The 121896-nt window shown below is 32.5% G+C and overlaps 12 protein-coding genes across 23 annotated transcripts; 5 read left to right on the top strand and 7 right to left on the bottom strand.

Moving 5' to 3' along the window:
- Positions 1-4565: 4565 nt before the first annotated feature.
- On the top strand, positions 4566-6185 carry LOC133033482 (probable carboxylesterase 6). The gene has a single exon (XM_061108243.1). It carries the CDS (start codon positions 4614-4616, stop codon positions 5616-5618), a length of 1005 nt encoding a protein of 334 aa, XP_060964226.1. The 5' UTR covers positions 4566-4613; the 3' UTR covers positions 5619-6185.
- An 18002-nt stretch (positions 6186-24187) lies between these two features.
- LOC133034063 (uncharacterized) lies at positions 24188-34908 on the bottom strand. Its single transcript, XM_061109081.1, has 2 exons — positions 30886-34908; positions 24188-25153 (listed from the first exon to the last, which is right to left on the bottom strand). Exons 1-2 carry the CDS (start codon positions 34906-34908, stop codon positions 24188-24190), a joined length of 4989 nt encoding a protein of 1662 aa, XP_060965064.1.
- Positions 34909-40033: 5125 nt separating this feature from the next.
- On the top strand, positions 40034-41691 carry LOC115706933 (carboxylesterase 15-like). The gene has a single exon (XM_030634712.2). The coding sequence runs from the start codon at positions 40420-40422 to the stop codon at positions 41422-41424; it is 1005 nt and encodes a 334-aa protein (XP_030490572.2). The 5' UTR covers positions 40034-40419; the 3' UTR covers positions 41425-41691.
- Positions 41692-44351: 2660 nt separating this feature from the next.
- LOC133033486 (co-chaperone protein p23-1-like) lies at positions 44352-47614 on the bottom strand. 2 transcript variants are annotated; one of them, XM_061108253.1, is made up of 6 exons: positions 46843-47614; positions 46015-46195; positions 45776-45929; positions 45635-45675; positions 45142-45210; positions 44539-44754 (listed from the first exon to the last, which is right to left on the bottom strand). In XM_061108253.1, exons 1-5 carry the CDS (start codon positions 46845-46847, stop codon positions 45181-45183), a joined length of 411 nt encoding a protein of 136 aa, XP_060964236.1. In that variant the 5' UTR covers positions 46848-47614; the 3' UTR covers positions 44539-44754; positions 45142-45180. The 2 variants fall into 2 exon arrangements, with proteins under 2 accessions (XP_060964235.1, XP_060964236.1); XM_061108252.1 differs by lacking the exon at positions 45142-45210 and having other exon boundaries at positions 44352-44754.
- A 60-nt stretch (positions 47615-47674) lies between these two features.
- Positions 47675-50086, bottom strand: LOC133033485 (nascent polypeptide-associated complex subunit alpha-like protein 1). Its single transcript, XM_061108251.1, has 4 exons — positions 49821-50086; positions 48880-48961; positions 48258-48391; positions 47675-48161 (listed from the first exon to the last, which is right to left on the bottom strand). The coding sequence occupies exons 1-4, from the start codon at positions 49878-49880 to the stop codon at positions 47829-47831; spliced, it is 609 nt and encodes a 202-aa protein (XP_060964234.1). The 5' UTR covers positions 49881-50086; the 3' UTR covers positions 47675-47828.
- A 6974-nt stretch (positions 50087-57060) lies between these two features.
- On the top strand, positions 57061-63606 carry LOC133033484 (chaperonin 60 subunit alpha 2, chloroplastic-like). 2 transcript variants are annotated; one of them, XM_061108249.1, is made up of 9 exons: positions 57061-57317; positions 57407-57596; positions 57980-58101; positions 58200-58407; positions 58490-58635; positions 59510-59816; positions 60526-60776; positions 62283-62483; positions 62803-63606. In XM_061108249.1, the coding sequence occupies exons 1-9, from the start codon at positions 57264-57266 to the stop codon at positions 63088-63090; spliced, it is 1767 nt and encodes a 588-aa protein (XP_060964232.1). In that variant the 5' UTR covers positions 57061-57263; the 3' UTR covers positions 63091-63606. The 2 variants fall into 2 exon arrangements, with proteins under 2 accessions (XP_060964232.1, XP_060964233.1); XM_061108250.1 differs by lacking the exon at positions 57061-57317 and having other exon boundaries at positions 57569-57596; positions 57980-58111.
- A 1145-nt stretch (positions 63607-64751) lies between these two features.
- LOC115706251 (ETHYLENE INSENSITIVE 3-like 1 protein) lies at positions 64752-68964 on the bottom strand. Its single transcript, XM_061108248.1, has 2 exons — positions 68313-68964; positions 64752-67204 (listed from the first exon to the last, which is right to left on the bottom strand). Exon 2 carries the CDS (start codon positions 67064-67066, stop codon positions 65204-65206), a length of 1863 nt encoding a protein of 620 aa, XP_060964231.1. The 5' UTR covers positions 67067-67204; positions 68313-68964; the 3' UTR covers positions 64752-65203.
- Positions 68965-76902: 7938 nt separating this feature from the next.
- LOC115705868 (copper transporter 6) lies at positions 76903-77804 on the top strand. The gene has a single exon (XM_030633316.2). The coding sequence runs from the start codon at positions 76903-76905 to the stop codon at positions 77377-77379; it is 477 nt and encodes a 158-aa protein (XP_030489176.2). The 3' UTR covers positions 77380-77804.
- LOC115705867 (pentatricopeptide repeat-containing protein At3g20730) lies at positions 76933-83696 on the bottom strand. Of its 2 annotated transcripts, XM_030633315.2 has the most exons (4): positions 83040-83696; positions 81442-82790; positions 81098-81180; positions 76933-77362 (listed from the first exon to the last, which is right to left on the bottom strand). In XM_030633315.2, exons 1-2 carry the CDS (start codon positions 83680-83682, stop codon positions 81697-81699), a joined length of 1737 nt encoding a protein of 578 aa, XP_030489175.2. In that variant the 5' UTR covers positions 83683-83696; the 3' UTR covers positions 76933-77362; positions 81098-81180; positions 81442-81696. The 2 variants fall into 2 exon arrangements, with proteins under 2 accessions (XP_030489175.2, XP_030489174.2); XM_030633314.2 differs by lacking the exon at positions 76933-77362 and having other exon boundaries at positions 80942-81180.
- A 450-nt stretch (positions 83697-84146) lies between these two features.
- On the top strand, positions 84147-89756 carry LOC115705866 (pentatricopeptide repeat-containing protein At1g76280). Its single transcript, XM_030633313.2, has 14 exons — positions 84147-84285; positions 84387-84447; positions 84581-84638; positions 84905-85071; positions 85265-85372; positions 85655-85837; positions 85949-86419; positions 86620-86715; positions 86859-87032; positions 87191-87418; positions 87601-87744; positions 87845-88033; positions 88459-88578; positions 88961-89756. Exons 1-14 carry the CDS (start codon positions 84272-84274, stop codon positions 89363-89365), a joined length of 2418 nt encoding a protein of 805 aa, XP_030489173.2. The 5' UTR covers positions 84147-84271; the 3' UTR covers positions 89366-89756.
- A 337-nt stretch (positions 89757-90093) lies between these two features.
- On the bottom strand, positions 90094-94305 carry LOC115705012 (probable pectinesterase/pectinesterase inhibitor 47). The gene is made up of 4 exons (XM_030632244.2): positions 93520-94305; positions 91543-91879; positions 91013-91127; positions 90094-90923 (listed from the first exon to the last, which is right to left on the bottom strand). Exons 1-4 carry the CDS (start codon positions 94222-94224, stop codon positions 90311-90313), a joined length of 1770 nt encoding a protein of 589 aa, XP_030488104.2. The 5' UTR covers positions 94225-94305; the 3' UTR covers positions 90094-90310.
- Positions 94306-101851: 7546 nt separating this feature from the next.
- On the bottom strand, positions 101852-106616 carry LOC115708317 (type I inositol polyphosphate 5-phosphatase 10). Of its 9 annotated transcripts, XR_009685618.1 has the most exons (12): positions 105796-106036; positions 105506-105590; positions 105320-105392; positions 104605-104683; positions 104381-104485; positions 103779-104286; positions 103500-103693; positions 103309-103417; positions 102993-103141; positions 102687-102912; positions 102324-102381; positions 101852-102218 (listed from the first exon to the last, which is right to left on the bottom strand). XR_009685618.1 is itself a non-coding variant. In XM_030636554.2 (11 exons), the coding sequence occupies exons 2-10, from the start codon at positions 105536-105538 to the stop codon at positions 102711-102713; spliced, it is 1452 nt and encodes a 483-aa protein (XP_030492414.1). In that variant the 5' UTR covers positions 105539-105590; positions 106352-106616; the 3' UTR covers positions 101852-102381; positions 102687-102710. The 9 variants fall into 9 exon arrangements, 8 of the variants coding, with proteins under 8 accessions (XP_030492414.1, XP_060964228.1, XP_030492413.1 ...); XM_030636554.2 differs by lacking the exon at positions 105796-106036 and adding an exon at positions 106352-106616 and having other exon boundaries at positions 101852-102381; XM_061108245.1 differs by lacking the exon at positions 105796-106036 and adding an exon at positions 106107-106170 and having other exon boundaries at positions 101852-102381.
- Positions 106617-121896: the final 15280 nt, after the last annotated feature.

The raw sequence follows: 121896 nt of genomic DNA, 5'->3' as shown, positions 1-121896 counted from the left end.
ATCTAGTTTGATTTTAAATTTTTGAAAAACTCTTGGTTTGATTTGAAAAAATTAAAAATTCAGACCAAATCAATCTTTAAACACTCCTAAAGAAAACCTGGTAACACCTTCATAAGATGACTAGTAAGTGCTAGTGGTGAAACATCAAATTAGTGAAAAATACTAAATGTTTAATTAACTCAAATGAAAATTTAACTAATCACACTCATCAATTCAGTACTATCAGCTAAAGATCTCATAATGAAAACTACTGTGCAATGACAACTCGATTTTTAACCTGAAATAATAAAAAGTAAAAAAATAAGAAAACTACAAAAGCTAGGAAATAAGCCCTAGCAGAGCTCCCGAGAGAACTTTCTTTATCTGCTAAACCACAAATTTGGTAGTTGGTAATAATAAATCTACTTTTTAATTACGAATAAAAATTCAATGTTTCTAAAAGTTGGAAAAAGAAAAGAACACACTGATTATTGTTTGGGCAACCCAAAGAAACATAACTATAATTACACTATTAATCATTTTTGCTCTTTTCTTTTCTCTCTCTCTCTATATATATATAGAGCATTGTTATTAGGCACCAGTGGTGCCTAGCACCTTTGCGACATGTTGCGTTACGATTGACTAGCGATACTCCCTAAAAGTTATTATGTTAAATTATATGAGACCCAATACTTAATTGGACCAATAACAATATTGACACATAGGAGGGCCGGTGCTAGGCACCACCAGTGCCCTTTAGCATTTCTCATTTTTTTTATCATTCTTTTATTCTCTTTTTCTCTTTCCCTCTTTCATTTAATGGAAACAATCTATAAATCTGTGAACGTCTACACACTATTTGTAGGTCCACTAATCATTTCTTTCTTAAAAAATAATATCAAAACTCAACCCCCTTACATTACATTTTTAAAAAAATATCAATGGTATTATATATGCTGCTATTTTTATGATTTTTTTTTTTAAAAATAAATTATTATTATTAAAGGTGTTAGTTTTTGTTGTATTAGCTTATGTTATTTTAAAATTTTCATATTAAACTGTATTAATTATTAATTATATGAGGTAGATTTTATTATGACCATTAGTGATATTAATTATTACATAATTTTGTTTCTTGGTTATTAGTAGAGTTGTAAAGTTATTGAGTTATTAAGTTATTAAATTGTTTGAAGTAGTCTGTAGTGTTCAGGATCTAATGTCGGCATCATCTGCATTTGATAAGATAAGTTTTCTCTTTTTATATAGAACAAATATTGTTAATTTATCTTTTCTCAATTTTTTAGGAATTGATGTTATTTTTGTTGGTATTTTTTTGCAGGTTGTTTTTCAGTTGTTCAGGCAGAATGTTGGGTTTTACTTGTATCATTGGATTAGGCTCATACTATGGGTCTTTCTTTACATTTTGTTGAATCTGATTGTTTAGCGATTATAAATGTATTTTCTAAATGCTCTTCTTTCTTCGATGAACTTGGTTCCTTGTCAGAGGATTTAGCTAGTTTGATGTCCAATTTTCTTGGAATATCCCTAATCCATGTTCGTCGAACAGCTAATGGGACTGCACATGGATTAACTCGGCATGCTCTTCGAGTGGATAGAGAACTAGTATGGTTTGATGAGATTCATTTTTTTATTGGGGTTTCTTAAGACTTAAAGTTTGTATGAGATTATGATTTCTTTTTTCAATGAAGTTATTCATTGTTAAAAAAAAAAACAAATAATATTAATATTTAAATCAATCTAAAATAAACAATATTAATATTTATATGCATTTATAAAACTAAACCTACTAACCCTGTTAAATTTAACAAAATATTCTTCTATTCTTAAAATATTCCGTTGAACCATCAAAAATTGTTAAATAGCCACATTTTATGTATAAAGATATTTTAAAGAAAATCTATGAGCTCCGAATTCAAAAACAAGAAAGTTAGTTAATGTTTTTTATTTTAACAAAATATAATAATAATAATAATAATAATAATAATAATAATAATAATAATAATAATAATAATAGAATATTTCATCACAAAGATAATATCATACTTTTATTTCCAATATACTAGGTGTTATAAAAATTAATAATAAACCCAAGATCAATTTGTATATAATATAGAACACAATAATAATATATAATAATTAGGTATGCGTACCTAATTGATCCATAGCAATTACCCTAATTTGATCCATAGCAATTACTTCAATTCGATAGTGCAATATACTATCAACTAAGTCTTCCTCCCTAGATCTCTAAATCAGAAGCAGTTTATTTATCTAATTATCAAAAGGTATAAATTGTGATGAGACAATATGTATTTATAGAGTTAGGGAGGAGACTTAGCTACAAAATTCTAGTTGAACTGGGCCTGCTCATCAAAGGCTTCAGTCAACTAGAAAAGCTCACACTTCTGCTTCACCTAGACTTTACACACAGATGCTAAGCCCATTAACAATTGATCACCAACAACATGGGCTACCACAGCAAAGAACTATCCAATCAACTAAAGTTTTAATAAAACCAATAAAATTTAATGTAAGCTCAAATAAAAAGTCTAACACTAGGTTGATGTTACGTGCAATGCACGTATAATTAGTTTTCTTTTTAATTAGGTTCAATAAGGTGATGTTAAGTGCAATACACGTATGTTTAATTTTTTTAATTTGTTAATGTATTTTTTATTAATTTTTGAAATGGAGTTTGAGATTTTGATCTTTAAGAAATTTTTTTTAGCTATTGTTACATTGGTATGTCATTTGAATGTGATTATATGTATGTATTTTTTAAATTTTTAGATTTTTTTAATTAAATAGCGTATCTGATAATACATATATTGTAATTTAATTATTCTTAACCAAAATTCACATAACCAAATTTGAGTGTCTACATATAGGTTGGATTCGTAATAGTGTGTGAATTCAATTTAAAATATAAAATAAATAATAATAAAATTAAAAATATGGTTAAAAATATTTATAATATTTTAAATTTAATTTTTTTTATATATGATATTTATATAATTTTTTCATTTTTTTAATTTAAAATTAAATCAATAAATTTAAAAATAAGATTAAAAATATCAATAATATTTTAGGTATTTTAAATTAAAATAAAAATTTATTTATATAAAAAATCCATAATAATATTATAAAATTAATAAAGAATATTCGTAATAGAATATTTTGTTAAAGTTAACGTAGAAATCAAAAAAACATCGTTAAACTAAGAATTCTGTTACATAGCCTCACTTTATATAGAATAGATATGTAAAAAAAATATCCAAATCTTTAAATTATTATATAATAACAATATAATAATGAAAACAAGAAAGAAATCTACAATTAATAATCTAATAAAATACAAAATAATGTAAGAAAATTTTCTGAATTTACTACAACAATACAAATAAATAGGGGCGGAAGAGTTTAAAGGGGAAAAATTGTGATACAGGGGGTTGGAGGGTTTAAATAGGGGAACCGCCGATAATATAATAAATATTAATATTAAATCAGTATTAGCGGCAGATCCTCGCTGGTATAGAACTGCCGCTAATACCAATTTGAATAAATAAGCAAGAGTTTTCCCGCATTAATTAGACCCCCTTAATAATGAGCTTTCCGCTGGTATTGTTCTTTTTAAATTATATTTTTAATTTTTTTTTAAAAAAAAATCTAATACCGGCGGACCCCCTAAATCCGCCGGTAATAATCTTATTATTAGGGGTGGACCTTCCCCGCCGGTAATAGGTTCGCCCTTAATAAGAAAAATTGTTGTATTGATATGAAAATGAGAGTGAAATAAACTATAACAAAATGCTCAAAACAAAGGTACTCCACGGTAAAAAAGAATTTTTTTCCTCTAGACTTATACATTAATTATTATGCATTTTAAATTTTTTAGCCCATTAAAAATAATCTCGAACGATTCACAGTATTATAAAATAATTTTTATGTCAAATTTTATTGCATGGCAAACATCATAATGATATGGTTGCTTAGATTATCGCCACACATCATTGTCAATTGTGTAATTAATTAATTCGAAAAATAATATAAAATTTGAGTTTTACTTAAACTTTTTTGTTAATTATTAATTGAATTTAGTTTAATAGTTTTTTTAATATTTTTATTTTAAAGTATGCATATAGTGTTGATTTGTCAATAGTCTAAACAACTATATTATCATTCAACTTGTCATGTGTGACAAAAATGGACAGAAAAACTAAATTTATAACACTGTAAATAGTTTAAAGGTCATTTTAAATAGACTGAAAAATTCACAAAGATACAATAATGCATAGGAGCATTCACATGACTGTAGCTAAAATAGCTTAACTTTAAAATTTTAGCTAAAAAATGATAAGACAAAGCTCCATCATCAAGTGAGCTAAATTCTTCTTCATTTTAACTTAAACACTATTCATGTTTTATATGTAGAGAAAATTAAATAGATAAAATTAAATTTTGATGAGGTATTTTAAAATATTTAAATACTCTAAATAGTAAAAGAAAAAAGTACTCCTTCCATCTTCTATATAAACCACCCTTTCCAACTCCAATAATTTTGCATTGCTTCATCATCACTAGTCAGTCACACCATACTATACAATATAATAGAGATGGTTCCAGACAAGAAGATCGTAGAAGATGTCTCTGGCTGGCTCAGACTCTACGACGATGGCTCTGTCGACCGTACATGGACAGGTCCACCAGAGGTCAAATTCATGGCCGACTCCGTCCCACCTCATGATCAATACATCGACGGAGTTGCCACTAGAGACGTCATAGCCGATCCAAACTCGGGTCTTCGACTCAGAATCTATCTTCCAGAGAAGACACCCGAAGAAGAAACTGCTAAACTACCTCTCTTACTTCACTTCCATGGCGGCGGCTTTTGCATCAGCCAAGCCGATTGGTTCTTGTACTATGCATTCTACACTCGATTCGCACGCCAAGCCCGAGCAATCATCGTCTCAGTCTACCTCCGAAGAGCTCCGGAGCACCGTCTTCCAGCCGCGGCCGACGACGCTTTCTCCGCACTCCTCTGGCTCAGCTCCCAGGCAAAATCTTGCACGGAGCCGTGGCTCGAGGGAGCCGATTTCAACAGGGTTTTTCTAATTGGAGACAGCTCTGGTGGGAATTTAGTTCAAGAGACGGCTGTCCGGGCAGGAAAGGAGGATCTGAGGCCGCTTCGGGTTGCAGGAGCGATCCCGATCCAGCCAGGATTCGTTCGGCCCGAGCGGAGCCGGTCGGAGATGGAGCAGCCTGAAACTCCTTTCCTTACGTTAGAGATGTTGGACAAGTTCATAGCATTGGCTTTACCGGTGGGATCGACGAAGGAGCACCCGATGACGTGTCCGATGGGGCCTGCAGCGCCACCTTTGGAGGAGCTGAAGCTGCCACCGATGCTGCTGTGCCTTGCGGATAAGGATATGCTTTTAGAAACGGAGATGGAGTTCTACGAGGCTGTGAAGAAAGCGAATAAGGAGATTGAGATTGTGATGAGCTGTGGGATGAGTCACATCTTCTATCTCAACAAGATCGCAGTGGATAGTGACCCCGCCACGGCTGCCCAGACTGAGGCCTTCTTGGCCGGGGTCATAGAATTTATCAGGAAGCATTGATATTACATTAATGATAATAAGAGCATGTTTGGTATTGTTTTCTGTTTTTTGTTTTAAAAAATTATTTTTAGAAATGAGAACAAAAAAATAGTTTTTGAAGTTTTTAAAACACAAGTCACGTTTGGTTAGTGATTTTTAAAAATAATATTGACCAAAAGTGAATTGGTTTTTAAAACAGAAAACAACATTTTGTTGTTTTCAAAATTATTGTTTTTTGTAACTTTGTTTTTTGAAAACTGTTTTTAAAAAACAATGCCAAACAAGCTAAATTGTTTTTAAAAATAATTTTCTGTTTTTAAAAACAAAAAATAGTATTTTTAGTTATGATGCCAAAGATATATTTACTTTCTTATCAAGGAAGTAAGTACGTTTATCAATAAGGAAGTAAGTACGTTGCGGGCCTAGCTACGTACTGTGTTTTTTCTGTTTATTTTGATTGCAATTGTACGTGTTGATACTGATTATATATTATATATATGTATATATTGCCCATATATATTATATATTAAATGTATCTGTCGTTTAATTAATTAAGTGATAATAAAATATTGTATATTGTGTGAACAATAATGGCTAGTGTTGCTTTTGTTTTTTTTTTCTTTTTTTAATATTATATATTAAATGTCAAATATTACTGTTGGATAAACCTATTTATGACAAACGATCACAAAACTGGTTGTTATTAAACTGTGAACGTTGAATAATATTTTGTAGGGATATTGGCGGCTAAACCACCTAAACTTTACAGTTTGTAACACTTAACCACAAAAACTGAATTTTTGGCGGCTAAACTACCTAAACCCTGATTTTGTTTTGCTCTGCACACCTCCGTCCAAAAATCACCGTTAAGTGCCACGGTGGACTGTCTACGTGTACACACTTGTACACGTGGCAAATTTTTAGTGGTCCACGTAATATTAGTTTTAAAAAATAATTATAAATATTAAAAAAATCAGATTTTTTTTTCTTTTTTTACTCTTTTTCATTTAAAAAAATTAAAAAATTAATTTTTTTTTTACTTTGTTTTTTTTTTTTTCTTCTTCTTCTTCTTCTTCTTCTTCTTCTTTCTTCTTCTTTTTTTCTGTAGAAACCCTCCTTTCTCTCTTTCTCTTTCTCGTCTCACCACCGGAGCCTTCAGACCTAACCGGCGGCGTGGCTCTCGACGCTGAGATCTCTCACCGGCATTCGCTATCTCTCCTTGGAGGTACCTCTCTCTCTCTCTCTCTCTCTCTCTCTCTCTCTCTCTCTCTCTCTCTCTCTCTCTCTCTCTCTGTGGTCTGAAGGTCTGAGGTCACAGCTGTGATGTGGGGGGTCGTGGGGCTTAGGTCTGAGGTCGGGGTCGCTGTTAGGAAGAGGGTCCACCGTGAGGAAGGGGGTCGCTGGGGTTGGGGGTCGCTGTGAGGAAGGGGGTCGCTGGGGTTTCTGGGCTGTGAGGAAGGGTGTCGATGGGTACGATTTGGGCGAATGGGGTTTGGTAGCTGCTGGTGAAGGTGGTTCGTTATAGTGGCTGGGGGTTTGTTGATCTGGGACTGGGCGGAGATGGAGGGTCGGGTTACGGGGGGAGTCGGAGAAGGCCTGTAGAAAAACGAAGAAAAAAGAAGAAGAAAAAAAAAAAGGAAAAAAAAAAGAAAAGGAAAAAAAAAAATATTTTAATTTTTTTTTTAATTTTTTTTAATGTTTATAATTATTTTTTAAAACTAATATTACGTGGACCACTAAAAATTTGCCACGTGTACAAGTGTGTACACGTGGACAGTCCACCGTGGCACTTAACGGTGATTTTTGGACGGAGGTGTGCAGAGCAAAACGGAATCAGGGTTTAGGTAGTTTAGCCGCCAAAAGTTCGGTTTTTATGGTTAAGTGTTACAAATTGTAAAGTTCAGGTGGTTTAGCCGCCAATATCCCTATTTTGTATATAGGCTTTTTGAATTTATGACAAACGCGTTTGTTATTTGTTAAAGATTAAGCAGATAACAATGTGAGTCTCACACACCTATTTTAGGACTATATAAAGACTCCCTGCTGTTATTATTATTAACTTGAATCATGACTTCGGTTCTATGTTAATAATTAAAAACATTTATAATAATTAATAATAATCGCACATAATGCACACCTATTTTATTTAGGTGCTGCTTGATAACACTTTTGTTTTTTAATTTTTTAATCACAAAATGAAAGTAAAATTTTTATTTTTAAAAAATAAAAATGCGTTCTGTAACCGCTTTTGTTTTTCAATTTTAAAAACAGAAAACAAAAGTGTGTTTTATAAAGTTTATTTTTAGTTTTATTTTTTGAATTTATTTAAGTTGGGTCTATGTCTGGGGTCGGATTCGGGTTCAAGTCAGAAGCTGGATTCAGCGCCAGGGCCATGGGAAGGGGATTTGGGTCCAGGTCTGGTCGTAATCCAAAGATTGATTAAGAAAAAAAAAACTGTTTAAAAAAATATTGAAAGTGACTTTTTTTGTTTTTAAAATTTTGATTTCTAATTATAAAATTGAAAAAGTAAAAACAGTTTTATAGAACATGTTTTTGAAAAATATTTTCACTTTTCTACTTTTAAAAATAGAAAACTGATTAAAAAAGTGTTACCAAACGCCACCTTTGTTAAAGAAATTATATTATATACTTATTTTATTTTATTTTTTTGATCAAGAAGGAAAGAACTTCATTAATCAAGAACAAACAAATACAAAACAAACAAGCAAGGGACAAAGAACCCTCAGCCGAAACAACAACCAACTAATTACATTTGAATAATCTGTAAAAACCTACTCTCTACTCTATTCAATCTTCTATTATTTACAAGTTGAACTCTATATCTTACTATACTTTTAATATCAGCAACAATGCGAGTGTCCCTATGCGAATACCCCTCAAAAACACATCTATTTCGATTACTCCAAAGGTAGTAGCAGGTTGCGGCAGCAGCTGCTATGCTGATTTTTCTCACCCAATTGTCCATGTTCAAAGACATCCAATGTAAAGCCCGCTTAGTTAATTTGGAAATTAGCAGTTAATCATGATTAATTATGAAATTATTTATAGCTATTTAAATAATTTATTATACTGTTATTTATGGAATTCAGAAATGCATGGTTATGTTATTCAGTAGTTTTCATATTTTGCATTTCCGGTGCCCGGTATTTTGGAACTCGGCGTTTGGCTCAGTAGAAATCACAACTTAGCATGTTATTAGTTTGGGACGGGTTTTTAGACATTGGGAATGTCGGGAATGGCCTGGAATTTAGAATTTCCCAAAAATACCCCTTTAGTGATTTTTATGTGATTTTAGTATGGAGGGGCAAAATGGTCTTTTTGCCCCAATGACTTGTTGTCTTTTTGTGACCTTATTATTTAAAAAATAAATGTTGTTTATTTTATTAATGTTGGCTGAAATGAGGTTATGTTATGGGGGTTTAATTCACTTTATTAAAAAAATCTCTAAGTTTAAAAAATTAGAAAATTTGGAAAAGCTTTTTCTCTCTTTTCTCTCTCTCTTTTTCGGCTGAAAGCTTGGGGTTCAAGGGCCGGATTTTTCTTCAATTTTCAAGCTAGTTTCATCCAATCTAAGTGTTCTTCAAATCTTTGGTAAAATTTCTAACCTTTTCTTGTTGTAATTTTAGAAAAAAATGGTGAAATTATGATGATTTATGCATGATGTTTTTGGTGTTGTTGCTGCTGGTTGTTGTTGTTGTTTCTGTGATTAAAGTGTTGAATTCAGTAGGTTTAATGAGATTGAATTGCATGCTTGAGTTCTTGTTCTAGTTGGTTAGATTTTTATGTGAAAAAGTTATGATTTTTGAAAGAAATGGTGTGATTTGTTGCTGTGAAGTTGCTGGATGTTCTTAGTTGTTTTCAGAGGATTAGATATGCTTGATTATGTGATTTTAAGCTAGTGGAATGCATGATTAGGTGGTTTTGCTCAAGTTTGAGTTTAGAACTCAAAGCTTGAGCTCCAATGGCAAATTTTGTATTTGTGGTTTCTGGGTAGGTTTGATGCCTTTGATTTGTTCTAGGGAAGGTATAGAACAGGTCTGGAAAGTTTGAATCAATTTGGGGTTGAATTGGTTGAGTTATGAAAATTTGATGTTGTCGCTCGCGAGGAACCGAATTCCGTTGTGCATCCGGAATTCGGATGGGGGTCCCGACTTCCCAACCCAATTCCGGTTGGGCAACCGGTCTGCCGGTTGGGGAATTTTCAGAACCCGTGTTTTTCCTCGTTTTTATGTTTTAAGGGGTATTGCCATGCTTTTTATCGATAGGGAAACTTTTAGTTCCTAGTTTAAGTCCCCGGGAAGTGATTTAGCGTGTCACTTATAGTGTTGTGATTTTTATGGTTTAGGAGCCTGTAATCCGCCGCTCACCTAAAGTTCCAATCAGGTTGACCGGCACACCTGAATTCGGAATCCAGGTAAGATTAGTATAACAGTATGCATATGTAGATTACATGTTTAGCGTGCATGTAGGAAGCCTGTTAGATTACATTAGATATGTATGTTGGCTTCGAACCATCCAACCCTGTCACGTCGGTATGTGCCGGAGTATGACCAAGAATGAGTATGACCGGCTCGACCGATCAGCCGACACTTGGTTGGTGGTTCCGTACTATTGACGTATCCCGTCCCAGACAGCCGAGTATGACCAAGAATGAGTATGACCGGCTCGACCGATCGTGAGGATATAGTAACACGTCGGTACAGCCGGAGTATGACCAAGAATGAGTATGACCGGTTCGACCGATCAGGTTGTTACGTGTCAATAGTACCGTCCCTATGAACGTTTTGAACTCAGTACCATGTTGGACATGGCAGTAGTGGCTCAGTACCATGTTGGACATGGCAGTAGCGGGACTCAGTATCGTGTTGGACACGGCAGTTAGAATTATGTATGAGTATTATTATGCTTTTCTTACTGAGTCTGTCGACTCACAGATCTACGTTTATGTGTAGGTAAAGGCAAGGCTATAGCTGATGGACCGTGAGCGAGCTTGTGAAGATTGTACATGTCGGGGCGGTTAGGCCTGGAGCGTACGATCATCGGGACAGCGAGGCTGATTTTTGTAACTGGTCGTTAGACGACATATATTTTGTGTATCAGTTAAACAGTTAAATCTTTTTGTAAATGATTTTATAATCGGGATCCCGAGTCTTTTGTAATATTATTTTATAAGTTTAATTAAAAAGCAAAATTTTAATTAATCACGTTTTTCCATAAACCTCGTTGATTAGCAACGAGCTGCACAGTCTGTTTAAAAATCACGTAATACGCCTATGTTAGTTAGGGTGTTACATCCAACCTATCCAACTTTGAAAATCTAAAGGCCACATGCGAGCACCAAGCCAATCAAACACCAACTCAATCACTTTTCGGGACAAGCAGCAAGAGAAGAACAAGTGTTCATGAGTTTCAAAGTAATCCTCACAAACCGGGCACTTATTCGACTCAACAGGAATATGAAATCTTGCCATATTATCTTTTGTAAGTAAATGGGAGTTAACCACTTGCCAAAGAATAAATTTATGCTTTGGTAAGTTAAGAGAACTCCAAATAGTTTTATGGCATTGAAAGTGATTTTGATCAAGCAAGCTGTTATACAACAGATTAGTTCTAAGTTCACCTGTTCTCACAGCAGCCTTTATGTCTCCTTCTGTGAATCTCTTCCTCAAGTGGCAAAGCTTACGCCAATACCAACTTGTGTCGGGTTTGAGCTCATACAACCAGTAGGAATCTTGCTTCAGGTATATGGTGTTTATCCATTTAACCCATAACAAGTCTTTTTTATTAGAAATCGCCCAAACAAACTTGGCTAGATTCACATGATTCCATTTAGCACCATCTTTGAAACCCAATCCTCCGTAAGCTTTAGGCAAGCAGACTTTATCCCAAGAAGCAACATGGACTTTGCTTCTATTGCCATTTACACCCCACAGAAACCCTCTGCAAAGCCTCTCAATTTCCTTGGTAACACTCTGAGGTAAAATAAAAATGCTCATCCAGTAGTTTCGAAGGCCAATCAGCACAGAGTGAATAAGTTGAATTTTTCCAGCAAAAGAAAGATGCTTACTTGCCCAATTATGAAGACGCTGAGTGATCTTCTTGATGATTATGCTACAATCTTCGGCTTTCCACTTAGTTGGACGCAAAGGAATCCCAAGATATTTCATTGGGAATTTTCCTTCAGCAAGCTTTAATTCGTCAATGATGCTTTGTTTGATCAAAGGGCTGATTCCACCAAGAAAAATCTGAGACTTATCATGATTGATGTGTAACCCCGAAGCCTTACTGAACTCCTTTAGAACAGACCTTAAAGCTGCAATAGACTGTTGAGAACCCTTGCTAAAGATGATGAGATCATCCGCAAAGCAAAGATTGATAAGCCTAAGCTTTTTGCAAAGCGGATGAAATCTATAATTAGAGTTATTAGCAGCCAATCGAAGCAATCGAGTCAAATATTCCATTACAAGGACAAAGAGTAAAGGAGAAAGAGGATCACCTTGCCGTAGCCCTTTTTCACCTTTAAACTTTCCTTGAATTCTTCCATTCATGATTATGGAGTAAGAAGTCGAGGTAATGCAAGTCATCAGCCATTTAATAAATCTCTGAGGCAAATTGAACGCTGCCAGCAAGCATTCAAGAAATTCCCAGTTCACCGTATCATAAGCCTTGCTAATATCAATCTTAATAGCACACCGAGGAGAGATGTTTTTCCTGTTATAGTTCTTTAAAAGATCCTGCAGAATCATCACATTATGAGCAATCGATCTACCTTGAACAAAGGCACCTTGATTCTGATTAGTAATCGAGGGGAGAACTTTAGCCAATCTAGAACAGAGAAGTTTTGACACACATTTGTACAAAGTAGAGCAGCAAGCTATTGGGCGAAAGTCAACTGCCTTGGTTGGGTTATCATTCTTCGGAATCAAAGAAATCATGGATGAGTGAAGCTCGGCTGGCATGTAACCTGTAATAAAGAAATCAGAGATAGCCTTGCAAACTTCCTTCCCAATATCAGCCCACATCACCTTGAAAAAACCAGAATTGAATCCATCCGGTCCAGGAGATTTCGAATCAGGAATGCTAAACATAGCTTTCTTGATTTCTTTGTTGGAGAACGGCTTCAGTAAAAGAATTTGTTGGTCTAGGTTCAGTCTCGAATTCAGATCAAAACAATCCATGTTTAGACTTGCTGAAGTATCATTCCTTGTCCCCATAAAGCCTTTAAAATGATTCACAAAGTGATCCACAACTTCAGGGAAATTATCAATAATGTCTCCATGATCATTGGTAAAAGAAGCAATCCTGTTTTCGGACTTCCTTTTTTTAATACAAGCATGAAAATATTTTGTGTTATCATCTCCCTTTTGAATCCAATTGATCTTACTTCTCTGTCTAAGAAACTTCTGGTACATTTTGTCACAACTAATAAAATTGGCAGCAACTACCCTCTCTTAATCTTGATAATTTGAATCCCCAGCATGAGCTTGAGCCTTCAAACGAGCTTCCTGATATCTATCCTTGGCTTGCTGAAAACTCTTACCAATATCTCCAATTGTCTCATGATTGAACTTCTTAAGAACATGTTTAAGTCTCATTAACTTTAAGTAAAGACCTTTCATACGCGAAGCAGCAAGAGGTTTCTCCCAGTTCTGCAAAACTAGCTCCTTGAACTTAGGATGATCTGCCCAAAAATTGTAAAAGCGAAAAGGTTTGACCCCAATTTTCATATCAGCTTTAATAGAGACAACACAAGAGTAGTGGTCCGAGGTAGTTTCCCAACCATAATGAGCAGAAGTATTTCCAAAAGTATCATGCCAATCCTCATTAGCAAAGACATGATCGATTTTGGAGTATATTCTGCTTGTCCCGTCCTGGTTATTTGTCCAAGTAAAATTTGAACCAGTTCTCTTTAAGGCTTCAACATGAGCTTGGGCAAACCAAGCTTGAGAATCAACCAAATCAGTAAGACAAGGAGGGTTGCCACCTGTTCTATCTTCAAGAGAAAAGAGAGCATTAAAATCTCCAAGGATAAGCCAAGGCTTAACAGGATGCTTTAAATCATGCAAGTCAGCCCACATTGTTGTTCTCCCTTCCCTAGTATTTTTTGTTGGAAATTATTTTACCAGGATCTTAGATCTACTCACAAGTATGTTTATTAACATCCTAAATATGAACTTTCTAAAACGATGAAATAAACACATATAAAGTTTAAGAAACCTTACATTGGGTGCAGCGGAATATAATGACTCCTTCCGTTCAGATATCTAGCCCTTGATTCCTTTCTGTAGCAGAGCATTATCAATATCCGAACTCGGATCTCTTCTCTACGAATCTTTGATGCTGAAGCTCCTTTGCTGATGATCTTTCTTCACGATCTTCCTCACTATGATTGAGGTATCACTTGATGTGTGTGGGCACTACTCAAATCACTAAGGATTTCGAAATTCTAAGGAAGAAGAGAGAGAGTGGTCAGCTAAAGATAGGGAGAGAGAAGGCTCAGTTTTTCTGAATAGAAAAAGTCAGAAGGAAAGTGTAATTTTTCTGAAGCCTTCACTATCTATTTATAGCATTCCACTAGGGTTTGATTTGAATTATATGGCATTAAAATAATGAAAAAATCATTTAAAAAAGCTACAAAGGTGGCCGACCATACACTTAATGGATTGGGCCTTGGGCTTTGCAATTTTGCAATTTTAACACCTTTTGTATCTGATTTTCTCAAAAATGCCAATTTCCTAATTCAATCATTTAAATGCCAATTCTAACTATTTAATAACTATAAATAATTATTAAATAATATTGTCATTTATCATATTTATTAATTGAACCATACAAAGTATCATAATTAACAAATATGCCCCTATAAACTCTTTCTTTACAATTTCGCCCTTACTTAGTGAAAATTTCACAAATAGACATAGTCTAATTTGTGAATTATAATTGATTAATCAAAACCAATTACATGAGTCTTACAAGCAATATTATCTCAACTAGTGGGGGGACCATGGGTCTATATAACCGAGCTTCCAATAAGTAGATCAAGAATTTAGCACTAAAATTCACTAACTTATTAATTCTTCGTTGAATCCACGCATAGAACTCAGAATTGCACTCTCAAGCATATAGAATGCTCTATATGTTCCACCATATAGACACATCATTAGTTATCCATTGTTATAATCCTAATGTGATCAATGATCCTCTATATGAATGATCTACACTGTAAAGGGATTAAATTACCGTTACACCCTACAATGTATTTATTCCTTAAAACACTTGACCCCGTATAAATGATATTTCAGCTAATGTGAAATGAGTACTCCACCATTTATGTTCTTTTGGTCAAGCTCGAAGGAGATCATCCTTTGCTTACTACTCGCCAGATAGAAGCTATAGATTCCATGTTTATGATAGCGCTCCCACTCAATTGCACTACCGTGTTCCCAAAATGTACGTATCACCCTGACCTAAAAGTAGGCTTAACTAACAAATCAAAGAACACGAATAGCCTTTCAAGATTGAGCCTAATCATATCAGGATTAAGATCATTTGATCTAGGATCAACTAGGCGATATTGACTTGAATAGATATTACGGTAAGTTTAATAAATCTAAGTCAAAGTTCAATATCGGTCCCTTCCGATGCATACTCCATGCATCCAACCACGAGCTTTACTTTAACCAATGTTCGGAAAGAACATAGTATTTCTCCAAATACAAGTAAACTCTTGTTGTAGATTATCATATCGCAAAACCCCGTGTCCGATAAATCTAGGAAACTTTATTCACATAGTCATGTTTACTTTCCAATGTGTTGACGGCACAATAAACGGGATCAAGTATGTGAAAAAGGGTTTCATATGAATTTATACATTATGTACATATAATCATGAAATAAATCATGTGAACCATGCAACATTAAATGTTATTTCTGATCTATATTAATAAACAAATCTGATTATATTGAAATGAGTTTTATTTAGGGCATAAAACCCAACAAACTCCCACTTGCACTAATATAAAACAAAAAGTGCGTTTCAAATAATCTCAACACCTTGATATGCAAATCAAGTGTAGTAGTAGTAAACTCCTCGTAATAGGATCTGAAAGGTTGAATTAACCACAACCTTTTCTCCACTATTACTCTTCCTTAATCACAAAATCATTGATAATGTGAAATTCCTCTCTATATGTTTACTCTCTTGGGATACTGGATTCTATATCTTTGGCAACTACTTTTGGTTAATCAGGAAATTAACACTAGTAGTTTAAGGCAATTTGGAATGGTGCCAAAGATGTATAGAACTTTCCTTAGACTGAATAAGTACCTTTCCTGCAGCTTTAACATTCGCGCCTCTCTCGGTAGACCTAGAGACTTCGTATAGGTTTTTACACTTCTCCAAAATCACTATTCCACCCCCGCAGTAACCACCATCTTATCGTAAATATTTACTAGCACATAGGCAAATTTCGAAATTCGATATGGTGTAGTCTAAGAGTTTTAAACACACCCTTATAGACTAACAGATAGTTCCTCTTCTTTATCTTAGGATTTACTTGATTGTCTTCCAATGTTCTTCTCCGGATTAATCGATACCTACTCATTACTCCCACTCAACAAACAGTGTCTGGTCTAAGGCATACAAAAGCATATCTAAGACCTCTCACTGTTGATGTAAGAAATTCTTTCATGGCTTTATCTTTTCTGGAATAGTCAAGACTTTTCCTTAGATAAATAAAATCTATACCTAAGAAGTTGTGAAGCTTCTATAGATTGCCATTAGAAAGAAAATGCTTCAGCATCTTACTAAAGTAAGTTGCTTACATTAGAGTAAGTAATTACCAGGTATACCACAAGCCATAGGTTTAGATAATCTCAAACCTATAATACTAGGAACAGGAAGTTTGTTAAGTCTATTGAATGGACTTATAAACAAAAATTTCCTTTTATGTCCTTGTAATAGAAAACTTTAGGTTATTCCATGTGAATGGATTAAACCATAGTTCTATTGGCTTTCTTCTTAGTTTCTTATCTTGACAATCCATTACTTGTTTAAACTTACAATGGATTTTAATCACTAGTGTCTCCCAAGTCATAAGAAGGTGAGTTCCTAGAAACTCTCCCACTACGACAAGGTACTGTGAATTATGTCGAAGAAAACTAAATGGTATTGATCTCTTCGGTTGTGACAAGACAACAGAGGCAGTAGGATCATCATATGTTATATAAGATGATAGAACACTTTTGGAATCAAGAATAAATATCTCCTTTATTTGCTACTTGTTTTTCAGACTTAGTCATTTTCTTAGAAAAGTAGTATTTGTTTGAACAAACACTTTCTTATCTATTGACAATGGGATGGTCCACCCCTAATCATTTAGAATAGCTAACAAACCATGGTTAACAGTTCTAGCTTTTCTTAAGATTTTGATTAGGTCATCCATGAATCTGGTAATGATTTACATTAAGTATACAACCATTACATCATTCTGAAATTGTATTACCATAGAAGGACTTAGGCAACGACTAGTAACTAATCATCAATATGCAAATCGAAATTTCTGGGGAGGTAAGTTTGGATATAATTCAAAAATCAATTTAATGATCTTTGAACTGCATATCTACTAACTATTTCTCCACCCCTATCGCCCGCAAGATCTTTAACCACTTACCTTAATGGTTTTAACCATTGCTAGAAATTAATGAAATTTTTCAAACATTTCAAATTTCTTTGCATAAGGTATAATCTAGAGTTATCGTTTTAAGAATAAAACGAAAAACTCATATCCACCCCTGAATGTACATTCATCTGCGAATGAGATGAACTACTTTCAGTGGATATAGGCATATTAACTCTTTGCAGAGATTGATCTTGTCAAATCCACTATGAACAAGATACAAATGCCATAGATTAAGAAAATGTGGTAGTGTCTATGATGACATAGGTTTAGTTACATCAAAGAGTTCTTAGAATACTTCAAGTGGATCCTGGTCACAGAATACCTAACTCACATTCCATACAGTTTTAATCCATTAATAGAAGATGGATATAAACACTTGAGAAAGTGTAACTGTATTGTATTCTGGAATTAGAAATATAAGAAAATTTCTATTTGGAATCTAAAATTAAAGTCAAAGACTTAAATTTATACCAAATATAATGAGTAATTCTATCTTGGACCAGCACTACTAATATAACTCTAAGTCTGATTTGCCCATACAAGTAGGAGATTTCTAAGATTGAGGATTTATATCAATTGGGAATAGAATTTCGGGATTATAATCATAAGCGTCATTTAAATTCTTAAGAGAAAATATAGAATGACATGAAATGATTTATAGACCATTCATCCAATGATATGTTTTGAAGCTAATTCAAAATGAATAAGATAAGAGGAATTAGGATAATTTCGTTTATAAATAAGAATCCAACGATGCTTCGATTAGCGAAAGTCAAAGTAATCTTATTTATACAATCTTCTTGTTTCATATCGTAAAAATACTAGTCTAAGGTGTCATCAATTGATGAACAGCTAGATGTCGCATATACAATATTTATCTTTTGAGATCTTACACTATTATGTATGTCTAATGGTGAAAATCCACTAGGGATTTATCTCATTAGATAAACAAACATGTTGGACCAACAATGAAGATTCGAAATTAAACTACAACTTAATAACAGAAAATAACATGGTTCAATATAAATTCATACACAATTCAGAAATTATAAACATATAGCAAGTAGGAATGACTAGTGAAAATACTAAAACATACAATCCTAAATAATTTCCAAGGTTTTCAATAAACTGATACGGTCCCTAAGAGGCGAGAGTCAAAGCATCATTTATTGAATAGAGTTGTCACCTCATCTAAAATAGAAACCATTCTAGCAACCTTTTATTCGATCAAAATAAGAATCCAACGTTGTCCCGGTAGGCGAGAGTCAAGGTTATTCTCATTTTATGAGCTTCCACCATTGTTTCATGTTTCATAAGTTTATCTCTAAGTAGTCACCGTAGGGGAGAGTCTAATAGAGACGAAAACTTACAAAACACTTATCAAATGAAATCTTACGGTGTTAAATGCGTTCAACGAATAACCATCCATAGGGGGACGAAGTCTAGCGTCTCGAGGTTATATTGAAAACATTTAACTTTTGTAAGACCAACAATGGAGATCGAATATCTTAATAATAATCAAGCTCATTATTTAAAGTGAGTTGTATTTTCTTTGATTCTCTTTATTTAATCTATTTATTTTAAATATATATTTAATAAATATTTAGAAAAATATTCAATTTAAGTTGTTACAAAATTAATTTAAATTAATTTACAACTCAAATTTAATTTTCTATAAATATATATTGCATTTCGAAAAATTAAAGTATATAAGAATACAATTTTCGAAAAATGCATATTAAAATAAAAATTAAATCCTGGAAAAATTATTCTAATTTAATGTTGGCCCAAAATTAATTAATAAAATTAATTTACAACAAAAAATATAATTTTCCTATTTAATTAAATATATAAGAAAAATTTCAAATATTTAAGTATGATGATGAAAATCAACTTAAATATTAATTTTCTATTTAATTAAATATACTAGAAAAATACTTCAAGCAAAAATATCACCTATCTAGATTTTCCTTTGACTAATTAATTCAATTTCTAATAATATACTTTAATTCAATTTATTTTAAATTAATCAATAAATGAAAAAATCATTGATTTAAGTTGATCCAAGAATTAATTAAAATAATTAATTTACAACTTAATCTATTTTTCAAGATAAAATTCGAAATTCTAGCATTTAAGAAATGCAATTTCGAAAAAAATTGATTAATAAAATAAAGAAAAAATATATTTTGAAAATTATTTAAATTTAGTTGAAAAATTAAATTTCAACTAAAAATAATTTTCTATTTAATTAAATGTCATGAAAAAGAAATATTTAAGTATGATGATAAAAATCAACTTAGATATTTAATTTTCAAATTAATTAAATGTATTAAATTCAAGAAATAAATAATTAAGTGTAGAGAAGACTTAATTATTAATCTCTAGTTTAATACTAGGAAAAATATACTTAAAGTAAATTGTACCAAAATTAATTAATAAATAATTAATTTCACAATGTATAATATTTCCTATTTAATATTAGAAATAATAAGTAGTCTAGAAATAACTATCTAGAAAATATCTTATTTGACTAAGTATCTTTTCCACAAAATTTGAAAAAATATCTAATTTAAGTTGACTAGAAAAAATCTAGAACTTAAATATTTTTCAAATTTAAATTTAATTAAATATCAAAAATTAAGTTGTAACCACTTAATTTGAAAATATTCCATTTTAAGTTAATATTCGAAAAGATATTAACTTAAAAAATATCTAAAGAATCTTAATAACCAATGCCTAAAATTCCTCAACTTAATTTTGAAATTTGAAATTCAAAAGATATTCAGATTTAAGTTGGTAAGTTGAAGATAACTAAATATCAACTTAAATAGGAATATTTAATGAAAAATTTAAATTAAGTTCCAGAAAGAATCTAGATGGTTATAATTCTATATTTAATTAAATACAAGAAAATACATATAGTTTAGCTTAGAATAAAGAATTCTTTGAACTATAATTTTCTTAAATTAATTTCAAAATAAATGAAATTAATTATGTTGCTAATCAATTTTATTAGGTTAAACTAGTTTAATTAACCTAGTACAGTCATTCAAATCGTGCAAATGGGCCTTCACAATTGGGGTGGTTTGTGTGAGGGGGTGCCGGGTTCGCATGTCGTACCCACTTCTATGGCTCCCAACTCTCACACAAGGCCCAAAAGAGAGGAATTTAACCTTAATAAGAACAACTGTTATTAATTGAATAAGCCCAAAACTAAATGGGCCTAAATAAAATCTATCAATGACTATGACATTTTATTTAGCAACATTAACCTATATGCATCTATAATAAAATTAAACACATAGGCTCACAGTGCACACTTTGGATGGGTCCTATCATGTCAAGCAGTCATACACAGATGAAAGAAGATTGTAAATATACCTCGTTACAAATTATTATCTTGACCAAGTGGAGCCATCGCATCATTAGATCGGCAAAAAGTAACCATGGCTATTTGCAATCAAGTAATAATAGGTTTTAAAAAACTTACACATAAGCTAAAACACATACTCCCGCAACAAGGTTAATGGATAGTTGGATGTAGGATTTATTTAATTTTAAATTAAATAATTAATTTCGAAATAATTAATTAAATAATAAAAAAATTTCGAAAAATTAAAAAAAATTTGAAAAAAAAAAAATTCGATTTTTTTTTTTTTTTTTAAAAAAATTTAAATTTAAAATTAAACCTACAATTTTTGAAAAAATTAGGTTTCAACCAACCTAAATATCATTTCAAAAATTTGCTAGCTACTTTTAAATTTTAAATGTTATTTTATAAATAAAAATTAAATAAAAAATTAGAAAAGATATAAATATCTTTTTCAAATTTTAAATGTAATTTAAATAAATAAAATAACAAAATTTAAAAAATTAGCAAAATATCTTATATCATTTAAAAATTACATGATTATAAATATCTTATTTTTTAAAATTTAAAATAAGATAAGATATAATCAAATTTTAAAATAAGATAGATTTTTTAAGCAAAAAGATAAATACTAATTCTATTCAAATTCAAATTACACTAATATCTTGAATTAAATTAAAAAAAATTTAAATTAATTCAAAATGATAATTAGAATTGAATTAGGAATAGTAATAGTATATATACAAAACCATACAAAAAATTGGAAGTTAATTCCATGAAAAAGTATGAAAAATTGAAGAAAATTGAAAAAATTCGAAACTGTACGGACAGTTCTGCGATCGCAGGAAACTATCAAGACAAATTTCCGATTTTGTCAAATCTTCAAAAAATCATAACTAATTCAAATAAAATCCAAATTGAGTTCTGTAAAAGGCTAACTTGCTTAATTTTTTCCATACTATCCAATAAAAATAATGCCAGAACCGAAATAACAATTATTTTCACGAAAATTTCACAATCATCAATCAATCATCAAATAACACTCAATACAACATGATACCATCCAAAGAACATACAAACAATCGTTTTAAAGTCCAAATTACATGTAAGTAAATCAATTACCATGGCTCTGATACCAGTTGTTGGAAATTATTTTACCAGGATCTTAGATCTACTCACAAGTATGTTTATTAACATCCTAAATATGAACTTTCTAAAACGATGAAATAAACACATATAAAGTTTAAGAAACCTTACATTGGGTGCAGCGGAATATAATGACTCCTTCCGTTCAGATATCTAGCCCTTGATTCCTTTCTGTAGCAGAGCATTATCAATATCTGAACCTGGATCTCTTTCTCTGAATCTTTGATGCTGAAGCTCCTTTGCTGATGATCTTTCTTCACGATCTTCCTCACTATGATTGAGGTATCACTTGATGTGTGTGGGCACTACTCAAATCACTAAGGATTTCGAAATTCTAAGGAAGAAGAGAGAGAGTGGTCAGCTAAAGATAGGGAGAGAGAAGGCTCAGTTTTTCTGAATAGAAAAAGTCAGAAGGAAAGTGTAATTTTTCTGAAGCCTTCACTATCTATTTATAGCATTCCACTAGGGTTTGATTTGAATTATATGGCATTAAAATAATGAAAAAATCATTTAAAAAAGCTACAAAGGTGGCCGACCATACACTTAATGGATTGGGCCTTGGGCTTTGCAATTTTGCAATTTTAACACCTTTTGTATCTGATTTTCTCAAAAATGCCAATTTCCTAATTCAATCATTTAAATGCCAATTCTAACTATTTAATAACTATAAATAATTATTAAATAATATTGTCATTTATCATATTTATTAATTGAACCATACAAAGTATCATAATTAACAAATATGCCCCTATAAACTCTTTCTTTACAATTTCGCCCTTACTTAGTGAAAATTTCACAAATAGACATAGTCTAATTTGTGAATTATAATTGATTAATCAAAACCAATTACATGAGTCTTACAAGCAATATTATCTCAACTAGTGGGGGGACCATGGGTCTATATAACCGAGCTTCCAATAAGTAGATCAAGAATTTAGCACTAAAATTCACTAACTTATTAATTCTTCGTTGAATCCACGCATAGAACTCAGAATTGCACTCTCAGTATATAGAATGCTCTATATGTTCCACCATATAGACACATCATTAGTTATCCATTGTTATAATCCTAATGTGATCAATGATCCTCTATATGAATGATCTACACTGTAAAGGGATTAAATTACCGTTACACCCTACAATGTATTTATTCCTTAAAACACTTGACCCCGTATAAATGATATTTCAGCTAATGTGAAATGAGTACTCCACCATTTATGTTCTTTTGGTCAAGCTCGAAGGAGATCATCCTTTGCTTACTACTCGCCAGATAGAAGCTATAGATTCCATGTTTATGATAGCGCTCCCACTCAATTGCACTACCGTGTTCCCAAAATGTACGTATCACCCTGACCTAAAAGTAGGCTTAACTAACAAATCAAAGAACACGAATAGCCTTTCAAGATTGAGCCTAATCATATCAGGATTAAGATCATTTGATCTAGGATCAACTAGGCGATATTGACTTGAATAGATATTACGGTAAGTTTAATAAATCTAAGTCAAAGTTCAATATCGGTCCCTTCCGATGCATACTCCATGCATCCAACCTGAGCTTTACTTTAACCAATGTTCTGGAAAGAACATAGTATTTCTCCAAATACAAGTAAACTCTTGTTGTAGATTATCATATCAGTAAAACCCTGTGTCTGATAAATCTAGGAAACTTTATTCACATAGTCATGTTTACTTTCCAATGTGTTGACGGCACAATAAACAGGATCAAGTATGTGAAAAAGGGTTTCAGATGAATTTATACATTATGTACATATAATCATGAAATAAATCATGTGAACCATGCAACATTAAATGTTATTTCTGATCTATATTAATAAACAAATCTGATTATATTGAAATGAGTTTTATTTAGGGCATAAAACCCAACATTTTTACCATAAACAAAAGTAATGCAGCAAGCTTGATATGTTCCCGACATTTTAACATAGCAGTGGACAAATTGAGAAGTTTCAGCAATAACAATCACTTTGACAAAGGTTCTTCTCCAAAGAACAAGAATTCTACCTTCAATAGTGGAACTAGAGAAGTAATCCCAATTATTGAATTTATTTTCCATCATTTCTTTGACTTTTTCCCCTCTTAGTTTAGTCTCAACTAAAGCTCCAACACCAACTTTATTTATATTACAAAAATCCAAAACTACATCCTATTTTTCCCTATTATTCACACCCCTAATATTCCAACAAGCAATGTTGCAATTATCCATGAGAATGAAATTTTTTACCTGGTTCCCCTTCATCCTCGGACACTTTATCTAATATCTGACCCCCTTCATGTCCTCCTAGAGCCATAAAACTGTTAACAGAATTCCCCCCTGTATCACTTTTCTTTCCAGCCTCCTGAGAATGCTTCTAAGAGAAAGTTTTTCTCGGAGTAACCCAATCTTTATTCTGAGCCCTTGCACCATTTTCCTTCTGCGAATTTATCTCCCTAGTAGCAGTAGCCTCAGCCTGCTTATTCCTTTCCTTGTTTTCCTGCACTTGCACATTAGGCTGAGCCGAGTCTCTGCCCTTCAATTCTTGCTGCTTTTGCTTCATCTCTCCCTTTTGGCAATCCGCCATAATGTGTCCATACCCCATACAACTTTTACACTTAACCGGAAGCCACTCGTAATCGATATTTTGATCAACAATCTGCCCATATTCATTGACATATTGTATGGTTCTCAGAGGCGTATCAGTTATGTCCATTTCAACTAGGACCCTGGCGAATTGAACCCTTGTACGATCTTTAGTATGCTGGTCCACCATTATTGGTTTCCCAACAGTACTAACTAACGCACTAAGACAATTGGTTCCCCAATATTGGAGGCCAAGATCATGGAGTCTAATCCAAAGAGGCGCCGAACGAACAAGTTTAACTGAATTGAGATCAGAAGTCCAGGGTCTTACAATGACTGGTTTTCTGTCAAATTGGAGAACCCCTGCTTCTAACACCTGGTCTCTCGAAGCTTCATCATTAAAATTGATCATTACCAATCCCCTAGTCATCTTCACAATCTGTTTTATCCCTAGATGTCCCCAAATCCGCTTTATAAAGCCTTCGAACACAGCCATAGGAGGATTAGCTCCAAGAACCATACATATCACTGCTGAATTCCAGTTTGCAGCCTCTTCTTTAACCTCTTCTAGATCAAGTTGGGCAATCTTGATACCATTCTTGATAATCGGTTCAGTAAATTTCAACTTGGGATCCCTATAAACCAACTTCTCTTCTTTAAATGACTTCCAATGACTTCTTGCCGATTCTTGGAAGTGAATCTGGTCCGTTTCATCAGTAATTTCATCCTCCACTTCCTTTGCCCAGTTCGAATGCCCCTATTCGACGACTTGGTTGATGAACCCAGAGGTTTTATCTGCTCGAAAAATCTCATCAGTCTTCAACATCTTAGCGATCTTATCTAGTTCTGTAGTGTCTCCTTCAGTTGTCTTCTCCGTTTCTCCATCGTCTGCATCATCAATCGGGTCAGGATCCAACCCATGAGTAACTGGCTTTCAAACGGTCCTTCTTTTCTTCGCCATGGAAGAGAGAGAAAGGAAAGGTCGAAGCTATACTTATTTTATTTTGTTTACTTTAATTTTTATTTTTATTTTTATATTTTTATTTTTAAGCTATATACTTTTTTATAAATAATAATGTCTTTATTATATCCCTCAAGTTAATGTAAATTATGTGATAGACTTAAGAGCACCTCCAACACTAACAACGTTTCAGTTTTAGAATTATTAAGCTTTTACACTAACCAATCAGAAAGAAAAATAAAAGAAAAAAAAATAAAAAAATATGAGCATCAGTGCTGAGCATGAGCAATATGCTTATATTATCTATTTGAAAAGTCAACAATTTTGGGCAAACAGACCCACACTTTCTGACAGTCACAAGTATAGCAACTCTCATTGTAGTTGCACTAAGTAGAGGATAAAGATATATTGGGCAACTCACTCACAAAAGTGGGTACTTATTAATAAAATATAATATGAGGATATTTTTTATTAATAAAGAAAAAAAAAAGTATCCCTCAACTTATCCCTACTTATTTTATATTAGACACTTTAAAGGGCTAACAGCTATAAGCTTCTCCAAATTTATCCAAATTTAATAATAAATTTGGTGTCACACTAACGTTAAATTTAGTATCAAAAATTCGTTTCGCTCCAACTACAATACAAAAAATTAAACTAAAAAAATCTTTATTATTATATTATTATTTTAATAAAATATTTATTATTATAATATTTAATTTACAAAAAATATCACAATTATTATATTTAATTTAATGATTTAAATAAAAATACTAATTAGTTACATGAAAATAATATTGTAAATTATTAAAACCTGATAAATTAAAATATCATATTGCATGTAGTAACATAAATTAAAGTAATGTTCAAACAATATATTTCACAAGCATATAAAAGAGTAAGATATACAATAGACTGTTTGAAATATATTTTCAGCGTATTAAATTTTTTCAGAATTTCTTAAAATTTCGCAAAATATTTTAAATAATTACAATATATATGACCATAGGAAAAAGGCTATGAGTAAAAATTTCTTCCAAATGCTGAAACACCTCTTTTAGCTAAGGATTGCACTGTATAATTTGCAATATACATAATATTATTATATATGAAAAGATGGATACCATGGACTATAGTACACACTCTATAATAGTGTAAGATATATAAGTATGTCAAAAAAGATCTATTTAGCTGGATCGGGTCAGAGCTCCGATTCGACAGATTATTTCTTATCTGAAACATTAATATACTTATTGGATCTTATATTAGATCCGCTCTGTGCCACTTAATTTTTTTCGGATCAGAACTGATCTGATCTGGTTTTAATATATTAAAAAAAAACTTAATTGAAGACCCAGAGTTGGTCTCGAGACCCAGATCACCTGAACCCAAACTCAGACTCGGACTCGAACCCGAATTGGAACCCAAGACCCGACACTCAGACTCGAACTTGGGACCAAGACTTAAACTCAGATCCGGACCCAAACTCGAAGCCAGACCCAGACCCCGGACATCAGACCCAAGACCCAGACCATGACCCAAAATCGGACCCGGACCCGAGACCCAGACCCGGACCCGAGACCCAAATCTAGACCCGGACCCGGGACCCAAACCCAGACTCGTACCTAGGACTCGGGACCCAGGACTTGGGATCCCAAACTTGGGACAATAGACTCGGGACCCAGACCCGAGCCCCGGACCTATGACCTGGGACCCAAAACCGGACCCAGGCTCGGACCCTGGACCCGAACCCAAACCCGAACTTGGACCTAACCTGTAGTTGGTGTTGAGGTCGAGTTTATTGAAAATATATTATAGCTTTGCACAATCTATTAATACAAGTTCATACCAAAGATAAGATTGTATTAAATAATACTAATACAAAATTAAAATGGATATAAAATTATAAGTTTAGATGTAAAACTAAAATTCTTAAAAAAAAAAAAGATAAGAGGTTGGATTAGATCCAATCCAAATAAGTCATGTCAGATCTGATCCGATCTGGGTATGTGATCTAGCGAAGTTGATCATTATATGATATGGATTGTGTCGGACCATAGCCGGATCAAATCTGACCCAATCCATTTACACTCTTTAGATATATAGTGATACATTAGACCTAATTTTTGCACCAAACCTAACGTTGGAGGTGCTCTATAACACCATAATATTTTATACTATTTATTAAATTAAACTGGATGTGACTCAATATTAAATTAAATCAATAATATGCTAGTGTCCCTTGGCATTTCTTTATCTCAATGTATAAAGTGTTATTTGAATTGCAACAGCGAGCTACTGTTGGTTGTAAGTAAGGGTGAAAATCGGTTGGTTATAGTCAGTTTTTACAATTTAATAACTGACCGGTCGGTTAGGGTTTTTATTTTACGAAAACCGTAACTGAATGTTAAGAAATTATAACCGTATAAAATTGACCGTACAATTTTTGGCGATTTTTAGTGGTTTTTCAGTTTGGCGGTTTTGGATGGTTTTTGGCAGTTTTTTAGTTTAACTAATTTTTTATTTCAAAAATCGAAACTGAAACCGACTGTCAAATTCGATGATGATGTGGAACTGAAAATTCGATTACGGTCTAGTTGCACTACAAAAAATCTTATTTTTAGTCACAACAAAACTTGTGACTAAAATATCCGTGGCTAAAAGTATTAAGTCACAAAAATTACAATTAGTTGTGAATAAATGTATTTTTAGTCACAATTTTTGTTGTGACTAAAACTAAATTAGTTACAAGTAACATTTTGTTGTGACTAAAAGTCACATTTAGTCACAAAAAATAATATTATGACTAAAAATTTATCACTAAAAATAACAGTTTTTATAGTATTAATTTGATGGTCGATTTTAATTTTTTAGATTGTATGAACACTCCTAGTAATTGGAAGCCACACAACAACCTCTTTGCTCGGATGTATTGCAGTCCACGTCCACCAACTCAATAAATCCCCACTAATTGATCTTATTTCTGTGAAAAAAAAAAATTAACAAGATGCAAATTCTTACATATTTTGATTCAAGAAGAAAAAAAATACCAAATTATAGAAACTTGAAAAAGCAATATATATTATCAACGTTCACTAGTATTTATTTAATTAGAAACTTTCGACGAAAATTGAACACCTTAGAAAATGAAGTTGCGTATATCTTTTCCAAAAATTCTCTTTTTCTGGATAACTTTTTGATTATGAATAAAGTTCCACACTATAAATTCTTCTGAAAGTTCAAAGAAAGAACATATTTATTATTGGGTGAACAACACACAAAAAAAAAATTTTAATTTTTTTTTTAAAAAAAAACTATAATTTTTAGGATTAATAATATTTTGAACCTTGTGTTTTGTAAAAGTTACTAATTAGACACTCTGTTTTGTTAAATGATAAAATAGATCTTATATTTTTCAAAATAGTAAAAATAGGATCATGAGCTCAATTTTTAATAAAATTTTATTTTATAATATAACTAACTTTAAGAAAATTTTCAATAAAAAACCGATACAGAAAATATAATTAGTTTTATAATAACATCACTAGATCGGATTATACAAGTTTTATTTTGACAAAAAATCAGTTCAGGGTCTTGTTCTATTTTGTCATTTAACAAAACAAAGAGTCCAATTGATAATTTTTACAAAATACAAGATCCAAAATAGTATTTACCCTAATTTTTATAAATCATTTGCTCATTTATTTTCTTTTAATTTACTCTTCCATTTGTTTTTCTTCTTTTCTAACAAATTTTCATAATTAGTTCTTATAATCTAAATATTTAATAAAAGAGTAATTTACGGCGTAAATATTAAGTTTGACTTCCAGTTGTAAATAAATACTTAAGTTTAATTTTTGGCAGTAATAAGTTATATAATATTAAGTCATTATTCACGTGTCATTTTCTTATTGGTATAACTATTTTTTTTTTTTTTAAAAAAAGTAAAAATTTAATGACTTGGACCAATCAAGAATTGTCACGTGACAATTTACTTAACATTTAACAGTCAAGTACCTACAAAAGTTTTAAAATTATAACTTAGGTATTATTATCGCAAAAAAAATAAACTTAGGTATTTATTTGCAACTAGGGTTGAGCATCGGTCAGTTTGATCAATTTTTTTCTATATAAAAATTTAGAATTTGATTTTCGGTCTAGATTGGTGCAATTCAAAAACTGACCGACCAATCCAGAACCTATCTTAAAACCGACCATTTTGAACCTCGGTTTGGTCGGTTTAAATTGCTCAAACTGAACTTTTTTTTTAAATATAATCTAATTTATTCTATAAACACATTATTCTACATTTTAAATATACAAATTAATTGTTCATTATTTTCTTTAACTTTAATATTAATAAAATATATTATTATTATATATTATTAGTAATTACAATATATAAAGCAAAAAAAAAATTATAAAATTAATATATATGTATAACGGTCAGCTTTGGTTTTTTCGGTTGGTTTATTACCCAAAAAAAAAAAAAAAACTGACCATTCAATGGCAGTTTAAACCGTTAGAGGTTTCTTCGGTTATCAGTTCCAACGGTGTTAGGTAGATCGGTTTAAACGGTTTTTTCGATTTTTTGGATTAATTTTACGCGCGCTCAGTCTTATTTGCAACTGCGAGTTAAACTTAAGTATTTATATCGCAAATTATTTTTTATAAAATTACATTAAACGTACAACAACTCAACCTTGGGACCTATTCTTTTTATTAGAAAATATATAGTATCATTAAGTTATGCTTATCGTTTATGCATTTAATGATAAGTGAATAACACACGACCCAAAAGAATATTCAAAAGTTTACCTAAATTATTACTTTTGGTAAAATTTTAATTTTTTATAGTAAAATAATTTTTTTTTACATTTTTACAAAATATTATTTTTCAATTTTACGATTATTATTTTATTTAGTTACAATTTTGTAGTGTCTTATAAAATTAATAAAAAAAAAACTACATAACGAAAACAGAAAAATAACATCAAAACAACATACAAATCATAAAAAAAATAATAAAATTACAATATAAAAATAAATAAAAACATCAACAATCAATAATCCATATTTTTTTTGTTAATAAAAATTTACAAATGTAAAAATATTTAAAATTTAATATAATTGTATTTTTAAAATTTGTTTTAACTTTTTAAAATATTTATGAAGAAATATCCCAAAGAAAATTTATATCTATATATAGATAAGCACTACCATATCTAATTAATTCATTCCCCACAAACGCACGAATCATACCTAATTAATTATATATATATATAATATCTGAAGAGAGCTTTTAATTTGGAAGCCCATTATATCATGTTTCCCCATAAATGGCGCATATTAATTTACAACATCTAATAATTAGCAACCTTAATAATTTACACGATCAATTCTAATCACATTATTTTTGGATTATTTATATGGAGAAGAAAAAAAATAATAATATATATAACATACAATTTTTTTTTTTTTTTTGAAGGAAAATGGTAACTTTATTAATAAGAAGAATCAACCATTACAATAGAAAGAAAATCAGGAGGAACATCATCCTCTCTAAAAATACGATCTGGATAGAAACAAGAGCTACGAGCAAGACAATGTGCAGCTTTGTTTACAGAACGTTTAACAAAATTAATTGAGACTAATGGCAAATCGGCTAAAAGAGAGCGACAAACCGCCACCTGAAGGCCAAAAGGAGAAGGTATCTCCACCGTGCTTTGGACTGCCTGGACAACAACCAAAGAATCGGTTTCAAGCTCAACCGGACCCCAATGTTTCCTCTTTATACAACTCAAGGCCTCCTTAACCCCTACCAATTCGGCCATAGCCGAATCCACACACCCCACTCGTAAGACTGTGAAGCCTTCAATGAATCGACCCTGAGAATCCCGGGCCACCCCTGCCGCTCCAAATCGACCATCACTTGCAAAGATTGCACCATCGACATTAGCCTTAATCTTTCCCATAACTGGTTTCACCCAATGCTCTAAGTCCTCTCTTGAACCCGTAGGAACAAGTAAAGACCCCATTCTCCTTTGTTGAGCATTTCTCCATTGATTAAGGACTACTCTTGCCAATAGAATAACCTCTGCCGCTGACATTGATTTGTCCCGCCAAACCACCTCATTTCGGGCATACCAAATCGCCCAAAGAACCATGGGCAATTCTTCCTGGGCCGTGGATGAGTGTTGTAGCAGAATGTGGCTAAACCAATCCCAAAAAGACTCCATAGGCGTATGACTCCAATTTAGAACCGAAAGATGCCAACAAGACCGTGCAAAAGAACATTGCACCAACAAATGGTAAATGGTCTCAGGCACCTGGTTACACATAGGACAAGCTTGGTCTAGAGGAATATGTTTGGTGGTAAGTTGAACCTTAGTAGCCAAACAACCAGATAAAGCACACCACATGAGTTGGTGCACTTTGGGAGGGACATGAAGCTTCCATGCAATTTTCCATATCTTAATCTCAGACTCACTAGTATTAGTGATCTCTGAATGATGCAGCAACCGATATGCCTCCCTCACAGTATAGAACCCATAAAGATCCTTATGCCAATACCAAGTATCAATAGGAGTCTCCTGATCAATGTTAGTTCGAATGATGATCTCTTTATCTCGGTCATTGAATATATCTGAAACCACCTCTAAATCCCAAGCCCGTTCTCCTACCACCATGAGATTATTAACCGTCCACGTCTCCATACCAGTAGCTCTAGAAGTAACCCACGGTTGAGACTCATCCGCAAGCCACGGGTCAAATTGAACACTAATATTCGTACCTGGACCAACCCCCCGACGAGCTCCCTCCTTAATCAAAGCTTGCGTTTCAAAAATACTCTTCCATATGAAACTAGGATTCGGCCCAAGAGAAGCACTCAAAAAAGAACCCTGAGGATAATATCGGGCCTTATATACCCGACTAACAAGAGAATGAGCATTTGTAACTAACCTCCAAGCTTGTTTTCCCAACATGGCTAAGTTGAAATCCCTTAAGTCTCGAAAACCAAGCCCCCCATGATGCTTATGACGGCACAGCTTCCTCCAACTCACCCAACTTACCCCACGGTTCTGATTGGATCCCGAACTCCACCAATATTTGCTCATCATACCCTCTAGCTTATTACAGGTTTCCACCGGCAACAAGAAAACAGACATAGCATATGTAGGAAGAGATTGAGCCACTGTTTTAATCAATACCTCTTTTCCGGCTTTTGAGAGCAAGCGACCTTCCCAACTCTGAATTCTCTTCTGCATCTTATCCTTCAAGAAGCCAAGAATAGCATTCTTATTACGGCCCATGATACAAGGAAGGCCAAGATACAAACTGTTTTCAGGAGCTTCATTCATTCGAAGAAGATTACACATATCTTGTCTAGAGGCCGAAGTTGTGTTGAGGCTAAAGAAGATAGTAGATTTAGAGTAATTAACACACTGACCTGAGGCTTGTTCAAATAGTTGAAGCAGAAGAAGAACACTACGAGCCTCCCTTTCAATAGCCTTACAATAGATATAGCAATCATCCGCAAACAACATATGAGAAATTATGGGGGCACCATTACACACACGGCAACCATGAAGAGCTCCCCGAACTTCAAATCTTTTTATGAGAGAAGAAAATCCTTCAGCACACAAAAGAAATAAATAAGGAGAGAGCGGATCTCCCTGTCTAATACCCCTTCCAGGAACAATTGGCCCCATCTCACGACCCCCATGAGTAATAGTGTACGAAACCGTTGAGACACAATGCAAAATAAGATCAACCACACTCGCATTAAAGCCCATTTTTAGCATGATATTCTTAAGAAAAAGCCACTCAACACGGTCATACGCTTTACTCATATCAAGCTTGAGAGCCATATAACCTTCCTTTCCAACTCTTTTCCGCTTGAGATAATGCATCACCTCAAACGAAATCATAATATTATCAGTGATAAGACGCCCGGGAATGAAAGCACTCTGATTCTCTGAAATGACTGCAGGAAGAACATGCTTCAACCGATTAGCTAGAACCTTGGAGCAAACCTTGTAGAGGACATTACAAAGAGCAATCGGGCGCATGTCACCCATAGTAGTGGCATTTTTCTTCTTAGGGATCAACACTAAATTAGTATGATTAAGACCAGTAGGCAACTGTCCAAATAAGAAAAAAGAGCGGACCTGTTTGATGACGTCATTACCCACAATTGCCCAACACTTTTGATAAAAACCTGGAGTCATGCCATCGGGTCCAGGGGATTTATCTGGGTGCATCTGAAATAGAGCATCTTTTACCTCCTCATCAGTCAAAGGTTGCAAGAGAGAGTCATTCTGAGTTGAAGTCACAGTAGCAGAAATCCCATCAAGAACATCATCCATAGTACAGTTGGAACTAGTAAACAGATTCTGGAAGTAAGAACACATGACATCTGATAGACCCGATTCCCAGTCAACCCAACTTCCATCGTCGCATTGGAGTTTATCAATAGCATTCATACGGCGCCGAGAAGAAGCTGTTGCATGGAAAAATTTGCTATTTTTATCCCCCTCCTGAAGCCACAATTGTTTCGATCGTTGACGCCAAAACACCTCCTTCTGAGTAAGAACTTCAAAAAGTTCTGTCTCAGCTTCCTTATATTTAGAAATAGCATCAGGATCTCTACCTTTCTTCCACCGCCTCACCTCCTTCTTCCAATATTTTATACGAGAAGCAAAATTACCCGAATAATCTTTGCCCCAAACCGAAAGAGATTCCCCACACCGTTGTATTTTCTCTTGGATACCCGCTAGATTATACTCCTCCCAACACTCCTTTACCACCTGATAACACAGAGGTTCCCGAAGCCAGCAATTTTCAAAGCGAAATTTGCGACTCCCGGTAGCTATATTATGCCGAACCAAGTCAAGGAAAATGGGACAATGATCAGAAGAAGATACCTCGAGATTAATAAGTTTAGCCCGTGGGAACATTTTGAGCCATCTGTCTGTCACCAGAGCACGATCTAAACGGACCTCTATCCAATTATCGGTTCCCCGACTTTTCTCCCAAGTGAACTGATGCCCCACAATGTCTAAATCAATTAACCCACACTCCTGAATAGTGTCCCGGAAGCCGTCAACTAACCAGTTAGGATAGGGATGTCCCCCTTTTTTGTCTTCTTGAGATAAAACATTGTTCATGTCACCAATTACACACCAAGGAAGAGTGTTTCCACGAGCCAACGTCCGGAGTTGCTCCCAAGAAGCCCCACGCAAGCTTCTCTTAGATTCCCCATAGAACCCCGTAAGTCGCCACTCCCCAACATCAGTAGGCCGCACCTCCACATCCACAAAATTCGTGGCATAGTTCAATACTTTGACGTCTTCCTTATTCCTCCATAGTAAAGCAACCCCCCCACTCCTACCACATGCATCAACCGCAAACATACCTTCAAACTTCAACTTAGCTCGAACTCGCTCCAACACATCCTTACGACACAAAGTTTCACATAAAAAGATATAATCTGGTTTCCTATGGGCTACAGTATCATATAGGAATTGTATCGCCCGTGGGTTGCCCATCCCACGACAATTCCAACTTAATGTACTCATAATGCCCGGTGGGCCTGGAAACCAGAACCCACCTCGAACTCGTTTTTTGAGAGTCCATTAACATCCATATCAGCACTATCCTCCGCTTCCATATCAACATAGTCAGGCCCACCAACCCCTTCATGTTGACGCCTTCTTTTGGACTCAGTAGAAGGCCCACGGCCTCCTTGTCCTCCATGTGGACCGATAATTCCACCAAGGAAAAGTGAAGGTTGACCTTTCCCGCTTGGCACATGATTTCCAAACACAACTGACTTTCCTCTTTCATTGACACTAGACTTGGAAACATTAGTCTTGTTGCCATTATGATTCAAATTTTCATTAAGAGGAATATTCCCATCATCCACCAAATCTGGAATATCATCAACCACCTTTGACTGGGGATTATTCTCAAACTCCAAACAAGGTAACTTCCCAGTTTGCATGGCTGGCCGATCATCCTCCTCCTCATGTCGCACCGGGGATGCATGGTCAAACTGCTCATCGGCCTCCGTACCCGTACGCAAATACTGAGAGGTCAATAGATGATTTTTCCTTCGTGGTTGCGCACGCATAAAGCTCCCATAAGGTTTAACAATCTCATCCTCAGGTGTATCAAATAACTTAGGACAAAAGTTTTCCGAATGACCTATCAAACCACAGATAAAGCAAAATGTCGGAGCAAATTCGTATTTAAAATTAGCATAAAACCACTCACCACCCGTTTTCTTAAGCTTCATTCGTCTTTTCAATGGGACATCAATGTTCACTGTCACTCTTACTCGGAGATAATCCCGCCAAAGACCATTATAGTTCTTAGGATCCGATTCAACAAAGGAGCCAATGTAGTTTGCAGCTGTAACGACAATTTTCTCCGTCATAAATCCCGTAGAAAGGCCATGAATCTGTACCCACATATCAAGTTGATTAAGCTTTACAGCTTTCGGATCTCCACCTCGTGGAACTCTACCAAATATCAATGGTAGCCTATTGAAAGTCCAAGGACTGCCATTAATAACACGATTAATGTCGATCTCATGGTAAAACTGAAATAAGAAAAGGTTCGGCCCCAATTCCTTGACAAACAAGCCTTTGCCCGGCTTCCATAACCCCGCCAACGTGTGTTTCATAGCTTCAAAATCTATCGATCTCGCATTCAAAAACCTCCCCACCAAACACCAACGATCATCCACCAGCACCGCTTCCTCAACGTCATCCTCAATCTCAAAACCACATTCTTCCTCATCATCCAATTCTATATGCCCATATTGAAACTCCATGTCATCCATGGCTATACTCGTCGAAGCCATATAAGCCAGAAAAAATGCACCCAGTAATCTCAGCCGCAAGAACCCAAATAAACAAACCCAACCCACAGTCCACTATACAAAATACAATCCAAAAATCCCAGTCGCAACAAAACAACCCAAACAATCCAAGCAATCCAAACAATCACAGTCCACTTCACAAAACAATCCAAACAATCCAAAACGTCAATGAAATATTACCTCCAAACGGACACACGCCCAGAGATCAACGTCCGTTCAACCCGCAGGAACCCGTCACCGAGGGAGTATACGCAGTCGACGTAATCCAATCAATCCCAGAACACAACCATGAGCCCGCTGGAAATCGAGGAGGAATGACGAGGGAACCTACAAACACGACACGCAGAACACCAGTCGCACCACGCAGAAACCGACGAACCCAGTCGCAAGAACACCAGTCGCAGGCACCTAAGAAACCCAGAACACCAGTCGCAACACGCAGAAACCGACGAACCCAGTCGCAAGAGCACCAGTCGCAGGAAATCAGTCACTGCCGTAGAAGAACCCAGAACCCGTGAGAAAATTCTTCAAAAAAACAACCCTGAGATGCTGAAAATCTATGATCGTACGAGAAAAGAAACTATACGTTCGAATGCAAGCTCCACCAGTGAAAACACAGTGAACGGAACGTGAAAAAATCTAGCCGCAAGAAGCCGTCCACGCTGAAACTTCGGAGCCGTCAAAACGATGAAACCTACGAACCTGGAGAGAAAAAAATCGCACACATGCCAGCTGGTAAGACTATCTTCTTCTAAAATAAAGTATATAACATACAAACTTAATTGTACTAAATATGAAATTAAAAAAAATCCTTAAAAATATAGAATAAATCATCATAAATATTTAAAAATATTATTAAAAAATTCATATAAATTTTACTTCGATACAGTCAATATCAGTTTTTTTTGATGAAAAAACAATTTTTTTAATAAAAAAAACAGTTAATAGTAATTTTATTAAGGCAATAAATTAAAAAACCAATTACTTACATGTAATTAAAATTAGTTTCTTATCTAATAAAGTTAAATTATACTTATATTAGTTTTAGATTTCTCAAAATTAATTTAAGTATCAACAGTTATAAAATTTTAATTACATACTTATAAAAAGAAATCACATATATATGTAATAGATTATTTGAATTGAGAATTTCTTTTTCTTTTTTCAATTTAATTTGTGGGGTGCATGTTATAAATAAAAATATCCAAACGAAAGTTATAATGATATTCCACCTAAAAATCTTCATACATTAATGAGTGTAAACTAATGGAGAGAATTCAAGGTCAGCAAATTTCATCTATCCCTCTTTTTCTTTTTGACTTAGGTCTCCATTCACTTAATTTTGATTTTTGAGTTAAAGCACCATACTAGTCCCCACAACACACACTAAGAAAACACTGACATCAAATAATTTATAATAGACCATTCTTATCATTTTATTAATTTTGAATCAAACTAAAGACACGCATATCAAATGATATAATTTTTTTTAAAAAAATTACTATTTATGTGTATATTTATAAAATATTATTTATTTTTCTAAACATAATTTATTAATTGTTTAGGGTTTTAATTTTATTTTTTATATGTAAAAATATAAAAACATTAATATTATATATTTAAAATGAATTATATATTAAAATTTGAAGAAAAAAAAAAGTGAAATTTTAGTGATATTTTTTAAATAAACTATAAAAGTTTGAGGTAAAATAAAAAAAGACTAATAAAGGATTTTTGCCATCTGAAATTTGACATGTAACAAATCATGCCCCCTGAACTACTTTTAAGGTCGTTAAAAATACCTCTGAACTATTGAGATTGTTGGATTTAAGGATTTTTGTCTAATTTCATTCAATTTTACTATTTTTCAGTGATTGTTTATGTTCTATATCATGCTTCCCGAACTTTGATATCTACCAAATCATGCCCCTCGAACTTTGACATGTACTAATCATGTCCACTGAACTTTTATTCATGTTAGACTTTTTTTATTAAAATTGAAAAACAGTTTTTAAATCCAACAATCTCAATAGTTTATGAGGCATTTTTAACGACCTTAAAAGTTCAGGAGCATGATTTGGTACATGTCAAAGTTTAGGGGACAAAAATCCTAATTAGTCTAAAAAAAAATATATAATATATATTTTAAAAGATAAAATAAAAATGTTAATGATTTGGTACATGTCAAAGTTCAGGGGACAAAAATCCTAATTATATATATTTTTTAGGTTAATTAGAATTTTTGCTCCTGAACTTTGACATATACCAAATCATGCCCCTGAACTTTTAAGGTCGTTAAAAATGCCCCCTGAACTATTGAGATTGTTGGATTTAAGAACTTTTTTTTCAATTTTAGTAAAAAAAATTCTAACATGGATGAAAGTTTAAGAGTCATGATTTAATACATGTCAAAGTTCGAGGGACATGATTTGGTAGATTTCAAAGTCTGGGGAGTATGATTTAGTATATAAACAATCACCGAAATAGTAAAATTGAATGAAATTAGACAAAAAAAATTTAAATCCAACAATCTCATAGTTCATAGGTATTTTAATAACTTTAAAAGTTCAAAAAAATATGATTTGATGCATATCAAAGTTCAGCGACAAAAATTTTAATTAGGCTATATTAAAATGCGTGACTGTCCACTTCTACGTGGGACTGGGTGTGCCTACTATATAGTTTGGTCAAAAAGAAATGTCGTCTACGATGGTATATTTAGTTGAAGTTTGTTTGGGAGATGACTTTGACTCGACTCCACCCTAAAAAAGTGTTCCATACACTTTCCCCACAATTCATGAAATGCAGCCTCTTCCCATCAATCACTAATGCCAGGAAAATACACGTACATATCAAAATTAATAAAATTAATAAATATGCAAATTTCGTATTCTAAAGAAGAAGAAAAAAAAAACATTTTAATTTTAGTACAATTAATAATTCAATAAAAATTGAATATATAAGTTAGCAATGGATAATATATAGTATAATATATAGTAAGGTCAATAAATATATTTCTTTTAATGTTACTTATATATATAAGTATGATATTGTTTTTCTTATTCCTTACATGTGTTTCATAAATTTCATCGTGGATTAATTCTTTAGAATTAGGAACTTTCTAATTGATGATGATCAGGTCTTCTTTAAATATGTTTTGTTGAATACTTTTTATAACTTTAGAGACTATTTTAAGATTAGTGCAGTTATTCATCATATTTTTCTTTTTGTTGTATTATATATTTTTTAATTTTAAATTTAAATATTTAAGGTTATTAGATATTAATTTAAGAATGTCAAAAAGGCACAGGAACTATTGATGTTATTGTGTTTAGTCTTATTATATTATTTTTTATTAGTTGAAATTAGTGTCGATTCTTGTTATTTCTTTTGTGTTCTATGCATTAATTACCTCTGTTTTTTAGGGGATAGTTATTAACAAATGTTTATCTCTCTAATTTTTAAATTATTCTATAATAATTAATTTTGTATTTTATAAAATAAAGTACTAAATAGTATTTTAAATTAATTTATTGTTAAAATAAAACTTAATAATAACTCAATAAATAAGTAATATAACAAAATTGGTTACGTTTTCTGCATCTATTCATATCAAGAATTGTCTTCAAGTTGATCGATTATATTAAAAAAAATTGTGGAAAATTGAAATGAGAGTCTTATTTATACCATTATAGAAAACACAAATCTATTTTATCATTTAACAAGAACGCAACCTAAAATAATAATTGTGATTTCTATTTATTTGTTACAAAAATAATAGATGTTGGGCAAAAGTTTATAATTTTACTGTAGGGCAGAATGTTTTACAAAAATACTATTTTTTTATAAAACAACAAAACATAACAATTAAAACAACAGTAGAATAAAAAAAACAACCGTAAAAACTTAATACAGTACACAACATAAAACTTAACTCTGTTTTTCTTGCCCTACTTTACTTATCCTTAACGATCATAAAGGTGTGTAGCTTCCTAGCTAGGCCTCTCTCCTTATGTGAAATTTGAAGCTTCAACACATTTTCCCTAGCTAGTAGGTACTCCTAATTCAACTCCTTATACCTTTATAAAAACCACCCTTTCCAACTCCAATTTCGCTTCATCACACTCCTACTCATATCTTAATTAACTATTACTTTACTACAACAATAATAGGAATGGTACAAGAGAAGAAGATCGTAGAAGATGTCTCTGGCTGGCTCAGACTCTACGACGATGGCTCAGTCGACCGTACATGGACAGGCCCACCCGAGGTCAAATTCATGGTCGACTCCGTTCCACCTCATGAGCAATACATCGACGGAGTAGCCACTAGAGACGTCCTAGCCGACCCGAATTCGGGTCTTCGAGTCAGAATCTATCTTCCAGAGAAGACACCGGAAGAAGAAGCTGCTAAACTACCTCTCTTACTTCACTTCCATGGCGGCGGCTTTTGCATAAGCGAAGCCGATTGGTTCATGTACTACGCAATCTACACCCGCTTCGCTCGCCAAGCTCGAGCAATCGTCGTCTCTGTCTACCTCCGACGAGCTCCGGAGCACCGTCTTCCGGCGGCGGCCGACGACGCTTTCTCCGCGCTCCTCTGGCTCAGCTCCCAGGCAAAATCTTGCACGGAGCCGTGGCTCGAGGGAGCCGATTTCAACAGGGTTTTTCTAATTGGAGACAGCTCCGGTGGGAATTTAGTTCACGAGACAGCTGTCCGGGCAGGAAAGGAGGATCTGAGCCCGCTTCGGGTTGCTGGAGCGATCCCGGTCCACCCGGGATTTGTCCGGCCCGAGCGGAGCCGTTCGGAGATGGAGCAACCTGAGTCTCCTTTCCTTACGTTAGACATGGTGGACAAGTTCATAGCATTGGCTTTGCCGGTGGGATCGACGAAGGAACACCCGATGACGTGTCCGATGGGGCCTGCAGCGCCACCTTTGGAGGAGCTGAAGCTTCCACCGATGCTTCTGTGCCTTGCGGATAAGGATCTGATTCTTGACACTGAGAGAGAGTACTACGAGGCTATGAAGAAGGCGAATAAGGAGATTGAGATTCTGATGAGCTTTGGAATGAGTCACAGCTTCTATCTCAACAAGATTGCAGTCGATAATGACCCCACCACGGCGGCTCAGACCGACGCCTTCTTCGCTGGGGTCGTAGAGTTCATCAAGAAGCATTAGTGAAAGTGAAAGTGAAATTCTGTTATAACATCATATAAATATAATTAATACTTATTATTTTTCTTAGTCAATAAATTAAAGAAGTGAAAGTGATAAGTGAATAGCTTTCATCAGAAAGAAATAAAAGAAAAAGAGAAAAGGAATTGAGTGAATAACGTAGCGGGCCCTGTTAGTATAGTAGTACTTCCTTTTTATCTTTCTATTGGAATTGTACGTGTTACACAAACTTAATATATGCACCAATGGCACGTGTTATTTTTGGATATTTATATATTATAGTTTTTTTTTTCGGTTATTAGCTCACAATTATTATTTTATTTATATTTAAATTTTTAAGCTAAAATTTTAGTAGTAACAATTTTCAAACTACTGCCATCTATTTTTACAGTTAATTGTTAAAATAGATTATTTATGTGTACATTGTTGATATGTCACTTTTAAAATTATTTTAAAATTTATAAATTTTTTTATTTTTATATTATTCTATTTTTATTTTTATAATAATAATAGCAAAACTTAAATTTATTAATAGTTTAATAGTTTGAAAAGTTTTAATTACAGTCAAAATTTAAATTTAAAATGTTTAAAATATCTATATTATATTTAAAGCATTACTCTTAAATACAACACATATGTAGTACTTGATCATAATGAACTTGCACTAGCACTTTTGGTCCTTACATTAATTTGTCATAAATTTATATGATACACACAATGACTTGAATAGAGTTAGAAAAAGAAAAAACAATGACTTGAATATGTGAGGTCGTACTATTGTTGAAAGGTATAAGGACCTCTCATAATTGTTCAAACCCAAAACTTTAATTGCTATGATGTATTAATACAGTAGAACCTCTATTCAAGAATACACTTAGGACCAAGTAAATTATATTCTAATTGGGAGGTTATAACTAAATAGAGTTACACTGGAAAAAAAAATTCAAAAACTAGAAAAATATCAATGTAACAATAATAACAATAAATAATCATTAATACTATATCATAATAGAAATATTTTAGAGTAAATATAATTCCATACATGTATTATAATTTATAATAAAATTATAAATTTTACATAAATAAATTTACAAAATATATGTATATATTTTATTAAGATGTAATTATTATCCAAAAATACACTTAGGACCAAGTAAATTATATTCTAATTGGGAGTTTATAACTAAATAGAGTTACACTGGAAAAAAAAATTCAAAAACTAGAAAAATATCAATGTAACAATAATAACAATAAATAATCATCAATACTATATCATAATAGAAATATTTTAGAGTAAATATAATTCCATACATGTATTATAATTTAAAATAAAATTATAAATTTTATATAAATAAATTTACAAAATATATGTATATATTTTATTAAGATGTAATTATTCTTATATAGAGGTATAATTTGTTAATACGGGACTTAAAAAATGTATAACTAATTACAATTTAGAGGTTATTCTTATTTATAACTATCCCAAATTGGGACTTGATTTTTTTATAAGAAATTAGAGGTTATTCTTGAATAGAGTATTCTTAAATAGAGGTTCTACTGTATATGTTGTATCCACTACTATTAACGGGACAATATAGATTACTGTAATTTTTTTTTTTTAAAAAAAAATTAATATTAAAATAATATATTTATAATTAAATTTATATATTATAATGTGAGGTAATTTAACAAATGATATAATAATAAAAATATTTTAAGTGTAAATTTTAATATTACAGTTAAAATTAAAAAAAAAAAAAATCAATGCTAAAAATTATATTGTGATTTAAAACTTAAATTTAAATTTTAGTGTTAGAATAAAAGGAAACTTGAGTGTACCACAAAAGTTTCACTTTCAACACAAGTAAAAGAAAAACAAGTATATGAATAGCTAGGAGTAGAATTAGAATAAAATATGAAGACTTACAAAATAGTAATTTCATTTTATAAATTGTTTATTGGAAGAATATTAATTACCTCACCAAATTTTCATAGAAAGTATGACTATAAATAAGATTGGACATCTGATCCAATTCACTATTTTTTATTAATTTAATTTAATTCAATTAGTAATTAAATTTAAAAAATCATCATTTAATTCAATTTAATTAGACCTAAACAACACTACCAAGTTATAAAATTGGACAAAATATCATGAAAACAAATAGACAAACCACAAAACAATTACAAATTCAACCAAAAAAAAAAAAACCAATGTAAATATAATTAAAAAATTTATATTTTATTTTTAATTATATATAAATAAATATAAATAATTTTTTAATATTTATTAAGTGTGATTAGATTGGATAGCGTTTTAATTGAATTTTAAAATTGATTTCCAATTAAATTAGAATAAAACTTTTAATATTCAATTTAATCCAATTAAATCAGTTTGATTTAATTGAATTAAATAATGTCTCCCCCTAACTATAATAGTGAAAATTGTAACTCCAATATACATAGTAAATATTTGAATAATTTTTTTTAAAAGAAAAACCCAAATAATTTATAGAGTTAAAAATATAATTCAAAAGTATGATTGCAAGTGTAATTATCTATTTAAAATTTTTTTTTTAACCTCGTCATATATTTTTTTAAAAAAATAGATTAAGCATCTAAGGTAGGTCATATGCATAGTGTAGTAATTTGACACTTCTCTTCACAAAAAGAAGTCGTAAGTTCGAATCCCCTCCCCAATATCAAAAATATATTATAATTCCCCACTACCATAAAATAAGAAACCCTACTATAAAAGCAAAATGACAATATAGCTAAAAATATATTGCAAGACTTGAACTAACTTAATTATCATTTATAGTTTTCAAATCAACTAAATTCTAATAAAATTATTTTCAATCAAATAGTTTGTAAAAATAATAATAATAATAATATATTGAAAACAGGACCCATAGTGAGGTGAAACGTGAAATTAAAACTGGATTTTCTTATTCTTGTGTACAACCAAACCTGAGTGCATTTTTTACTTCAATAATAATTTCAGTTTTCTTTTTTTTTCCTTCTCAATTTGTAGAGAAGTTGTCTTATGGATCAAACATAAAGAAAGCAAACAAGAAAACCCACTACAAATTAAGTCACACTGTCACACACATATGATTTACAAAGCCCAAATACTAAACAAAATTCAAATATACATACATCTGAACTTCACTGTGAACAGAACGGTTAAAATCTTTTTTGCCAAGAAATTTAGAGAACCTGTAACTCTCATGGCTTCCTAAAGCAATCAAGCCTTAACTTCCCAAGAAACTTGTTTAATGTACTCCGACGCTTCTTTCGTTCTTTCACCCGACTTTTCTCATGATTACCCTGCATATTTTACCCAAATTCATTACTTACCCCCATAAGGATAGAAAGTTATAGACCAATTGAAGAAACATCAATGTGATTACTGATTATGTCAACATTTTTGTGTTCCTTTAATACTGAGCCAAATGAATCATAGATGGAAACTCATTCTCAATCTTCCCATCCAGTCTAGATATCTACTTCACTTACATTTTGTTACTACATTGGTGTTTGGGTAAAGACAGAAAGACCAGGCAGATGAGTATTTTTAAGCTAGCAGTAAGAACATCATTTTACATCCTTCTTTTGAGTAACATTATTCAAATGTATTTACACTATTTGAAGTTTACTCCAATATGTATTGTATTGGCTCTGTCTTAGGAGAACATTGGTGATTGAGAGATTTACTTAAGTGCTAAGATGATTGGCGTTTAGAGCAGCACACGATTACAGGCATGGCCTTGACTCGACTGGATCCTAGGAAGGAGAATGATGAAGATTTCAAAAAATAATAATGACATAAAAGTGTGTAGATTCATCAAATGAGTTTGTAAACACTATTAGGCCCCCTAGAAAACAAAACTAAGAACAGGTTTTGGTAACACAAAATTAGCAATTGATGCATTTAAAGGGGGTAAACAGAGATGTTATAGAAAATGGTACTCGAGACGAGACAATATCAAGTATCAAAATCAGTCTTAAATCAAATAATCTTCAGAAAGAACTAAATTTTGTAATAACATTCTTAAACCATCATGAACTCAAATAACATAATGCACTGCACATGCATCATTGAAAAGAAAGAGAAAATTACAATACACACATTTTCATTCACCTTGAAATTTGGAACAATGGCAACAATTTAATGAAATAAATGTTATAGAGGCAAAGGAGTTCTTACCGATGAGAAATCAACATCATCGAAACCCCTTCCTCCTTTTTCTGTGAACATACAAAACAGAAATATTATCAATGATATCACAAACAACCATAAAAAAGACAAGCACAAAGAACCACTCAGTTTTATCCATTTAGTATCAACCATTTTCATCCTCCTCATCAACCCACTTATCCCAGTCTACTCTAAGGAACACAGGAGGCTTTCCTTCCTGTTTGAGTAGTCTGTCCCACCATTTCTTTTCAGCTTTCTTTATAGCATATACAATGCCTCTTGCACCAACGTTATATTTGCTCTCCTGCATGAATTCCACATCATCCTCACAAATGCATTGATATCAAACTCTCTCACACTCTCATTCTTAACTCAAGGAAAAGTTATACCTCAACATTGATCTTATCAAAGAGTTCAATATCAACTTCATATGGTATTGAGTCCTTAGTAGCAGAAAAGATGAATCTTCCATCAGGTTCAAGCTTGAGTTTTACATCCTTTGCATCAAGTAAATCAACTGTGATAAAGATTTTGTCCGATCTTTGGGCCCATTTTACATATGGGTGTCGACTGCAACAAGTAAGAGCACAGAACAAAAGAAAAGAAAAAAAAAGGATTTTTCAATTCAAACCTCAGGTTGTGAAAATGTGTTCTATTAACTACCAAAGATTCTTGTGTCATCAAATTCTATTGAGAAACTAATGTGAATTACTAATACATATACTATAAAATACAAGCAAAACACAAAAAGCTGGTAAATAATTCCTTAAAGACCTCAACATGTTCCCTTCAATAAGAGAAAAAAAGAAGATGACTAGAATAAAGAATCAAGAACCTGTAAATCAAGCTTGAACTAATTTATGATTGTAATGTAAGGTGGCTAATTATTAAAATAAAGAAATAATTTACAACACCTGTGATGAATTTGTACAGCATTTCTTGCTGTCATGCTCTATGTAGATATCATTCAAACTGCCCTAATACCAAACTAAAACATATATGTGTGTGCCAATAAATAAATTGATAGAAACAAAACTTGGTTTTGAACCATTATGCATTTATGCTAACAGAGCAGACAGAGCCTTACTGTGTTAACATTAACAAAAGTTACAGAAACTAAATTAATGTGATGTATGTAAACTATTGGGTGAGAATGACCAAGAAAAAAAAAAGCCTTGTAAAAAACATAAACAAATTATATGATCACCTGGGTTTACCTCATTTTGTATGAGAGTAATATATATTCCGAGCTGTAAAAATGGAGGCAAGTAGGGAGGATTATGAAGTAGAAAAAGGAAGAAGCTTGGCGTAGTAGTAAGGTTGGATTGGATGAATCGTCGTAGTCGATTGATCCTTATATATGCGCTGACATCACTGATCAGATGTTGAAGGAGCTCGAAAGTTCTAGAGAGGACTCTCTCTGGTATTACAAATTGCACTCGCATTTTTCCTACCAAGGTTTTTTATTAGATCTTGTTAATATTAAAATGTTTTTAAATATTAATTTTAGTATTTAAATTCTCAAATTTATATCAGCGAAAAAAAAATCTCAAATTTGTAATAGTTTAGAAATTTTGTCCATTTCTTATTAATTATTATTATTATTATTTTTTTTATTTTGATAACTTCATAGTAAAATTTAGAAAGAAGAAACAACTAGGTCTAAAATTAAAATAAATAAATAAAAAAAAGTCGTTTTAAACTGGTATAATTGCTATAATTCATCAAAAAGAAATCATCAATATGGGACAATTTTAAAAATAATTTCATTGGAAAAAATGTCTTTATCGTCACTCAGCTTTTGTGTAGTAGCTTAATATGGGTAGAGCTGCAACTCTAAATATTTTGGTGCAAAATACCCCAAAAACTGTCTTAACTGTCTGAAAATACCTTTTATCAAAGCAAATAGATTGAATAAAAGTAAAAGTTGATTTAAAAATAATGTTGGCTACAACATGTGCAAGTAAAAGAAGTTGAAACTCAAAAATGGTAACCAAAAACTAGTCCCAACTCCTCCAAGGGGAGAACTTGAAAAATGGGGGATAAAACTGAGAAGAAAGGAGCACTGTTTATCCATATAGGGCATATATTAGTTTTCAACTCATACAACAGGGCAGAATTGCAAAAAAGACTAACATTAAAAGAACATCTCAAACTTAAAAAAACACACCTATGAGAGAAACAACAATTAATTCAACTATTCTTAGTTGGTAAGCTCCATGATAGCAGTAACAATGTCTCCATCTGCAGCCTTCAATGCTTTCACAGCCTTTGACCTGGGTACACCCGCTTGTGTCATGACCAACTCAATATCCTTTGGCTCCACTCCACTATCATCTACATCTTCATCATCCTGGGCTGTAGCTGAAGACTCTGGTTTGGAGATCACATGGCTGAGATCGGGAGCCTTGAACTGCTCTGCAGCCTGTGTCTGGAGTTGTGAGCTCAAGTCCTCAATCTTAGCCTCTCCAAAGATAACATATGTATCCGAAGTTGGACTCTTGAACACATCCGGTTTTGAGATAACGAACAAGATCTGGTTGGCATTGTACATGTTAATTTAGCAATCAAACAAATTCTAGCATAAATACATTTAAGCTTAAAATAGGCCAGGGAAGGAAAAGGTACAAACATTCTTGCTCTTTTTGACAGTCACCCGGCTAACACCAGGAATGGGTTTCATTCCAAGCTTCAACATAGCTTTTCTGCTTTTCTTCTCACTTCTACTCTGCTTTGACCTACCACTTGCATCTCCATCATGTTGTCCTGTTTAAACACAAAGTATTAACACATAATTCAGAACATACAACATTTGAACTATGAACCAGAGCAGATTAAATGATGTTGGCAAGTCATTTAATTAGTTGATCAAAATAAAAATCAATGCAAATGCAAACTATAAAAACTCAAATATTTCTCAACCCATTAAGAAAAAACTCAAAAAAAGATAATATATTACACGAGCACAAACACATAATTGTGTAGCCTGTCAGCCAGTCTGATAGCTTCAGGTTCACTGTAACATCTTTCATTGTTTTCAGGGAAAATTTTCCAGTTGTCATTGGATTTCTTATCTCACATTCAATTTATCTCAGTTTATATCAGTTTTACTTAAGTAACATAAAATGAATAAAATACAAGCCCACACATAGCTCTTGTCCAAATAGGGGTCAGAATGACAAATTGAAAATGAGAGAAAGAAAGTATATTTAAAAATAATAGAATGCAAAGAGTAGTAAACTGTATGAATTCACCTTCAAGTTCATCATCATCCTTGTCATCATCGTCGTCATCTTCATCATCGTCATCATCATCCTCAACGGTAGGCTGATCAGGCTGTGAATACAATGTTTCAGGACAAAATGTTACTACGCAAAATCATTATATATCACACGCCCCCCCAAAAAAACTAAATAATATTTAAGAATTAACTTTAAGTGAAATAGCAACAAAATCACGGACTACAAGTCTACAAAGAGAAAACAATACATGATGTATATTACGTGAATACTGCTGGTATAAAATACGCGATACTCAAAGCAGTCCCGCATTTCATGCAACTTTGTCATTTTACCGAGATTAACTAAAAAAACGAGTCAAGAAACTTTAAAATCAAAGGATTAAAAAACTACACATTTGACCCAAACACACAATTACAGTATTCGCACAAAGTTTGAAAATATTTCTGTAAATGACTTCCAAGATCCAGACGCAATCACTACAGCAGCCACTTATATAGAGCCCAAAACAAAACAATGCAAGAACAATGAAATTAATGAACGGACCCATTACCACCACCTGACATTTCTATAAAGAATCCAAAACAAAACAATGTAAGAACTACTCTTGAACAAGATTTCAAATATCCACTAATGTTTTCATTTTAGCTACTAAAGCAGCCACTGTCCTGATTCAACGGTCAAATAAAATACTAGGAATTTTCCACAACAAAATACACGAAAGAAAATAAAGGCAAGAATCCCACAGCTTCCATTTCATTATCATGGTTCCATAAAAGATATTTCAAAAACAAAGATCTGGTCTAAAGAACACAGCAAGAATAGAAAAATCCATTTCCAATGTTCTCAATGATTATCGACCTTAATAAATAACCTTAATAACTAGTTCAAGAAGCCATTTTGATTATATATATACACTTATTATATAAATATATAGAGATATAGAGATTAGTTACATCAAGCTTTTCCTGTTCGAGATGAGCGGCGAGAAGCTCTTCCTGGGTCTGAGCAGTCATGATTGATGAATTCGCTTAAGCTTTGCCTTTGAGAAAGTTTGGAGTGAAGAGAAGAAAAAGGTGCAAACGAAATCCACAAAACCCTAAAGCCCTCAATGAGACGGTGGCTTTTATACCCTCGTTCGCAGTCACTAAATTACGCTTTTGACCTTACCTCGCTCTGAAAAAATAAAAAAGGGGCTAAATTATTATGGATTTTTTTTTTTTTGAATAATAGTTATTGTGGATTAATTCGTATTTAAGACAATGAGATATAGCTTAACCCAAAAAAAAAAAAAAAAAAAAAAAAAAGACAATGAGATTTGGATAACTTTAACAATTTTTTTAAACAAGGATAATTTTAACAATTTAATTAAAATGGATTAATTTGATGAATATATTATATTAAATTTAAGAATGTTCATCAAATTGATCATAAGCTATAAATCGCTCGCACCACATAAAAATATAGTTTGAACCCTTTACTAAGAGTATTTATCAAATTGCTCGAATCGCCTACACTGCACCGTACAGCAAAAAAAAAGCAGTTTGAAATTCTTTAAAGGGTCGCGATTTGAATTTTTTTTAAACCGCGCAGTGCGGTTTGTAATTTTTGGCTTTGAATTATTAATATGCGGTTCAAACCGCACCGCACATTATAAAAATATAAATTTTTATATTTATTTAGGTCCAATATGTGAATGTCCAACCCACAACACACTAATTATTGTATTGTTGAAACTTATTTTTTTTTTTTCATATTTATTTTTCAAGTCTTATGGTATTTTTGACAAGTGTTGCTCAAGCTTTGTTGTATTTGTAATAATTTAATTATTTAGTGATAGTCTAAACCGCAGAAACTGCACCGCACCATTTTTTGCAATTTTTTAATTTTGCGGTGCGGGTGCGATTTGGGAAATTAGTGTTGAAATAATTCCTCATATAAGTTGCCCTATCACAAATTACAAGTAAAAAAAACAGTTTGTTAAAATCCTAACTAACCTAACCATATGCAATCCAAGATGAAGACCATTGTTAGTTATTCCTAACTAACTTAATCAGTTATTACATCAACTATAAATAGAAGGATCTAAACACATAAATACTTGCAGCTTCACAAAACTTCTCAGAAACCATAAAGGGATGAAGATAGAGATCCAGTAAAAACTCATCACGTGTTAAAAGAAGAAAAAGAAAAATAGTCAGAGAGAGAAGAAAGAAAGAGGATCTATTTGATCCCGAGAGGGAAGAAAATAAGAGATTTTTGAGAGAATTGTACATAACTGAGTTGAAGAATGAGCTACCAGGCGATTCATGTGTCTTGGAGCTCTAAAACTTGATGTAATCATTGATCTTGATAGTGGATTATGGCTGATTTTCTCTGAGGCAGCTCACCAAGGACGTAGCCCCAATTTTAGGGGTGAACCTTGTAAAATCTCTCTGTGTTTGCTCTCTCTTACCCTAATCTCTTTAATCTGTTAATCCCTTTGTGTTGTTTATTTTCTCTGAAACCAGCTCAAGAACAGAGTTGGTTCTCTCATTCTAACCTCTCTCTTACACTGTGTTTTGCCCTAATTGTTTGTCCTTCAAAGATTTGTTTAGACAAAGCAAATATATGGTAAAGCAAAGTCAAAGTAAAACAATAACAGCAAATATAATACGTGTCAATTGTGTGCTCATTTATTCAGTAAATGAAAGGTCAAAATTGAACTTGAAAGTTAATGTGTGTGTGAGTTGTGTAGGGATAAATCTGTAAAATTTCCTATAATTAGAAAAACTGCATATGCGGGTTTGTTTGAAAAAAAGTTAAAAACTGCACCACCCACACCGTGAACACTTCTATCCTTCACAATGTAGTTGGGATTTGCATTTTTGCAAAATCGCGCAGTACGATTTGGTTTGTAATTTTAAATTTAATCCTAACAATTTGAATTGCATTACACTATTTTCTATAAATTTATACAATGAATTATATAGTTATAACTTAAATTTTAATTTAAGTTTCAAATATAAGTTTTGTTCTAGTGATTATCATTGAGTTTATCTATATAAAGTAAGACTTCAACATTTTTTTTTAAAACAAATATTTATGTATATATAATAATTGTCATAGGTGGATTTTAAAACTTTAAAGATTATTTATAGTTTTTATTTAATTTTACTTCATGTCTTAAAAGATTATGTATATATTAGTTTGAATTATGTTGTATTTTTGAATAAATGTGTTCTTGAAGTTTTAATAATATGTGTATTTGGAAAAAGGAGGAACAAATTGGAGCTGCAATGTTATGTTGGTCTATTTGGAATAATCGCAACAACTCTGGTTGGAACTCTAAGCAATCTTCAGTGGAGGAAGTGGTATCCACAACATCTCTTAACTTTGTATCTTGGAATAATACTCAAAAAACATCCTTTATATCTCCTTCTGACCACGGTCAACAAGGGAGATTTGTTGAGCATTGGATTAAACCAAATGATCCTTTCATCAAAGTTAACGTTGATGGTCCCATTTTTTCGGAAGAGGAATGCTTCGGATTTGGATTGGTGGCTAGAAACTCTCAGGCAATGTAATTGAAGCTGTCCAAATTCGAAAAATTGGAACTTGGAGTCCATTAATGGTGGAGGCAATGGGTTTGAAGGAGGCTCTAAGTTAGATCAAGAGGAAAGATTGGCATCATGTCATTATTGAATCTGATTGTCTTACGCTTATAAATGATATTAAGAATGCTAAAACTTTAGATTCTCCTTATGGTTTTGTTTTACAAGAATGTAGAGGGTTGTTAACCTCTTTATTTGATGTCGATTAATGTGGTTTTGTTAAACGGTCTGCTAATGACCTTGCGCATGCTTTGGCGCGGGCTTCTCTTTTTGAGGCTGATCATATTCTTAGTGGGGATTCTTTACCCACTTGTTATACTTCCATAGTTTTTGGAAGATTTTTATTATTCAAAAAAAATAATATGTGTATTTTTTATTGTGTTGGTAAAACTTTATATATTATTTATTTATTTGACAATAGTATAAATGGTTTATATGGCATCACATTTTTGTAGTGTGAATTTTGTAAGTTTTGAGGTTTTAGAACATATTCAATAGAGATGTAAATAAGCGATGTAAATACAAAATATAGCTCACTTTGTTAAAAGTCTGCTCTAATAGTGTGCTAAATTATGATGCAAAAATTTCACATAATAAAAAATAATCTAAATTCGCATCACAATATAGCATGATGCAAAATTTGCATCACAATAAATGTTATGCTTTTATACTTATTATTATGTTATTTTTAATATTTTATTATTAAATTTTAGCTAACATACTCATTTGCATTATTTGACTTGTATTATTATTATATTATTAAATTTTACATTTAACTTTGCATTATTATTATTTTGTATTTTTTAATAAATTATTAAATGAGCATTAAATAACATATTAAATTTTGCATGAAGATTTACAATTATGTATTAGAGCACAATAGTAAATATTGATGTAAAAATATCACAAAACTACTTTTTGTACAAAATATAGCTCAATTTTTACATCTCTTAATGGAGATAGTCTTACGGTGCAGTTGTAATTTGAAAAATTTTAAATACTGCATGTGTGGTTTTGTTTAAAAAAATAGTCAAAACTCACACCGCCCGCACCATAAACATTCTTACTAAATTAATCTAATATATAATAGAAAAAAAAAGTATATAAAAGTATTTAGGGTATAAATTTTGCTAAATTATCATACTACACTACACGTGCGACTTGAATAATTTTTCATTTGTAAGTTGTTTATATCCTATTGTTTATCGAGAGTTTTAAAAATAATATTAAAAAAATAGAGCTAAAAAATAAGTAAATGAAATAAAATAATTGATTTTTAACGTGGTTGGAGTATTAATAAACCTGAGTCGGCAAGTCAAACCCGAACCCGAACTCGAACCCCGACCCAACCCCAAACCCCAGACCCTGGACGCCAAACCCAAACCCAGACTCCGAACACCAAACCCAGACCTAGACCCGAATCCCGGCCTGATCTGGACCAAGACCCAGACCCTAAAATCGGACCCCGCCCTAAGTCCAAGTCTACGGCGAGTTTGGGTGGTCCGGGTCTAGGGTCTAGGACCGAGTCCGGGGTATGGGTCTGGGTCTGGGTCTGGGTCTGAATCTGGGTTTGCGTCAGGATCTGGGTTTGGGTTTAGGTCCGGGGTTGGATGAGTTCATGTCATGATATGGTGTAGAATATTGATTTTTTTATTTAGTTTTAAAAAACCTGAGCTAAACACCATTAAATTTTTAAAATGATAAAAAAATTATTTTCTGTTCTCACTTTTAAAAATTAGTAGTTGTTCAAGCTATTAATGGGGAGGTTCACATGCCGTCCCAATTTGGAATGTTAATACAAGATTGTCGTTCGATGATATCTCTTCTAAACAATGTGTTAATTTCTTTTGTTAAACGTGTTGGGTTTTATGCCCTAAATAAAACTCATTTCAATGTAATCAGATTTACTTATTAATATAGATCAGAAATAACATTTAATGTTGCATGGTTCACATGATTTATTTCATGATTATATGTACATAATGTATGAATTCATCTGAAACCCTTTTCACATACTTGATCCTGTTTATTGTGCCGTCAACACATTGGAAAGTAAACATGACTATGTGAATAAAGTTTCCTAGATTTATCAGACACAGGGTTTTACTGATATGATAATCTACAACAGAGTTTACTTGCATTTGGAGAAGTGCTATGTTCTTTCCAGAGCATTGGTTAAAGTAAAGCTCAGGTTGGATGCATGGAGTATGCATCGGAAGGGACCAATATTGAACTTTGACTTAGATTTATTAAACTTACCGTAATATCTATTCAAGTCAATATCGCCTAGTTGATCCTAGATCAAATGTTCTTAATCCTGTTATGATTAGGCTCAATCTCGAGAGGCTATTCGTGTTCTTTGATTTGTTAGTTAAGCCTACTTTTAGGTCAGGGTGATACGTACATTTTGGGAACACAGTAGTGTAATTGAGTGGGAGCGCTATCATAAACATGGAATCTATAGCTTCTATCTGGCGAATAGTAAGCAAAGGATGATCTCCTTCGAGCTTGACCAAACGAACATAAATGGTGGAGTACTCATTTCACATAAACTGAAATATCATTTATACGGGGTCAAGTGTTTTAAGGAATAAATACATTGTAGGGTGTAACGGTAATTTAATCCCTTTTACAGTGTAGATCATTCATATAGAGGATCATTGATCACATTAGGATTATAACAATGGATAACTAATGATGTGTCTATATGGTGGAACATATAGAGCATTCTATATACTGAGAGTGCAATTTTAAGTTCTATGCGTGGATTCAACGAAGAATTAATAAGTTAGTGAATTTTAGTGCTAAATTCTTGATCTACTTATTGGAAGCTCGGTTATATAGACCCATGGTCCCCCCACTAGTTGAGATAATATTGCTTGTAAGACTCATGTAATTGATTTTGATTAATCAATTATAATTCTCAAATTAGACTATGTCTTTTTGTGAATTTTTCACTAAGTAAGGGCGAAATTGTAAAGAAAGAGTTTATAGGGGCATATTTGTTAATTATGATACTTTGTATGGTTCAATTAATAAATATGATAAATGACAATATTATTTAATAATTATTTATAGTTATTAAATGGTTAGAATTGGCATTTAAATGGTTGAATTAGGAAATTGGCATTTTTGAGAAAATCAGATACAAAAGGTGTTAAAATTGCAAAATTGCAAAAAGCAAGGCCCAATCCACTAAGTGTATGGCCGGCCACCTATGTAGGTATTTTAAGTTGATTTTTTTCATTATTTTAATGTCATATAATTCAAATCTAACCCTAGTGGAATGCTATAAATAGATAGTGAAGGCTTCAGGAAAAACACTTCTTCTGATTCAGAAAAACTGAGCCTCTCTCTCCCTATCTTTAGCTGCCACTTCTTCCTTCTCTTCCTTTGAATTTCGAACTACCTTAGTGTATGAGTAGTGCCCACACACATCAAGTGATACCTCAATCATAGTGAGGAAGATCGTGAAGAAAGATCATCAGCAAAGGAGTTTCAGCATCAAAGATTCAGAGAAAGAGATCCAGGTTCAGATATTGATAATGCTCTGCTACAGAAAGGAATCAAGGGCTAGATATCTGAACGGAAGGAGACATTATATTCCGCTGCACCCAATGTAAGGTTTCCTAAACTTTATATGTGTTTAATTTATCGTTTTAGAAAGTTCTTATTTAGGATGTTAATAAACATACTTGTGAGTAGATCTAAGATTCTGGTAAAATAATTTCCAACAAAACGATCTGCAAATAGGCTGCTCATTGCGTTGTGAGACAGTTTTATTTTATGTCAGATTGTATCTTTAGCGAGCTTAATGCTCCTTTAGATTTAATATTTATTTTAATGGATTAATGTTCTCGTTAAATAAAAATCTCCATTTCAAAATAAAAAACTAAAAATACCTAAAAAATTGATTATTCTCTAAAATTTATAGTGTGAGGCCATCTAAATCATATTTATAAAATTTCCTATTACATACTCAATGCTCTAGTTGTATTGTGCAATTTGGAAAAATATAATTTGTAATTGCATAGTATTTTTTTTTATTTGTAATTTTTATAAAAGAATTTAAAAATCGTGGACAAACACTTGTTTATATACGTTCTCTTATACTAACAATAAAATTTGCTAAGTGTATGGACAACACTACCACCACTAACTACAACTATTAAAAAGGATTAACATCCAAAAGAATAGAATTGAAACTAACATATAAATGAGGATTATTCACCTAACTTACAACCACAATTGAATCACAATTAATACTAGGTGGAGTTGCTTTGCTATTAGGATATGTTTGCTTTAGTGTAATTAAGATTGGAATAGAATGGATGTTACAATTATAATGTTTGGTTGGGATTTTTAACTTTTGTAATCCTTTTACATTGTAATGAGTATTACATTACTTGGATGAATTCGTATAACTCATAAATGAGGATTATAATTACCAATATACTACAAAATAACTTTTCTACCCGTCTCTCTCTTACCTCTTTACCAAATGTAGTTGACAATAAATAAAATAAGAACATTTTAGTCAATATACTAATTATTCAATTTTATTTTTATACTAAACCAAATAAAAAAATTGATTACAATACTCATGCAAAATAAACCAAACATAATTTTAGTAATTTCATTAATATTACCATCACATTCTATTACTATTCCTATTACCGTTACAATTACAATTAAATCCCACTGAACCAAACACCACCTTACCTTACATGCTTAAACCCTTGAAAAGCAAAAACCTCGTAAGCTTGTTCAGATAGCTGAAAACTGATAGCCCCAACGGAAAGGGAAATGCCTATTGCCTTCTCATATTCTCAGCTCTACCCTCAGACACCATTGTTCTCCGTTAGTAATTTTCCTCTCGGGCGGTTTTAGTTTGTAAATTGGGTATTTGTACAATGGTGTTTTTGGACTAATGATGAGTAATTTTGCAGTTACAAGCACAAGGCCATGGCAGAAAGCAAAGACTATCTCCTGGGTTTTGGAAAAATCTACAAAGAAGGAGAACTCTTGTGCTCAGAGCTGGCCCGAAAAGGATATTATTCGGCTCTGAATGTAGGGAAGCCTTACAAGCTGGGATTGATAAGCTAGCCGATGCTGTTTCTCTTACCTTAGGACCTAAAGGTTACCTTTCCTTTTCGATACTTGGGTTTCATTCTAATCATTCATATGCAATCTGGGTAGACGCCAATTTCGTTTAGTTCATATATGAAAGTTCATTTCTGGTTTTCTAATCTTACCATATTAAATAAAACGTGTTTCAAAGTGTAGAGGCGAGCTTTGAAACTGTGATTTCTTCAACTATTGGAAAAAGTTTGTGTTATACAACCATCAGTTGTTGAATTTCGTTATGTTTTATGTGTTTTTGAATTTTATTATTTTTTATACGCATGAATTATGGTTACCCCATGTTCCCTCACAACTCATAAATGAAAATAAGTCTTTTTCTAGAAGTATGTTTTCTTATCTGTGCTTCATGATTATCTGATACAAGTGGAACCGTGCAGGGCGAAATGTTATTCTTTCTGAGGGTGACAAGCTAAAAGTAATTAATGATGGTGTTACAATTGTACGATCTATAGAGCTGTCAGATGGAATCGAAAATGCAGGGGCAATGCTAATTCAAGAGGTTATCCATGGTTGCTACATGATACTCTCCCTGAATTTGTTTTGATTCATTTTGAGGTTTATAATCAGAGATATCACATTTAAGAGTTTCACTTGTAGGTTGCAAGTAAAATGAATGATTTGGCTGGTGACGGTACCACCACTGCGATTATAATGACCCGGGAAATGATCAAATGTGGGTTGTTGGCTGTTGCTTTTGGCGCTAATCCAATTTCTTTGAAAAAGGGAATGGAAAAGACTGTAAGGGAATTGGTCAAAGTCTTGAAGGATAGAAGTTTCCCTGTGAAAGGAAGGAGTGATGTTAAAGGTCATGACTTCTACTTGCTCATATTATATTATAGCTTATAACTTAATTAGTGTTATGTATTAAAAGTGGCTTTGTTCTGCAGCCGTGGCCTCAATCTCTGCTGGAAACGATGAGTTCATCGGGAACTTAATTGCTGACGCTATAGAAAAAATTGGCCCTGATGGAGTGATCTCAATTGAGTCATCCTCATCATTTGAAACCTCTGTGCTTGTTGAGGAAGGAATGAAGGTAACTTAATAAGAATTAAATATGGAAAGTTCTTTCATTATTGTTTGATGATAAAAGCTGAAAACTGTGCATATCAGGTTGAATTATATTTCAATATTTCATACCCTGATATCCCACATAACCGAAGCTAAATTACAAGTGTAAAATGTTCAAAGCTTTAGTATTAAATTGACAGCTTAACAGTATCTCTGTGATGGATTATTGTTGGTAGTTCTAAATGGCTGTTGCTTCTTGCTTGGAAATTGATGGTTATACTTATATCTTTAATTTCTGCTTATACGTATACTTGAATTCTGGATTTGCATTCCTTATTTTGAGGTAGTATATATTAAAGAATTAATTTAAGTGTACTTGAGGTATTGTATCTTACTGAAAAGCATAAAACTAGAACTATAGATAGTCAAAATCTAAGTACAAAACTGCAACCAAGCATGCACAAACGAATCCAAACCTCAGTACAGAGCTCTTCAATCAAAAACCACATGATATTCATGCTATTTTTATCTACTTAGGCCATCTCCAACCGAGCAGCAAAATCCTATATATAATGTGATTTTCCCACAAAACTTTTCAATCGAACTGCAAACCTATCTTATTTTTATGGGAGTATACGATGTTCCACTAATTAAATAATACTTTTTGGGTTGGGATTGGAAAACTTTTTAGTGCTAAAATAATTAAATAAAATAATATGAATATAAAAAAAATACTTTTTAGTATAATTTGTGGTGTTGTGGTTAAAATTAAAAAAAAATTTAGTGCTAAAATAGTAATCTTTCGGTGTTGATTCCGTGTTGATTAACACTAAATTTGGGTTTCACCATTAGAGTTGCCCTTATGTTTGTATTTACATCATTATGTACATTCTGCACAGATTGACAAGGGTTACATGTCCTCTCACTTCATTACCAATCAAGACAAGTCTACTGTGGAATTTGACAATGCTAAAGTCCTTGTAACTGATCAGAAGATCTCTGCTGTTAAGGACATAGTCCCTTTACTGGAAAAGACTACCCAATTGAGTGTTCCCTTGCTTATTATTGCAGAGGATATCTCATCAGCAGTGCTAGAAACTCTTGTAGTAAACAAAATGCAAGGTCTACTGAATGTTGCTGTTATAAAATGTCCTGGACTTGGAGATGGAAAGAAAGCTCTTTTGCAAGATATTGCACTTATGACAGGTGATCATTTTTTTCTTTCATAGTTTCATCTCAATGATTAGCGTTTCAGTATTCTTGATTTATTCATAAGTTTGTAATTTGTGTAGCCATAATTATATCTTCGCCCAAAGTTCTTATGATAGTTGAATAATTTCATAATTTGGTCAAGAACCTCAGTTTTACTGATCAAATAAAGTATGGTTGTGTTTATGTTGGCACTATTCAATATTGAATTGTTGTTCAAGGTTTCCAATTATTTCGATAGATTAGAACTCTTATTTTGTAATTTTACTCTGCACCTTCTAAGTTTTTATTTCTACTGGATAGGCATCAATATTATTTTTTAGTACTTGCTTCTAGAAAGGACAAAGGAGAGTAAGGTGAGAGACGAGAAACCCTAGGAGAGGAAGTCTTTCAATGCACCTTCTTGAAAGTACTATTTTCTTACTATTAAGGCTATGGTAATGAAAAAGATGTTCTGCAGTATACTACAGATTGACCTGGCTGGAAACCATTGAATTTGAACTATGCACCAAATAAATACCACATTACAGTCTGCCAAATAAGATGTAAATTAGTATGATGCTTAGGAATGAAATAATTCCTCATATGACTTTTATGTGCCTGTAAATGATATTGCATTGTAATATAACATAATTATTTATAGAATTCTTTTATGATAGAGCATAGAAAACATCCCATCCTTTTTCATAATTTGCTGTATTACCAGGTGCTGATTTTCTCTCTGGAGATCTTGGATTGACCCTTGAATGTGCAACTTCAGATCAACTTGGTATTGCACGGAAAGTGACCATTACTAGTAATTCAACAACCATAGTTTCTGATCCTTCTACTAAAGCTGAAATTCAGGCAAGGATATTGCAGATAAAAAAGGATCTTGCTGAAACAGATAACGCATACATGTCAAGAAAGCTTTCTGAAAGAATTGCCAAACTTTGTGGTGGGGTAGCTGTTATTAAGGTATGCGTTTATATAATAATTTCAATTTCATGAACCAGTTAGAGCATTCAGGCTTGTGATTTGATCAATCATGTTTTAAGTCCAATTCCTCAAGGCCATCTACCTGGTGAATGTTTCATAGCTTCCAAACAAATAGCAAGGTTTGGTGGGGCTTTGTTTTAAACTTGTTTAGGGAGTTCTCTGAACAGATAAACCTTGTTTTAGGAATGAGTGAACAATTTAAAATCATATCATTTTGTTGGCCACTGGAAATCATATCTCAGTTAATTCGTTTTAATGCAGCAAATGGCAAATCTCATCAAGTATACAAAATTATGGGATTTTGAAATACTTTTTAAGTTTCATGCAGAACTAGAATTTAGAGGGGAAGGGTTAGAGAGTAGGAAGAATGTGAGTTTTGTCAATACAAATGACGACTCAAAAGTACAAGTCTCTGAAGGCCAATCCAGTATTGCCAAGTTAAATAGTAACCAAGAGTAATCCTAAATCAACAAGAAAGTAGTTTGGAACCAAAAACAGAACAACAGAATTACCAATAAGAGCATTGTATCAAATGGGAGAAACCATCATCGGCATACTAAACCTGCAAAAAGATAAACATATTGAATCCTAGAAATCCTAGAAGGTGATTATGCACAACTTAGAGACAAGAAGTATGAACTGGGGTGGGGGTAGTCTAAGACAAGTGATCTCTTTCTCTTTTTCAAAAAAAAAGAAAAAAATAGAAAAAAGAGACTAGAAGTATATTTGTATTTGTATCAATATAGTAGGGGTTTACTCAGGGATTTTAATTGTGCATCTGACTCTGAGTCTGGCCCAATCAGTGGAAGTGGAAGTCTTTGTTTCAAGTTGTTGTTGGTTCACAGTGTATAAGGGGTAGAATTATATAGTTTTGAAGCTTTACACAGGATGTTTTAGTTATGGGATATGGTTAAATATATTGGTTGGCTCAGATTAAAACACTAAAGTCTGTTGAAAGTGTCATGTGGTAACATGAAGATCTATTTCCAAGCACAGTTTTACATCTTTATTTTCAGCTCATATTAAAATCTAGGGATAGAGCTACGGTTTCCTCTGCCATTAGTGTGTACTTTTAATAAATATGGAAGGAGGTAACTTACGGACATGTGACCTTTGCCTCTTTTTCTAAAAAAAAATAAATTCTGCTATTGTTCAATAAAACACATCTATATTCTGCCTATTGCTACTGTTGGTACCAGGGGTCTATCGTTTGTGATAATACTTTTGTTGATACTTTTCATCAAAGTTTTAAGCAATGTGCTACTTAAATCAAAGAAATACAAGTTTAGAAAGAAAAATAAATACCTAATGAGAAAATGTTGTTTGAACAAAAATGGTACTATTTTCAGCAATGGGTTTATAGGTTTATCATTAAGGATTCAGTTTGTTTTAATGTTTAACATTTTAATATTAATCTATGAATATGTTTTGTATCAAATATGGATATGTGTGTTTACTCCAGCATGCAATGTGTATTTGGTTTAGGTAGGAGCACACACTGAAATAGAACTTGAAGATCGAAAACTCAGAATTGAAGATGCAAAAAATGCCACATTTGCTGCTATGGATGAAGGAGTAGTGCCTGGTGGTGGCGCCACATATGTACATCTTTCAGAACTGATTCCTTCCATTAAAATTACATTTGATAATTTTGACGAGCAAATTGGTGCCGAGATCATTGAAAAGGTATTTTCTGTTCAATTATTGAGTAATCGTTTTATTTACAGGAATACTCTTTATTGTGTGCAGCTCAAAAGATTATTCAAAGAGTAGAGTAGAAACTGTCATTCAGCATATGTGATGCATATTTGGACTAGTATAAAAATCTTGGTGACATGCGTTTGAAAAATAACATTTGCAAGAATATTTGTAGGGTACTGTTTTTGTGTCATCAAATGCTGTTCGGAAGCGTTATGCAATGTTTAGGGAGTTTTTTGTTTATGCTGTTTTTGAAATCTTGCATCGTCAGAAATGTGATTTAAAATTTTCATTGATGGGATGACAGGCTCTTCTAGCACCTGCAAAATCAATTGCGGGTAATGCAGGAGTTGATGGAGAAGTTGTCGTGGAGAAGATTCGTACTAGTGATTGGAGAATTGGGTTTAATGCAATGTCTAATAGATATGAAGATCTTCCAGATGCTGGCATCCTAGATCCTTGTCGAGTTTCAAGGTGCGCCCTTGAAAATGCAGTTTCTATTGCTGGTTTAGTTTTAACAACTCAAGCTATAATGGTAGAGAAAACGAAGATGAAAGAGCCACCTGTCCCTCTTCTTCCAGGGATATCCCCCTGATATATTTAACAGAAATCCCTAGGCCATTTGAAAGCTAAAAAGTCATTTTTGCAACTTGTCTGTTTGCCGTTGGTTGCGATATGCTCGGAAGTTTCTCAGATAATGAAATCACCTTAGTTTTGGACATAAGACAGGTGAAACAGACATTTGAAGATGTGGATAAGTAAGGATTCGTTTAGAGTTCAGATATGGAAGCATGGATAGATTGTTCATTGTTGATCCAAAGTTCTAGCAATGCTTATTGAAATCACAATGATTTCACCCTTGTAAAATAGAGCAATGAGGGGTTTTCTTTTTTTCTTCAGTCAATCAGTCTAAGGCTAGTTCATTCCTGAAAAAAGCTTAAGAGATTTATTCATTTCTTTTGTAGTCAAAAGTTTTGTGCTATCGATCTCATTTTTTCTCTTACTCAAATTGCTTAGAAGTTTTGTACTATGTTGTAAAATAGATATGAACATGTTGAATCATCTGTTTATTGATATTCAAATTTATATGGCTGCCCACCTCATAAAGCCACTGCTATTCCCATTTACTTTATCAAATCGAATAAAGAGGTAAAAAACTTTTGTCAAAAAGCTTGTAACTTTATGTAAACAAATTCCCAGTAGGTGGCCTTTTAAATGTAAAAACTAACAAAGGGTTCCAAAATCACATTCAATTGGTTCTGAGATCAAATTACAAAAAACTCTCTCTCTAGTCTTAAGACTTAAGTATGTCCATAATGGGAACTATAATCTCTCCATTTATTAAAAAGGACTGGGACTGAATCAAGTAATATTCTTGCCAGGAGTCTAATTATGTGGTCTTGACAAGTTCTCTGGATAAAAGAATTAGGTGCTTAGCCTAATAGTTTGTTGATCACCCTATTGTTCTTTCAGCATCTTATCCTCTAACTGTATCAAACTTTTTCACGACAAATATAAATTGATTATATTACACAGCAATACGCATACATTATATTTCTATTTCAAAAGTGAATCAACTATTTTTATAGTCCTCAAAATCCCATCTCAAATAAATAAAAAAAATTGTACGGTTTATACTTATTCCAATGCCATTTTAAAAGATTTCTTTTGGATCTTCCAACAACACATTTTAGGAGAAAAAAAAAACATTAAAATTATTTGGATTTTTTTTAGGGGGCCCTTTTATCTTGATCTCTTTTGCTTTGTATTGATGCTTATTAGATTCTATCTTATACTGGGTGAAAAATCAAGGCCACTTTCACAGCTGCCTAACTTTGACCAACCTCTTGATTCTTGGAGCTTTCTTTTCTTCCAAACACACTTTCTTTTGGCCAAATTTCTCTCGTGCCAAACACGGGGACCACGTGTTATTCTATTTTCTATATATACTAGACACAAGTCTTAATCTCTGGTCAAACTTCAAAGGTCGACCAATCTTTTTACCCATCAGATACGACAGAGACCAAACCCCATTTCCATTTCCTTATCTCTACTCTAGTTGGACCTTCAGTATCACACAAGTGGCTCAATTATGATTCGAAAACCTACAAAACATCTTTGTCAAGAAGGGTCATTTTGATTCATCAGCTTAGCTTAGGATTCCAATTTTCATAGGTAATTGTGAATGAAAAAGAATCAATTTAATTGGGACTCCTCAATAAAAACCAAACACAACAAATGCAAAATTAGTCAAGATTTTAAGACCAGAATGAAGATTTATAATATTTACAAGAACTAGGTAGTTTTTCAGCATAGATAAAAATCTAGAACCATTGCATGAATAAGAGACACGTATCTGTAAATACTTTAAAACAGGCCAAAGTTAAATCTTACATTTAATCAACAGTGGCCAATGTTGGACTGGTTCTTTCTTTTCCAGTCCCTTATTAGCCCCCACTTGAGTACTTCTGGAAAAGAGACTACATAATCTATCACTCTTGGAGAAGATGAAGTTGCAGTAAAGCAACCCAGTTCAGGACTTAGTATTTATCTAAGAGGTTGAACAAAGAACTAAACTAAGAAACCGAGAAAGTTCCAAACACGACGATGGCTAAGAAAATACGAACTTCCCGATGAGCTTCCCCTATGCAATTTACACCACTTGCCTATGAAGGCATGTCAAGAAAGGCTAAGATCAAGTTCTGCATTCAGAGGAACCAGAGCGAGTCTTGCTTTGGCAGTGGATCCACCGTATACTCCACCGGTGGTAAGTGAAAAGGAGAGCTGAATCTCAAGTCCACAATGTTGTCAGTTGGATTGTTGTCAAATGAAGAATCAAATGCCTTGCACTGATTATCGAACTGAGCTTCTGACATTGGAAAACCAACATGGGGAGAAGATGATACATTGGCTTGCTCAGATGTGTTGCTTCCCATAACACCCTGATTATAAAAGTTATCCTCCATTTGAAACTGGTAATTTTGCTGTGAAGGGATATGGCTATCAGTAGCACTAAAATTTCCGGAGTTCAAGTTTTTGGTCTGTGGGGGTGAAATATTTGTGTCATAGAATGACATGAGCTCAGAAATCATCTTCTGTCCATCTTCAGGAAGACCAAGCCCTGAAACATTCAATTGAGTTGCTTGGTTCATTGGTGCAGCAGGAGGAGGATGAGGCTTAGGTTGGGACTGAGGCATGGAAAATGCTGCTGGTTTGTCATTGCTGATTTGAAAGCTTGACATCCCGAAAGCTTGTGAAGAAGTATTAGAGCGGTAGGGGCAGTTCATTTGGTGATTGTTTCTTGATGTCCTATCAAGGAATCCAAGTCGGTAATTATGATATGGACATTGCAGGTTTTCGCATGTGTAAATTTTATGATCCACCCTCATCTGGGACTGTGACTCTTCAGCCAGAGGCTTCCTCTTTTGAACAAAATCCGAGCTCATTTCTACCAGTTCTCCCTTAATTTTAGGAATCACTGGTGGTTGCATCAGATGTGCATCTCTCCCTGCAACAGCACCCATATTGAAGAAACTGACATCACGGGGCTTGCATTCCTCTACTTCAACATTAGGTTCGAAATTCACCCCTTCAACATCATAATCACTGGTGTCACTAATCACAAAAGATCCATTGCCACTACCTGACATAGGTGGGCATCTATCAGGATACATTTTGCGGGCTACACATTCTTCCTGGTTTATAATGGCCAGCCAAGTAGCACTCTCCTTAGCAGTCATTTTATCCTGCAAGCATTTAGACTGACGAACAAGCTTCCGAATCTTTGCAATGTCAGGAGACATATGCTTGATCACAGCTGTGAGGACCCCAACCTTCCAAGCCTTCTTCAAATCATGAGGTTTCTTGTATGGAGGAGACCCCTGGTCTTTAGGTAGACCCAACTGAGGCCACCAATCTTCATTACCATCGGGCCACCAAGGAGGGGCGATGCCTTTTTCCAGTGGGAAACGCCTCTGTGGGGGATCACAGTGCTGCATCAATGCTGACAGAAGTGAGCCAAGAGTAGTGTCTTGGAGCTCCTGCAAGGTGTGAGGAGTGGATGCAACAGCAATGCATTCCTCGTTCTGACCGGGGATTGAGTGATCTGCCTGGTACTTAGAAATTGCAGCTGGGCCATTGCGATCAAACCTTACTTTTTCCTTCCACCAAGCACGGAGATTATCTGAAGCACCACTAACTGGTTTTCCCTTCTCAGGAATGATTCCATACACAAAACCTTGAGCTTTACAAACTTCCATCATTTTCAACATGTACTTCAAAATTCCATCTTGTGCTCTTGACATTTTCTTCCTCCTTGCTTGCTCTTGGGACTGACGCTGCTTTGCATTGTCAACTCCTTGCTTTCCCTTATTTTGCTCCTTGAGCCGCCTCAAAAGCATTCGATCTCTCCACATCCTTCTCTCAAGCTCGTCAACATCCATCTCTTCATCACTATAATCCTCCTCTCCCACTGGTTCTGTTTCATGTTCTAAAGCCTCATCTGCTTCCCGTGGAGGAGCTGAAACAAATTCAAAATTACCAGAGAAACCCATTTCTTCGAAAATTCCCATCGAACACTCAGTGAATCTTTTAATCCACCAATACAGATCAGCTCAGCAAAACCCTGCTCTATATACTTTTTCCACTCAAATCACTTTCTAAACTTTGTCCAAAAATACAACTTAAAATTTTCTATATGATCTCTTCTCCTGCAATTTAATAAATTGAGTAACAACAACTTCAGTCATGACTTCAATGAGTTAGGTCCACAAATAATGCATCAGATACGTTGGATTGGTAATAAAGACTTCAATTGAATGTAAAACAAACTAACAAGAAAATAAAAACAATAAATAGGGGAAAATAATTGAACTATTCCATCATAAAATACTATTAGTAAATCAATAATAACTCCAGGCATTTAACTTAACGGTTCCACTTTCAATCCATTAGAAAATCAAAGCTAGTAAGCCCACTAAAGAGTCTTAAAGTTGGCAATAAGATTTTCAAAATAATAATATACATTAAAAAAAAAAAAAGCAGAGATAAGATGAACAAAGATTTATACAATTAATTACGATAAATAATAAAGAAAAAAGTAAAAAAATAAGTTCAGACAGCCATTAACTAGATAATTATAATGAAGAAAAATTTCTCCAAATACCTTTACAAAGCCATGGAAACAAAACGAAGTATTACTAGTCCCAGATCCAGCACTCCCAAATAATAATAAGAAAAACTAAGTAATGATATTGATTACAGCCTAAAGTATAAACCTTTGGGTTTACACAAACCTAAAAGTCTAAGTCTTTGGGCATACACAAATCTGTAATACCAGCAAACTAAGCAAAAAAATTGACTTTAATCATCATTTTTTTTAAAGAAGACTTTACGATCATTATATATATATGTAAATATATTTGCCATCATCTTTGACCACCCAAAAATAATTTTTTATAATCCAGCAGTAATTTCGGTAAGAGTACCCAAACCATGTTGAACCATGTTACAGATCAGGGGAAAAAAAAATCGAAATCATCAATAGCAAAATAGCTTATAAACACATGTCGTACATTAATTCACAGCCAAAAAGATCAAGGAAACGACAAGATTTTGTATATATTGAAAAAACAAACATAAAAAAAAAAAAATTAGCCAAAAACACGACCCATTTCCGTTAAACCAGTTCAGGAACTGAAAAACAAAGTTCATTGTAAGCGAAAAACCAAATCAACTAAACAAACGAAAAATGAAACACAGATTCTCAAAATGAAAATACTAGAAAAGATTTCATTGAAAGAAAAAAAATTACAGTACCTGATGATAATGATGTTTGGGATTATTTTTTGGCAGAAACCATGAAAGAAGACCCTCGTGCGAGCTCTGAAAGATCTCTTTTTTTTTTTCACCAATGTTTTTCTTGAAGAACCATAAAATAAAAAGAAGAGGAGAGAGAAGAGAATCTCAAGTTTTAGAGAGAGAAATTCAGAGAGACAAGAGTGGCAAGCTACAGAAGTATTTTTTTTGGTTTGTTGTGGAGTTAATAGTGGAATTGAACCATGGTTAAGTTAATTATAACTGGGGTTAAGGGTGTCAGGTGTAGGGTTGGCTTTCTGGATATGGAAATTTAAGACTTTTTAGTTAGTATAACTGTAGTAGTAGTGTCGGGAGGGATGATCTTGTGTATTGTACTTTTAAACATTTCAACCATGAAATTTATCAAATGTCTTTCCTTACATAAGACTTACTTAACTGCTCTTGTCAGCCTTACCCACCAAAAAAAAAGGGTGAAAATTAAATTGTAAAGGACAATATGTAGATTTGAAAAAGAAAAAAAAAAGTTATAATATCTTCTAACATATGAATAGATTTTTTTTCTTTTTTTTTATAAAAATATATACTGTGAGGAAAGTTTACTTTTACCTTATCAATTATCATGCATGCATGTAAGTTTGTTTAGAAAAAATAGTGCTCATAAAGTAAAATAAAAGCTAATAACAAAATAGAGATTTTAGCCATTATTATTACTTTTTCTGTATAAATCACTTACAATAAGAAGATAGAGAGCATTTTCCCACCCAACCCATAATGTAGGTCCATCTTTCCTAGCATGTATTGTTGTTATGTATATATTCTCTATGCTCCATTTTTTATTTTCAGTATAAATTTTTATTGGTACAAAATCAATTATTGAGATTATACATTTTACTTTGCTATATATTAGTTGATATAAAACTAGTACCACTAAAAAATAAAAGTAATTTTTCTGTCCCATTTTTATGAACACATTAATTTTATGGATTTCGTAAAATTGTCATTTGGCACAATTGACTGTAATCAAAATATAACATTCTGCATAGTGGTTATGGTTAAATTGAACGGAGTTGTAATTCCAAATTTGATATAATATATATTGTCACATGTCAATATATAATAGTTTGACGCTTTCATAATAATACATTTTTTATTAAGTTTTTTTTTTTCAGAAGTTTTAAATAAGAAATTTGAATTAATATTTATGTATTTTGGTAAAATTGATACACTAAATCTAAGTATATAAAAATAAAATTAGTGAGGGAAAATTTTATTCACACCCAATTTTTTTTTTTTAAAAAATACTTCATTTTAATAATTTTTGTTTGATATAAGATTTATATTTTTAATTATACTAAGTTTTTAAAGTTTTTTTCATTCAATTCATATTCTTAAAAAATAAATATCTATCAAATAAAAATAATTTAAATATTAGGATAAAAAAATAAAATAAGAATTTATATAAAATTTTCTTAGAAAAAAATATATGTATGATTAATTTCGAAAAAAATATTAAAATAAAATAAATAAAATTAACATAAAATAATGTGAGAAAAATTATTTAGAAAAATATTAAAAGTAATTTTTTAAAATTATTTAGGTTTTTTTTTTTTAATAATGAGGTGTACTCATCTTTATTTTATAGGGTGCAAATTGAAGGCAACTTTTTCATTAAATCTAAAAATACTCCTCTCATAACTTACCCCTCCTCTCTCGCTTCCTCTGTTCTTTATGTCTCTCTCACTCTCTTCTTCTCACTCACACGAATACCCTAGCAACGGCCACAACTGCCAACCACCGCGCCTCCAATCGAAAACCATCAACCCACAGACAACTACCAACCCAGGACCCAAAATCTTTGAACCACGACCACTGCCCCATGAATGTAAGTTTTCCATTTTATTTTATTGTATTTTGTGTGATTTAGGGTTGAAATATATGATTTTATTTATAGGTTTAGGAATAAATTGTATGATTAATGTCTGTTATATGTGAGTTGATGTTAGATTTAGGGTCGAAAAATGTCAAATTTGAGTTTTGGGCAAAAAATTAATTTTTTTGTTAGGCCTGATGATGGTGGATTGATGCCTTCCTGACAAGCTTAATGAATGGAGTTTAACATCTATAAATGTAGAATATGGTCCGATAGTGGCCTAATGCTATTTTTTTTATGCACAAAAACATAAAAAATTTATATATATATATAAAAAAAGAAACGTAGTATCAGACGACCATCGATAATGAGAATGAAGAGTATGAATGGTGAAATTAGAAGAGAAAAAAAAACAAAAAAAATAGTATAATGAGTATTTTAATATAAAGTGTGCCTATATTTTGTTAGTTTTTAAAAATTTAATATACACTAAATATATACATATTACAAATTCAAATTTCTCCAAATTTTAAATTCATGCAAAGTCATCAATCAATAATAATTTATAATATAATAAGAGGTTTCTTTATTTATACATTTTAAAGTATTCTTTTTTTTATTAATATTTATAAATTATAAATATATGGTGTTTTAAATACTCTCATTGCAAATCAACTAAAATTGCAAGATTAGTTGCAATTCAAATCGTAACCTAATATAGTTCGCAATTCACATTACAATCCATGTAGCAAACTAAGTTTAAAAAAATATATTTTAAAATAACGTAAAAATGAATAAAAAAATTAAAATCACCGTCCCAAATAATAAACAGATCTTAATTAATTAGTTCATATACCGTTTATATTATTTATGTTAGGTACGTACGTATATGACCATTGTTAATTGTTATGGTAAATTAAATTAAGTGAAGGTAATTTAATATAATTATGAAATGAGTAAATATATATAAAGAGGTGATATATTAAGTGAGGGGATGATCATGATATCATCAGAACGTGCAAAGGAGCACAATAAACAAAAAAAGGGCAGAGAGGTTTCTTGGGAGGATGTAATCAATTATAAATTAGCATATGCAAACCTGATATTAATTAATTATAAATTGTTCGACTACTTTTGTGTGGTTACTAAGGTTATATACATATGTTGTAATAAAATATCATTATCTAAAACTTGGTATGTATATATAGTTGTTATCGTGCCATATAATGAAAACTGCTATTAAAATTGATTTGTTTTAATTCTTACACATATATATAAGATAATGTTTAATATTTTTTTCGTCAATATATAATTAGAGATGATTTATCAATGTTTTGCTTATAAATAATTAATTTTTGTATGCAAGACTCTATTATATAGTATTATATTACATAGGGGACTACGCAGGCACTTAAAATATTACTATTTTTTTTTAATGTAAATTAAAAATAATAATTATAATGTTGTTCATACCAGATAGAACGTACTAATTAAAATTAACTTTCACTTATGTTCATTACTTCATTGTAGGGCGCAACAGGTATAATCTTTAATTTTTTTTAGAAACTATGAATAATTTTCTTTTTTGTTATTCTTTAATTATTCCATACAACTTCGTTACGGCAGGACCATAAATGATAGACCACCGCCGGTGCGCCAAGCACCATATCCATCTCAAGAGATTTGGTATATATTGTGGTAGTAGACACTCTCCATATTAATTCATTCAACCCAACAAACTTTTATTTAATTTATTCTTATAATTAATAATATAATATATAAGGGTAAATACTATTTTATACTATGTATTTTGTAAAAGTTACTAATTAGACTTTTTATTTTGTTAAATGATAAAATAGACGAAATATTTTTTAAAATTGTACAAATTTGATCATGAACTGATTTTTTGTCGAAATAAAAATAATTTGTTATAGAGATGCTATGACAAAATTTGTTATATTTTCTGTATCTGTTCGTGCTAGAAATTATCTTAAAGTTGGTTACATTAAAAAATAAAATTGTCGAAAATTGAACACAGAGTCCCATTTTTCTTATTTTGAAAAATATAAGGTCCATTTTATCATTTAACAAAAAAGAAAGTCAAATTGATAATTTTTACAAAACACATTATCTAAAATGGTATTTACCCAGTATATAATACTATTTTAGAGATCTTGTATTTTATAAAAGTTATCGAATGAACTTTCTGTTTTGTTAAATAAAAAATTAGATTTTATATTTTTTTTAAATTGGCACAAAATAGTATTGAGTTTTTTAATATAATTAAATTGAAGATAATTTTTAGCAAACAAAAAAATACATAAAATGTACACATCTAAAATACTATTTTTTATTATTTTAAAAAATATATGATTCAATTTAGTATTTAATAAAAAAATATATAAATGAAATTGGTAAGTTTTATAAAATACAAAATGTAAAATAATATTTACTTAGTAAATATTTATTTATTATTTTTTTTTTGAAGGAAAATATTTATTTTTTTAATTTAGGGCAGATATATAGACCAGAAAATGGGAGAAAAAGTTTACAGTTACAGTTATTTTTATTATTTATTTTTTGAACTACGTCACATCTAAACACATCATGAGACACGGACTGAGCAGTGTGTGGATTGTGTGAATAAATTAATGGCATATTTTGATTGGAGGAGAATACAAGTGAATGAATGTAGACTAATAATATAATCTCCTAATTCTACCCTTTCTCACCTCACATTCACGGAAAAACTTACTCTTACTTCTTTTCTTTTCACCCTTTTTCTTTCTTTCTTTATTATTATGATTATTATTTACTAATGAGATTTGTTAAATGACAATTATAGTGTTTATTATATTAGTGATGTTACTTATTTTATTTTGATAAATTTTTAAAAGATTACTAAAATATTTTATGGTGGTGTATTCACGGGCGGACCCACATTGTAGCGAGGGGGGACAGTCGCCCCCCCCCTAAAAAAAAAAATCGAGAAAAAAATGTATATGTATTTTAATTAGTTACAACATATATTTGTATTAAAAGATGATATTTATAGACATAATAGTAACCTTGGTGTAATGGTTAAGGTAGTTGGTAAATAGGTTAGAGGGTAAAGGTTCAAATCCCACTAACTACACTTTATATTTTCTTTTTAAATTTATTTACGCCCCCCCTCACTTTAAATTCTGGGTCCGCCACTGGGTGTATTAACATATGTGTATTAGAAAAGTGAGTACACAAACAAACCTGTGTGTATTAACATGTTATTTGTTCCATGCATTAAAAAATACATATAATTTAGACTAATTATGATTTTTGCCCCCTGAGCTTTGACATGTACCAAATATTGCTCCTGAACTTTTAAGGTTGTTAAAAATACCCCTGAACTATTGAGATTGTTGGATTTAAGGACTTTTATCTAATTTCATTTAATTTTAACATTTCAGTGATTGTTTATGTAATAAATCATGCTCCCCAGACTTTGATATCTACCAAATCATGCCTATCGAACTTTGACATGTGTTAAATTATGCCCGTTGAATTTTCATCCATGTTAGACTTTTTTACTAAAATTGAAAAAAAGTCCTTAAATCCAACAATCTCTATAGTTCAGGGGCATTTTTAACGACCTTAAAAGTTCAGGGACATGATTTGGTACATGTCAAAGTTCAGGGGACAAAAATCCTAATTAGCTTATAATTTATATGTTAAATTTTTACACTTGAACTTTTATTAACATGTACTCAAATAATTTAATTTATATATACGTATAAATTTAATCTATGCCTAAGTCAAACTAAATGAACTTTAATTGATTTTTAGGTCGAATAGTTTGCAATCCTTTTCATTACTAAAGAAATTTAAAACTCCATAAAAAGATTAATTTTATGCAAAATTTATATTTAGTTTTGAAGTCGAAGTATATATATAGAGTGTTTCTTTTTCTTTTTTATAAATACATATATTTAAAAGAAAGAATAATTGTGTAGAAATATGGTAGTGGTACATATATGATAATAAATAATGTTCGATACGATTAGTATCACAATATTGACCTCAATTATGATCAGTTTCGTAGTTTGAGCTTCATCGTCGGTTACGAGATATAATTTATGTACATAATGTACACGTATTGTTAATAATTAAATCTAGAAACATGGCATATGGACAATATATATAAATATATTTATATATTATACTTTTCAGTTCGTACATATTAAGAAAAGCTGTAATGAGAATTTTTCTTTAACGCAATGTTAAGAATAATATTAATAGGTCGTTGATGTGGTGATCGGGCTTTTGCTTTATATATATGAAGCTTTGGTAATCAATAACTGATATATGCAATTAATACACTAAACTATATATTAAAACAAAAAAGAGATAGATTATATGATAATTAAAGTCAACGATTTCATGAGTAATGTTGTAGCAAAATGCCATTGAATTAAAGTCAATAAATCATTCTTAAAAGCTTGTAACAGTTATACGTACTAACATACATGATAGTTGGTATATAAGGACGATTAAATACATTATTTTCAACCTTTCCAAGAAAAGAAAAAAAAATCTATTAAGGGTTTTTGTAAATATTTTTGAACTGAAATTTTTTAAGATTTATATATTATTTATTTATACTGTTAATAACATTACACTAAACATAACATTTATCCAATTATTAAACATTTATATTATTTTGGTCTTCAGTTTCAATCAATCAAAGTATTAATTTTAATTGGATTTGAACTTGGTTATTCTGAATTGTTTGGTAACAAATTAAGAAAACTATATATACTTGTGAATTGTGATGGTTGAGGTAGTTTTGAGTCTATTCCCCATTCCCATGTTCATCACTAATCAGCCCCATGTTCCTATTAATGAAGCTTCAGCTGTTAATCATGCATAGAAGTAGAACAACGCATTAATTGGTTCAGTTTGCCTACTACTATGTACAAATTAAGATTAGAATATCTAATTTAAGATTTTTGTTTTTGACCTAACTATGGTTGTAAGTTTGTAACTCATAACACATATTTTTAGCCTCTACTCTTACCCCATAAATGGCTGGTGAGAAGAGCCCATATATACACATTAGCTTATTAAGTCGACTGAGTAAGAAATTATAAACCCAGATTAAAATGAGTAATAAATTAAGCCCAATACTAACAATGAATACAAGACAACTCCAATTGTCAATTGGGACATAATACTCCAAATACTGCTATACTAATTTACACCTTGTAGTTCATTATTGAAAAGAAATTCTACCATGTACAGTACATGTACACCAACAAACACTATTGTAAGACACCAAACCATGTTAGCAAACTTTTTTTCTTCTTTTGGATGGATTCAATAGTGGATGTATATGTATATTGGGTTGGTTGGAGGTTTTCTCAATCCACCTTGGCTTATTGTAATATTAGCTTTTCATTCTCTATGATATAGTGTTTCTGACAAAAATAAAAATAAAAATAGTATATTTTCCATTGGCTATAAATGCAAAAACACTTGGAAAGAAAAGCAAAAGTATGAAAAGTGGTGCAAACAAAAATTAGTGTCAACCCCACTAACATCAGCGTACAGGGCTTATATATATATGACAAGATTGTAGTAGGTTGAGGTTTCAAGAAATTATAATTATTTTTTTTATGTGATTGTCTATTACATTATAATTATAATAAATATTCTATCACGACGTAGATGACAATGTTCAAAAGATTTTGTTACATTCGTGATTATTAATTGGGTAAATATTATTTTGGACCTTCTGTTTTACAAAAGTTACCAATTGGACCCTGTGTTTTGTTAAATGACAAAATGAACCCTGTATTTTCTAAAATAGTACAAATAGGAACCTGAATTGATTTTTTTTGTCAAAATAAAGTTTAATTATAATCCGATCTAAAAGTGCTATGACAAAACTGTTTACATTTTTTGTATCTGTTCGTATTAAGCATTGTCTTCAAGTTGTTGTATTAAAAAAAAAAAGTTGTCAAAAATTAAGCTCAGAGTCCTATTTTTACTATTTTAGAAAATACAGGGTCCATTTTGTCATTTAACAAAACACAGGGTCCAATCTGTAACTTTTACAAAACACAGGGTCCAAAATGGTATTTACCCTTATTTATTTTTCACATAATTAAATATTTAAATATTATTTTCAATATTATTCTAAATTTTTTAAATATATATTATAACTACAATATATATAATCATATAAAAAAATCAGTTAATTTTTTATTTTTCTAAGCACTTAAAATAGAAATGCCCCTACCAACATTTGGTCCGTCCATATAAGATCCCATAATGTGAGAAGTAAAAGCTCTATAATCCGGCAATGGAAAACCAATCCATAGCTTGAATTTCATAAATATATGTTAATAAATTCAAGAAACTGAAATTGCCGAGCTTTGAAATATGGTTTCAATTCTTTTCACTTTCGTAGAGCTTTTAGATATCTTAAGTAAGAAACAGAGTGACAATAATAAACAAATGAGAAAAGTAATTGAAAAGCATTAATAAATATGTACATATGACCAATCAAACATCCTTTTATGCACTTCCCAAACCTCGTCAGCACCTCCAACTCCAAGATGCTGCTTTCCAGCTCCTATTTCCATTCATATTACATATATATTTACACACACAAACAAGGAAAGCTAATAACTATGCCAAAACCCAAATCACCCCACCTTCTTAATCTTTCTCTTAGAGCTAATGTCACATGAGGGGCATAATCACGGTGATATGGACATTATGGGAGGTGGTGACAAGCCTGCTATGAGTGGCGGCAACATGCCCCCAATGGGCGGCGACCTGAGAAACACAACAGAGGTGATGATGCACTCGAGCCTTTACTGGGGAAAAGATGCTGTAATCTTGTTCTCTGATTGGCCAAAACAGAATCTTGGCATGTATATGCTTGCGTTCTTCTTAATCTTTCTCATAGCTTTAGCTACTGAGGTTTTGTCAGTCTCTCCAACTGTAAAAACTGGCACCAGCCCCATCAAGGCAGGTGCTATTCAAGCCAGTGTCTATGCTATAAGGATTGGTTTTGCTTATCTTGTCATGCTCTCTGTCATGTCCTTCAACATAGGCATATTCATAGCAGCTGTGGCTGGACACTCACTGGGATTCTTCCTCGTCAAAGCTCGTTCGCATGCCCAGACCAACCAAGCTGCTTCCAAAGTTTGAATTATATATATACATAACTACTTTCTATGTTGTGTGTTTACATGTTGATTTTCATCTTGAGTGTGTGTGAATAACTCTAGTGTTTGATGTGTGATTGCCCTCCCAGATAAAATAATAATAAATGGGATCTTAGGGTGAGGTTTGTAATAAAGTCTTCTAAATGCGGCCTTTGTTCTTAGTTATGATTTAGGTTGTTGACTAAAAGTCTAGGTCTGCATTTAAAGGCAAGTGTGCTGATTTCTGTATACGACATTATAGTTTTGAACTTCTAAATTTATGTGTTGGCTTGCAGTTAATTTATGATCTGTTGAGTGCAGTGAGCAATTAACAGAGCATAATTTAGATTGCTGATTGGTATAGTCCCACAATGAGATCTGTGTAAAGCTCATACTTGTCATCAAGAACTAGAATTTGAGCAGCCATAACTGAAGCCATTATCCTTAAAATTTCTTTGTTGTAGTATTGGTATGATAATTAGAAACTGGACAGGTGAAACGATAGAGACTGGAAACAATATTGTAAAAGAGTTACATGTGAGGCAAATGTGTGTTACCAGGTAAACTTGGGAGTAAACAGGACAGCATGATTGATTAAGTGACAGTGATGTATTGCATAATGGAGGTTTTTCTTTAGGACTGAAGAGCCCTATGGCAGGGATGGGGGGGGGGGGGGGGGGGGTCTACCGTTACATGGACAGGCGCGGTAAGACAACAAGCAGAATGTGAACCACATTCTGGATTTATAGATGAAAAGACACTTTAGACAAACGGAATCCAGAATCAAAATATTCCTTCAACGTTTCCCCTTTGTGTTTTGGTGGCTTTCTTATGTGGGTGTTGGTAAGAGAAGATTATATGAAAATTATGTGCCAGACAGAGGTGTTCTATAAGTTGATTAAGATTACACTAGGCCAACTTTCTATATTAGAATATCGGTGGTGTGTTTCTTCAGCTATATGTTAGGCCTTGGGATTAGTATGGTGGGCTAGCTTATATTAAATAAAAGGGTAATTGAGTCTTTGTATTGAGGGTAGTGTTTTGGAGGGAATACAATAGTATATATAGAATGTTAAGGGGAATTGAGTGGTATGCAATGTTTTGAGTAAATCTCTATTTGCACCAAAGGGGCCTAAGGGCTCCTATCCTTTGTAATTGGATTTCTCAATACATTCAATATACAATTCTTATTATTTGCTACTGTTTTGCTCTAACTTTTGTTACTGTTTTATTGAATATTTGATCTGGGGTTCTCGGGTCTTATCAATTGGTATCAGAGCGAGTGATTTCGGTGGAGGCCAACTACTCGAATGGAGGAATTAGAGGAACAGTGGAGATTGGAGGCTTATGATCGTCTCTCTGAATTTAATACACAGGAGGACCTTGCTTCGCTTTTGGATCAAGTACTTCTTGGCAAAGTAAGGCTACTCCGCCTCTCCCGCGATCTCCGAAGTCATGTCACAACAAGATCGGAGGACAACGAACTCAATGAGTGGATCCACCAAGCTGTGCAATCTGTTCGGGTTCGCAAACAAGAAGGAATACGGAACTGCTACGCGCCGAATCTACCTTCTGGATCTCCTTCACCACTAGAGACGGAGGATGAATGTGATGAAAAGATGGAAATGGCAATACGGGAACACAAACGAGCCTTTGCTAGACTCGACAGTTTCAGCAAACACAAACAGCAGGTAGCAATACAATCGGAGTTCCTAAATGAAGACTCTCTGCCTTCGGCGGCATCACCTGAGATTTTCGATGTTGCGAAGATCATCTCCGATGGAGAAGAAGATAAATGGCTAGAGAAAACTCAGCAACGAGATTCGTCGCCTGAAAGGAGGAAGGAAGAGGTGCGGCTGCTGGTGGAGTCGTCTGAGCAGAAGTACGTGTTGGGAACGGCGCCAGATCTGGAAGTTGTTCCATGGAATTCGATCGCACCTCGGCAACGAACGACATCCGAGAAGAACTACAAGACAGTGGTTCAGGTGATTACGTCGAAGGAGATAGCGTCCCTGGTGCCATCGCCGGAAAGAAAGGCGGTGTGGGAGACGGTGCCGGATCTGGAAGTTGGCCCATGGGGTTCGCTCGCACAGCAGCAACGAACAGCATCAGAGATGAACCGGAATGTTGGAGGAAAAGAAGACACACGGCCAAAGAAGAAAACGCCGATGAAGTCGACACCGGAGAAGAAAGAAGAACCGCTGTTAGTGCTAGCGGCGGAGGAAGAAGAATCGTTGGTGGTGTCGCTGGTGGTGCCAAGGCCGATCACGTTGCTGGCGGGGACGGAGCCGAACCAACCGCGGAGGTCTTCGCCGGAGACAGAGAGGAGAGAGACGAGGTCGCTGGTAGCTTCGCCGGAGATTCAGAGCTTGAAAACATGGACAGCCGCACAAGCTGGACGGCTGAAGAAGAAGATGGTGGGGAGGAGCTTCTTTTCACCCAAACCCTACCAAGTAAGGCCCAAGCCCAATTCCTTAACACTTACTTCAGCTTTGGCCCACAAGAGTAAAATTAACCCAATGGGTCACTTGGAATTAATTAAATTGGAACCCACCCACTTTCTTCCTATGTCTAGCTTAGTAAGTGAGGGTTTTGGGAACCAAACTCCTTTCTTTACTCCATCTTGGGCCCAGACATTCCAAAGATTATATTGCTTTGACCAAGTTGTGGTCATGGCCCAACTAAACAAAGAAATAAGCCATTTTATTTCTAAAGGAGTGCAACTATGGATGTCCTACCCAAAATATTACATTTACAATCATGAGACAAGAGATGGGGAAGAACACTTGAAAGTGACTTTTTTGCTCATAAATGGTGAAGGTGGTCATGTTAATGGAGGCAAAAATAAAATACCTTTGGTGGATGAGAAGTTTAACCTTGGTGCTTTGCTAGTGCCAATCAAGCATTGGGTTTTTGATAGAGGGCGCCAAACACTACTCCAGCCAGCCAAGGGTGCATCAAGGACATGTCAAAATACCACATTACTAACTTGGTTCTTTGACAGAGGTCGCCTACAATATAGGACTCTAGACTTGAGTGAATTGATCAATCACCTTGAGGACAAGGTGAATTTCGGGAGGCCGGTAATGTTAGGCCTTGGGATTAGTATGGTGGGCTAGCTTATATTAAATAAAAGGGTAATTGAGTCTTTGTATTGAGGGTAGTGTTTTGGAGGGAATACAATAGTATATATAGAATGTTAAGGGGAATTGAGTGGTATGCAATGTTTTGAGTAAATCTCTATTTGCACCAAAGGGGCCTAAGGGCTCCTATCCTTTGTAATTGGATTTCTCAATACATTCAATATACAATTCCTATTATTTGCTACTGTTTTGCTCTTACTTTTGTTACTGTTTTATTGAATATTTGATCTGGGGTTCTCGGGTCTTATCACTATAAAACTAAAGGACTATAGGAATAAGGTGGAGCTCTTATCTCTCACAACAAGCAGCCAAGTGTCTTTAGTTGCAATGTTGCTTATTCTAAAACAAAATGATAGGGGTTCATAAAGTCCAGCATCAAATATGGTAATGCTTTGTGACAATGCAGAGAACTTACAGGACCACTGAAACTGGAAAGAATATCATATAGATCATTATGGGATAGCTTAGAAAGATGCTAATGGATATGGAATTTTATCTATTTGGCCCATACTTGTTAATTACAGATTCAAATCATTTTGTATGTTCGATGCCACTTAGTTTCTTTCATGAACAACATACCTCTGTAACTTCTGATTCAGCGTTCTTCATTCAATCACAGAATTTCCAGCAAAACTGTTCTTCCCACTTAGTGAAAAATAATACTGCAGCCAAATTTTGCAAATTAGCATTTCCAGGACTAGTTAGATACAATGACAATCAGTATAAGCTAGCTAGTGGTAGCCCAAGCACAAAAGGAATTTAAATTCAGAAAAAATACATCGTAAATAGAAAAGGTATAAAATTATAGCAGCAGCAAAAGTAGCAAGAGTTTAGTAAAAGAATATAGTCTATATTGACATGTTCGTAGTTAGATCAAGTAAAACTAAAATATTGATGTAAAAAGTCTTAAAATAATTAAATACCTTAAAGATCAGATGGGCAGGAGCATTGTGGAATTCAAGGTGTTATTGTACTACCACCAGAATAAGAGAAGCCATCATTTCGTCCAAGATTTACATATTCAATTTGACCTATGGACGAATACGCAAGCATACGTTTCATGTTTGTTTGAGTAATAGCAATGAGATTCCCCAATATCATGCTAAGAATAGCTAGGATTTCCAGAAGAAGATGCCATTGTTTGATGAGAAATAAAAAAGAACATCAAAAATGAAATTTTAAGTAGGCTGTAAAAGTATAAATTTGCTCTGTGTAGACTGTAAAAGGCTGTGTCCTGGCTCCTTCATTAAGCTTCTCTTTTCTATAAAATTCCTCGTGTTTCCAGCACTATCCCATGCACCAGTTGCAGAATATAAGCCTGCTAGAACAACATAATTAGCAGAATTATCTGGATCCACTTGAAAGAGATGCTTAGCTGCTACTTCTCCAAGACGCGTATTTCCATATGTATTACATGCCCCGAGAATTGAACCCCAAAGGGATGCATTCTGCTTAACATTCATCTTGCCTATAAGATGAAAGGCTTCTTCTAACCAGCCTCCGCGTGCAAAAATATCTACCAAACAAGCTATATGTTCTTCTCGGGGTAAGATGCCATGCTTGCTAACCATATCATTAAAACATTCCCATCCTTCACCAGTCAAACCAGTATGACTGCAAGCACAGAGAAGGGACAAGAATGTAACATCATTCGGCTTCAATCCCTCACATTCCATCTTCTTATATAGTTCAATTGCTTTATGTCCGAAACCATGTTTACCATATCCAGCAATCAATGATGTCCATGAAATTATGTTTTTCTCCTCCATCTCATTGAAAGCACGAGTAGCTTCTTCAATCTCTCCGTTTTTTGCATACATGTCGACGAGAGCATTTCCCATAGCCACATCATTATAAGCTTGATGTTTAAAAATAAGAGCATGGAGCTGTCTTCCTAGGCTCAATGAGGGTATGTTGGCACATATATTAAGCATAGAGCATAATGCAACTTGATCGAAAACCAGGTGCATACGAGTCATTTCTTTCAAGACATCCAGGGCAACTCTACCGTGGTTACTTTCTTGTGCATATCCACTTATCAGGGCAGTGCAAGCTATAATATCCTTTTCTGACATACTCATGTATAATTTAAAAGAATTTTCTATACTTCCACATTTCCCATAAGCATTAATTAGTGAGCCACTTAGAGAGTTACATGAGCCATAGCCTAGTTGGATGGTGAGAGCATGCACTTGACTAACCTTCACAAGAAAACTGCCTCCAGCTAAGGCTTTCAAAACACTTCCCAATGTAAAGCAATCAGGGTGTTCTCCTGTTCAAATTGACCGCCGTTATTACATTTCAAACAAGAACATGAATTTAATATCCTAAAACTTATTATAACATTGTATGTACATATATTATTTATATACATCCTGTCAACATATGATTGACTGAGAATCAAATTACAGAGCTGGCAAATGCATGCTAGTTCAAAAATGTTGAACCAAAGAAAAAAGAGAGAGGCAAAGTCTTTAAGCATAGCTGTTTAGGAACTTTAACAAAAGAAATCTTACATTACCTTCTCTCATCAATGAACAAAACACTCTAAACGAATCCTCAGAGTAACCCTGAACAGCATACCCACCAATTATCGCATTCCAGGAAACCAAGTCCCTCTTAGTCATTCTCTCAAACACAGAGCAAGCATCTTCCATCTTTCCGCACTTGGAATGAAAATCAATCAATGCACTTTGCACAAACAAATTCTCAACAAACCTACTCTTCTGAATACACCCTTGTATCTGAAAACCAGTCTCCAAATATCTCAGACTCGTACAAGCCCTCAAGGTGCTGCCATATCCAAACTGATTAACTTTAACACCACCTCTACACATTTCCAAAAACACCATTAAAGCATCTCTAAAACACCCATTTTGGGTGTACCCAGAAACCATAGCAGTCCAAGAAACAACATTCTTATCTTCCATTCTGTCAAAAATACTACGAGCGGCCAGAACTCGACCAATTTTAGCATAGAAGATAACAAGTTTTGTGTTTAAATGAACATTTGAATCAAACCCACTTGTTAAAACTCGGTTGTGAACGAGAAGACCAGGTGTAATTGTTCTTCTGTCGATACAGTGTTGCAATATATTCATATATAGAGAGTAATCAGAACTTGAATGCGATAAAAGTCGATGACTCCAACATGGAACTTGCATAATGTAAAGAGTGTTTATTTCATTCGAAGTTCAAAGTTTATAATGATACAATTTTTAAATTTTGCTCTAAACTTTTGGGGAAAGACTGGAACTTTGCTCTGAAAAATCTTGAAATTTTGGGGTGGCCGGACGAGGAAACTGGTGGGGCCGCAGAGAGAGAAATTAATTAGGGGTTAAAGGGTTTATTGTGCGAAATTGAGAAAGAAAGGAATAAGTTTGGGCGGAGGAGAAGCACTGTATTTGGGTTTGGGAGTGATTGTTGAGGAAGATGAAGAAGACTCATTTTTAACCTTTAAACAAAGAAAGCTGTGTAAGTAACATATATATATATATGTACCCTATATTTTTTATTACTTTCATGGCACAAATCGTTTTTTTAATTCCAAAAAATAAAATAAAATAGGATGTGGTATTTTTCTTTTAGCATTTGTTAAGTAATCTACAAAATTTACTATTGCAGATTCGTTAAAGATAAACGTTTTGGCCGTCTTTCATAGCTTTTTCAGAGCAAAATTCCAATCTTTCCCCAAATGGTTCAACCCTAATTTATAATGCGAGGGTTTCTACTGAAGGAAGTTACAGTATCATCATGTACAGAACTTTGTAAGTATGCCGTATCGACTTACTATTACATCCGTGTACTTGATCCTCGTCGTCAGAAGTAACTTATACTGTGTGTGTGTGTTTTTTTTTTTTTTTTACAGAACGAAGATCCGTTTGCGGTCGTTTGCCGACTCGTTTCGTAATTCAAGAGCACAAGAACATGTATGACTGTCTATTTCCAATTTCTGTATGTTTGAAAGTTTTAGTTTTGAATGTTATGGAGAAATCAAACCATGGAATGATTTTTTTTTTTTTTTTTAAATCGTTGATATTGAAATGATGAATGTCCTGGCAGGGATGGAGTGGTCAGGCAAAAGAAGCATTGTTATGTCGAGATTTTACCACCTCAAAACGTAATCTTTTGCATTTTTCTTTTTCGGTTTTAGCTGGTGAATTTGGTATAAATGGTAGTATTAGATTAGCATAACGCTCACCTTCATGTAGTGTTTGATGCTAAGAACCTGTTTGATAATTTGGTAGTAATAAATTGCTGGTCTGTAACCCATGAAAGAATGACTAGAAAGCCTGAAAATATATTTAAATTCTTACATAAATAATCTTCTAAGAGTTTCTACAACCTCTTTAAACTCATGCTATTATGCTCTGTGGTGTGGAGCAGACTCAATCACAAAACCCATGCAAATGCAAATCGTTGATGCGCTACGCTTGGGTGAAAGAAGCAAAGCTTCCAGTCTGCTTTTAAGTCTTCATCATGGAAATTACTCTCTAAGGGCTAATGATTTTGTTTACATCCTTAGCTACTGTGCAAGATCACCTGATCCACTTGTAAGCTCCTGTTTGCAGTCATTCGGTTTTCTTTCCTTGAAGCCGAGCTTTATTTGATTTCTTTTTTTCTTTTTAAATTAATCTTTATGTCATCTCTGGAATGAAAAATTCAAGAAGAAATGTCTCTGGATCAAATCTACCATGCCAATTCTGTTGGATGTTAAAAGTCACCCATTTACTTTGTTTGTTGTAGTTTGTCCTGGAGACTTGGAAAGTGATGGATGAAAATGATATCAGGCCGGATACCATTACATCCTTGCTAATGTTGCGTGCTCTCTGCAAAGGCGGTTACCTGGATGAGGTTAGTTAATTCCATGAGATACATATTCACACACACACACACAACATATAAAAGAAGAAGATTATATAATTGTGAAGTGTTTTATTGCTATGGTTAATGACTTCATTGAGAAACATATCTTCTCATTTTACTTTTCTTTCTTTCTGTTTGGTGGTTATATATGTTGAATCATCAATTATAATCCCTGCACTATAAGAATGAAACTTTATAATGTTCTTCAATTATATATTTTTAAGTACAATGAAGGAACTGATGCTATGTTTTCCTGCTCTACATGTACAGGCATTAAATTTGATAAATTTTCTCGGAGAAAGTCTTGGCATTTACCCGCTTCCATGTATTTATAATAGTTTTTTGGGTGCCTGTGCTGAAACACAAAGTATAGGTCATGCTAATCAATGTTTGGATCTAATGGATCGTAGAATGGTAGGGAAAAATGAAGTTACTTACTCAGAGCTTCTTAAGGTGAGCAAAGTTGACTGCTACTCTCATCTTTTTTTTTTTTTTTTTTCAAATTCTTCAGGTAATGTTGTTGTGATGACTTGTCAGGTCACAATCTTTGCCTTTTGATTTCAGTTAGCAGTTTCGCAAAAGAACTTGTCTGTGGTCCAAGAGATATGGAAGGAGTGTTTCAGAAACTACAGTCTCAACATTTTCTCTCTCAAAAGATTTATTTGGTCCTTTACTAGACTGGGAGATCTGAAATCTGCTTACGATGCTTTGCAGCAGATGGTGGTTTTAGCCATCAGGGGTAATACCTCACTTTACAGTACTGAAGGAAAGCTTTGTTTTTCCAGATTAGACATTCCCATCCCTTCAAAACATGACCGGGAACAATTTTATTTGACGAAGTTGGACAGTGATACTAATAAAGACCAGTCTATTTTTAGTGTCAAAGTTAGAGAGACTGCTCATATTCAAGGAAGAATGTTTCATACATGTGAGAGTAAGCCTGTTATGAAAGCTCTCAGGTGCTCTTTCAATGATGTCATTAGTGCGTGTGCGTATTTAAACAATAATGGGCTTGCAGAGCCATTATTAGCACAGGTATCAATTTTATTTTTGGGCTTGTAGAATATATATTTATATATATTATATTCTTTAATTTTGTGCAACATGAACATGCTGGATGTCTCACAAAGTGTGATGATACAGTCAAATTCACTTTTATCATGCTTCTTTTTCTTTTTGTTCAACTTTATTTAGAGTTTCGTCTATATTGAAGTTTTTATGTTTCATCTTGTTAGATGCAAGTATTGGGTTTGGAACCATCAATCCATACATACGATGGTTTTATTAGAGCAGTTGTTTCTGAGAGGGGTTTCAGTGCTGGCATGGAAGTGGTAATTTCTATAACTTTTCTTCATGGAATTATCTTTTTTCTGAGTTTTTCAAAACTATATAATAATTTTTTTTTTTTTGAAGATTATGGTATTCAAGATAGAAATAGATTTCAACTTGGTATGTTATGTTGTGTGATTTGCAGTTAAAAATTATGCAACACAAAAATTTGAAAGCTTCCGACCGGACTGTTGCAACCCTTTCAGTGAGTTGCAGTAAAGCGCTAGAATTGGATTTAGCTGAGGCTCTGCTTCACCGACTATCTATATGTCCATATCCGCACCCGTTCAATGTTTTTTTTGCTGCATGTGACACACTGGTAAGTTGAATTTTTGTAATATCTGTGAATTTGGAATGAATACACATTTTGTCATAAAAAAAAAAGGTCCCCTGCTCACGTATATTTCCCTCACAATTGCAGTATTTTTCTTCTTATTTTTTGGCTATGCATCTAAAATTGTTGCTTATATATGCCAGGACCAACCTGAGCGTGCTGTGCGGGTATTGGCCAAGATGAGAAATCTGAAACTTCTGCCAGATATTAGGACATATGAGCTTCTGTTTTCTTTGTTTGGTAACGTGAATGCCCCTTATGAAAAGGGCAATATGCTGTCACATTTAGATGTTGCTAAAAGAATAAATGCTATAGAAATGGATATGGCAAAAAATGGTGTCCAGCACAGTCATTTATCAATGAAGAACTTGGTAAGTCTAGGTTCCATGGTTAAATAATGCTGAAAACCAGTACCTATTTTTATATGTATATACATTTGTTTTTTCACAAAGTCTATTTCTATTCCATTCAATTTTGGCTCCTGCTATCATTATTTTCTAATCATATGACCTTTAATTGAATGCCTCATTTATTTATTAAATCTACCTTCCAGTTGAAAGCCATTGGAGCAGAGGAAATGATAAAAGAACTTATCCATTATTTCCACGTCGCAGAAAGTCTTTTCAGTCGTAGCAAAATTTATCTTGGAACACCCATTTGCAATACGGTGTTGCATTATCTTGTTGAAGCTAAGGAAGTAGGTACTTCAAACCGTGTTTTCTCTTCCATTCCCTTTATTATGAAGTCAACTAATATTGTTCTATGGCTGTTTACAAGCTTTCTTTCTTGACGTTCAGATTGGCATGGCAATTGAACTATTCAAACACATGAAGTCTTGTGGTATGTTGCCCAATGATGCAACTTATAATATAATGATCGATTGCTGTAGTACCTTAAGAAGCTTCAGATCCGCTTGTGCTCTTGTTTCCATGATGATTCGTGATGGGTTTTATCCACAGGCAATGACTTTCACTACTCTAATGAAGGTAGCTTTGATATTCTGCTAACATAGTCTGATTTTTCCTTCTTTTTATATATCAGCTTGGAAAATATTGTGCTCCTATGTGCGCGTTACAAATGTTTACTCATGAAAAGTTCTAATATTAATTTGACTGAGTTACCTTCTTGTATTCTTGGCTATAAACTTTTCAGTGTGATGTAGTGATTCTTGTAGATGCCTCAGCTGATTCATATTTCTTCTGATAATAGTAATTGTTCTTCATAATTATTTCTACTAACTTACCCTTGTTATCAGCTGTTTCTAACTAATTGTGCTTTAATGGAAATTTTGATGTCTATACACTGCTTTTCCCTTACCATATATAGCACAGGCCACCTTAAAGTAATATGCTTGAATTGTTAAGCAGTATCAACGTTACTGATTTTCCTGTGTGGTTCTACTTTTTTCCAGATTCTACTGGAGAATGATAATTATGGTGGAGCTTTAAATCTTTTGGAACAAGCCATCACAGAAGGAGTTCAACTTGATGTTTTGTTGTTTAATACTATTCTTAAGAAAGCATGCGAACAGGTACTGAATTTCTATTATTATTACTTTTACTCTATAAACTATAAAGGGTTATAAGGAGTTCTTAACCTGAAAATTAACAAGCAAGAACAAATTCAGTGTGAAATTGTTTATTTAAAAACTATTACATAGAGATTGCATACCATGAATATTAATATTGAGTTCAAAAGCAAATATTATAATCATGAAACTTTGAAATTGTTGTCAAATTGGTAGGGGAAATACATTTTGTGATGTAACTTTTTGACATGATTAAACCAACTTTTCACTTTTAGAACTAATATAATTATTACATGTCTTGATATTTGTATTCTAACTCAACTTATCGGGGAGTTCATAGCTAAGTATTATGTATTGATACTGCTATTCTTTTTGTGGAAAACAGGGGATGATTGACGTGATTGAGTTCGTTGTTGAGCAAATGCACCAAGAAAAAATCCAGCCCGACTCATCAACTTGTAACTATGTGTTCTCTGCATACCATGACCGCGGTTTTTATAACACAGCCATGGAAGCATTGCAGGTATTGAGCATGCGTGTGTTAGGAGAAGAATTCGGCGATCTTCCAAAAGAGATGGAGGTTGAATACAATTTTATCCTAGCTGAAGAGGCGGAAGCCGAGTCAAGAATATTGCAGCTGTTTGAAAATTTCCAGGAGGACCGTGCTGTTGCCCTTCTGAGTTTGAGATGGTGTGCCATGCTTGGTTTTTCAATTTCTTGGTCACCTAATGAGAGTTCATGGGCAAAAAGACTCTCAACTAACTATAATACCCGAAAAGGACTCAGATGACAGCTAGCACAAAATTGATAATATTCCTCTCAATTTGTTTTTTTGTTGAAGAGCAGTGCTGAGTTAAAATTAACTGGGTCTGCTTGGTAAGCCATAGCCTTTGGCCAGAGTTAGTTACGTTGTGGTCCGGATGACATGGCTAACTACCATACTTACTTGGCTGGCAAACTTAACCCAGAGTCCAAGGTGGCTACCTCATTCATTCTGGTATTCTTTAATTGTTTTTTTCACTTAAAAGTGCTCTAACATAAGATAGGAAAGTTCTTGGGACTGTATACTTTCATCAAGTCCCTGTTAGAACTCTTAGATTTTCCAAATAACATGTATCATTTTGGTTGCATTTTCAACTAGTGAAGAGCAAAGTAGTAAATGAAATTAAATTGATGGCAAATTTATTATTTATTTTTTTTTCTACAATAGTCTGCAATCTGTTGCCCCCACTTTGACCTTTACCTTTTTTTGTCTATCTAAAACGTTATTATACCCAGCGCATGCGTGACCAATTAGGGACAACTTTCCTAGTAAAACGACAACGTTGTTAATAGCTCTTCCTTTTGTAAACGACAATTGTCTAAAAAATGACAAGTAGACAACATTCTTGTCGTTGAAATGAAAACTACAATGTTTATGGGACGACAACTTTCTTGAAGAACGACATGTTTTTTTTAGCTAAAACGCAGGAAGACATAGGCCCAAAGCTGAATAGAAAGTATAGCAAGTGTTGTGTGTACAACCAAAACTCCAGAAGTATATTATTAGTTATTTTCTTTCAACTAGAAACCACAAATAAGTTATATTACGAGTAACATGAATTCAAATTAGCTTTTTAAATAATACAAAGGTAATTAATAGTTGCAAATTGTAATAATTATAATAAAACATCTCGATGATTAGTAATATATTGAACTAATAATAAGATGATGCAAAAATAAATATAGTGGCTACCTAGTCTAGTAATCCTTCTGCGAATGGAATATCAGTGTCAGGCAACCAAGTTTCGCCCATGGTAAAATTATAGAGAGTGAAATTCAAAGCTTGAGTAGTGTTCATTAGAACAAAGCCCGGCCACTTAACCCTCATACCAGTATCAGAACCTGGACCATAATTCTCAAACTCTCCATAAAAAAGGGTATCCAATCCCAATGTACCATTCCACTCCAACCACCCAACCAAAGTCACAAAACTCCCAATATATGATTGCATGTAAACAGTCCTAGAGTATTGCTTCCATGGCCTACCAAGGTAACTTAGAGTAGTCGTACTAGTAGAATTTGATTCTTCATCATCATCATCAACATCAACTGCGAGATCAGGTGCTGCTTCTATGGTGCAATTGTGGATAGAGATTCCAGTATTTTGGTTGGGGTCTGTCCGACCCTGAGCCGTGATGACATTTTTTTGGTGCAACATGGGTTTACGAGCTAGAATTTTGCAGTTTTGGAAAACAGCAGCAGCATTACCAAAGATAAAATCTACTGTGCCCTGGATTTGGCAATCTCGGTAGAATTGCCTTAGGGAATGGACATAGAGAGTGTCTTGGTAGCCCTCGATGCTGCACCTGCTACGAATAAAATATATATAAATTCAAAAACATATATTTATATATTTGTATAGAGATTTAGAAAAAGTGGCCCTATATAGGTGGACCTGTAAAATATGGAGAGGTCGGCTTGGTTCCGAACTGCCACGGCTTGATGTTTCTCTGGGCCCGCTGTATTCCTGAATGTTATGTCTATGGCCATGAAATGGTCTCCGGCAACAGCTACAACAAGCCATTATATTTACAAATTAAAATATCCTACTTAATTATAACAAATGTTTAATCTTAATCATATAATATTCCTAATTAATTATATAATAGGGAAATTTGTAGGTAGTCAAATGTAAATTTTAAATAATTTAATGTTATCTACAAATTAGAATTTAGGTAGCATACATATCAACTTTTTTATTATGTGTTAATTTTTATACTATAATTTATATATATTTGAAATTTAGGCTTGATACTCCACAAATTATTCACACATAGTAAAAGACACATTTTTTGTATGATAAATTTAATCATACTAAACATAATTTTTATCACATTACTAAATTAAAACTCTACTTATTCATACTTAAAATTTATATGAATTTACTTCTTATAGTGGACCCCAGACTTTTTTGTACGTACTTACCGAATGTTGAACTATTGTAAGTACTCCAACCGTCAATGACGCTGTGGTTCCCAGAAACAATAGTGGAATTGATCCCATCTCCAAGCAATATTATATTCTTCTTACATCTTGGAATAACAATATATTCTTCATAGTATCCTTCCATGGCATATATTATGAAATACCCATCTTCTGCTTTCAAATTCTTGGGTGCTATTGCTATGGCCTCTCCTATGCTTCTGAAATCTTTTGTCCCATCTTTCCTCACAATTACACTCCCGTTTACCATAATTCCATTCCCTTCCATTTCCAAAACAATCCTTTCTGCTAATTCATCCCTCGACCGCTTATGTAAACTCTAATTAAACAACAAAAAAAAAAAATAGTGAAAAGTTAATTAATCTCAATCAATAATTAATAAGAAATTTATGTTTACTATTATTGGACATCATCTCGATCAATTGTCCAGCATCTATACAAACCTATATATATACTACAAACTTATAAAAAAATGTTTATGTTAGCCGAAAAACCATTTTTCTTTTTACTATATAAATGTTCAAAACTAGCTACCCAGCCTATTAAATGATGTTATTATAAAGAATGTTTATAAAGATAGTCACATTTACATATATATTTATTTACAGTATTAAATAATTAACGATTGATTAATATATAGGCGTAGTACTGTAGATATGTAGTGAAGTTATCAAATGGAAAGAATGTTATAAATCCATTAATTAGGTACGTCGATCTTTATAGATATTAGATACATATGTGCAGGGCCGGCCCTGAAATATAGTGGGCTATAGGGTAAAAATTATTTTTTGGGTCCTTATTTAGAAAAAAAATGATATTTTTCAAAATCAGCAAAAAAATTGTGTAATTTTAAAAGGACAAAATTTTTTTTTTGGGCCCCTGGACTAGGTGGGCCCTAGGCACAGGCCTAGCCCGCCTATGCCCAGGGCCGGCCCTGCATATGTGACACTGACACCGATAGTATTATTTTTTTTTAAAATAAAACTCTCCACCTTTTATTAAACTGAAAAATCAGCCAAAGAATTTGCAACTAACTCAAGAGACAGAAAACTCTCCGATAATACTTGACTACATATGGAAAATAATAACGCGCGTGATATGTTTAATTGCTACAGGAGTAAGAGCTAGTCTAACTCTGCTAACTATATATATAATATGAGAAATGCTAAACGTCTAGCACGCTTCTACGTGTCAATATCGCTATTGGTCTAAACGAGTATCGAGTCCCATATAATATAATATAATATAATAGTTTTTAAGGAGTATCGCTAGCCAATCGCAACGCGACATGCCGAGAAGGTGCTAGACGTGCCTAATAGCAATCCTCATATAATATATATATATATACGTGCACATTCTAATTGTGTTTGTGGTGCTCGATAAACGATTGTATATACCAAAAACATTAACACCAAAGAAAAACCATGCTTATTTCTTCCCGAATATATATTTTCTCTTGAAACGAGCCATCTAATTGCAAATACACTAAAAAATGTGCCAAATGTATATATCCAAAACTCAGATGTATATATATATTTAAATATTATTCACTCGAACAAGGTATTACTATTTTTTGGACAAATACATACTAATAATTTTATGTAGTTCTGCAATTCTAAATTTGTGTAGGCACACCTTTATCAACCAACCGCCATATGCACAATTAATACTATATTTTGAAATGGGAATATATCTATAGAAAAGTATAATAATGACTATTACATTTTCATACTAGTTTTATAGCTACTGTGAATTAACTCAAATGAGTTTTCTTATTATTTTATTTAGATTTTTGAATTTTACTCCCATTTTCAACATATTATTTTGAAAGTTTACCACAAAATTATTTGAATGGATCTCATTATTATAGTAATGTCGTCATAAATTCATAAATAATTATGTAGCTCAATAATAACAATAACAAATACATTGAATTACAAAAACGACGTCGTTACGTACCTTGATCAACTGAGCAAGTGGCTCCCGACGACGGGGGTTGGCCTCGCGGTGTGGGAATCGATAATCATGGCGACCTTTCTGTCTGTGGTGTTGCTTCGCAATATTCCTACTTAGCGCGTGCATTACAAGCCCCAAAGATACACTGTAAAGCTCGCTAACCTCAAACATCACCGGCTCCGACAGCACCACCACCGTCCCATTTCCAATACTTCTTCCCACTAAAACTCCGCTCTTAGCCTCCACCAGCCCCTCATAGCAAGTCTCTTGGTTCGTCACAATGGCGCTCAGCCGCGATCGAACCTGCTCGACCACCTCCTCCGACGTCGGAAACTCGGCTGACCGGAGATTCTCCGATATGGACTCGAGAAACTCGACATTGAGCTCGAAGAGCTGGCGGCAATCCTCCACGGCGCCGGCATCTCTCCGGGAGATGGAGTTCCGGTGGCGGCGGAGGAATCGGTTAGTTGCTCGGGTCATTCTCCGTGCCTTCTTTAAGCATTGCTTGACGGAGAACTTTCCGTAAGTGTAGGGATCAGCCGGGGTGTACTGTGTGATGGAGGAGAGAATTGAGCGGCATAGCTTTGGGTAGAGAGAAGAGTTGCAATTTGGGTCAAGCGGAGAGGTAGCGGTGGCGGTGGCGGTGGAGGTGATGAATAGAAATAAGTAGAGAGAGGGTTTGATGAAGATGATGAGTGGTAGAGTCATGGTGAAAATTGAATAATGAGTGAGTAGCTACTAGCTATAGACATTTATTTAAGTTATGTGGTGTTATTACTTCATTCATATATATTACTTCATTTATTTAAGTGAGTAGCTACTAGCTATAGACATTTATTTAAGTTTTGTTTGTTATTACTTCCGGAAAATGAATTTATACAGAAAGGTGGTCATATATAGCTGTTTAGGTAGTGTTTGGTTTACATGAATGAGTGTAGGAATGGAATTGTTATTCCTAAAGAAAGATCATTCAAGTGTTTGGTTTGTTTATTGTCATTGGAAAACTCATTCCATAGGAATTATAATTCATGTAAACTAAGGAATTACTTTTCCTAAATAAAATGACTTGAAAAGCCATTCCATACAAACTTAAAATTATTTTTCCTTATCTACCCTTCTCATAAATAAATGATAAAGGTTATAATTATATGGATAACATTTTTTTATTTTAAAATATATATCTACAACATTTAATATTATAATGATATGTTTATTATATTTTTTTGTACATAATTATAGGAAAGTAATATTATTATTATAATTATATTGATAAACGATGTGTGATGATTAAATTATATGAATAACATTATGTTGATACTTAAATATTTAATATAAAATAAACTATTAAATTAAATATTTATTTATATTTTATTATTTGATAATTAGATCTAAAAAATACAATTTGAGAGTGATACATAAATATATATCATTTTTTTATTTGTACCATAATGGTAATTTTATAAAACAAAAATTATTTTAAAAGAGTAAAGGACATTTTGGTCAAAATAATAAAAATTCTATTTCATTCTATACTTTACCAATCATCATAGTTCTTATTCTTATTGATTCCATAGTCTTTACCAAACAAAAGAATAGAAATTTCATTCCATTCTATTTCATTCTATACTTTACCAATCATCATAGTTCTTATTCATTATTGATTCCATAGTCTTTACCAAACAAAAGAATAGAAATTCCATTCCATTCTATACTTTACCATTCTTATTACTACATGGAATAAATGCAATCATGCATGAATATTTAGCATGAAAAGTCAGTAAAAAAAATTACTTGAGACGGGTAAGAGATTCACATTTTTTTTTTTACCTGGAATGTGCGACCCCACCAATCACCACCTAGCTCCTGGGGTAGGGATTCTATCTCAATAGGGAATATAAGTGCACTCCTTGCTAAAATAGCACCATTTTGAAATTATAGAAAAAAAATTATAAAATTGAATCCTGATCATCTTAGCTATTTTAATATTTTTTAGTTTAATGAATATTGCTTAACTAAATGTAGAGATAACTATTAGCTAAGCATTTTTAATATTATTTTTTTTCTTCACTTTTTTATATATGTATAATATTATATGAATTTTAAAAAATATAATATTATATTTGTATATATTAAAAATATGATATTTAAATGATATAGAAAAAAAAAAATAGAGATACTGATGATGTATAATATAAGGTAAAAATTTGAGGTAAAATAGATTAAGTGAAGTTTTGATAATGTATTTTAAAAAATAGAGTAGAAAAGTTCGGAGTACTCTAAAACGAGAAGTACAAAGATCTTTTTTCAGTTACCAATCTCCATATTATATTCTTAACAAAAAAAAAAATCTCCATATTATATATTTGGTAAAAGTATTTGAGGTAAATTGTACCAATAAATTATACAGCATTCCATTAAAAAAAAAGGAACCTATACCCTTTAGCAATTTTTTTTGTTCTCGGACAAGGTGGGGGTGGGGAAAAAAGTCACCGCTAGGGGTGTTCATTGGATCATATCTAATGGATTTGGACCATCCGATCTAATCCAATTATTTATTGGATATTAGATTTTGTCATCCGATCCAATCCAATTGAATTGAGTCATCCAATCTGATCCAATCCAATTGAATTGAGACATCCAATCTGATCCAATCCAATTGAATTGAGTCATCCAATCTGATACGATCCAATGGATGTATTGGATTGGATCGGTTCCATCCATTAGATGCTTTAACTGATTTTTTATTGGATTGGATTGGATCCATCCAATGGATGAACCAATCCATTTTAGCCACTATTTAGGCTGATTTCATTAAATAGAAAAAAAAATATGAAAAAACATAACTTAAAACCTAATAATCCAACATAGGTAATTAACATTAGTTTAATCCAAATCCAATCTAATTTTCATGATCCCATATAAAAATATAACACAAATCTAACTTAATAAGTAAAAGTCTTAATAAACAAGTCCAATACATCAAATGCAAATATTATATAAAATATTAAATCAATCACTCTCTTGAGTTTAATCTTTGATGGTCTAATCTTACAAAAGAGGATGTTTACTCAATTTTAAGATCACCAACCCCATTAAGAATTTCTACAAAAAAAATACAACAAAACAATAAAAAAAATAGTATATTCTATTGAAAAGATTATAAAATAAAATTAAAATATAGATACATATTACCAGCTTCTAATTAATAAGAGTAAAACCTATTAATAATTAATATATTGTTTTAAAATAAAATAATAAAATATTAAATATTAAATATGATTGAATGGACATTGGATGATATTGGATTGGATCGGTTCGGTTATCCATTGGATCAGATGTCTTATCCAACATCTGATCCGATCCAATTAGATATTTTTAAAATTTGCATCCGATCCGATCCAATTATGAGTGGATATCCGATTCTATTGGATCATTTGAGATTGGATTGGTCGGTTGGAATTGGATTGGATGACTTTCTGCACACCCCTATCACCGCTGGCACATTTGTTTGATATATTTTTTTTTTTTTTATTTTGTTTATGTATTTTTCTAGTAATTTTTTTAATAAATTATGGAGTTGTATTTTTACTGATAACAATCAATAATGTATATAATTCCATTTATGCATTGCCATTCTCTAAACTAATAAAAATGGTCGAAAATATAATAATTTTTTTTGTTGTAATTACAAAATATATATATATCCTAATTTTTCTTAACTAATGTATTGTTCGGTAACCATTAAAAAATTAGTTTTTTGATTAATTAATCAAAAACCATGAAGAAACTACGATATTTTGTTAAATAAAATTAAAAAAAAAAACAAAAAACAAAATAATTTCCGAACCAACAGTAAAACTTATTTATTTATAATTAAAATTTGCAAGTTTATAACAACCAATTACAATTTTGTAAACATATTTACAACTTTTTTTTTTTTTTTTAAAAAAAAAAAAAACTGGGCGCTATAGACTGTTCTCCTTATTTTGTAATTATTACAAATATAGTAAATTATGATCATTTTCCAAAAGTATCACACAAAGTATATTTTTTTTTTCTTATATATGTTTGTTAATTAAATTTTAATTATAAATTATATTTATAGAAAAATATGGGTAATAAGGCACTTTAATTACATCAAAATAGATTTCTTTAGAATAAAATTATTTTTGACTAAAAACATAAAACAAAGTGTTCCTAAATTAAAGGGGAAATAATTCGTTCTTCCAAAGTACTGCCTTATTAAGTTTATGACACGTTTATTAAATATAATCATCATAATCAGAATAATTTAATGAAAGAAATTAATAGCAATGAAATGTAAAATAATAAAGTTTTTATTTTATTATATTAGAATTGACAAGAACAAAAAAACACTCCTAATGATTTTATTTTATCTACATAATTATAAAATATAATTGAAATGTTTTAATTTAACCAAACTCACCTTTAAAAAAATGCAATTATTTTCATAAATTTTAGAGGGTAGATTTGTTTTCTAATTTTATTATTATTATAAACTTCATTAAATGAAATGTCTGCCGAAAAAATAGACGGCAGAGTTCATACTGAAAATTCCATCTAATAAAAAAAACAAAAAACTCCTAATAATTAGTAAAACTATGAATCAACCTTATTAATTAGTAAAACTATATAAATAAAAACCAACAAAAAAACTCCTAATAGAATACTAATAATAATAAAAATAGATAATTACATAATCACTATTTTTTGTAAATTTTTTATAATTTTACGTTTAAAGATTTTTTTTTTTTTTATATTTTTACCGTGTTCTATAAAAAGATACGAAAACAATAAAAAAGTTACATTAAAATAGCATGAAAATAACATCCAAATAACATACAAATTAAAAAAAAAATCAACAATAAATTAATAAGAGTATAATATAAAAATACATCAAATACCGTATTTTCTGTAAATAAAATTATAAAAATCATAAAAAATTTTAAAATTCCGTACAACTGTATTTTAATATTTCTTTTACTATTTTTATGTATTTATGAAATAATTCCAATAAAAAATAATTAAAATCAAAAAATTTATTTTGATTCATTTCTCCATGGATCTTACAAAATTTTTACTAACACAATACTCTTTATTTTTCTTAGCTAAAATAGTTAAAAAAAAGTTTAAAATAAAATGATTTTTATTATTATTGCTTCAATCATGCTCTCAATCTTGATTAGTATTTAATCATTTTAATAATATTTTACACTTCAAATTTATCAATATAAATTAATTTTGATAAAATAATAAAAATTAGTAAGGTTACTTTTGATTAAAATACCATTAAAACAACTTAAGAAAAACGTAGGTAGTTCCCTATCAATTCTCTCCGAAGATACTCTTTAGCTAAAATAAGGAGTGGGATTTGAAAAAAATGAGCTCAGAATATCAAAAAATGACTCTCTATAATACAAAATGGTTAATAGAGAGTTCCCTAAATGCAGGGAGCTCCTTACTTTTTTACTAACATTTTTATATTTTAATAAAACCACTATTACTTTTTTACTATTTATGACTTTCTATTTTAGCTTTTTAGCTATATTGGTTAAAAAAATTGAGAATACCATTAGAGATGCTTAGAGCCATATTTTGTATAGTTGGAGCTTATTTTTTTCAAGTCTCACTCCATTTTAGCTAAGGAGTGTGTTTAAAGAGCATGGTAAAAATAAGGAGCTCCCTATCTTTTATTATAGAGAACCATTTTTTTCATGGTTGGAGTGAACTCATTTTTTTTAAGACTCACTCCTTATTTTAGCTAAGTAGTGTATTTAAAGAACATAGTTGGAGATGCTCTAAGTAAATGAGAACAACGACAGATCCAAAATTTAAAGTAAGGGGAGCGTAATTTTTTTTTGGTATGACAGGGACAAATGTAAACCTTAAAAAAAATGATTTTCTTAATAGATTTGAACCATTGACCTCTATCGGATATACAATATAATTTAATCATTACACTAAAGTTAGTATTATATTTATAAATATTATCTTTTATTACAAATATATATCGTAACTAACTAAAAGACATATACATTTTTTTTTTCTTGATTTATGTCTCCGTCTCCTTGCTTCTATGTGGGTGAGAATAAGTACCCGTGTGATTCCTATTGGCTTCCCGTGCAACTTCAAACTTATTGTTCCTCAAACATTGCAACATATGAAGAAAGATACTGCAAAAATAGATGTAGAATAGGCAACATTACGTATGGGTATGGCTATGGTTGATTTGTACTCGGCTTGATTTGGCCTATGCGGTCGGCGTTGTTAATTAGTGTGTTCATGGCTGATCAAGGAAAATTTATTTGTTTATGGTATTGAAGCATTGCAAGTCAAAACATGACAAAGCTATATATAAAATCATGTGGCAAACAATGGTTTTTGTAATTAGAAATTTACATGCTATACTAATTTTTGCTATTTTTTTACAAAAATACTGTTAGGCGATATTTTTTACTTTTTTACTGTGTATTCTTATAAGTTTCATAATGTAGTATACTGTGTTTATTTTTTAGTTTTTTTTTTTGTTTATTTTAGTGTTGTTTTACGGTACTTTTAGTAGTTTTTTTTTGTTCTAATTTTTTAAGATTGGACTTGTAAATATAACTGCTATTGCATTGGGTATTGAGACTGGGCAGAACATTTTTTTAGTTTTCTTTAATCATGTTTTCTTTTCTTTTATTGATTTATTTTAGTGTTGTTTTACATTTATTTATTTTACAGTTGTTCTGCCATGATGATTTATTTGACGTCGATTTTACTTTTTTTTTTTCTTAATCTCACCAGAATTAATGGTTGTTTTTCGATTGTTTTGGTGTTCCTGTGGTGGTTCTGTCCGTGGGTGTGGAAAAGAGAGATCTCATTTTATTTTTGGTGTTTAAAAAAAAATTGGCCAAGACACTATAAAAGAAAAAAAAAATTGGCCAAGTATAAAAGTAATTTCTATCGTATGACAATATTTTTGTAAAAATTAGACCAAAAATCAGTATTTTTGTAAGTTTTTATTTTGTAATTGAACGTTATTCAATTTCTACCAAATTTAGAAGCCTTTTTTCATAAAAAAAATGGTAACATTTGAGCCCTTTTAACTTAGGCCTTAGACGGATGCTCTGGCCCGGCCCAGTTCAAAAAATCGGCTTTTAGCAGTGACGGACCATTACCATAACCAAGATCAAGCCTAAGAAAAGTACATGCAAAACATTTGTGCAGAAAAGCTTTATCCACTAAATATATGTAACCTTCTTTAAAATTAAAAATTGTATTGTTCCTACACAATTCTATCACCTTTTCTTTCTAGAAACAAAAATCACTAATCTACCTCCAAAGCTTCTGTTAACAATCAAAAAAATATAAAAAAACAAAATTACATTGAATATTATGGATCTAACAACTAACACTTTGCTACTGGTCCCTTGAGGGCGTAAAATCTTGAAAGTTCTTGTCAAATCACCCCATTTTCCTAGGCTTCAGCCTGACAAACAATCATGCCGTGTTAGTTAATATCCCAAATATAGTGGAAGGAAAGAAAAAAAATACTTTATATAAAAGAAAAAATCTTACTTGTTTTGAGTGGGATTTGGAATACTTGGAGGAATTGTTCGAAAACTAGCAGCAATAGCCGGCTGCTTAGACTTTGTGGCCATTAGTCTTTGGGAGTTGAAATTCAAGGTAAGTTTTAGTGAAGAATAAGAAGAAGAAGGGGTAACTCTTGCTTGTGCCATAATACAAAGCCAAAGTGAGAGCATCAAAGTTATGGCAAAAACAACTGCAGTCAATAATTTCATGGTTTTTGTTGACTCAAGAAGATGTCTTTGTTATTTTCCTATGTTTGGTTTTGTTCCAATGATGAGCAGAAGGGCTTATTTTATACAGCAATAAGATCAGGATATGAGAGAAAGAGATTGAGAGTATCTTTGGTTACTAGTTGCTTACTAATACTATTAAATTAATATAATAAGCAGCTGTGTCATGTGATTAATCTTTTGACTATCTCAGCTTCCAAGTTCCAAAGCCTAAAATCCCAGAAAGAGAAAGAAGAATAAAATGCTTATAGAATTGGGTTTACATGTGATTAAGTCACGTGATTATAATTTAGAAATAATTTGGTTAGCTTTGGATTCTTGTCTACCAAGTAAAGAAATATTATCAGAATTAGTTGATGGTGTACTTGGGCCTTGAATATTTATTTAGGCACTGAACATAAGAAAACAAAGGATGGTATTACCAATGCAAAACTACAGCATGAAGTTTGAATAAGAACACTGTTAAAGCTAATATAATAATGATTTGAAAATTAATCAACAACAACTTCATATGTGGACTCAAATCATTAAAAATATAAGAAAAAACAAAATTTCAAACTTCTTTCTTCTTCCCTTTCCACATCTTTGACTTTTACTGGAAACAGATCAAAAGATCAAGCTGGGTTACAATAGGGGTTACAAGGCTAAATCAACTAAGGAAAAGAAAACTAGATTTTGGACCCTAACCATAATTTCTTTGATCTAATTAATCTTAGTAAAGAGAAAGATCAAATGTAAAAGTTCTACAATATTTTCTTAGTTGACAAACATTCTAGGCAAATTCAATTCTGAGATCTCAGTTACAAAGTTTACTCATTTTATGTCAGAATCACTAATCTCTTGGAACATTCCATTATGAAGCAAGAACTGCAGCGCGCACTGCGAAAATTACATCTTGTGAACAATTTTTTGATACAAGAATTATGTCAAATCTTCCCTGAATCTATTTACAGCTTATGATGCATAAAATGATTTACTTCTTACATAATCAGCAAAACTTGGGTATCACCTTACTCAAAATGACTGGTTAGCAGCTTAGTACCTGAAAAATGTGCAAGGGAACAATGCAAAAAGCTTTAGACCTCAATTCAAATAAAAATTATAGCAGAATATGTTAGTATGTGTCCTAGATCTATAGACTATGGTGGGAATGGGGTTTCAAATAGCAAAATGTGAATACCTCTATTAAAATTTTCTGGCCAAAAAAGACAAGGCATACCAGTTATTGACAAAGAAATTTTCTATTTAGAATTTGTAACACTGTCACATGGCCTAGTTTGAAAACCAACTAATTGGTATGAGTGAAGTGGTTATATCGGTTTTTGTGCTAAGAAGTCAAGAACTTACCTGCAGTTATTATAGAGGACAGTACTACTTGGTAGGTAAGAGTTCTTCAATCTCAATTTTCATATTGGAACTAGATAATCCCCTCTTGGAACTACTCCCAATCCCATTAGTCAAAACATCCACCAAAAATGCTGCCAAAACCGGGCGGTGATCAGAAAATCGGGACTCCCCACGCCAGTAAAAGAGTTGTTGGATCCCATTTCCATGCCATAATACTCTATCACACCTGCATTTTCTTAACTAATTAAACTTGGTTGTTAAATTTTCGGAAAAATATATAATTGAATCCTCTAATCCAAGACATACCAAGCTGGAGTTCTCCTTTTGCTTTTTGATTTATGAACTTCTCCAGCATAAGAGTCTGAATTATAAGAGTACTTGTATGTAGGAGCAAAGTAGATCTTTCCCTCTTTCCATCCCTTAAATACTCTCCCTGCTTCTCTTTCAATATTAAGCTATATATAAACAAAATACATGTTACAAATCTATTTAGAAATTCAAGCCCCATAGTGACCCAAGAAGTAGTTTTCAACTCAACCAATACACCAAAAAAAATTCAATAACTAAGTTTCTAGAGACATTATTAAGATGAACACTTCTTTAGTCATTCATGGTTAAATACCTGATCATTGTCAAAGAGGGCATCCCAGTTTTTGGCCTCTAGAAGTTTCCTGGTGTCGGAGTAGCTTAAAGAAATACGGTAATTCAGGTCGCCAAGCCATATGATCCGACTACAATCATTTTCCAACAGATATATCAGATAAAAAAATTCTGTTACAAGTGTTTATATCAACTAGTATATAGAATACTCACTCATGATCAAGAATTTTCTCAGGTATTCTACTATATGGAGATCTGCAAATCCTAGGAAATTGAGTGTTTTTTAGTATTTCTATGACATCAAGGTTTCTTCTAAGTTCATCCCCTTCTTTCTCTCCAGATGCCAAGTGACTACAGACAAAACAAAAGCTTGTCTGATGAAATTGAAAGCTCACAGATATACAACCCTGCAACCAAACAAACACATATCTAAGTCTCAGACAACATTTTGAGTGGAACAAAAGTAATATGCTTATGAAACTTTGGCACTACCTTGTTACCGAGACAGCCCATGATCCCGCGACTAATGCAACAAATTCTCAAATGACTAACATACTGAACAAGCTCAGTCCTCATCCAAATAGTAACAAAAATTCCCACCATTTGCTTACTTGCTACAAGGCTGTACTTCATGTGGTTTCGATTGGAAAAGGAATTAGTCAAAGAATCTTCATCATCCTCCTCAGAAGAGAAGTCCACTTCACTTAAATTCGGTTGTTGGAGGGGACAACAGAAATCCATGCTATGCTTCCTTTCCATTTCAGCTGTGCAATTACATGACTTCAATTTTCTTTTGCTTTCTGTCCTGAAATTTTTACTGATCTTTCTAAGAGAAGGCTTAGCAAAGAACAGTGCTCCACTGCCTGTATTCATTCGCCTTGGAGCGACTTTGGACGGTTTGTTCAGAGACTGATTGACTAAAGATAACCATTTTGCAGCAGGTTCGTTATCTTCAATCACTAGAACATTTCCAGCATTCAAAGGAACAATTTCCTGAAAACTGATGGTTTAAAAAAGAACAAATAAATTTCTTTTTTTTTTTTAATTAAACTTTGATCAAAATTAGAGAACTGTGAAAAGAAAGAGGGAATTACCCCAAGACATAAATGTCTGATAGATTATCAACTTGAAGAAAATCATCCAAATTAAGGCCACTATGAGGAGATATTCCTCCTGCATTCCATGTTGCTACAAAAACTCTAAAACACAAAAAAACAAACATAGAGATACAAAAACAGTTAGATAACCTTATATGTATATATAGTCTTTTATGAAGTGAGATTTGAATAGAAAAAAGCAAATAAAAATTGGCAAGTACTTGTAGGATTGAACATGTTGACGAGATATCATTGATCCCCCTCTACTGCTAGGGCAAAGACTCTCAGAATCTGATTGATCTGCAAGTAGAAACAGGCAAAAATAATTGATGAAAAATGATAAGATTGTAGTAGGAAAAGTACACTATATAAAATATTATTACTAACTCTGAATATGTACCTCAGAAATGTATGCCTCAAAACACAAGTAATCCAGTTATAACCAATAGCACATAATTTATAAGGGCTAAAGAAAGAAAAGGAATATCACCCAGAAGAAGAGAGAGACAAAGATGTACCATTCCCACTTCAAAGATGAATATATTCTAATTTGAAAACAAATTGCAATTATGCTTATCCCATTTTCATAATCCTCTATCATTATCTATATTTTGAATAAAGTAAATTCAAATATCTTCCAGTAAAGATAAGGGGCCCAATAACTAAAAAGAACTGTTCTATAGGTAGGGATGAAAGTTATAAGAGATAATTACTAGAAAAGTTAATCGAATGTTGGAATATTACATTTCTATGACCAAAGAAGACAAGAATTTTGATTTTCCATAAAGAAAAAGCTAACCTTCTTCAAACACAAATGAGAAAACAGATTATTTTGCACATTTGATTCTTCTGCATTTTCATGGACAAGAAAATAATTTTAATGAATAATTCTCCCTTACAATGAGAGATAATGACATTGATAATGATATCACTTACCAACAGAATCATCCCTTCTTTTACTCAATTTCCTTCCATCTCTCTCCCTGGAGAAAATCTTCTGAAGGAAACTCTGAAACATAATCATTTTTCAAATTTAATGCAAGAAAATTGCAGAAGTTTCCATTTGAAAATAAATCTGAAATTAATGAAAAACAGAGAAAAATCGGAATATATAAAAAAAACCTTCTTTTTCCTGTCTTTATTTCCTATTGCCATGCCTTAAACAGCCGTTTTATCATCAATGTGGATGATCAAAAACTAAAAGAACCTTCATAAAGAAAATATATTGGATCAGAAAAAAATCATATTGGATCCCATATATAAATTATATTACCAAAAAAGCCCTTTTAATTGCACCATTCTCCATTTCAATACAAAAACAAAACAAAAAATCATAAAAGTTGGAAGGTACAAGGTAACAAGAACATATCATTTTCAATAAAAATGAATGAGTCAGAAAAAAGAAAAATCACCAATTCAGAGAATAATCAAAGTACCAGAAATGAAGAAGGTAGTTTGGGACATTATCAATGAAGATATAGATTTAAAGAGATGGATAATAACAAAACATAAAATAAGGGTGGCAAAGGAGTTGGCAGACCAAATGGGTTTTCTCTCGAAAAAGTCAACTCGCTAAGCAATTCTTAATCATAATAAATGATTCTTGTAATCAAATTTCTTTTCTTATTTTCCGGGAAAAAGAATGAAAGGAAAATATAAATAAATAAATAATCAAGAACTTGAAATGAAAATATTGGATTTAGATTTTGGAAAAACTCACAACCTCATGCCAACGTGTCTCATGAGACCCAAAAATCGAAAAACAAAAAGAAAAAAACTGAAGCCAAAACTTACGTGCAAATAACTACTTTTAACATTAAAAGAGAAAAAAAAAAACTTTCCATTAATTAATTAATTAATTAATTGATTTTGTTAAAAAGAGAAAAAGAACTAAAAACAGAGACGGTCAAAAAAGTAGGAGGGTGGGGTGTGGGTGTGTGTAAGAAGAACTAAGAATAAGAATCTCACATGTCCCTTCAAACATAACAAGAAACGCCGCTCTAGTTTCGTCTTTTTATTCTTTGTTTTCTTCTCCATAATAAAATAAAACTTTTTTTGAGTTATTTTCCCAAAACTCTCCGTGCATCCTTTTATCTTTATTTTATTTTATTTATTATTGAGTTGAATGAACTTGTTTGTTTGGGAGTTTGAAGCAAGTTTGGAGCCCACACTTCAACTTTGAGACAAAATATATTTTTTAGACTTTGGAAAAATAAAAATGAAAAGCAAATTAATCCCTCATGGAATTACATTACTACAACTTTGTATAAGGATGGGACCATAAGGTTTGCCAAGAGTGTGACAGTTACCTAGTCCGGAAATGATGTGTTCCTTCTCTCTCTCTTTGCATGAATGAACGGTCTCAGATTAGTCTTGTTGATTGGTTGGTATATGAGAGAATAGGGTTAAAAGATTACTGTACAATGTATGCATGGTTTTGGATTATCTAATTTGGTGATGTAAACACCTTTGCAATAGAGCCTCATATCTCTCCTTTTCTTTTTTTAATAATTAATCTCAATTTAACATCCTTGTTTTGGACTTAATAAATCTCAAATATGGACTTATTCTAAGTTTTGTCATCTAAACATTTTTCCAAATAGAAAAGCAATGCAAAATTAACAAACTCTCCTCCTAATTTTCTGCATTCTTTTCTTTCGAGTTTCACTTATAAAATAATGAGTAATTATAGGTGCAAATATTTTATACTAACAACTTTTTATTCAACCAATTATATTTATTTAAATATTAATTGAGTTCGATTTAAAAAAAAATAACTGTGTATACACATATATTTTTAATGGTAGAAAATACATTACAATTAATAGTTGTGTTGTGAAAAAAAAATAATTACAGTAAAATTGTGGAAAAAAACTTGAGCGACTAGCTACAAAATTTTTTTGTTAATTCCATTTTTGGCATATTTAATTGACAAAAATATTTTATTATTTAATGTATATTTCGGCTGGCATATATTGATATGGTTTCCATATTTGTGTAAATCAAACTTGAAAGGAAAGTTGTCTAGCTTTCCTATTTTTGGAAAAAAGGTAAAAATGGTAAGTTTGGTTACCCATTTCGTTTTTTATCTAACCAGCTGTTATTCTGATCTTGTGTTGAGTTTCCCATTTTCTTAGATCAGGTTTCTTGAAGAGAAAACCGGAGCTAGACTTTCCTTTTCTATAAAAGGAAAGTTGTAGTTACTGCCCACGATTCTGTATGTACAGAAACGGAAATTCCTGGACTGATTGAAGAATTATTTTAGGGAAGTTTCTAGTGGGTTGAGGTCTTGTTCAGACCGAATGTAAGCTGTCTATGAGATGTATATTCATTATAAATACATCTTATAGTAGCTAGGTTTTGTATCTCTTTCACACACTTAGAATTGCTTTCATATCTTAAGGAAAGAGTGTCTTTGTTTAGTACCTCTCTTGGTACCTCTCTTGTATCTTTGAATTTCATTCATATCTTTAGAAAAGAGAGTCTTTGATTTGTAGAGAAGAGTTGTTCTACTCTTACTCTGTTTATTTGTTGTTTGTATTGTCTTGAGTCTGTATTCAAGTCTACAACGAAGAAGAACATCAGTGCACCTTCGGGAGAAGGGTATTTACAAGCTTTCGGGAGATTGCTTTTGAAGTCTTGCATCGGGAGGATACAAGCACACAACCTTCGGGAGATGGTTGTATAGGCTTTCAGGAGATAGCCTTTAAGCCTTGAATCGGGAGGATTCAAGCACTCTTCAAGGTGATCGAAGGGAGTTTGAGCACTTGGAGTTTTATCAAGATTCGGTTAGTAGGTGGAATACATCAAGCTTGCGGCATACAATAAGAGGGAGTCTATTTATGCATAAGTCAATTACTTTGTATTTTTGATAACGATCTAATGAATCTTATCTCTGGGCGTGGCCCCGTGGACTAGTAACAATCTGAAAGGATTGTTGAAACCACGTACAAAAATCTTGTGTGTTTTTACTTTTATGCACTGTTTGTTTTTCTGGGTTTCTCTGGAGTTACGGAGTTGTATTCTGTAACTACGTAAAATCGTTTTCGATCAGCTTTATTATTCCGCATTTAATTAAATAATCAACCGGGAATATTAAAATACGAATTTCAATTGGTATCAGCAGCAAGTCACTAAATTCTTAGTGAGATCTTGAGGTTATTCCGTTTAACTTGTTTTGTGTGAGATGTCTTTGTTTGCGGAAAGGAAGTTCCATCTCTGCACCTCCTCTATTGAATGAGTCGAATTATCCTTATTGGAAGGTCAGGATGAGAGCTTTCATCAAATCGCAAGATGAGAAAGCATGGAGAGCTATTCTTACAGGATGGTCTCAACCTACTGAAAATGATGAAAAAGGTAATACTCAGGTAAAATCGAACTCGGTTGGACCACCGAAGATGAAAAAGCATGCAGTTATAATAATAAGGCTTTACATGCTATTTTTAATGGTGTTGGTGAAGGTTTTATTAAATTAATATCATCTTGTGAATCAAAAGTTAAGCATGGGAAATCCTTCAAATTCAATTTGAAGGTACCGCCGATGTAAAAAGATCACGATTTACCATGCTTCAAACTAGATTTGATGAATTGAGAATGTCGAATACCGAAACTTTAAATGATTTCTATGAAAGATTATCGACATCTCTAATGAGTTTTTTGCCTTGGGAGAAAAACTAGATGAATCGTCTTGGTTCGAAAAATTGTTCGAGTTCTTCCCGACGGGTTTGATACAAAATTGCTTGCAATGGAAGAGGCGAAAGATTTTGGCAAAATGAAGGTTGAGGAACTCATGGGATCTTTAAGAACCTTTGAGTTGAATCAACAAATCAAGAAAAAGAGTAAGCGAAATCTCTCGAATGAGAAAAGCAAAGGTATTGCCTTTAATGCTTCTGAAAATATTGTTTCTGATGATGAAAATGATGATGAAATGGTTCTATTGGCAAAAAATTTCCAAAAATTCTTGAAATCCTGGAAATAAAAAGTTCTTTTCAAAGAACCCAAAAGGTAACATTTCTGGTAACATTCCCTCTAAACCTTTTCCATCTAACAATAAAAAAGGTATTAAATGCAGAGAATGTGAAGGTTTTGGTCACACTCAATCTGAATGTGCTAATACCTTAAAGAAAAATAAAAAGGGATTGAATGTTACTTGGAGTGATGATTCTGAGAGTAGTGAGGATGAAAAAGAAAAAGTTGTCCTAACAAGTGTTTTGTCAAGAAATCTGCAAGAAAAAGGAAAAAGCATTTGCTTGAACAATATCCTGATCAATGACAACAAGGAAGAATCCAGATCCGAATCAGATGAGTCAGAAATTGATGAGGATTCCATGATTGAATCCTACAAGGTAATGTTTGGTAAGTGGTTGGAAACTAGTGCTGAAAATCGCTCCCTGGTTAAAGATAATAAAATTTTGTGTAACAACATTAATGAGTTGGAAGATAAACTCAAATGTTGTGAATCTGAATTGTCCTTAAAAGAGTCAAATATTATTTCTTTAACCAAGGAAATTGATAACATTAAAAAGAATGTTAAAATGTTAAATCCAGGTTCCACCATCTTTGAAAAAATTCAAAAATCTGGCCAAACCAATCATCGGGTCAAGTTACGTTCCAAATCAACCTGTGTCTAATACCACTAATAGTTTTGTTTCTGGAAGAACTGTTTCTACCTCGCAGGTCTCTGTCTCGACAGCAAAGCACTCTGTTGTTACAGAAAAGAAGCAGCATGATAAGTTTGACAACTTCAAAGGGAAAGGAAGACGTTTCATTCCTATTTGCCATTTTTGTGGAGTAAAAGGTCACATTCGACCTAAATGCATAACCATGCATAACATGTTTAAATCTAATTACATTGGAAATAAACATGTTTTACAAAAACAAAAATGGGTTGTCAAAAACAAATGCTTGGTAGGTTCTACTTGTTTTAAAACTGTTGCTTCTAACATGTGGTACTTTGATAGTGGTTGTTCCAAACACATGACAGGTGAAAAAGATTTTCTTGTGAACATAAGACCAATGCACTGTGGAGAAGTTACATTTGGTAACGGTCTTACTGGTAAAGTCATAGGAATGGGAACTCTCAAGTTCGAAGGGCTTCCTAAACTAAAGAATGTCATGTTGGTTGAAGGACTAAAAGCTAATCTTCTTAGCATTAGTCAGATTTGTGATCAGGGTTATACTGTGAGCTTTGATAGCAATCATTGCTATGTATATAATATTCTTGATGAAATTGTGTTACAAGGGCTGCGATCTAGTGATAATTGTTATACTCTCACTACGCATGCCACTTGTCATTACGTCATTGAAAATGTTACCGACCTATGGCATGAAAAACTTGGTCACATTCACTTTAAAAATCAAAAAATTATCTGTTTCGGGGATTGTTCGAGGATTACCTAAATTAGGTAAAGAGTCATTGGGAAAATGTGGTCCATGCCGGTTAGGTAAGCAATCGAAAATTTCTCACAAGAGTGTCCCGGATGTGAATACTTCCGCAGTTCTCGAACTCTTGCACATGGACTTAATGGGTCCAATCCAGGTAGAAAGCTTAAATGGTAAAAGATATATTTTTGTTTGTGTTGATGATTTTTCTCGATTCTCATGGGTGGATTTTTTGAGAGAAAAATCTGATACTTTTGAAGCTTTCCAAACTCTGTGTTTGAAATTACGAGTTGAAAAAGATTGTAACATTGGCAAAATTGTTAGGATTAGGAGTGATCATGGTAAGGAATTTGAAAATACCGTATATGATGAATTTTGTAAAGCTAACGGTATTTCTCATGAATTTTCTCGCTCCTAAAACTCCTCCACAAAATGGAGTGGTTGAAAGAAAGAATCGTACTCTAGCGAAATGGCTAGAGTAATGTTGAATAGCAAGAAGCTCACAAAGCGCCTTTGGCCGAAGCCATTAACACCCGGCTTGCTATACCATCAACGAGTATTCTTGCGCCTGTGTACTCACAAAACACCATATGAAATCTGAAAGGTAAGAAACCAAATGTAAGTCACTTTCATGTGTTCGGATGTAAGTGTTATAATTTACGAGATCGTGATTACATTGGTAAATTTAATTCTAAAAGTGATGAAGGTGTTTTCTTAGGATATTCCACAAATAGTAGGGCATATCGTGTGTATAACATGAGAACCCAAACTCGTTATGGAATCTCGCTAATGTTGTTGTTGATGATCTAAAAGATTTTTCCGAGTTTTCCACGAAGAACAGATTGAAGATTTGCTTGAAAAACCTGTCTGGTCGAGGAAAAGGAACCTGACGAAGCTTCGAAGCGGCCGTCGAGGTTATCGTGCAGAATCGTTGCTACGTAAAATCCAACAACAAAAGAATCCGAGTATCCTTTAAATTCAATCACCGATCCAATACGGAGGGAACCATCCTCCGGGGTTAAAAAGAATCATCCTTCGGTATCTCATCCTTGGAAACGTGGATGAGAGCATGGTTACAAGAAGAAAATATGCCAATATAATTCAGTTTTTATGTTTTATTTCTTCTTTAGAACCTAAATCTGTAAAAGAAGCTTTAATGGATGAAGATTGGTTTTTAGCTATGCGGGATGAGCTTCATCGATTTGTTCGAAACAAAGTCTGGAAAATGATTCCAAGACCACCGTTTGTGAACATCATTGGAACCAAGTGGATCTTCAAAAATAAGAGTGATGAGTTTGGCACTATCATTCGAAACAAGGCAAGGTTGGTTGCCCAAGGATACACTCAAGTTGAGGGTGTTGACTTTGATGAAACATTTGCTCCAAAGAGCTAGACCGGAATCGATCGAGTTACTTCTTTCCATAGCTTGCATTCTTGGTATTAAATTGTATCAAATGGATGTCAAATCCGCTTTTTGAATGGGTCGTTAAAAGAAGAAGTGTATGTGGAACAACCTAAAGGGTTTGAGGATCCACATTTTCCTGATCATGTTTATAAGTTAGACAAGGCATTGTATGGTCTAAAACAAGCACCACGTGCTTGGTATGAGCGTCTAACTGAATTCTTGCTTTCTCATGATTACAAGAGAGGAAATGTTGATAAAACACTTTTCATCAAAAACATTAATTCTGATGTGATTGTTGCTCAAATATATGTTGATGATATTGTGTTTGGCTCTACCTCTAACTCTGAAGTGCAGGTTTTTGTTTCCCAAATGCAAAAGGAGTTCGAAATGAGTATGGTAGGTGAACTCACTTATTTTCTCGGTCTTCAAGTGAAGCAATCAGATGAGGGAACTTTTGTCACTCAAAGCAAGTATGCAAAGAATTTGGTGAAAAAGTTTGGCCTTGAGAAAGCCAAACATACCAACACTCCCATGAGCACAACTTTGAAATTAAGCAAAGATGAACAAGGAGTAAAGGTAGATCAAACCTTGTATCGAAGTATGATAGGAAGTTTGCTTTATCTTACTGCTAGTCGTCCTGATATTTGCTATAGTGTTGGTGTTTGTGCTCGTTATCAGGCTAATCCCATGGAATCCCATCTTTCTGCTGTGAAAAGAATAATTCGCTATGTAAATAGCACTATTGATTTTGGGATTTGGTTTTCAAAAGACACTAATTCTAACCTTGTTTGCTTTAGTGATGCTGATTGGGCAGGTAATGCTGATGATAGAAAAAGTACTAGTGGTGGATGTTTCTATCTTGGAAACAATTTGGTTTCATGGCATAGCAAGAAGCAAAACTCAATCTCTCTGTCCACAGCAGAGGCTGAGTACATTGCTGCGGGTAGTTGTTGTACCCAATTGTTATGGATGAAACAAATGATGGCAGATTATGGGTTTGATTTGAAAACTTTAACCATTTTTTGTGATAACACTAGTGCTATAAACATTTCTAAGAATCCTGTTCAACACTCTCGCACTAAGCACATTGACATTCGTCATCACTTTATTAGAGAGCTTGTGGAAAATAAAATTCTTGTCTTAGAATATGTTGAAACTAGCAAACAAATTGCAGATATTTTTACTAAAGCTCTTGACTCGGTCCGATTTATTTCTCTAAGGAAATCCTTAGGGGTTTGTACTGTTTAATGCTTTTATTTTTCCATAGTCCTTGATATTTGAGTTGTCTTAGAGTTCATAATGTCTTGTCTTTGTCCTAGAAGAAAATTTCAACCTTATAAGAATTTCAGTCATTATTTTATTGCTAATGTTGTAATATTATGATGTCATACAGGTTTGTCAGGAAAATTGTCCACTCCTCACAGGAATATTCAGGTTCATCAAACAGGGTTATGTAAGCTACCATTTTCGAATGATGTTGTTCAAAAAACTCTGTGTTCAAGCTCCATTGGATGAATAGAGCTACCTATCTCAATGTGTGAAAGCCATCTCTGAGTAAGTTGGAACTATGTAATTAGGAGTTATGTAGAAGATACGCTACCATTGAAAAGGGCTACCATTGAGGTAGTGTGACAGCGTCTCCTATGGGTACAATTTATCAGAAAAAGTCTTTTTGACAAATTGGGCAATGTTCCCTGCTTACACTTTCACACACTAATGCTTGACACAGTTTGTGGTAAAATTTGTTTATTCTCGAAAATGGTGTTATAAAGCTTTTACATACTGTTTGATGTGCTTTAATATTCTTGGTGATGAAGTCAATTTTTCCTGTGAACCGGTATGACCTCATTCTATTACTTCATTAGTTTGATAAAATAATTTCTGATTATTCTTATGAGTTTGATTTTTTCATCAGGGACAAAGACAAATGGACATTGTGAATTCTAGTTGCAAAAATATCAAGGTTATTTTATTTTTCTGTCTTTTAATCAAAAAATAAAAAAAAAATATAAAAAAAAATAATAATAAAAATAAAACAACAAAAAAAAAAAGGTTCGTGATCGAGTTGTCAAGTGAGCTTTGTTAAAAATTTTGTTATTTTTTTGTTATGTTTCATTTTGTTCTTAGACACAATTTTTGCTCTTAAGTGGTGATTAGTGCTTTTTGTGTCTTGGTGTGTTCTCTTGTTCATTATTTGCATTTTTTCTTTGGGGGGCATATGTTGAAAAAATAAAAGAAAAAGGGGGGCATATTTTTTTCGAATTCATTTTCGAATCCTTGTACATATTTTTTCTTTTATTTTTTATTTTATGGAAACATGTTTTAATTGTATTTATTTTAGAATGTTTTCTTTATTTGTGGAGATTTGGTCTTTTTGGTGTGTATAGGAAACTTGTAATTAAATAATTAATTTTTGTTGGTTTCCTTTTTGGTGGCAATTTCGGTTTTGGTAAGGGCCTTTAAATTCTTAGATTTTGTGGGGATTGTTGGTTTCCTTTTTTCATTTAAGGAAACATTGACCAAATTTTGAAAAACCTTTTTTGGTTTCCTTTTTCCTCTCCACACGTGGGTCAAAGGTAAGGAAGTTACCTTCCTTTTTCAGTTTTTTTTTTTTTTAAAATTGGGCATTTAAAATTGAAAGTTATATATTCTCAACTTCCCATAATCCCACGATCACCACTCTCTCTTCTTTTTTTTTCTCTCAAAGGACTAACATTGTTCAAAGTGTAAGAGGGTTTGTGTTCTAGGGTTTCAAAGAAAAAATGGCCAAAACTAAGAATGCCCAACCATCCAAGAAGCCCACTCGTGGATCTGCTTCTGCTTCACCGGTGTCTCCGCCTGCGCCGCCTGCTCCGAATCGGAGCTTCTGGTTCGTCTTCTGCTCCGACGAAGTCTGCCAAGAAATCGAAGACCCAAGCTCGAAAATCAGTGGCAAAATTTTCATCTCCTCTTGTTGGTGCCTCTCCTATTGCTTCTCCAACACCTGGGTTGGGTGATCATGATGAATCCCATTCATCCGATCACACATTGTCGAAGTCCTCTTCTTCGAATGGTGCTCCTAATGTCGACCAAGCTTTGGTGACTTTGCCCACGGTGAGTTCTCGAACAAGGTCCAAGGTTTCCACTCCTTCTAAACCTGAAGTGGTTAAACCTAAAATTGCATCCAAAGGGAAAAAGGTGGTTTCTTCATCTTCAAAGGCCAAAAATCTCAAGGAGAATCCCCCTTCGGTCTCTTCCTCGGATTCTGAACCAGAAGAAAGTGAGGAGGATCATGATTCAGAGGGCTTGTCCGATTCAAGTGAAGAATTTGTGCCCAAAGATCTTCCAGTTGTTGATGATTCTGGATCCGAGAGTGAAGAACCGTAACCGAGCCCTGTCACTACGGAATGCCGCTCCAGTGCCTCCTGCTGTTCCAAAGAAGGACAAAGGAAAAAGGCCCATTGTCTCTAATCCTGTTCTTCCACAGAAAAGAAAGAGGCCCTCTGGTATTTCTCTTGATAACTTCAAGCCTCACTCTCATTATTTTTGTTATAATGATCATGCTAGAGATATGAAATTCTATGAGAATAGGAATTTTACTGTGGAGAAAAATTTTAATGTTATTGCTCATAAGCCTTTTGGAGTGTATAACATGTTGAAAGAAAGACAATGGGTAGATACCTTGATCGGTTTTGATGGGTATGTGGATAGAATTGTGAAGGAATTTTATGCTAACATCACTGATGAGTTTCTCGATGAGGACTCTTTCATGTTTGGCAAAGTTTTTGTCAGAGGACACTGGTATTCCTTTACTGTGAAGGATGTTGCTGAGGCTCTCAATTTGCCTATGGGAATTGAGCCAACTGATGTGGAGTTTGATCGTCAAAAGGTGTTCGGTTATCTCTCTGGTGATGATGAAATTGAACTTTCCGACACCATGCATATGTCTCAACTCACCTATCAACATGCTGCTCTTATGAGGTTTGCCCTATCCAATTGGTTTCCTTGCTCCAATCCGGTAAATGTTTCAAATGAACTTGCTTTCTTTTTGTATAAAGTTTCAATTGGTGCTAAAATTGATTTGGCTGACATGATTTGGGAGCAAATTGTCTCTCTTCGAAAGGGTAAGAAACCTAGGCTCAATCTCATTTTTCCTCACTTAATCTATAAAATTTTATCTGATCAAGAGGAATTGATTCTTGAGAATGAATCAATTGAGATGCCTGCTGTTGGAACCACTTTCAAAATTCCTGAGAAGCCTCCTCAAGGAAAAGCTGCTCAAAGAAAGGCTCGGTCTGCTTCCCCTGGTCTTACAAATGATCCTGCTGCTGGATCTGCTTCCACTTCGCTCCCGCAAATGGCAGAATTCAACTTGCGTTTGGGAAGAATGGAGACCAGTCAGGCCTTGCTTCTTAGGAAGATGGACAGCATCATGAAATACTTCCGACCCAATGATGATGAATAAGTGGTTCAATCTTTTATTTTTTGCTTTTTATTAATGTTTATTTGAATTTATGACTTTGTTCTTGATTGTTTTTGTTATCTTTTGCTCCTTGATAGACAAAAAGGGGGAGTAGTCATATTTTTTTTTGGATTCATTGAACGCTTTGTTACAACTCTGGACCCTTGGTTTAGAGGGAGTTGCTTGTTTGTGGTTTAACACTTTTCCGTTTAAAAAGTTGTTTGTGGTTTAACACTTTTCCATTTAAAAAGTTGTGTTCTTCGGTTTGCAAGCTTTTCCGTCCAAAAAAAGTTCTATGTTTTATGTGTTAGAGAGCTTTCATGCTGGGGGAGTATTTTCTATACTCTTGTATCTTTAAAAAGCTATTTGCTTTGGTTTCTAACACTTGATGCAGGTTTTCTCATAATAAAATGTTTTGTCAATCAAAGTGCCAAAGGGGGAGATTGTTAATTCCATTTTTGGCATATTTAATTGACAAAAATATTTTATTATTTAATGTATATTTCGGCTGGCATATATTGATATGGTTTCCATATTTGTGTAAATCAAACTTGAAAGGAAAGTTGTCTAGCTTTCCTATTTTTGGAAAAAAGGTAAAAATGGTAAGTTTGGTTACCCATTTCGTTTTTTATCTAACCAGCTGTTATTCTGATCTTGTGTTGAGTTTCCCATTTTCTTAGATCAGGTTTCTTGAAGAGAAAACCGGAGCTAGACTTTCCTTTTCTATAAAAGGAAAGTTGTAGTTACTGCCCACGATTCTGTATGTACGAAACGGAAATTCTGGATCGATTGAAGAATTATTTTAGGGAAGTTTCTAGTGGGTTGAGGTCTTGTTCAGACCGAATGTAAGCTGTCTATGAGATGTATATTCATTATAAATACATCTTATAGTAGCTAGGTTTTGTATCTCTTTCACACACTTAGAATTGCTTTCATATCTTAAGGAAAGAGTGTCTTTGTTTAGTACCTCTCTTGGTACCTCTCTTGTATCTTTGAATTTCATTCATATCTTTAGAAAAGAGAGTCTTTGATTTGTAGAGAAGAGTTGTTCTACTCTTACTCTGTTTATTTGTTGTTTGTATTGTCTTGAGTCTGTATTCAAGTCTACAACGAAGAAGAACATCAGTGCACCTTCGGGAGAAGGGTATTTACAAGCTTTCGGGAGATTGCTTTTGAAGTCTTGCATCGGGAGGATACAAGCACACAACCTTCGGGAGATGGTTGTATAGGCTTTCGGGAGATAGCCTTTAAGCCTTGAATCGGGAGGATTCAAGCACTCTTCAAGGTGATCGAAGGGAGTTCGAGCACTTGGAGTTTTATCAAGATTCGGTTAGTAGGTGGAATACATCAAGCTTGCGGCATACAATAAGAGGGAGTCTATTTATGCATAAGTCAATTACTTTGTATTTTTGATACCGATCTAATGAATCTTATCTCTGGGCGTGGCCCCGTGGACTAGTAACAATCTGAAAGGATTGTTGAAACCACGTACAAAAATCTTGTGTGTTTTTACTTTTATGCACTGTTTGTTTTTCTGGGTTTCTCTGGAGTTACGGAGTTGCATTCTGTAACTACAGAAAACTGTTTTCAGTACCAGTTTTATTATTCCGCATTTAATTAATCATTTAATTAAATAATCAAACTGGGAATATTAAAATACGGAATTTCAACTTTTAGTCACAACAAAATTTGTAACTAAAAGTAAAAAAGTTGTGACTAATTATAAATTGTTATTTATATGTTGTGACTAAAAGGTCCGTGACTAAAGGTATTAGTCACAAAAATTACAATCTCTTGTGACTAAATGTATTTTTAGTCACAATACTTGTTGTGACTAAAACTAAATTAGTGACAACTTATGTCTAAATACTATGTTTTAGTCACAAATAATTTTTTGTTGTGACTAAAAGTCACATTTAGTCACAAAAAATTTATGTTGTGACTAAAAAGTTGTCACTAAAAGTAGCAATTTTTTATAGGAGTTTTATAAATTATAATGAAAATTTAAAGTGTTGTGAATTGTTAAAATTCTATAATAATAATGTTATAATTAATGTTATAATTTTAGTTCATTTTAATAATAAATCTATAAAAATTTATGTTATATATATTTTTTTATTTTTTATATATTTTTAATTATTTTTTTTAATATAAATTTATATGTAATTGATAAAAAAAAAAAAAAATTTATAGTATTTTTAAATTATATTTTTATCAGACGTGAAAAAAAAGTAGAAACTCTAACATATAAAAAACTTTAAGTTAGTGTGATTTGTTAATATTAAAAATAAAAATATAAATGGTCATAGACATATATAGCTTAGTAGTTTCACATTTCTCCTCACAAAAAAAAAATGTCAGGTTCAAATTTCCCTCCCCTAATATAAAAAATATATATAATATAAATATTTTTTAAAGAGAAAAAAATAAAAAAAAAATTAAATATTATATATTCTATTATTTTAAATATTTATATTATTTATAATGCATAAGTAAATATATTTTTAATACAAATAAATTTATTATAGTTTTTTTAATAAAAATAACTCTTTATTAAAATTGTTGGCTCCTCATCTTTCATTTTTAGCTTCACCATAAATTCTTCATATAACAACTTATCTAAAAACTATGCCAAATGGACTCTAAATGACATGGTTATAAACATAGTGCGGTTGTTAATAAAATATAGGTATTTTGTCAAGAACTTGATAATATTATAATTAATGCTACCAAAAAAAACTTATAATGTATATTATTTCTTAACCCATTAATAATAGTAACTTTGATATACTTCATAATCTAACAAACATAACAATAACAATAAATGCTATTATATTTAGTATTACTATATTACTTATAGTCATCATCAAAATTTATTTATATATCTATAGATATTTAAAAGAATAAACAATTTAATTAACTCATAAAGTGTTGTGAGGCTTGTTCCAAGTGTGTGGTTCACAGTTCAAACCCTTCCAGTGGGGAAAATGCTCAGCCACAACTATAATGGATCCTAATTAATTGGTTCACAATATAACTAATTGAAAAATTGTTATTCCTCAAATAAAGCTTGAAGGTGTAATTACCTATTCAATATTTAAGTAACTAAATTGTTGCTGAATGCTGAAGCAAGTTTAAATTATTTTTCCGAATAATGGGAATTAAGAATCCCTAATTAGATGCCTTTTTTTCCCTCAAAAAGGAAAAAGAATACATAAATGCATAACTAACTATATATATAATATTATTAAACTTAGCCTTAGCCTTAGTCTTAGTTTTAGAGGAAGTAAACACACGCATTTGCAGTAATATATAATTTCAATTTACAAATATATAATTAATTTACTTAGTCTTAGTCTTAGTTTAGTTTATATGCGCATAATAAGACTAGTAATAAATATGAGTGGAACCATCTTATATATATAATTTTACAATCATATTATGACCATTCAAACATTCAAATATTGTTTACCGTTTACCTTAATTTTCATTTTAGGTATTAAAACACAACAAAGTGGCTCTAATTACGTGTTCTTCGTTTTTCTTCCCACAAACATATCTGCCTCATAATATGAATATATGCTTCGGTGGTTTTTAATTTTTCGAATCTTAAACGTGCGTTTTGAACTAAATATATGTATCGCCATTATAATAAAGATTACCATTAAACAAAATAAGTATATAAAATGGTCAAGCTTTTTAGGTAGTTCAGATGCTTTGGGTCTTATTTTAATATGTATTAAACAACATGCATATATATAATATAATATTATAACATAAGCGCTTTATTGGTTGTATAAGTATTTTTAAATTTCAAACTACTTTTTTTTTTAATGACGTCCTACTTGGATCCCTGTCTTGGCCGGTACAATTGGTCGGGTAACATTTTTAGTTTTTATTTTTTATATTTTAAGAAGGGGAATAAAAAAAACAAATTCAATCAAATACATATGGAATTATGAAAGTATAGCTGTATATAACACATTTTTGGGTAGCCAAAACTTTGCACGAGTAATAAATCAATGGTTCATGAAATCTACTGATCGATCTGGTTACATATTTATTATATTTTTAAACTAAATAGTTTTTTTTTTTTTTTTTGACTTATTATTCAATATGTATTTGTTAAAAGGAGAAATATAAATAATATAAATAGATATTGAATAATTGATAGTTTTAATTGGTTTTTATGAATCTATATCTATTCTATATAAAGTGTGCCTATATAACCGAATTCTTGGTTTAGGAGAAATTCATGGGTGACTTCTTATTTATATTAAAAATAAAATGTTTTATTATTAAAAATAAAATGGTTTATGAGAAATTCATGGGTGACTTCTTATTTATATTAAAAATAAAATGTTTTATTATTAAAAATAAAATGGTTTATGAAAAATTCATGGATCACTTTTTATTTATATATAATAAAATAAATCTCATTAAATCAAAAAAAAAATAAAAATAAACATCATTAATAAAAATAAAAAAAATGACTCAACATCAAATCTTCAATTACACGATACATGTAATTACTCAAACATCACATCTTTCAATTATAAAAAAAAATGACTTTTTACGAGGGAAAATATGATTGTCTACGTAAAACAATATGTTTTCAAAGGTGATGAAAAATTAAAGCAACAATTTTGTTAATATCAAAAAGTTTAATTCAATTAATCTTATAATCTTAATTTTACTCTTTCTAGAATCAATATATGAACAATAATTTGAATTAATCTTATAATCTTAATTTTTTAATTCAATTAATAATTATTTGTCACGTAATTATTAAGTCTTTTCCCTTTAATTTTCCTTTTGTTGATGATGCTAATTTATTCATATTTTGATTTCTACAATTTTTGTGTTCAGACCATTAAGGTAGTATTCTACTAGGGGATCTAACGAGTTTTGCCTCTTCGCTAATGGCATCTAAGAGTTCAAATTCCAGTATTGTTTAAATCTTCAATTTGTTCTATTTCTTATATTAACTGAAATTTTGCTACTTTTTTTTTTTTAATTTACAACTTTATTGTTTATATATTATTAGGGACATTCATGGAAATTAGAGTTTCTTTGAAATATACAATTAATGAGCATTACTTTTTGATCATAGTGTGTTTTCCATGGCTGAAAACCTCAATAATCTCTATCATTTGATATCAAATAAAATAAAATTATCATGATGTATACATTAGTGTGTTAAAATTGTCAAGCTGATATTTAGAATTGTTTATAATTAAATTGTTTCTTTGTCAAAATTAATATTAATTATATTTATATGTTTAT

This window comes from Cannabis sativa, chromosome 1, assembly GCF_029168945.1.
Source record: "Cannabis sativa cultivar Pink pepper isolate KNU-18-1 chromosome 1, ASM2916894v1, whole genome shotgun sequence".
Classification (NCBI taxonomy): domain Eukaryota; kingdom Viridiplantae; phylum Streptophyta; class Magnoliopsida; order Rosales; family Cannabaceae; genus Cannabis; species Cannabis sativa.
This window is presented reverse-complemented; position numbering and strand designations above follow the sequence as displayed.

Excerpts from the sequence above, each read along its gene's own strand:
- LOC133033482 (XM_061108243.1), top strand. The coding sequence starts at position 4,614 with ATGGTTCCAGACAAGAAGATCGTAGAAGATGTCTCTGGCTGGCTCAGA.
- LOC133034063 (XM_061109081.1), bottom strand. The coding sequence starts at position 34,908 with ATGGGCAACCCACGGGCGATACAATTCCTATATGATACTGTAGCCCAT. Across the intron at positions 25,154-30,885 it reads CTCCTGATTTTCTTTCTATT|GGGCATTCGAACTGGGCAAA; the intron begins GTAATGGTTGAT and ends GTCGTCGAATAG.
- LOC115706933 (XM_030634712.2), top strand. The coding sequence starts at position 40,420 with ATGGTACAAGAGAAGAAGATCGTAGAAGATGTCTCTGGCTGGCTCAGA.
- LOC133033486 (XM_061108252.1), bottom strand. Across the intron at positions 45,930-46,014 it reads TTGATAAGATCAATGTTGAG|GAGAGCAAATATAACGTTGG; the intron begins GTATAACTTTTC and ends GAATTCATGCAG. Across the intron at positions 45,676-45,775 it reads TGATGAGGAGGATGAAAATG|AAAAAGGAGGAAGGGGTTTC; the intron begins GTTGATACTAAA and ends GTATGTTCACAG.
- LOC133033485 (XM_061108251.1), bottom strand. The coding sequence starts at position 49,880 with ATGACTGCTCAGACCCAGGAAGAGCTTCTCGCCGCTCATCTCGAACAG. Across the intron at positions 48,962-49,820 it reads TCGAACAGGAAAAGCTTGAT|CCTGATCAGCCTACCGTTGA; the intron begins GTAACTAATCTC and ends TTGTATTCACAG. Across the intron at positions 48,392-48,879 it reads GGATGATGATGAACTTGAAG|GACAACATGATGGAGATGCA; the intron begins GTGAATTCATAC and ends GTGTTTAAACAG.
- LOC133033484 (XM_061108249.1), top strand. The coding sequence starts at position 57,264 with ATGCCTATTGCCTTCTCATATTCTCAGCTCTACCCTCAGACACCATTG. Across the intron at positions 57,597-57,979 it reads TCTTACCTTAGGACCTAAAG|GGCGAAATGTTATTCTTTCT; the intron begins GTTACCTTTCCT and ends GGAACCGTGCAG. Across the intron at positions 62,484-62,802 it reads GTGCCGAGATCATTGAAAAG|GCTCTTCTAGCACCTGCAAA; the intron begins GTATTTTCTGTT and ends ATGGGATGACAG.
- LOC115706251 (XM_061108248.1), bottom strand. The coding sequence starts at position 67,066 with ATGGGAATTTTCGAAGAAATGGGTTTCTCTGGTAATTTTGAATTTGTT.
- LOC115705868 (XM_030633316.2), top strand. The coding sequence starts at position 76,903 with ATGTCACATGAGGGGCATAATCACGGTGATATGGACATTATGGGAGGT.
- LOC115705867 (XM_030633315.2), bottom strand. The coding sequence starts at position 83,682 with ATGCAAGTTCCATGTTGGAGTCATCGACTTTTATCGCATTCAAGTTCT. Across the intron at positions 82,791-83,039 it reads TTGTTCATTGATGAGAGAAG|GAGAACACCCTGATTGCTTT; the intron begins GTAATGTAAGAT and ends CAATTTGAACAG.
- LOC115705866 (XM_030633313.2), top strand. Across the intron at positions 84,448-84,580 it reads ATTCAAGAGCACAAGAACAT|GGATGGAGTGGTCAGGCAAA; the intron begins GTATGACTGTCT and ends ATGTCCTGGCAG. Across the intron at positions 86,420-86,619 it reads CAGAGCCATTATTAGCACAG|ATGCAAGTATTGGGTTTGGA; the intron begins GTATCAATTTTA and ends TCATCTTGTTAG.
- LOC115705012 (XM_030632244.2), bottom strand. The coding sequence starts at position 94,224 with ATGACTCTACCACTCATCATCTTCATCAAACCCTCTCTCTACTTATTT. Across the intron at positions 91,128-91,542 it reads TTACAATAGTTCAACATTCG|CTGTTGCCGGAGACCATTTC; the intron begins GTAAGTACGTAC and ends GGCTTGTTGTAG. Across the intron at positions 90,924-91,012 it reads GACCTCTCCATATTTTACAG|GTGCAGCATCGAGGGCTACC; the intron begins GTCCACCTATAT and ends TATTCGTAGCAG.
- LOC115708317 (XM_030636554.2), bottom strand. The coding sequence starts at position 105,538 with ATGGCAATAGGAAATAAAGACAGGAAAAAGAAG. Across the intron at positions 103,694-103,778 it reads TGGGCTGTCTCGGTAACAAG|GGTTGTATATCTGTGAGCTT; the intron begins GTAGTGCCAAAG and ends GTTTGGTTGCAG. Across the intron at positions 103,142-103,308 it reads CCCTCTTTGACAATGATCAG|CTTAATATTGAAAGAGAAGC; the intron begins GTATTTAACCAT and ends GTTTATATATAG.